This window comes from Schistocerca serialis, chromosome 1 (genome assembly GCF_023864345.2).
Source record: "Schistocerca serialis cubense isolate TAMUIC-IGC-003099 chromosome 1, iqSchSeri2.2, whole genome shotgun sequence".
Lineage (NCBI taxonomy): Eukaryota > Metazoa > Arthropoda > Insecta > Orthoptera > Acrididae > Schistocerca > Schistocerca serialis.
The window spans coordinates 744110198-744254376 of record NC_064638.1 but is presented as its reverse complement, the minus strand read 5'-3'; positions in this window follow the sequence as shown (position 1 = coordinate 744254376).

Sequence of the window (144179 nt, the reverse complement as noted above, 5' to 3'; positions counted from 1 at the left end):
CACCACCTGAGTAGGAGTGGGTCCTTGGCCGAGAGGTGGAAGCTCGGCTAGTAGGCGGCGAAGGGCGAGAGGTGCATCCGCCTCTCTGGAGTGCGGGGTGCACTTGCCGAGGAGCATCGCGTGAAATCGTCGACGACGGGGCCACTGAGGGGGACCAGTGCGCTGGCAACGGCGTGCTGAACCCAGCAGTTCGAGGATGCCCCTGGCCTTGGGGCGAGGCCGGTGGGCGAGCTGCATTAGTCCCCCCTCCCCCCCCCCCTCCCCCCCCCCTCCCATGCCAGAGGAGCCGGTCTGGGGCAAGAGACGGGCTCCCAACCTTTTTCACTCGTCAAATCAATCATGGCCGAACAAGAGACGAGTGATTCGAGTGTTCTTTCGAGGTGTTCGACACTTACTGTTCCCACCCCTGAAGAGGGCCTGGGGCAGAACGCAGCAAACGTAACTGAATGGCGTACTAGAATAAACCAACTGCTAGATTCTAGTATAAAAAATGGTAAAATAAGCAACACAGCAGTACTCTCTATCAAAAAGGAACTCGCCACCTGGGCTATCGCTAGTGCGAAGCTCGAGGGGCGACTAGAGGAACTAGAAAAAGAGAATGAACGACTGCGAAAACAGGCCACCAAAACGTGGGCAGGGGTGGTCGCACAAGTGGCCACAAAAACACAAACAACCAAAGAGACCACTGAAAAGGTGTCCAAAAGGCCTGACACGGCAGTCTTCCTAAGACCCCTGCCAGACCAGGACATCAAAAAGGTACAATAACTTTTCACAACCACTGTAAATCCGGCAGCAGACAAGATAAAAATAAACAAGGTAAAGGCAACAAAAAATGTTGTAATAGTAGATGTTGCCACTGAAGAAGACAGGGACAAGATATTTAATCACGACAAACTCAAAAAGGTCATTAAGTGTGAACCGCCCAAGAAGCGGAATCCCTTGGCGATCCTGTATGACGTGCCCACCACAATAAATGAGAATGATATTTGTGAAACAATAAATCAACAGAATTTTGAGGACATGAGTCTAGATAATTTCAAAAAAGAATTCAAACTGCGCTTCAGAACTGGACCCAGAGAGTGTGATGTAGTGCATCATGTAGCTGAAGTCTTGGGGAGTATGTGGCGTAAGCTCACCACTATGAGCAGAATATACATGGGGTTCCACTCAATAAACATAAGGGACTACCTCGTAGTTCCTCGGTGCCACAACTGTGGAGACCTTGACCATGTTCACAAACCCTTTGAGTGAAATCCAGCTTGCTCCAGGTGCAGCGCTGAAGGTCATACTAGGAAAACTTGTGGCAAAACAGGGATATGTATCCCTTGTACAAGAAGAGGAAAAAGGAATTGTAATGCCACAGGAAGAAACTGCCCCACATACAGGGCACTAGAACAAAGACTTATTTCGAGGACTGATTATGGCTGAGTCCATATCAGGCAACAGGAAGCCTAAAAGAAAATCTCTGAGTAAAAGGGTAAGGGATGCACTAAGGGCCAGCAGATTTAGGGAGTTCTTACAAGGAGCCACCAAAACTCAGACCAGAAAAGTAGACACAAAAGATGCTGGCGTACAAACGGACCCCTGCGGTCAGATTAGTGCTCCCTCTCCCCTAAACCGGGGACTAAGGTCGCCTGAAGAGCCAGAACGACCAAAAGGGCGACCTGTGGCAAAACAACAAGTGGAAACATCAGAGAAACAAAAATTACAAGTTAACGCAATAAGCAGTACATCATCCGCTATAAACCCTCTCACACAAAAAGGTTTGGGTGTAGATCCCAACATGATTTACCCCGACCTAGAACAATCATTACAACTAGCGCGCCTGGCGAAGCCGGCGGTCCTAACCACAGCCCTGAGGCATGTGGTACGTGTCGGTCATGAATACGGCAGAGACGTCACCTTCTCGGTAATGGAGGCTGTTGACAGAATACAGCTGAAGACAATGAATCTCCCCACTGACTTCGGAGCCCTGCGTGACCTAGTCAAAAACGTTTTTGAAAGGAGAAATGAGAAATTCGATCTTGACGAACTTTACAGTCAGTCTGTCATCACAAACGGAAGACTAGCTCACGATTGGAGCAAGAATTGGCCTGAATCACACATTAGAACATATTACACACGTGACCAATTTAAACGTAGGACAGATTAACTCAAACAATAGTAAATTAGTCATGCAGGAACTCCGCAGGGTTTGGAGGAGAGGAGTCTGGATGTACTCTGTCTGCAGGAACCATACTCCCTGGCTGGGCGAATCCCATTCGCAGCAGCTAATTGGTAAGTCATTCACAGTGCAGCGGAACCCAGAGCAGCTATAATGATCATCAATAAAGCGATAAGAGCCACAGTCCTCTCTCAGTTCTGCGATGATCACTGCAACGTCGTGGAACTACAAACACCAGCCAGAGTACTGTACATCATCAATATGTACTTCCAGTACAGCCGGGCAATAGATGAATTCTTAGATAAACTTACACAAATAACCACGGCATTGCGGGGATGTCGATGTGTCATTACTGCAGACATAAATGCCAAGTCCCCCTGTGGTTCAGCGGCACGCGAGATGACCGAGGAGAAAAAGCTGAGGAGATCATCATGGGGTTACATTTAATGGTCGCCAACAAGCAAGGAAATCCACCCACCTACGCAGGAGGTGGGGGCGAGGGCACAAACATTGACGTCACATTGGTCATGCCCAATCTCGCCACCAGAGTAACCAATTGGATGGTCTGGGATCAAGTAACAACCAGTGATCACAACCTTATTACATTCTCATTGGGAGACGAGGAGTGCCGCTGGGACATTGGGTGGGAGACACAGTTAAACTACAACAGGGCTGACTGGGACCGCCTGTCAAGGGAGTGTGAAATACCGATATTGCCAGATGGTGACGAAAATGTCGAAGGATATGCTGAGGAACTGGTGCAAGCAGTTGTTAGGGCGGTAAAAGCTGCCGTACCAACCAGGAGGAGAGCCGTAGTGGCCCCTCCGTCACCATGGTCTACCGAACTTGGACAGATGCGCCAGTCTGTAAGGAAGGCGAAGAGGTACTACCAGCGGAGTGTCGTCTGGGAGGAGAAGCAACGCTGGTTGCAAAGATACAGAGAGGCAAAGGAGCACTTCCAACAGGAGCTTAAGGCAGTAGGGCTACAGAGCTGGGAGAAATATATACGAACACAACTAGCTACGGACCCATGGGGCGTACCGTACAAGTTAGTAAGGGAAAAGATTACGTCATCCATGGTACTGTCCAGGGATCAGGGATCAGGGCAGGATGACGGAAACCTGGCAGGAAACTGCTGAGGTCCTACTCCGTGTCCTGCTGCCTGACGATGGCGAGAATGATGACTCTGAGGCACAGCAACAGATTCGGAGACAAGATCAAGAGGAATACCAGAACAACAATATGGTATATCCCTTCTCCGAAGAAGAAGTAGCCGCTCAGATAAATGTCCTCAAAAGAGGCAAGGCTCCTGGCCCAGACGGCATCAATGCGGAGGTGGTGCAATTCCTGGCCCCCCAGCTGGTGGCACCTCTCACAAAGTTATACAACGAGTGCTTGAGGCTCTGGAAATTGCCCCAAATCTGGAAAAAGACCACAGTAGTAATAATCAAGAAAAGCCTGGGTAAAGATCCACAAGAAGCTAAGTCCTACAGGCCCATCTGTTTACTAGACACACTGGGGAAACTTTTTGAGAGGTTGCTGGCAGACAGACTGGCAGCACACCGAGTTTTGTGCGGGATGAGTGACAGACAGTTCGGCTCCAGGGCCGGGAGATCGGCGTCTGACGCCATCGCCCTGGCTGCAGAGGTCTGTGCCTTTACCCTGCACAAATACGTGGTCGGCATCATGGTGGACATCAGTGGCGCCTTTGACAACCTGTGGTGGCCCTCGCTCTTCTCCTGCTTGCGAGAGAAGGAGTGCCCGGGGTCGCTATATGGCTGTCTCAGGAGCTGTTGTGAGAATAGGGAGGTTTGGCTATCGTCCCCTAGTGGGAGAATAAGTAAGAAGATCACCAAGGGGTGTCCACAGGGATCTGTCCTGGGGCTACTCTTTTGGGATATTAACATGGAACCCCTCTTGGACAACTTACAGAACAGCGACGATGTGCTAGAGAGCATAGCCTACGCGGACGACCTCCTCCTACTGACGGGAGGCCGTAGCCGCGAAGACTTAGAGCCGAAAATTGAGAGGGCTATTTCAATCTTGACTACATGGTGCGACATGACCAAAATGAAGATTTCACACTCTGTCTACGTACTACTCCTAAAAGGACAACTAGTTAGGAATCCGACAGTAAGAATAGATGGCTCACCAGTTTTTCGACGCCATGATGCGCGATACTTGGGCGTAATCGTCGATGAGAGGTGGACTTATGCATCACATATTGACACCGTCACACAGAGATCGTTAGAAACACTAAACAATTTAATAGCGATTGGTCACAAGCGATTCCACCAGAATTAATCAAACTATATCACAATAGCATACTGACATCAATTGTAGGATATGGGTCAGGAGTCTGGGCCCACAGACTCACGAGGGTTGTGCCTGCCATGGCTGTGAGAAGAGTGCAGCGGAACATGCTTCTCAGATCAGTAGAGGCATACAGAACAACACCGCGAGGAGCGCTAACAGTGCTAATGGGGCTCTGTCCGCTTGATATAAAAATCAGAGAGCAAGCAACATGGTACTGGGTTAAAAAGGGAAACAGGAATAAAATAGTCGATCTAATGGGGATTCATGTGGGAATTAAAATGGAAATTAAACGCAGGGGGGAAGAACTTTGGCAAGAACAATGGGACAACGAAGAAACCGGTCGCAGAACATACGAACTGCTGCCCAACATCAGGGAAAGACTGCAATTAAAACACCTTACACCGTCACGAGGTCTGCTGCACTTCTTCACAGGTCATGGACCCTACCCGGCACACTTATGCCGGTTCGGGAAACGGGTTACACCAGCATGTGACTGTGGGGTCACACCAGGCACCCCAGAACACGTGGTGTATGAGTGCCACCTCTTCGACGACGTAGCGGCGCAATTACGTCATCAGCTACCCAACTACGACACATATCACCTGCTCAGACATGAGGACCATTTCTCAATCCTGAATAAATTGGCGAATGAGATATCACTTAAAGTGATAAAGGAATATCTTAGGAACAACGAGTAAGATGTCATCACACCAAATCTGACTCCGCGCACCTGTCCTGTTCCACCGGGGCGTGGAATTAGGGGGAGGGTTCACCCAACTACCGATCCAGATACTCACCGATTTCGACACTAGGTTAAGTTAGGTTAGATGTAGGATAAGCTAGGATAACAACATTAGTATAGTACTGCAGCGATCAACAACTCCGGCTAGCCCGGTGCCAGCGGCACATTCACCGGGATTAGCTCGGTGAACATTGCCACTAACACAGGTTTATACAACGCTGGCACATCTGTAACGCTGCAGGTAGACATAGATTAGCATAAGTAGAATAAAATAACATAGAAAGACATAACAGTAGTGCCCATAGTGAGACCAAAAGACAATTAACATAGAGTAAGCTGTAGTAGTAACACCACATTGTATCAACTAGAACCCACTAATTGCATAAGGTGGTGGGTTGTTATGTATCATATATTGAAGAATAAAGAATTAAAAAAAAAAAAGTAAAGTTGGTCTGGCGTGAGCTCGGTCGCTTGGCGGCGCGTTCGGCGCGGGCCCGCCCGTTGTCGGCGCGCCGTAAGGCACGGAATCTCGCACTAGGGCGTATTGCTTCTAGTCGGGCGTGCCGCGGCAGTCCTCACAAGGGGAAGTGATGCGTCTCTCATAGCCTCTCCTTCCCAAGTGGCTCTTTCCGCCTTCCTGTGGTGCCAGACGTTAAGCTCGGCATTTTGCCTTGCGACAAAAGGGAGAGCTGCGACCCAACCCGATGCGAAAGCGAAGGGTGCGTGGCACAGGGGGAGCTGTGTCGAGGGACCGAACACCAGTCCCTTCTGTTTGCAGGGCACAGACCAGCAGGTGCTCTGCATGCCGGCGACTTCGTTTGTCGGCGTGGGATCGTGGCGCGAGTCGGCAAGGGTGCTTCACCGCGCCCCTGGGTAACCGGGGCGTGTTCTGCCAAACCCAGGAGGTGGTGACATCGCTTGGGCCAGGTTAGATGGGTCCAGACCGCCGAACGACTGGGGGACCGACCCGCCACCTGAGTAGGAGTGGGTCCTTGGCCAAGAGGTGGAAACTCGGGCAAGTAGGCGGCGAAGGGCGAGAGGTGCATCCGCCTCTCCGGAGTGCGGGGTGCACTTGCCGAGGAGCATCGCGTGAAATCGTCGACGACGGGGCCACCGAGGGGGAACAGTGCGCTGGCAACGGCGCGTTGAACCCGACAGCTCGGGAGTGCCCTTGACCTAGGGGCGAGGTTGGTGGGCGAGCTGCAGCAGTCCCCCCCCCCCCCCCCCCCCCCCATGCCAGAGGAGCCGGTCCGGGGCAAGAGACGGACTCCCACATCTTTTTATCACTCGTTACCTACAATGGCTGAAAACGAAGCGTGTGATTCGAGTGCGCCTTTACGGGCATCTACGATGTCTGCTCCCTCTCCACAGGACGGAACGGGACAGGTAAAGGATGAAAGTGTCATACAGAGACACGCTAGGATTACCATGCTCTTAGAGCAAAATGTTAAAAACGGGAAAATTAGTCAAGCGGCTCTAAATACAATCAAGAATGAGCTATCGGCTTGGGCCATAGCTCATGCAAGACTTGAAGGTCGCGTTATGGAGTTAGAAAAAGAAAATGAAAGGCTAAGGAAGTAACCTACTAAGAATTGGGCGGCTGTGGTTGCACAGGCGCCAACAAAACAAATCCCAACCAAAGACACTATTGAAAGAGTTGTAAAACGGTCAGACACTGCAGGCTTCTTGAGGACCCTGCCTGGCCAAGATACTAATGTTAAAAGAATATAAGAGCTGTTAACAACAACAATTGACCCAGTTAAGGACAAAATTAAGATTAAGAGAGTTAAGCCCAGCAGAAACTCTGTAATTGTGGAAGTTGCTAGTGAGGAGGACAAAAAGAAACTATTAAATAATCGAAAACTAAATTCAGTTGTGAAATGTGAACCACCCAGAAAGAGAAACCCACTAATAATACTATATGACGTATCTACAGTAATGACGAATGAGGAGCTACACGAGACAATTAGAACACAAAATTTCGATGACTTGGACGAACAGGAATTTAAAAACTCAAAACAGGGTTGAAATTCGAAACAGGGCCTCGAGATCGTGATGTGGTACATCACGTGGCCGAGGTATCTGCGCAATTGTGGAAAAGAATAAGATCAATGGGCAGACGATATGTAGGCTTTCACGCCATTAACACCAGAGATTATATCGTGGTACCTCGTTGCCATAATTGTGGCGACCTGGACCACATTCTGAGGCACTGCACCAGGGGGTCGGCTTGCTCCAGGTGCGGCGGGAGTGGACACAACCGTAAAGAATGTAAAGCAACAGGGGTCTGCATTCCGTGTAAAAATCGTGGGAAGAAATCCTGTGGTGCCACGGGGCGGAACTGCCTCACTTACCGGATGCTAGAACAACGCCTCATTTCTAGAATTGACTATGGCTGAGCAGGGCTCAGTTAACAGGATGCTTAAACGTAAGTCCCTGAGTAAAAGAAGGGGGGATGCTGTGAGGGCCAATAGATTTAGAGAATTTTTAAGGTCGCTTTCGGGCACCGTAAAAATTACGACAGTAGAGAAAGAAATTCAAACAGATCCCTTTATGGTGGACAGATGCATGCGAACTGATTTCCCGGAAAAGAACACAGCTCCCCCTTCCCCAAACCGGGGAGAAAGGCCGAATATAGATCTACAACGGCAGAAGCATCCTGTGGTGGTGGCGGCCTCCCTGGCCCCTACCCACGAACCTAAACATACTGAACGACAGCCACTCCAAGAAAGTACAGTTACTAGCACCAGTGCAAACCCAACCGTGGCAGATACCCCAGCAATCAGGCTACCGCCTGTAGACCCGGTTAGGGTGTATCCCAACATTTAATTTACAATGCAACTGGCAAGATTGGAGCAGCCGGCTATCCTGACCACTGCCTTACGACATGTGGTCCGCGTAGAACATGAGAATGGAAGAAAGGTCACCTTCTCGGTAATGGAGGCTGTAGATAGGATACAACTAAAGTCAGTGAACCTTCCCACCGACTTCGGAGCCCTGGGAGACTTACTCAGGAAAGTGTTTGAGAGACGTGGGGAGAAATTTGACTTAGACAACATCTACATTCAATCAATCCTAGCTCACAGTCGAATCGCCTTTGATTGGAGTAAGACTGGGCCTGACGATAGAATGCATACTTACTTCCCATAATGACTAAACTAACTGTTGGACAACTAAACACACATAACAGCAGACTTGTGATGCAGGAGCTTCGAAGGGAGGTAGAGGAGAGGAGGCTTGACGTACTCTGCTTACAGGAGCCGTACTCTCAAGATGGGAAACTTTCATTTGCAGCCGCTAAATGGCAAACAGCTAGTAGTGGGGACGCCCCCAAAGCGGCAATTGTCGTTACAAACCAGTCTCTACGTGTAACAATACTCGCACAATTTTCCACCAGTCACTGCAACGTCGTCGAGATACAGGCTCCCATGGTAATTATAACCTTCATAAATATGTATTTCCAATATGGAGACAATATAGAACAACATCTGGATCACCTAACAAGAGTAGCCACGGCGTTGCGGGGACGCAAACTGGTTATAACAGCCGACATAAATGCAAAATCCCCCCTATGGTACAGTGGCACAAGAGATGAAAATGGCGAAAAAGTGGAGGATATGATTATGGCTTTACAACTTGTAGTTGCAAATAGACCTGGCAACCTATGCGGTGGGAGGGGGCCTCGGCACCAATTTAGATGTAACGCTAGTTACACCAAATACTGCCAACATTATCCAGAACTGCGAAGTTAAAGAGAACGCTACAACAAGTGACCATAATCTTATTACGTTTAGCCTAGGAAATAGAGTGTGCCACTGGGCCATGGGGTGGGAGTTGCAACTGAGCTTCAAGAGAACTGACTGGGAGAGACTAGCGAGAGAGTGCGACATTCCTCCATTGCCAGAAGGTGACGCACAACAGGACCTGGACATAGATAAGCGGGCCAAAGAACTGGTGGGCGCAGTTACCAGAGCGGTAAAGGCAGCTGTTCCAACCAGGAGGAGGGCCATGGCGGCCTCCCCGTCATCATGGTCAGCTGAACTTGAGGAAATGCGTCAGTCTGTCAGAAGGCTGAGGAGGCACTACCAGCGGAGTGTCGTCTGGTGGGAAAAGCAAAGATGGTTACTGCAATACCGGGACACAAAAGAGAAATTTCAAAAAGAGCTAAAAGAAGTCAGAATACGCAGTTGGGAAAGATTTGTACTGGACCAGTTGGCCTTGGACCCATGGGGAGTACCCTACAAATTAGTTAGGGAAAAGATCCGATCCCCAATGATGCTATCAACGGTCAGACACGGGGATGGGATGACGGATTCCTGGCAGGAGACTGCTGAGGTCCTTCTCCGTTCCCTGCTGCCTGATGACACGGAAGGCCAGTCCCAGCTACGAAATGAAGATCCGGACAGAATAGTTAACGCCAGGGCAGTCTACCCCTTCTCTGAAGAGGAGGTGGCTGGCCACATCAAAGCACTAAAAACAGGGAAAGCCCCCGGCCCAGACGGCATTGTGGCGGAGGTGGTGCAGTTCCTGGCACCCCAACTGGTGGCGCCACTAACCCAGCTATACAATGAGTGCCTAAGACAGGAAAAATTCCCGAAAATCTGGAAAGAGGCAAATGTTGTGATTATCAAAAAGGGACCCGACAAGGACCCAGCGGATGTCAAGTCCAATAGACCGATCTGCCTACCGGACATCCTTGGGAAATTACTCTAGAAATTGCTAGCTGACAGACTGACTGCACACCGAGTGCTGTGAAGGATGAGTGGCAGGCAGTTCGGCTTCAGGCCGGGGCGATCGGCAACCGATGCGATCGCTCTGGCGGCTGAGGTCTGCGTCTCTACCCCGTACAAGTACGTTGTTGGCATCATGGTTGACATCAGTGGCGCCTTTGACAACCTGTGGTGGCCTTCGCTCTTCTCCTGCTTGCGGGAGAAGGAGTGTCCAGGGTCGCTATATGGTTGCCTGAGGAGCTATTGTGAAGGGCGGGAGGTCTGGCTATCATCCCCTAGCGGCAGAGTAGGAAAAACTATAACTAAGGGATGTCCCCAGGGTTCCGTCTTAGGTCCCCTGTTCTGGGACATCCATATGGAACCACTTTTAGATAGTTTGCAGCAGAGTGAAGAAGTGCTAGAGGTGATAGCCTGCGCAGATGACCTCCTTCTGCTGGTCGGCGGCCGGAGCCGCGAGGACATCGAGCCAAAAATAGACAGAGCAATGCTGTGGTGTACAAATACTAAGATGACGATCTCACCAACAAAATCGACGTACTTATTACTGAAGGGACAGTTAGTAAGGAACCCTACAGTCAGAATCGGAGGCTCATCAGTTATAAGACGACAAGAGACTCGCTACTTGGGCGTCATCATCGATGAAAGGTGGAACTTTGGAAGGCACATTGAGTCCGTAACCCAAAAAGCACTACAAGTACTTAACAACCTTACTTCCATAGACCTGGCAACCTATGCGGTGGGAGGGGGCCTCGGCACCAATATAGATGTAACGCTAGTTACACCAAATACTGCCAACATTATCCAGAACTGCGAAGTTAAAGAGAACGCTACAACAAGTGACCATAATCTTATTACGTTTAGCCTAGGAAATAGAGTGTGCCACTGGGCCATGGGGTGGGAGTTGCAACTGAGCTTCAAGAGAACTGACTGGGAGAGACTAGCGAGAGAGTGCGACATTCCTCCATTGCCAGAAGGTGACATCGAGCCAAAAATAGACAGAGCAATGCTGTGGTGTACAAATACTAAGATGACGATCTCACCAACAAAATCGACGTACTTATTACTGAAGGGACAGTTAGTAAGGAACCCTACAGTCAGAATCGGAGGCTCATCAGTTATAAGACAAGAGACTCGCTACTTGGGCGTCATCATCGATGAAAGGTGGAACTTTGGAAGGCACATTGAGTCCGTAACCCAAAAAGCACTACAAGTACTTAACAACCTTACTTCCATAGGCCACAAACGATTCCACCTTCCACCGCACCTAATCAAGCTGTATCACAATAGTATATTAACGTCAATAGTGGGTTACGGATCGGGAGTCTGGGCACATAGGCTCACGAGGGTGGTGCCTGCCATGGCAGTGAGAAGAATACAGAGAAACATACTGTTAAGATCTATAGGGGCGTACAGAACATCCCCAGGAAGTGCACTATTAATAATGATGGGGCTCTGTCCTTTAGATATAAAAATACGGGAGCAAGCAGCATGTTATTGGATTAAGAAGGGGAACAACACGAAAATAGAGAATATGCTGGGAGCACTGGTGAGGGACAAGGGAGAAATACGCAGAAGGGGTGAGGACTTATGGCAGCAGTCTTGGGAAACGGATGAAACTGGCAGAAGAACCTTTGGGTTCCTGCCAAATGTAAAAGAAAGGTTAGGGATGAAGTACTTCGAGCCAACGCGGGGTCTAATACACTTTCTCACTGGTCATGGGCCCTACCCGACATACTTGTGTCGGTTTGGGAAAAAGGCTACACCCGAGTGTGACTTTGGCGCTTTGGAGGGCACTCCCGTCCATGCGGTTTACGAGTGCCCCCTTTTCGATGATGTAGCAGTGACACTAAGACAACAGCTTCCACATAACAACACGTATGACTTATTAAGACACGAAGGAACTTTTGAAACTCCAAATAAACTGGCAAACGAGGTATCACGGAAAGTACTGACAGCATACTTGAGGGACTTTCACGACTAAAGATAAACACTGAACGTGTCCAATTACCCTGATCCTATACCGCCTGTGCGTGGACAGGTCGACTTTTCAGTTGCAATCCGCCACGTGCAGGACTAGGGGGACCAGGGTACACTGATATAGACCAAAAGTACCGGAATTGACGTAGGTTAGTACAGTAGTTGTAGCTTTAGATATAGATATTAAGTTAGGAACCTGCAGCGACAAACAATCTTGGCCTGTCCAGCGTCAGGGGCACGCTCATCGGGATTAGCTCGATGAGCAGGGCCTAAAGTAGTAGGTCTATATCTACGCTGACACTCCTGTAACGCTGCAGGCAGTTAGGAGTTAACAAGTAGGTAAGAAAACTAACAATTAGCAAGTAGTATAGATTAATAGCTGTAGTCTGCCTATTACCCTGTATTGTATCCTGTCTGTAGCTCACAATAATAAACATAGTACCACTGTAATAACAACAAAAATAGCTGCTGAATATATAACATTGTAGTATTATTATGACCCACTAATCATTAAGGTGGTGGGTTCCTTTTGTATAAACATTATAGATGTTGTCAATAAAGATTTTTCAATTTTTTTAAGTAGAGTTCCCGCTGGATGTTGGTATTCTTGTAATGCGTTTCTTCTTTGAGGACCAAATGGCAGCGTCTCATTTAACGACACGTCTACACGGAAGTCATTAGGTTTAATACACAAAGTGACTTATACTAGGAGGAATTGGTCGAGGCTGTTTTGAAGAAACTATCCCCTCATGCGCATGCAGTGATTTTTACGAAACTGCAGAAACAGAAGTCTCGACAACGAGGCAGGCGTTTGAATTCCGCTTTGCCCGAGTATTCGTTCAATGCCTTACAAACTACATAACGTAATTTCACTTAAGAATCTCTCCTCATATTTTTCATTCCGCATTTTCCATTTTCTCCTTTGTTTTCCCCCAAGAAGTTTACAATGTTGTGTTTTCCTATGGCAACCAAGTGTATGCATGCCAAACTTATGCAATATATAAATATGAAACATATAAAAGTCTTTTCTGTGAAAAATTTACTTTTTTGCTTTCAGAATAGAAACATAAGGAATTTCGCGTTTAGCAGCATTCAGTATACACGACATTTATGGAATTGATAAACCTTGTTGTTGAACAAAATTCCCAGATCGAAAATGTAGGAGCATAACAGATTCAAAGAAACGGAACAAACATCTGACCAACTTTTCATCTGATTACATATCTTTCATCAGCGGGTAGTCCCTTCTAGAATCCTCTGAACCTCGTTATATTTTTGATCTTTCTCATACTGAATATCCTATGCGAATGAGTACAATGGGTATGAAGCACTGACTTACTTTGGCATGGTCAGGGTGAAGAATCTTACATCCATGTAACATATAAAACACAAATAAATATGACCACATTGGAAATACAGCTCGACTGCACTGAAATAGGAGCAAGATCTTACAATGAGAGAAAGTTGTCCATTATGCTGAAAACGTTCGTCACTGACTGCCTTTCAATTGTCAGAATCAGAGTTCTCGCATTTTAAGTCGATTAAATTCGAGATGTTGCGACTTTCTCGAAGACTTTGTTCTCATTACCGCGTGGGTTGAATGTAAGACTTCGGCGACCGGTTGGAGGGGCGGTGCGGAACAAGCGGAGAGAATAACAAGGGCCAAGCGTGCCTTGAGAACTCTCTCTCACACAGAGCGCCAGGTCCCCTGCTCCACGTATATAATGTTGGGTCATTCCTCAGCGCCATGGATTTACCGTGGTTCTGCCATGAAAAGGTGAGAAATTCGGCAAAAGCTGAAACTTTTCACGCAGTCTGGAACTCTGAATTCGCTTTCTGCACTCTCTCATGCCCTAAAACTGATGTCTCGGGCTGCGATTGTGGGAGGCCGTAACTTTTAAATAGGAAGTTTTAAGTTTAATTTCATTTCAAACTAGCAAGGAAAAAGGAAAGGTTTGTGATACTAAGGAAGAAAAAACTCATTTACTCGTTATGTTTGTTCATTTAACTCTTGATTTATTTATTCAGTATGCTCTAAGAACAGACTGCATGATATGAAGTATCAGTGAGGCTGTAAACTATCAACACCATTCAAGGACCGTAGCCAAATGCCTCTGTAAGAGAGGAAAAATAATTAAAAAAAACAATAAAAAGATCTGTACATGAGTGATGGTGAAATAGCCATAGCCGAGGAAGGCAAAACTGGACAAAGAAGTACAGGTATAAGTAAAAGAAGGAGGACGTTTAAAAAGAAAGGTATGATTACTGTCGCTTTCTTTCGTGGAAATGACTGAAACAGTGTCTACTCACCATCGTAAGGTCAGATGAGAAGCTGCCTGATGCAATAAGCTGCTAATTTGACTCACAAGTCGGCGAAGTGGCGTCATACAGAAAGGCGTGTACGAGGCTGTGAAACACACGACGTTTTATTTATTTAACACGTCAGAGCGACTCCAGCTACTTCGGACGACGTCATACGCCGGTTGGCGTCCTCAATACCGATCCTGTTCTCCAGCTCCATCTCTCCATCCTATGATGAGTCTCAGACCTCACTTCAGTCGTTCATCATCTAGCATTCTGTTATACACGTTATTCCAGCTTTATTGGCGCTGAGATGACTGTCACATGCGAAATGACACTACGCCGTATCGCGTTTTAGCGCGTCTGTTGCAGACATTGGGTTAGAACTGTTTCAGACAATTAGACCATGGTTGTCAAAGTTGATAGCGACTTTTTTGTCTTCTTGCTAGGTCTGACAAGCGAATGAGGTATCTAGAGTGTGAGATAGATAACTTGATGATGCTGTGTCGATACCATGCCAGTTATCGGCGCTGTTCCTTCAGAAATCTTTCCACAAACTCTACGGGTTATTGAAGTTTGTCACAGAGTCGACGGGTTCTGGGTGGTACTAGTAGGAAACCAAATCCGGGATTACGTCACGTTTTGTGTCTTCTCATATCTCAAAACAGGTGATTACACTAAATATCAATATGCCGCTACAATATTTTATCCCACATATATTCACTTCCTGCCTGAGAATCTTCAACGAGAATGTCCACGCAAGACTCATTTCACAGACTGCCCTCGCAAACGACGAGGAGATCCACAGTTTCTTACAGAGACCAGATGTCAACCAGATGCCCTTTCCCGCTTCTCAAAATCTGAAGTTTTCCCCACAGCACGTCACTGTAAGAAATGATAGAACTCAACCTTAGAAAATGCTGGTGTGAGAGTTGTTCATAGTTTGGTGCAATGAACTCTTGTAGTCAAAAAAGACATTTATCGGATCCAGATAACCTGTGGAATTTGAACAGGAATGTGAAATACCATTTGCAATCGAAGTCTATTACGATGTCTGGCAATAGAAACAGTGAGGGTCGATGCTTGTTGTGCAGTTACTCGTCGGAATTGACTAGGCTCACGGGTTGTTCGGAAGAGTTAGAATTCCGTTTTATCTGACGTCCTTCATTTGCATGTTAAATTATTTCCGCTCCTGTTATTTTTGGTGCCATCGTCGTCCCCACAAAATTCTTGGTGCTGCGTACAACGACAGAACTTGCAAGTCCATCATGGCTGAATCACCGAATGTTGTAGCGAACGCAGCGAAATAGCTCCTGACTAATGGGTGAAAACGTAAAGTTAAAATTTATGAGACGAAGAACAATAAACCAAAGGAGAATGAATGCCCTTATATATCGAGCAGAAAAGGTCCTGGTCCTGGGAAAATGCCACCTGATGGGGTGAATTGTACGAGCACAACGTTGCAACAGGCTACTTACAATGACAAAGATTTTCTCGTGATACACGTAGCCACAAGTTACATGTATTAAATATTTTCAGAGTTCTAATACAGCGGTGTAGCTCTGTCTAAACTGGTGAATTACGACACTCTTTTGTAAATATGATTCTCCTTCTATCCTTTGTCATTTGTATTTTGCTTTCTTTCTTGCTTAGAATACAAGCATACTTGTAATTGCGCTTAAGAAGTTGGGTAATAACAATAGTAATCTTTACTTTTTTGTCCATGTTTCAGTTAAGGAACACTGTTGTAGTCTTTTACCACTAATGATAAAAAATACCTCTAAGCACTATGGGACTTAACATCTGAGATCATCAGTCCCCTAGACTTAGAACTAGTTAAACCTAACTAACCTAAGGACATCACACACATCCATGCCCGAGGAAGGATTCGAACCTGCGATCGTAGCAGCAGCGCGGTTACAGACTGAAGCGCCTAGAACCGCTCGGTCACACCTGCCGGCCTCTAATGTATTTCAGTGTAATTGAAGTTGGAAGGAGATCAGTTTGGTGACGTGTCTATTTGCGAGTCTTTACGTGGAGATCTGCACACCACAGGAAATTCGAACTTTTGCAATTAAATTTACTATGCGAAGTCCTATCAATGTTATTCAGTGGAATGCAAACTTGTCTGCTTGTCAACAACGATCTGGAACCTGACAACCAGCAAAGCAAGTAACAAAATTGATTAAAACAGACTGTTCGCAGTAGAAGCAGTAATAAATCGATATTACTAGGTTCAGTTACGATTTTCACATTTAATTGCTGCGGTGGTCACTGAGACCCATCTCGACTTCCAAACAATTAAGACCCGAAAGAATGCTACTTCAGTAATTTTCTCAGTTCTTAAAAAAGATACAAACATTGAAGCTCTCTTTTATCGGATGAGCTACATAGAGCATAGTTTCTTACCATGTTGTGGAGATTTTGCCTTTACAGATAGGAACAAAAAATCATTTCGTGTATATTATGATTGGACTCGATTGCTGCCAACGCCAAGAACAAAACATTCCTTGCCTTCATGGCGGAATCAGAAGATTTCATGAATCTTGGCGCACTACACCAGAGCACATAGGCATGTTCAAAATAACTAAGTATGAGTACCTAAAAATTTCATCTGATGATCCAACTGGGGAGAAAAAAGTCATAAAATCTTGGATCCGTGGGTTCCTCAAAGCAGTGCAAAGAAGCTGAGAGGTACTGCGAAAAGGACTCTACTATTAGCTGACATTTCAGTTTTTGCTAACCAAAACCGCTTGGAAAAAAGAGTTCTTGACATGTCAGTATATGACCGCCGAAAAACTGAATTTCTAACCGTAACAAATAAGTGAATAGTGGATTTGCACGTCGGTTAGGCGAAACCTTTTGACTTAGGACTGCAAGTGCAATGCTGAATGTACCGGGTGATCAAAAAGTCAGTATTAATTTGAAAACTGAATAAATCACGGAATAATGTAGATAGAGAGGTACAAATTGACACACGTGCTTGGAATGACATGGGGTTTTATTAGAACCAAAAAAATTCAAAAGTTAAAAAATGTCCGACAGATGGCGCTTTATCTGATCAGAACAGCAATAATTAGAATAACAAAGTAAGACAAAGCGAAGATGATGTTCTTTACAGGAAATGCTCAATATGTCCACCATCATTCCTCAGCAATAGCTGTAGTCGAGGAATAATGTTATGAACAGCACTGTAAAGCATGTCCGGAGTTATGGTGAAGCATTGGCATCGGATGTTGTCTTTCAGCATTCCTACAGATGTCGGTCGATCACGATACACTTGCGACTTCAGGTAACCCCAAAGCCAATAATCACACGGACTGAGGTCTGGGGACCAGGGAGGCCAAGCAAGATGAAAGTGGGGGCTGAGCATACGATCATCACCAAACGACGCGCGCAAGAGATCTTTCACGTGGCCAGCAATATGGGGTGGAGCGCCATCCTGCATAAACATCGTACGTTCCAGCAGGTGTTCATCAGCCAGGCTGGGGATGATGCGATTCTGTAACATATCGGCGTACCTCTCATCCGTCACGGTAGCAGTTACAAAACCAAAATCACGCATTTCCTCGAAGAAAAAAGGCCCGACACGGTAGATGTGGTAAATCCAACCCATACCGTGACTTTCTCGCCGTGCAATGGAGTTTCCACGACAGTTCTAGGATTTTCGGTAGCCCAAATTCTGCAGTTGTGGGCGTTGACAGACCCTCGGAGCGTGAAATGGGCTTCGTCTGTCCACAAGACGTTACTCAACCAATCGTCATCTTCCGCCATCTTTTGAAACGCCCACACCGCAAATGCCCTCCGCTTCACTAAATACCCAGGTAACAGTTCATGATGCCGATAGATTTTGTAGGGATAGCATCAGAGGGTACGCCTCAGCGCCAACCATACAGTAATGTATGGAATACCGGTGCGACGTGCGACTGCACGAGCGCTGACTTCCCCGTGCATAGACGAACCCGCTACAGTCTCCATTTCTTCCTGAACTGTCTCAGCAGCATTACGCCTTGCGCTCGGTCGGCCACTACGGGGTCTATAGAAACAACCCGTGGTTTCGAACTTCGAAATCATTCTCGCCACAGCTGCATTTGTCAACGGACCTTTACCCCTTCGAATCCCCTTCATATGGCGATAGGATCGTAACGCTGAACCAGCACATTCCCCATTCTGATAATACAGCTTTACTAAAAGCGCCTTTTCAGGTAACGTCAACATGCTGGCGCATCTGATTCTCTCTCCTTTTTTTTTTCTTTATTGTAATTTTAGCACCTCATACAGGCGGGCTGATTCTCTCATTACAGCTCCTTTTATACACGATTGTCATGCGCAGTCACTGACGTTTCGCTGTCCAGCGCCATCTGTTGGACATTTTGTGAACTTTGTTTTTTTCGGTTCTAATAAAATCCCATGTCATTCCAAGCATGTGTGTTAATTTTACCACTCTATCTACATTATTCCGTGGTTTATTAAGTTTTCAAATTTATATTGACTTTTTGATCACCCGGTACATGTTTAGCATAATGGAAACAGAAATGTTGTTAAGCTTAGTTACAATATCTTCTGCTGCGTTTGAAACTGTCTTGTTTTTGTATTTTTCGAAAATTAACTTTATACGCGGTTAGACAAAAATATGGAAACACCAAAAACGGAACACATTACCATGCCTAACGGGGTGTAGGAAACCTGTTGGCATTCAAAACAGCTTCCAATCGTCTCGGAATGGCTAAATACGGGTCCTGTATGGTTTCCTGCAAAATAGTGCAAGTTCAGTAACCATGATGTAGGTGTATAGCGACCACGTACCCTCCTCTCCAAAGAAGACCACAAAGGCTCAGTTGCATCGAGAGCTGGTGGCTGTGGTGGTCAGGGAAGATGCGACAACAGCGCTCACAGAACCAGCTCTGGATGATGCGAGCTGTGTGATCAGGGCACCCCTCGTCTTGGAACAAACACTGTACCACGGAATGGATCTAATCAGCCGACATGGCCATGTAAAGGGCCGCACTACGAAAGCTACGAGAAGATCCTCACACGGTGGTCTTACCAGCAGATAAGGGAAACGCTACAGTGCTGTTGCCACGTGAGGTTTATAATCGGAAGATTTACAACTTGCTGAGTGAACCAATGTATCGGAAGATTGACTAAGACTCCACAGCAAAAGTAGAAAGGAAAACATCAGCCCTGCTGAATTCTTCTTCTATTCCGCAAGTAGTGGCGAAGAGACTGAGAACTCATATTTCTGTGCCACCCAGGCTATACGGTCTTCCGAAGATCCATAAAAAAGACGTTCCGTTACGGCCGATCGTCAGTAATATCGACGCTCCCACGTATGATCTGGCGATACATCTCGCCTCTCTACTGAGACCTTTTGTGGGGAAGTGCGCGCATCATGTTCGCAACTCGGCTGACTTTATCAATAGACTGAAGTCACTTCAACTTAGTAAAACTGACTTACTGGTCAGCTTCGATGTCACCTCACTCTTCATTAAGGTTCCTCTTATGGATTCTTTGTCGCTCATCATGAATGAGTTCACAGCCGACATAACAGCACTTTTCCATCACGTCCTTTCCTTAACCTACTCTTTATTTAACAACGAGTATTTTGAGCAGACTGACGGCGTTGCCATGGGTAGTCCTCCCTTGCCTTTGGAGTTTTCTGGTGATATGTAGATGACGCTTTTGTAGTGTGACTCCATGGTGAAGAAGAACTGTCACGGTTCTTGCAACATCTGAATGCAATCCACAAGAACATCCAGTTTACGATGGAAGTAGAGAAGGATGGTTGCGTGCCTTTTTGGGACGTCTTGGTTACTAAGAGAGTGGATGGGTCATTAGGGTATTCTGTCTACCGTGAGCCAACACACACGGACCTTTAACCTGCGAGCGTCGAGTTGTCATCATCCTGCACAAACTACCGGCGTCCTTGGAACGTTGGTGCACCGGGCTCATGTTGTTTCTGATGGAGACAGCCTTACAAAGGAGCTGGAATATTTAGTGTCGGTGTTCAGAGGGAATGGTTACTCTCCACATCAGATTAGAACAGCGATAACAAGGAAGAAACGTGATCACCCACAACATCGAGAAGATAAGGAGCTATTCAAGTCCAGGGCGTTCCTTCAATACGCCGCCAAACTTTCATCTAGAATAGGCAGGATACTAAGGAAACATCAAGTTAAAGTAGTCTTCCGGCCACCGGGGAAGATTAGTGCCCTTCACGGTTCAGTAAAGGACGATCTGGGTCTGAGGAAGGCCGGGATCTACAAAATTCCTTGCCAGGGTGGCAAATATTACATCGGTCAGACGACACGCACAGTACACGAAAGGTGCGTTGAACACGAACGCCACACTCGCCTTTCGCAGCCCAGTAAGTCGGCCGTAGCTGAGCACTGTATTACCACAGGATACGCTATGGATTTTTCTGCCACGAAAATCTTGGCCCCAGCGAAAAACTTCTGGGATTCAGAAATTAAAGAATCTGTGGAGATACGGCTAGCGCAAAATCTTATAAAGCGTGATGGCTGTTTTCAACTGGACAAGGCTTGGGACCCGGTGGTCTCTCTAATTTCCTCTGAGAGAAGACAGTTTATTCATAACGACACGTCTGGCGACATCTGACGTCTGTTTTTAGCGACGCGGGCCCACATACCGACAGAGGGCGGACTTGTAGTTTTCACGTTTACGCATACGCCTGCGCTCCACAGATAGAACAGTAGCTCCAGAGGGCGCGGATTTCGATAGAGGACGCTCCCGTGACGGAGGCCAATGCCATGCGTTTTCGCGCCAATTTTTGCTATAAAGTTGACTCCAGAAACTTGCAGCCTCCAGTGACGGAAACTCACCTGAAGATGGCAGGACGATTGCCAGCCGAAATATCGTGGCAAGAAGTCAACGTGATCCGGCTGCAATTCCGAAATCTCATATAACATGGTCATACTTTGGCAGTAATGCGACCTTATAATCAATTATTCAAAATGACAGTCACAATCGCATTATTTATTTTGCTGCCAACCGGTTTCAACCCGCGATGGGGTCCTCTTCAGGGCAATTTACACCATTTGGTCGCTCGTTGGAGTCGTCACCCTGCCTGTGCACGGTTGGTAACTACGACTCCAGCGAGCGACCAAATGGTGTAAATTTCCCTGAAGAGGAAAACCGGTTGGCGGCAAAATAAATAATGCGTTTGTGACTGTCATTTTGAATAATTGATTATAAGTGATGCTTTATGAAGCTCCCTTCGTATTGCTTTGTTGCTGACAGTGTTCTGGAGTGCGACGTTCAGTTCCTCAGTGACTTTCGCAAGTGTCCTCCCCTTATTGTTCGTCACAGTCCTCTTCAAAGGCTGTCTGTTACGACTATTCAACACACACTTTCGTCAGCGGTCTGATTTAGCGGATGATGTTTTCCACTTTCGTTGTATGGGGTATAAATAATCGATATGGGATTATGGTAGCACCACCCATACGAGCACCAACAGTTTGTCCACGTTCGATTTCACTTGGCCGCGACATGATGCACTCACAAATACACTGTTTTGACCACCACCGACTCTTGTATTGAGGACGTTGCACACGTGCCGCTCGTGGTGAAATACAACACCGCAGTCTGCGGGTCTGGCTAGCATCTGCATGTACTGGTATGTTCAAGCAAACATTTCTCGCTGTGATTCCATATTTTTTGTCGAACGCTGTATTTCTGCCTTTAGTGAAATAGATGTTTAATGTATTTTCTTATTCCATTTTGAACTGCTAGCATTCACTTTTCTGAAATTACAATAATTACTCCGGAAAAGTAAGAAAAATTGTCCCAAGTTACATGGCCATGTACCTAGGAGCAGCAGGTTCGAATCCTGCCTCGGGCATGGATGTGTGTGAGGTCCTTAGGTTAGTTAGGTTTAAGTACTTCTAAGTTCTAGGGGACTGATGACCTCAGCAGTTAAGTCCCATAGTGCTCAGAGCCATTTGAACCATTTTTTTTATGCCAGTCCTGAGCGGTCCATTCAGCATGTTGTTGGACACATCTGTACCGCGCTGCATGGTGTCATGGTTGCAAAGATTGACCTCGCCATGGACGTCAGGAGTGAAGTTGCGCATCATGCAGCCTATTGCGCACAGTTTGAGCAGTAACACGACGTCCTTTGGCTGCACGTAAAGCATTATTCAACATGGTGGCTTTGCTGTCAGGGTTCCTCCGAGCCATAAGCCGTAGGTGGCGGTCATCCACTGCAGTAGTAGCCAAAAAAATGGTTCAAATGGCTCTGAGCACTATGGGATTCAACTGCTGAGGTCATTAGTCCCCTAGAACTTAGAACTAGTTAAACCTAACTAACCTAAGGACATCACTAACATCCATGCCCGAGGCAGGATTCGAACCTGCGACCGTAGCGGTCTTGCGGTTCCAGACTGCAGCGCCTTTAACCGCCAGTAGTAGCCCTTGGGCGGCCTGAACGAGGCATGTCTTCGACAGTTCCTATCTCTCTGTATCTCCTCCATGTCCGAACACCATCGCTTTGATTGACTCCGAGACGCCTGGACATTTCCCTTGTTGAAAGCCGTTCCTGGCACAAAGTAACAATGCGGACGCAATAGAACCAGGGTATTGACCGTCTTGGCATGGTTGAACTATAGACAACACGAGCCGAGTACCTCCTTCCTGCTGGAATGATTGGAACTGATCGGCTGTAGGACCCCCTCCGTCTAATAGGCGCTGCTCATGCATTGTGCTTACATCTTTGGGCGGGTTTAGTGATATCTCTGAACAGTAAAAGGGGCTGTGATACAGTGTCCACAGTCAACGTCTATCTTCAGGAGTTCTGGGCACCGGGGTGATGCAAAACCTTTTTTGATGTGTGTATCTGGAATCGCTGCACAAAATATAACCTCGACTCTCACAACAACAAAAACAGTAGAAAATATCGGAGGCTACTTATGGTGAGTTTTACTGTATAATTCCTCGTGTGATTCTCAAATCAGACTGAAACACCGACCAGAGAACATCATGTGTTCTTGGGTACATTATCCTTCGCGTGCAACAGTCTCGTCCAGGTAAATTAAATTACAGTGATTTTTGCAAGGACAACATACGCAGCTGTGTAATAATTTTACAAATATGCAGCATGGCGTTTTACCTCACCTAAAGAGTGTCTCCCCCAAGAACCGCCTAGCGCATTTTCTCTGGCATTTCAGCAGATTTTTGCAATTTCGTTTTCAGATTGTGTAGCTGGAGTCAACCCATACAATTTGTGCTCATCACGCCCAGTGTCGACGGAAAGTATCGGTTTATCCAAAGAAAATCAGTTTTAAAGCGGAATTTCACGTGCCCATTCGATAGCGATATTAGTCTAGCGCGATATTTGTTTAACAATATGTATTCACGAGCACAATAAAACTCGAACAGTAACCAGTAGTCCAGCAGCGACAGCATTGCCCTCGCCCGCGCTGACTGCTATAGCTCAAAAATGGTTCGAATGGCTCTGAGCACCATGGGACGTTTAACATCTGAGGTCATCAGTCCCCTAGACTTAGAACTACTTAAACCTATCTAACCTAAGGACATCACACACATCCATGCCCAAGGCAGAATTCGAACCTGCGACCGTAGCAGCGGCGCGGTTCCGGACTGAAGCGCCTAGAACCGCTCGGCCACAGCGGCCGGCCGACTGCTATAGCCAAGCGTGCAGCGCTTCCGAGCCGCTGCTGGACTGGTTTATGCTCTTTGTGTCTTACTGTCCCCGTCAATACATGTTGATAAAACGAATATCGGACTCCGACTAATTTTGGAGCCCTCTATGGAGTGGGCAGGTACCACTGCTCTTTAATAATAATTTTGTTTGTAACCGGAAACAATCAGTCGCCTTCTGTTAACAATGCGCGTCGCATGAAAGACGTGACTGGTAGTAATTGTCTGGGCTGACTCAACTACACATTGTGGAAACAAAATTGTAAATGAAACTTCCTGGCAGATTAAAACTGTGTGCCCGACCGAGACTCGAACTCGGGACCTTTGCTTTTCGCGGGCAAGTGCTCTACCAACTGAGCTACCGAAGCACGACTCACGTCCCGTACTCACAGCCTTACTTCTGCCAGTACCTCGTCTCCTACCTTCCAAACTTTACAGAAGCTCTCCTGCGAACCTTGCAGAACTAGCACTCCTGAAAGAAGTAAACTTCTGTAAAGTTTGGAAGGTAGGAGACGAGGTACTGGCAGAAGTAAGGCTGTGAGTACGGGACGTGAGTCGTGCTTCGGTAGCTCAGTTGGTAGAGCACTTGCCCGCGAAAGGCAAAGGTCCCGAGTTCGAGTCTCGGTCGGGCACACAGTTTTAATCTGCCAGGAAGTTTCATATCAGCGCACACTCCGCTGCAGAGTGAAAATCTGATTCTGGAAAATTGTAAATATTTGCCAAGATACCAGGGAAACTTTCCCTGGCGACTCTTAGGAGAGAGCCGGTATACTGTCTGCATAAACAAAGCCCAAGTAGGTAAGCATAAAGCAGTCGTTTCGTTAGTTACAAAATTCTTTGGTGAACGATTCGTTTCTGCCATGTAACATGGGCAACAATGATTGTTCACCTGAAGCACTTTGTGAATGTTTTATGCTTATCAAAGATGTATCCAGGAATATTCCATTGGAAGGATCGCAATGGCGGAACCGAGGATAGGCGTTTATGTGAGGTTCCGGGTTTCCGGTGAAACTCTGGAAGCGGAGGGAAGCCACCTGCTGGGATTTCCTGGCGACCATTCCCGCGGAGTTCAGTGAGCCGTGGGGTCCAGCAGTCCACCTCCGAAGCGACCGGCGTGGCGAAAGCTGCGACCTGTGCACTGCGCCGCAGAGATTACACAGCAAGAAAAGGGACTGCAAGAGGTGCGACCGCGTTCCTCGTCATGCATGAAGCTCGCCCACGCCCGTAGCGCACCGCTCGCTGCAGGCAGCGGGTCTGCCCTGCAGCGGCGTCGTACGGCTTGTAATGGGAGACCCTTTTCTAACATAGCCTTTTTTATACAGAAATAATCGATACCATGTATACTGTCCATTCTTGTATACGTGAACATTCTCGACTGCTTTACTGAAAGAATTTCATTTGTTTTTGTATACGATGTATTATCTTCCAGGCTAAAATGTGTAAAAAGAAGTTAATTTGTTATAATCGATATGTACTAACGGTTAAAATCATTCTTGTTTTAGAAGTAATTGAAATTAGAAATCCTGGCATACTTAAAATTCATGTTATTAATTGCACAATCTAACGCTAATTATTAATTTTATTTCTGGATTCATTTATTAAATAATGATGTGGCTTAGTAAAGATTCTTCTTTTGTGAAGAAAGTATGTAAACTCTGTTGCTTTGTAAACTCTTTGGAATATTGTGAGTATCGCAGAATGTAGTAGTAGTGGCCATGCCCCTGATGGAAACGCACGTGTTCTTTTTTTTAAATTTTCTCTACAACAACGTAACTGAAGATTTTATGAAAACGGAAACTGAGAAGTCAATGTGATATAGAAGAAAGGGATAAAATAAAAGAAAATCATAGCAGCAGATAGATCTTCATCGGTTATTCAGTCATCAGGAACCCACGACGTTAAATCAAAATTTCAGCAGCAAGAATGTACCTGTAGACGAAAAACTTGGAGCCAACAACAAGACAAAATGAAGATAAGTAAAATGTTTTTCTTTTGTATATCCTACGCCTCTCGAAGCTTTTCGAACTAATGAAGACGCTAAGAAAAGTTTAATAGTGATGTGTTGGAGGGTAAGATTACAGGTTCCCGCCAGCTTGCAGAGAAACAGCGGCCGCAGTGCTATTTGGTGAGAAGCACTGAGCCGTTATCGTCCATCAGAGATGCGTGATAGCAATTCCTTCTAGAGGAAACAGCGTCTGCGTGCTAGGTCGTTCGCCTTCAGGTGGATGCACTAATCTGCATGTACTTCCAACTAGAACTGCAGCTACGCACGTATATATGGATGAAATCCTCGCGTGCATGAACTTGTGCAGCTGCAATACGTGATGAATTCGTTATTGCCTGTTTTTGGCCTCCAGACGTCATTCACTCAGCCAGCCTCCGTTGCATGATGACATAAAATAGTTAGTAAAACACACACATACATATGCACAGAACAATACAAACACACACGCATGTGAGAAATTCGATATACAGGGTCATTCAGCTGCCTCTACTGCTATTGTTTTACGCAGCCCGCATTGTTATAGCTCGACTTCATAAACCACATGACAGATTTTCATATTCTCTCGCTCGTTATGAGCTACAGAAAAAAATGAGCAGGACCTTTTCGTAGGAAAATTAATATGGTTAAATTTTATTCTGGGATACGTTTTCGTTGGAGGCCACGGTTTTCGAATTTTTCAAGGTAAACGTACAAAAGTGACATTCAAGCGCACTTCCACCGCATCCTCCACCAGTCAGGATTCCTAGTATGTTGTTCGTGGCACTCCCTCCTACCACTGTGCAAAAATTTCCGACTACGCGAACTGTTCCCGAATTTCGACTTCTTTTTGTCTCTATTGATTGTGCTGTTACGCCACCAGCATAGTCGGCTTCTTCGTTAACATCATTAATTTAAACGTGCCTGTTATGGTAATGAACGAAAAACGAATTTTGTAATCACGTTGACACTTCGATCCAAACTTAACCCTCACAGGCAAAGTCATAAGGCCTTACTAACTGTATGTAATTGTTTATTTTATGCTGTTAAAATTCACAAAATTTTCAAAGATGTCAGTTTTACATTTCTTAAATGCTGGACTGAGCTGGTGTCGTAATAATCGATCAAGACCGAAAAGGTCGAATGAGGAGAAATAACTTGTGCAGTCGCACTTCTTTTTTACAGTGCTAGGAGGGAGTGCCATGAACAAATACAAGAAATCCAGACCGCAGGGGGCTGAGTGTGGGAGTGGGGTCACTTTTGTAAGTTCTCTTTGAATAACTTGAAAACTAGGGCCTCCAGCGGAAACGTATACCAAAACAAAATTTAACTACGTCAAATTTCCTACAAAAGGGTCCTGTTCTTTTATTGTTGTAAGATTAATAGTTTGCGCTTAGCGAGTGAGGTCATATGAAAATCTCGCGCATCATATACGAAAGCCAGTTATAACATTGCGGGTTGCATAAAGCGACAGCGATAGGGGCAACTGAACCACCCTGTATGTTTGGATTTCACCGCGTGATTTGTTGCCAACAAAGTTTTCACACTAGTGGATAGCTGTCATCCGCACGTCATTAGACTCTCTAGTAATGATTTCTTGTGTTATCGGTCAATTTTGTTTTGACCTTGGCTATATTGACCATACAGGCACATATGTATTATAAGATTTCTTAATAAGAATGTATTACATTTCGTTTTCAGGTTTAAACTACAATTTCTTTTAAAGAAATACATTGCATTTGAAAGTTGCCTGTTCATTCGCCGATTTCATTTTCACCCATTATGTTTTGCTTTTAACAGATCACGACACTTATCTTTCCAATACTTCCCTAACTCTGCTTTATTCAGCTCTGATTGATCGAAATAAGCTCTTTAAGCAACGCCTTCGAATGCCCATAGAGACACTTTTGCATTTTTGGCACATCGGTTTGTCTATTAACGAATGATAAGTCTTCGTGGATTTGAACCCGTGAGTTCTTCCTTGTCTGAAAAAGCTATCGCTAATTTGGTGTATCATCTCGTCAAGTTCAGTTCTGTTTCTGAGTTCGGGAGGAAGACTGGCTTTGTCTGGTGTGGATCTGAGATGATTTAGACATTCTACATTGATGACGGAATTGGGTGAGATCATTTCAATTAGTTGCTGTGGTTAGATTGTTTACGAACTGCATTCTACATTTCTGCACAGTTCACTCGTTATTACAACGCTTTCAGTGTTGGGACAGTATTCTTCAGCATGGTGAAATGGAACCTAATGGCTGGCTTAATTTTGGTTAAATTATAGCCATGAATGTTATTTTTTTATCTGTCATGGTGTAGATTCCCAGTTATCCTCCTCAGCTGAATTATAAAAGAGTTGTTGTCTTATTTAAAGTTGTGTACCGAGAACTTGTAGTCTATAAATTGTTCGTTGAGAAATTCATGCCTGTTTGTATTGATTTGGGGACACATGTGGGAACTTTCTTTGATTATTTGCCTCTAAAACAAGTCATTTATTTGCTACTTGCACGTGATACAGCGCCATGCTGCTACACAGCCATATTGCTTTCACTTGTTGAGTATAATCACAGTCCGTGCACATTCTGATGCATCAGGAGCAACTCACCGAATTAAGTTAGAAATTGCAGAACATTAGAAATAAGTATTCTCTCTTAGCACGAATTTACGTTTCAGATACAGAAAGGTAGGTCGATAACTGCTGTTATACCGATCACTCCTTTTTAAATTTGTTGAGGAGTGATTTGGAATTTTACCGACACTTTAGGGAGAAATCGTATTGATAATTTATGAGTGGATGGTTTCTCTCAAACATGTAATCATTCATTCTAGGCGTGAAAGGTTTCATGTGCAATGCTGGACGCTATAAGCAAAAAGCACACACTTCATTGGTCAGTTTCTTAATGTAAATGTCGTGTGACTAGGACCTCCCGTAGGGTAGACCTTTCGCCGGGTGCAAGTCTTTTGATGTGACGCCACTTCGGCGACTTGCGCGTCAATGGGGATGAAATGATGATTATAAGGACAACACAACGCCCAGTCCCTGAGCGGAGAAAATCTCAGACCCAGCCGGGAATCGAACCCGTGCCCTTAGGATTGAGATTCTGTCGCGCTGACCACTCAGCTACCGGGGGCGGACAGTTTCTTAATGAAATTCATTTGTACGTAACTTTATGTGTGTATGTGAATATTCTGTTAAACATTATTAACCGGACAGTGTTCTCAGCATTTTTTGTATTGCCGTCTGAGTATTTCCCACACAGCCGTCTAACGAAGTAAATCATGTTCGTTCAATTGACATACAGCGAGTTTCAGCGGGGTTAGAGCACTTTCACAGAGAGACATGTGCACAGAGTGACACTTAAACACAGAGCCTGCGCCTCTAACCGGCTTTTCACAGGTACAGGCACACTAGGAAGTCTAGCAGGCGAACACAGCTGCTCGCGCAGGCAGACTCGGTCACACCAGAGCAGTGAGCAATCATGTATGGCTTCAGGTTGGTTCATTAACGCGTTTCGTGGGAAATTTATTTTTAAGACTGTTGTTTTAATGAGAGCTGACAATGAAATTCAACATCGCTTTTAATGTTTTGATGACGCAGAGAATGGGAGGCAACTAAGTAAGAAACGTAGTGTTTCTTTCGACTGTTGCACGATTATGATAACTGCCGTTTCAGGACGAAATTTAAATTGACAGATCCCCCTGCTTGTCACGAGAAAATTTACCTGAGCAAATGAGGAGACAATCGGCATCTTCATTAGTGCGTACACTGTTGTCCAGAACATTCTCAGAATGATATGATTCTTGTTTCCTAGGCTTTGGTGGCCTTTGCTTCTTTTTCTCCGGTTTATTTGTTGCTATCGTCGATTCTTCAACAGATCTGCTCTTCCCCTGGTGCCTAACGTGTTCTTTATTTGTGGAACGGGCGAGATTTGCCAAGGTGTAATTTCAGATGTGGCAAAAGATAGTCCCGTCTCTACTTTGACATTAACCTTTCCATCTTTAGGAGTCACAGCTCCTTTAGATGGTTCATTGCCTGGATCCTTGGGTAAATCCTCAATTATTCCTTAATTGCTGGCAATGAAACCAGCATCAGTGAAAATACGAGGGTTTAACTGGTATATTCCTCTCACCCTAAATCCATTTACTGGAAACTCCCTCTTCTGTCATTTGAAATAGGCCTTCTCAAACAGATCGGCGATGTACACGTTTGTAAATGGACGTGCATTTTCCCTCATCCATACTCGTACTGGCTCGGAGTAATTGGTTTTCCAAGGACTCGTGAAAGTTCTATCCAGCGGTTGTATCTTGTGGGAGGCATGAGGAGACAGACACAGGATGGTCACATGGTTTTTGCGTGCGAGATTTATAACATTCAGATTTCTTGAATGGCTATAATGCCCGTCCAGAATGAGAAGCCGGCCGATGCGGCAGAGCGGTTCTCGGCGCTTCAGTCTGGAACCGCGCGACCGCTACGGTCGCAGATTCGAATCCTGCCTCGGGCATGGATGTGTGTGATGTCCTTAGTTTAGTTAGGTTTAAGTAGTTCTAAGTTCTAGGGGACTGATGACCCCAGATGTTAAGTCCCATAGTGCTCAGAGCCATTTGAACCAGAATGAGAAGCACCGGTGAATCTGCTGTTGGCTTCGCCTTTCTCAGGAAATGTTGAAACCAGTCAGTGAGGAGCTGGCTTTGAATCCATAAAGAGGGGTGGCACGTAGTAATGGACCCACGAAGAACTCATTTCGTTATCTGAATGCTGATGTCTTTACGAGTGAGTTTCATCATGGGCGGGACAAAATTTCGTATAACACTGATGCAGATGACAACGGCCGCAAGTGATCCATGCTCCGCAGAAGGGATGGCTGCTACTTGTCGCTTTCCCTTTCTTGCAATGACGCGGGGAACTTGGCTCTGCACAGTGCTTAGACCAGATTCGTCGACGTTATGTTTTTTTCTCCATTTCCTGTGTCAGCTGAGAGGAAAATGTTGCCATATTTTCTCTTGTGAAATCTATAGACCTACTGCATGAGATTGCTTTGGCTTTTCGAATCGAAATATCATTTTAATGCGAATATTTTAGGCTAGGTTTCAGTGTGACCGTTATTGATTCGAACGAAACAACAAGTTTACTGTTACAAGTCACCGTTTATTTATATCCACAACGCGATTCAAAGTTTAGAGGTTTAAGCTTTGAAACGCGTTGTAGATATAAATAAACAGAAATATCCTTTTTGTGCAGCTTCAATAAAAGAAGTAACCACCCTCTTCCAGCCAGTGCATCCAAAATGGCAACTTGAAATTCCATCTGTTGGAGATCCTTTCGGGTAAGACCAAAAACTTTTCTCTCCATCATCACGCTATAATCGATCAGCTGCTGTTCTTGTTCTGGAATCAGAACACTTTTTAGCCCAAGGTTGATCTCCGTGGCTATATCAGCTGGCAAATCTGATTTTACAGGCCTAATTAGAGTGGCCCTTGAGAACTTGGAACGTCTTTGCTGCCTTCAAGGTGCCCATCTATCATTCTCTAACATTTTTAATTGCAGTTGAATAGCAGACTCATCCCATTTCACTGGAACTCGTGAAGTTATTTCTGAAGCAACATCTATAAATAAAGCCGGTTGCGATAGCATGGTACAGATATGTAATACTACGGCACAAATACGGAATATTAGTATTCCATATTAGTGACACAGCGCTCTTGAAATTCAAAAATGCAAATGAAATCGAAAATTAAATTTCAATACACAAAAAACACGCCTTTTACATCTTAGCTAAACGTCTGTATATAAAATATATTAATAACAGTTTACGTATTGTAACAAGAATGACACTGAAAACAATCAACCCGCTACAAATAATGTTCCTAGCGATTTCGTTAAAATAGATTCACTCACTGTCAATGGCTGCAGAGCGCAATATGAAGGCATCCCGAAGCAGTCTACAGCTGCCGAATGAAGCTTTCAAGCAGCTCATCAGAGAACAGCACTTGCAAGGCGAGAAACCATAGCATTTCATATCACTACGCCTATTTCAGATTTGTACCTCTTCCTCCACTTTAAAAATCAAGTAAAACAAAAAAAAAATCCTGTTAAATTTTGTCTACTTCTAAAACTGTTTTCCTCTATTCGCTTACACTGTCGTAAATACCTATTTACTGCAACTCTAATTACTTGTATTTTATGGTTGATTGGCTACCTCCCCTGCCGACGAGAAGGGCTATAAGATCGTCACCAGCGCCATGCTGGAGGTCTTTGGCAACGTAGTGCGTTGGGCAGAGGCTTTAATTGCTCGAAAGACATCTTGTGTGGAGTGAAAGTGAACTCCATCCTGCCCCAGCGTTCGCAGGCCGCATGAAAAGGCCAGAAAGCGCCTTGGCAGCGTTCCTAACCGTTCCACTTGTTGCTCGCGCCGGCCTTTAAGCGCTACATGGGCTGTAAACTTGAGACTGGATTAGGATATCTCCTCTCGTGGCGCAGTAATTACAGCATCTGCAGCAGGAAACTATCCTGCCAGCATGTAGCTTTATCTCTGGAAATTACTGGTCCGTTCCAGCAACCGGGAGGCAAAAGCACATCACTATACGTTTTAACAAACGTTATATTCACTTTCTTGCAGCGCTGTCCTGTGCCAATTTGCGTGCAGGGAGGTGTTGTCCAAAATTTTGTGTACTTCCGGTAGCAGACAAGTCGAAACGTTACTTGGCTATTTACGGGCAATGCGTGTGTTAGATGTGTTAGCAAAATATAAAAAACGAATTTCAAGTCTAAAAGACAAAATACATCAAACAGAGTCACCCACTTAAAATCCGAGAGAGTTTCTCCGCTTTTTTCTTTTTTTCGTACATTCGTTTCCATAAATTAAAGAAGATGGTTCAAATGGCTCTGAGCATTATGGGACTTAACTGTTGAGGTCATCAGTCCCCTAGAACTTAGAACTACTTGAACATAACTAACCTAAGGACATCACACACATCCATGCCCGAGGCTGGATTCGAACCTGCGACCGTAGCGGTCGCGTGGTTCCAGACTGTAGCGCCTAGAACCGCTCGGCCATACCTGTCGGCCAATTTAAAGAAGAGTAACACTTTATCGAAAAGGCTAAGTTTGTATCAAATACGATAAAACTGGGCACGTTAAATTGCATAAAAAAACATCAGAAAACAATTCAAAACAGCGGTATGGAACTTGATTTCGCTATTTGCGCAGCAAATTAATTGGTGACGAAATAGGGAAGATATTAAATGTTGACTGGCAGTTACAAGAAAAACATTTCTGAAAAAGAAGAATTTGCTAACATGTTATATAAATTTAAGTGTTGAAAGTAGGCTGGACTGTAGCCTTGCGCAGAACTGAAACGTGAACGACAGGAAATTCAGATAAAAAGAGAATAAGAGCTTTCCAAATGTGGTGCAACAGAAAAATGCTGAAAGATTGGTAGATCGAATAGCAGGGAAGGTATCGGTTGATAGGACACATCCTGAGACATCAAGAAATAGCCAATTCCGTAATGGAAGGAAGTGCGGGTGGTATAATTTGCACAGCCGCTTCAAATGGGTGCAGTTTGCAGTAGTCACGTGGAGATAAAGAGGCTTGCACAGAGCACACTAGCATGCAGCGCTGCGCCAAACCAGTCTTCGGACTGAAGACCACCACGACAACAACAAAAACAACAAACATCAGGCCACAATCTCAGAAACAAATTAAAACAAAAGTAATTCGAATTAGAATTACAAAAGTGATCCAGTTGTTCTGCAGTTCTCAGTTATGTTATTCTCTAACCACATCACTTTCGGTAAGATGCGAGTATTATGTTTTCATTGAGTTATTTTTGTAGTTAAAAATTTTTGCTTTCAAAATTTTAATAGTGTTAACAGCCTGTTTTGGGTGTTCTATGTTAGCCATAGAAGACTACTGAATTATACCGTGTTGTTTTGGAGTCACCTTGCACCTCGAGATTTCACTGTGAAGTGGATTCTGAGCTGACGTATAGGAAAAGGGCAGTTCGAACGATGGAATGCTGGATCGCGGCTATTCGTTACGGAACGCCTTAAACGTCTTAGTTTCGTTCAAGATGTAATGTTGTTGTCATTTTGGCATGCATTAAGAAATAACAAATGAGAAAGGTAGTTATGCGGTAACAAAGCACAGTTGTGCTACAAAACCATAACTCTGTCAAGCAGAACGTTTACCAAATAAATTATGAGTAGTTGTTAACCCCATTGCATCAAATGACGAGCTGCAGGCGCGTGAAGTTCCTGTGGCATTCAAATCGTATGAGGAAGCTCAGCTAGCAAATGCGCACTTCTCTATACGAATGCACGGAGTTCAGTTTCTAGCTGATACGTGGCTCTTAAATTTAATCTAAAACGTGTGTCGTAAGAGCAGTGAAAAGAAAAACCCTGCTGCATCGACGGTTGACTCGGTGGCCAACGTTGCACAGCAGCTGCTGGAGACTGCTCATGTGCCTGAGTACTCTGTTCGCGGACTACCATCAGCAAGTACCTCTCCCATGGGCGGCCGCAACAGTGTGGGGGTGAGGTGGGGGCGAGGAGGGAGGGGGGGGCATTGGGGCTAGTAGCCCCTAACGAGAAATTATTTAGTTTACGACTATGAAAACTACCTATAGCGGCAGCGCCCGAATTTTTATGTCCTAAAATACCAAGAAAATTAGTAAAATGACTTGAAAAATATCGATAAAATAACTCAAAATGAAATAAAACATAGCACATAGTTATAAAATGAACTGGAATAACGAAAAATTTGGTAGAAAGTTGGAACTTAAATTACAAAAAGGATAATTTAAAATCGCAATTTTTTTCTTTAAAAATCTCATTCTTTGAAGATGTGCGAAATTTGTCGTATAACCATTGCAGCAGCTATCAACGTGTATGACAGAAAGCATGCACAGGTTCTTGAAAGCGAGGGAACGTCTGTTGTCAGACAACACGTGCTTGGAATTAGAAAACTCATTAAAATCTGCCAAATTAATTGGGAACCTCTACTTTGATACTTTCCTTTAGTTTCTAAAACGAGTCTGAAAAAATCGAGAACGGGAATAGCGATATTGTACAATTCAACATTACGTTTGGTATAATGTCGATACAAATATCGACATTTTTGTTTCGATACCCACTTATTTGGTACAAGTTAACAACAGTAAGGGACGCAACAAAGACAATATGCAAATGAACCAGCAGTTTATGTACTTTCAACATTTACGAATAAATTCTTGAGCAACATTGTTGCGTTTCTGCCAGAAATGAGCTATGTGCATTACACGTTCCTACCAAAATCTAAAGATTAATGTCATAAATCGACGGTAAACACAAACTTTTTTTTGTAAAGAAATGAAGTAAAATCTTGAAAATAGCATTGTTCTTGAAAGGTAAGTACATTACCTTACATATATTATGAAAAATGTGTAGCCAGAATATTCGTGAGTTTAGTACTTGTGAACAATGTGTAGACCATAAGGAAAGAACGATTACATAACAAATTCCGGGCATTGCTAATAATGAAATGAAACTGTCGATTGAATGAGAATGAGTGACGAAAATACTGCGTGTATACACCGTCCCTTTGAGACGATATCAATTGTGAGATTTCTGTCTCGGAAATACCAAAGAAGGGTATCGAATCCAAAATATTGATATTTGTATCAAAATTGTACCAAAAGTAACGTTTATTTGCGTTACTTTTTTAGACTTGTTTTAGAAATTAAGGAACGAGTCACCCTTCCAGACACCACATCACTAGGTGCACATGTATTCATAAACATCAAATGGCTGTTGGTGTAACAAAACAGTTGCATGACAAAACACGCTGCACAAAAGCTTACAGCTTTCAAATTTAAAGAATTAACAACTGTCAGGCCCTAATTGAAAGTAGCATATTGTGTTACAATTACTTTCATTTGCTGAAGATGAGAGGTGCAACTTTAACTACACTGTCGGTCAGATTAATATTCCTATTTTAGGTTGTGATCTCCACGTACCGCAGTACTGTATTTGGTACGTGTGGTTTATGACTTTTTTCCATGAGGAAATTGTGGGCAGAGTGTTCATATAATTGCGTATCTAGCATCTAGAAAACTTGTACCCGAGGGGCCATGGTGGAGGTGACGGAGAACAGGAGAAAGATGGATGTCAGGTCATAAACGTTTTGTCCAGTTACATGGCTGCGCGAGCGATTCGCGGTAGCAGCGCTCTGTGGATTTTACCTGCAGAGGGACCGCGGGTGGTGGCACTCCTCTCTTCCCACTTAGGGTCAGAGCAGGAGCGCTGGCTCGTAAAACGTGGTACCTGTTCCAGGCGACAGCCCCTCATGAAGATGCCCAGTTGGCGGAAGGTGGGTGGAGGAAGCCATTTAAGAGAGACTACTGTAATCTGAGCTTTCGTGCAAACTGCGGGACGGTCATAAAATTACAAGCATTCGCATGTTAAAGCTGGAACGATGTGAACAGAGCGGCTGGTGCACATGTTTAGTGGAGGCAAGAATGTATGTAACTCCCCTGATGCCAGGAAACTGCCACGTGCTTTTAATGAGTGGCAAAAACATATATTTTATGGGTATGACTGTCTGGGAAGTTTAACAGCCTTCCTTCAGAACTTGGAAATGGTCAGTCTGGAAAGATTAGATCTCTCCGTAAATGACGGACTGTGGTCCCATCTGAGTCGGCTGCCTGTCGTTTGACGATTTCAGCATGGACCGTTATACCTGTGAGTCAAACTGGTTCGGCCAGACCAGTGAAGGTGCACCGCACACTACAATCTGCCGGGATTTCAGGGCTCTGATAGTTCTGCTTTCTAATAATCAGGACTCCCGTCTGTGTAGTCTGCAAGTTTTGGTGGATGTGTCAAAACATTGCAGCTGTCGCAGTGCGCTGCGCATCCCCAACAGCGTGCTGTTTTCTGCTGCCGCCTGAATCGAGGTGAAAGGGTAAAGTGTTGCTGCACCAGTATTGCTGGCCCAGTTCTAGTCAAATGGAATCAGCTATGACCAAGTTCACCACAAAGTACGGTTCACGGAGAACAGGGAGCTGTGAATATCATTGAACTGGGCCACTCAGAACTACTTAAACCTAACTAACCTAAGGACATCACACACATCCATGCCGGAGGCAGGATTCAAACCTGCGACCGTAGGGGTCGCGCGGTTCCAGACTGTAGCGCCTAGAACCGCTCGGCCACTCCGGCCGGCGGCCACACAGTGGGTTCATGTAAACAAAGTCAGATTGCGTTGTAAGAGCAATTAATTGAGGGGAGAATTTTGTATAGTTTCCACCCCAATAAATGCTTTGCCAATCAAACACCATCCCTTTTCTGATTTAAGTTTGTCAATTTTTTTGTAAGATTAATCAACTCGATTGTAGTTATAAAAGGGTAAGTAAAACTTCTCATTAATTCGGTAAACTTAAATACGCCACTGTTCTCATTCATACTCCTCCAACCACTCACTGTTTTTATTTTATTGTGGTGATACATGAATACACCAGCAATTCAAAATTTACTTGTATTAAATTGGTTAATTTGATGATGAGTTTGAGTTTATAACACTCTAACGTATTTCACTCTTCCCTAACAACCGATCCTTTAGTCCTGTCACAGGAAAGACACATATATAACTAACGTGCCGTGAAACATGGTAATGTTACCCTCTGAGAGGATTTCGAAGTCTGACCGCGCGTGTGTCTAATGGACAAGGGCATCGGACTATAATTTCGAACTTGGTGAAATTAACAGAAAAACCTAACGGACTTTAACCTTGGCAGTTAATGAAAGTGGTAAAATCATAAATGTATGAAAAACATGAACGGTCGCCAGCCCACTTTGGCACATTAATTTGAAAATATGTACGAGGTGTGGCTAGAAAAAAACCGGACTAGTACTGGTGAAACAATAAAACGAATGTAATAAGGCTGAAAGTCGCGTGGCCTGTCACGTGACTCTCGCTCCGCCTACTGCTCGAGTTTCATCTGCCTCCTGCACTCAGTCTGCCCGTGGCGTCTGTTTTAAGTAGTTGACGTTTTGTCTGTGCGTCGGAAAATGTTGAGTGTACAGAAAGAACAGCGTGTTAACATCAAATTTTGTTTCAAACTAGGAAAATCTGCAAGTGAAACGTTTGTAATGTTACAACAAGTGTACGGCGATGATTGTTTATCGCGAACACAAGTGTTTGAGTGGTTTAAACGATTTAAAGATGGCCGCAAAGACACCAGTGATGACACTCGCACTGGCAGACCATTGTCAGCAAAAACTGATGCAAACATTGAAAAAATCGGTAAACTTGTTCGACAAGATCGCCGTTTAACAATCAGAGCAGTGTCTGAGTTAACAGGAGTTGACAAGGAAAGTGTTAGGCAGATTCTTCATGAAAGTTTCAACATGAACAAAGTGTGTTCAAAAATGGTTCCAAAGTGTCTCACAATTGAACAGAAGGAACGCCGAAGAATGATTTGTTCTGACATCCTGGAAAACATTGAAAGTGATCCCACCTTCTTACAAAAAGTTATTACTTGCGATGAATCGTGGTTTTTTACTTACGATCCCGAAACTAAACGCCAATCGATGCATTGGAAAACTCCTGGTTCTCCACGACAAAAAAAAACACGAATGTCAAAATCGAAATTCAAGGCAATGATGATTGTTTTTTTTGACATCAAAGGGATTGTGCACATTGATTGGGTACCAGAGGGGCAAACAGTGAATCAGCATTACTAGATTAGCGTCCTGGCTACCCTACGTGAGCGAGTACGGAGAAAACGGAACGATTTGTGGAGAAAAAAGTCATGGATCCTTCACCAAGACAATGCCCCAGCTCACAGTGCGTTGTCAGTGAAGACGTTTTTGGCAAAACACAACATTCCCATCTTAGATCATCCACCCTACTCACCTCATTTGGCCCCCTGTGACTTTTTTCTTTTCCCTAAAGTCAAGTCAGCTTTGAAAGGAACTAGATTTGAGATAGTTGAAGCAGTAAAAGAAAAAGCGACGGAAGTAATGTATGGACTTACCGAAAATGATCTGCAGCATTGCTATGAACAGTGGAAAATTCGTATGGAGCGGTGTAGAGACCGAGGAGGAGAGTACATTGAAGGAGATAACATGAAATTGTAAATAATTGTAAATAAATTTTTTTTCCAGCATCAGTCCGGTTTTTTTCTAGCCGCACCTCGTATTTGAGAAAATTGAATATTAGTTATTGAAGTTAATTTCGTTGAGATTTCCCTTTGAATAGCAAACAGGATACAGACTGACACAGTGCACCCTGTACTGCGTGTAGTAGCAGATACCAATAACGCACACACCAGTAAATTATGGGGAGTAAATTTGCACCAAGCTCATACTTATAATAGCCACACTCAAGAGCACTACTATCTGACATGATAAACACAAATAAAGATGAATAACATCATAAATACACTGTTTAAGCTTCTCAACAGTTTTCCTTAGTAATAGTAATAGTTCAATTCTTTCTTAATAGGTGGAGGACATGATGGGGACCCATAAACTAGTATAGTTTCACTATTTTAAACTCTTTGTTAATTGCAATAGTAGAGACTAACTCTGAAAGCTAATTATTCACTTCACTTGGGGTAGTTCATAAATTACTTTTCAAAATAATGAAATACAACACTGGGCTTAATTAACTTAAAAAAGGAATAGTTCATGATAGAACCCAAAACCACACTATTTTTTAAAATGAGCGTGACTTCATTTCTAACATTACTATCGTACGTCTGTTCATTAAAAATTTGTATGTATTTGCCTTTTAATCACCTGTGAAGCAGATATTCTAGACTATAATATTTACACAATCTTGCACTGTAGTCCTACAAAACTATACTTTGTAATAAACTAAGGGTACTTTAGCAAAAGCCTATCCAACTTCACTTTTATGGTTTTAGCTTTAACTTTTACTACTCCTTTTACTTTAGACAAAAAATCACTTTTAAATACTTGAATGCAAGAATTGTTCATTTAAATCGGGATACTCGGTCTTAGTAGCACTTAGATGAGGACTCTGCGTAGGTCCTTGATGAGGTTTGAAAATATGGTTCTGGACACGAATTCAAGGTTTTATATGGTTTTTTATTGAAACAACACACAAATTAACTTGTCGATGCCCATATACATTACTTAACTGAATGTATGAAGTTTGTGAAGCAGTGGCGAAGATTGGTGGCATGTGACATTGCGGCTAACTGTACTCACGGCTCTTGCTGTAAGAATGTTCTATAAAATCTCTTCTTCGAGTCGGATTTTCAACATATTAGATCCATTCCATTATGCTGTGAATACCAAAAATACCAAATATTAGCCAGATCCACATCCGAGCAAATCCCTTATAATGCAGCTTCTAGTTGCCTCGCTTAGCACCGTCGAAGTGTACCATGCTAAGGCTAGCCACTTACCGCATGTCGTTCACACAAAGGAGCCGCTCCATTCGACAACCAAACCCACCTTTTACATCGTGCCGTGCCACTTCCGTTGAGGAGGGACTTCCCTATAGCTTTCACATGTTACAAATACAATTGCCCTAAGCATGAACCAGCTTTTAACAAACATTTTCATTTTATGAACATACTCTTATGATAATAATTTATCATTTCAGTATATTCTTTTGCTTTTTTTCACATTTACATTACAAAACTCTAATTTTCTTGCCATAGGTCGAGGAGTTTAAACAGCACAGAATACCACTTCATAAATTGCAGATACACAGCTACATAATATAAACCTACTTCTAATCGATATAAGTGTTACAAGTTCTGAAGTGGCCACAGATATAGGCAACGAAAGTGGCATGAATAAATTCACTTCTTCCATATATAAAAATTGAGGGTCTAGCTCATGATTTGAAAACTGTTGAGAAGATAATAACATTTTGCATCACTCGGAGATATGTTTATCATTAAAGCAAGCGACCCCTTGCAAAGAGGTGTTTATTTATACTGTGTGGCAGATGATTGGTTAGTACCTCTGATAGAGCTGGCAACATTATCATACAGGTCGTGCGTGGGTGGAGGGGGGGGGGGGGGGGAGACTATGCAGTTTCCACATAAATCGATTTGAAACTCGATGCTGAAGCTTGTGGTAGTGGTCCAAAAACCAAAATATGGGACCCCTGGCAAAGAGGTGTTCATTTATACTGTGTGGTCGATGATTGGTTAGTTCTTGTGGTAGAGATAGGTTACATTATCCTACAGGTCATGCGTGAAAAGGAAGACAAAGTAGTTTCCACAAAAATCTACTTGAAACTCGATTTTGAATATTGCAGTAGTGGTTCTAAACGCAAAATACGGGAAATGGTATCCACACGAAACTTTTAATGACAGGAAAACAATTAAATGAAAATAGGACTTACGACGGGACAAAATAACGTGATCGTCGGAACCAAATACGCAAACGTCGGAAAAATGTAAAATCTTTTAATGTAAAAACAGGTTTCATTATAATTATTTCATTGTAATTATACTGTTAGTTTGATTACGTGTACAGCAATGACGAGTTATTGAAAGTATCCTGTAAAGACTAGTAGGAGAAAATGATGATCAAATAACAATGTCGTTAAAATTGCTAAATCACATGTACTCCCTCACTGATTTGAAAACCGAAGGGCGCCCCTGTACTATGAGACTTTACGAAAAAACATGGGCTCATTTCCCGACACACGTACCCCTGACTGAGAAGGAAAAAAACTCAGAAGAATGCCTGTTACGTGCTACTCAAGAGGAAAAAGAGTGAAAGAGCAGGGCAGCGTAAAAAGTTTGATGTTGCTCTACATCTAGAAGGATGTTTTGTGGTCTCCCATACCCAGTAATCATACTACCTGATAAGTTAACGAGTCGTAGTAGCTGATACGTATTAAATCTGATTCCACAGTGTGCGTACTTAAATACTATCTCATTAGGCAAATCGGTTCAATGAGACCAAATATTCTTCTTTTTGCATATTTAAAAATAGTCGTTACACTGTCTGCGTATAAAACTTGCCAGCAGCTGGATTCTCAGTGAAGACAGAGTGGTCCTACACATAAAATAAGAATCAACGCGGAAATGTTTATCTTTTCGAACAAGTATGGCGTCAATCAATTTTTTGTATACTGTTTCTTCGCTGTTTTTTCTGTGCTGCAGTTAGTCTTCACGATGTGTTTGTACCGCATTACCGTGCAAACTCGTTAGTGTAACACGAATATAATTCAGACAGATAGCAAGATCCCCACTGCAAAGATGAGAAGTCATCTCTATAGTCCACAAAAACCACTCAATGTTCACAAGATACCCTTTTTTCGACCAGAAAACGTACCTTCTTATTCAGCAAGAAACAGTTTTTGTCTCACTTTGTGGGTGATCGTCCGGTGTCTCAGACAGAAATCATTAGCTCGAGACTATTAAGCAGAACGTGAGTGGCTGTGGCACTAACCAAACAAGGTTAGGAAATAGGGAGACGCCCTTACGCCGAAAAAGTGAAGCCTTCTCTCTGTCTGCGTCCGTAATATTGCTGAGCCTTGATCAGGTGTAGATACTGCTGTGCTGCTTTTCGAAAGAGAATCATAAATTCGTTAAGAACGGTTTACTGCGTTGCCTAAGGCTGTAGCAATAAAAAATCAGGCGTTACTTTTCACTAGTAAGTACATTAGCTAAATTAATATTTATGGTTAAAATATGGATTATTCATTTCGACTAAACGACTTCTGATTGTTTGTAGGGTCCCGAAGGACAATGAAGAAAGAAGCTTAGGGATCAACTCACTGCAACGAAAAGACTGGAAACCATTTGAATATAGCAGAGTATGTTCTGATCATTTCCGCGAAGTTGACATTGATCGAACGTCGTTGTCTTAAGTGAATCAGTGTGTTGTGTACTTTTTGGAATTTGTAGTTTGGCTATTATTCATGTTGTGATGATATTCAATGTGACTGTACTGCATACTTAAAGTTAGCGTTTTGAGCTAATACAGCGAGTGAATACTGTGACCTGACCAAAAACTTTAGAAATTTTTATCCTTCTTCTTCCTACATGTAATTACGTGTTTGAAAATTCCTCTGCTTTCTTTAAAGTCATTGTACTTTATGAAAGGAAATGAAATGATCGTATGGTATTGCTGGCCGGGAGACCCCATCCGGGGAAGTTCGACCGTCGAGTGCAAGTCTTACTTCAGTCGATGCCACATTGGGTGACTTGCGAGCCGGTGATGAGGATGAAATGATGAGGACAACACAACACCCAGTCTATGAGCGGAGAAAATCTCCAATCGGGCCGGGAATCGAACTCGGGCCCGTTGCATGGGAGGCAATCACGTTACCACCTAAATCAGCAGGCGGACATTGTACTTTATGATTGTTAGATATATGTATAGATAATGGAAAAAAGAGTAGGGTTTAAAAACTAATGTACTTGTGCATTGTAAATCAATTGGTGTGCATAATCTCTTCTTAACTGGTTTTGTGCAGGTTTCTAAAAACTGTCCTATGATTGTCTACAGTACCTAAATGACATGAAGCCTACTGTGTTGTGATGGCTTCTCATAAGCAGCATAATTGGATCCAAGACTCTTTGGTACAGTTACTCTCTTATTTCACGTAACAATTCATTTCATGTGATAACGTAACTGTATCTCCTGACACATTAAGGAGCTACCTTGTCACTGCCAAATTAAAAAGGAGTTGGGCAGAAAAGAAGAAATGGATGGTTCTAGCTTAATATTGTTGAGAAATGCATCATCGGGAGGCAAGTCTCCACGTTAACTGTATAGCTCCTTCAAGTAGATAATCCGCTTTTAGACTCGAATATAATATATCATTGTGGCCTCTTTTTAAAATGTCTGTGTTGCATTATTTGTTTGAATTATTGTTTTCTTTGCTATTCTACTGGTGTCCGTGTGATATATACGAGTTCATCCTATGGCGGTAACACCGCTAATTCAGAGTATAGATATTGAGCACAGTTTGTTTTAATATAAGCTGCATTTTTTGAATAAGTATTGCAGTGTCGCAAGTTCCAAAGCAGAGCCATATTTTACCGAGGTCAACACAGGAAATGACATCTGTGAGATGTAATGTAGAGCAGGACGAGTAGCCATCAAGTTTCCAACAAAGTAAGGCTCACATTAACTGTACAACAATTAATGCAGTGACTCTCGAACTTTTTCAGTACATCTTTACTTCACGTGTACTCTAGATTAGTTCTTGTTAGCTGCAAGTCAACACATGTCTGGTGTCTTTATTCTTTCATGGTAAAGCTTTTAGAATAAATTTCAATGGCAAAGCCCCCTCAGACTGCTTTATGTTTTACTTGTTAAATGTGTTTCAAAATAGTGCTACAACAAGGCGTGTAGGAGGGGCTTAAGCTTTTATTATTGTTACTGTCGTGGCAACAGACTTTGGATCATAGATTGAGAACCATTGCCCCATTAAGTAGCGATAATTTCTGTGCTTCCAAAATTAGTGAAACGCTGCTTTTGTAATTTAATCCATTTTTTAATGTTGCCAACAAAACTGCCACGAAATTCAGTCACGCCACCTCATGAGCCTGTTGTATCAATGAAGAGGGAATTTGGACACTCTCTCGGAGGCAAACATGCAGTGCAGAAAAAAGATAAAGATCCAGGTACTCCATCTCCAAAAAAGTTTGGATCAGCCTTGACAGCCTTTGCTCAACGTTTATTCTCCAAGAGCGTACGATTATGTGAGAGCTACATTTGACACGTGTTTACCACACCCAAGAACAACAAACAAGTGGTACCAGAGATTGAGTGGGGCACCTGGTTTTACAAGTGAGACATTCGAACCTTTAAACGCGAAAGCTGTTCCAAATGAGTCAGATTATCCTCTCGTCTGCAGTCTTATAATGGATGATATGTCAATAAGGCAACATGCAGACGTTGATGGTGTCGGCACTTTGGCTATGTTGATGCTGGGTCTGATATTGACTCAGATAGTTTGCCAATAGCGAAAGAGGCAACGGTGTTCTTGCTTGTGGCTGTAAATGGCAGCTAGGTATTTTTTAATTGCAGGAATGAACGGAGCCCAAAGAGCTAATTTTCTGAGGAAGTGCATTGTTCTCGCTGAGTCTGCAGCCGTTAAAGTTACGTGCTTAACATATTATGCTGCTGCGTCAAATCTTTCGATGGCAAATGCACATGTTTGTGCTTTGGTACGGTCAGCTTTGCGTACTACTTCCTGTGTTTTTCAGAAACACAAATCTGTTTCATTTTTGTTAGATTCCCCACATATGCTCAAGCTGATAATAAATACTGTAGGGGATAAAAAGGATTTATTTGATAGTGATGGCAATGCCCTATCATAGGGCTTCATTGAGGCACTGCACAGACTTCAAGAAAATGAGGGTATCCATCGAGCTAATAAGTTATGCACAAGTCACATCAACTGGGTTAAAAATAAAATGAAGGTAGCACTTGCTACTTAGCTCTTTAGTGACTCACTAGCTGATACTTTTGAGGAAGCATTTTCCGTAGGCATATCAGCTTTCGATAGGTGCAGTGCTACTGTAAAGTTCACCTGAGTAATGAATCGGCTATTTGACATTATGAATTCAAGGAACATGGCACAATCTGGTTGGAAGAAACTAGTCAGTATTTTTAATTATGGTGAGATTCACCATTTCTTTACAGATGCAAGGCAATACGTACTCACACTAAAACTAAAAGGCAGTAACGAACTGGTCATCAGCCGAACAGGAAAACTGGGTTCGTTGGCTTTTTACCATGCATATCAAGTTTATCGCATCCATGTGAGGTGTTTGTACAGGACTATGTGTGTACATCTCTGATTAAGTGTTTGCCCTCTTTACCAATGTTCGCAGGACCATTTAGAAATAATGTTTGGACTGATAAGGTCTCGTAGAGGTTGGAACGACAACCCCACTGCAAAGCGATTTGTAGGGGCATATAAGAAGATACTGGTGAAACATGAAATGAGAGAAATTGGGAAAGGCAACTGTACTGCCCCTGAGCATGTACCAATTCTAACAGTGCCAAATACTTACACACCTATACAGTGTATAAATCTAACAACAGCCAAGAAGTGTCTGCTTTCAAATGGGACTGACAATGCTGTCAGCCATGATCATGACTACATCCTGTCAAGTGATTGCCTACCAGATGTCTCGACCTGCATTTCTGTGTACGTAGTGGGGTTTGTTGTGAGGTATTTAGATAGCAAAATTCATTGTGGAATTTGTGTCACTGTGTTGAGGGGTGAAGTAACCACCCAACTTTCTCTCTGATACCCAAAAAGAGTCGTGGTGGTCTTATTACACCTGCAGATGATGTAGCAGAAGTTCGCATGTATGCAGAACACGTGTTCTGTCACTAAAATAATGGTGGCAGTCTTGTATGCCCTGAGAACTTCATTGACTTGATGGTTAGTGCAGTTCTGAACAAGTGCATCAACAAACCATTATTTCAGAATCTGAGTGCACACATGAGGGATCAGTTACTCCTCGACAATCACTTTGTTTTGCTGCTAAAAGCAATTTCAATACGGTATTTACATACACGAATGGCCCATGCAGCAAAAATGACTTTGCCCACAAGAACCAAATTAGGTGCAATACACTAAACTAATAATATTCGAAGGTCAGTAAACGCAAGTACTCTTTCACTTTTAAACTTACGTAAATTATTGATCTGTTTAAAATAAAATGACATGTGGTTTTACAGTGTGAGACACTCCTCCTTTACAAATATTTGTACTTACTGTAATGCCATCTAATCTGTCTAGGATTAGAAGAGTGGAAATCACAAATATGCTTGAAGACATTTTGTTGTTCTAAGGCGCTTCCATTTTCTGAAGATCAGTGCTTCATAGGTATATGAACAAGGAAGGATCAGTACGTTGAGACTTTAAAATACAGGTATGCAGGAGTCTCTGATTTAGCCAGTTTTATTATTGTAACAATCTTTTCCTGTAGTCTAAATGTTTTTGTGCTTCTTATCTTTGTATTTTATTTGAGTTACCTATCGACAGTCATGGATGTAAGAATGAATTCACCTGTTTGGTACACCTTTTATTGCATAATTATTTAGCTTCTGCAACAGAATTTCATTATCAATTGCATCAAAAGCTTAACTAAGATCAAGGAATATGCCACAAACATGTTTCTCATTATCTACTGCAGTTTGTATTTCATCTAGAAAGGCCAAAATAGCAGGCTGGATTGACCTGCCAGCTCTGAATCCATGTTGTGAATTACTTTAATGTATGAATCTTGAGTTTCTCCCGGCGTATTTGATAATTAAAATATCCACGGGTGCACTGCCGGTCTACAGTGTCTACAGTGCCCGTTGGACACTGTAGACCGGGAGTACACCCGTGGATATTTTGATTACTTTAATGTATTTATTTAGGAAAGCTGTTCGTCTCCTAAGAAACAGTTCCTCAACAATTTGGGCAAAGCCTGACATAAGTGATACAGGCCTATAGTCTGCAGCTTCACATTTGTCCCCTTTTTTTCGTACAGTGGTGGTGTGGTGGTAACTTTTGCATTGTCAGGTTTTTTTGTGAATGTACCACTTATGAACGATGAATTGTAAATGTCTGTTAATGTTTCTACAATAAATACTACACTTACTTTAAAACAGTGTGTTGTATGAAGTTTTCAATCCGATTGTTGTCCATTGCTATCTGGTTGTGTCTTGTTATGTATGGTAATCAGGCATTGTGCAGTATTTGAAAAATAACTGTTAAATTTACTAACCACTACTGCTGGGGTCAGTTATTTTACTACTATTTTCATGAAGTAGTTGTGGTCTAATGAAATTGTACTTGTTTCTTTTTTTATTATATTCCAGGTTGCTTAAGTCTTGTTCATGGACTTTATTTGTTTGACATTTCCCGTTTTCATTGGTTTTTTATAGTACTTTCTAAGCATTTCTTTATATATTCATTGTCTTTAACAGTTTTTGTTTTGATGACACAGTGATGTCTTCAGGCAGACTTGACGGTTCAAAGAGGAATGCACCTATCTGGTACAGCTGCTAATTTTAATTAATGAAAACAGCCTATTGCATACTTGCTCCTTCCCCTCTCTGTTTAAGTGAAAATCGTGATGTGAATTTATCATGAGACACTTTCCATTACTGATCTACAGATATTCCGCTTTCGTGTACGATTTTGAAAGGTTCATTGATTGTACTGAACACGATTAACGATGCTGGTTTTCTAGCTCATACATTCTATTTGAAATCTTTTAGGAAATGGGTGTAATATGACATTTATCTTATTACTCAGGTTCAGGAAAGTTCGTAAGACATTATCAGTGTTTTTAAGAATGCTGTTGTGTGAGTCTTCAGTAACGTTTGACTCAGCCATTAATACAACAGTATCACTTACAGTGAAGTCTTCAATTTATCACTTCCGATAAAATACTTTGCGAAAAAGAGATTAATAAAGGCTTAATAAAACTTTTAATTTAATAACCTGGTTAGCATTTCTCTTCTCCAGGATGTTTCTGTGGTGACTGTCATTCGCTCTTAAAACTTTTGGTTTCTGTCCCATATATCTTAACTTGTAACATCGTTTCACATGTTTAGGTACTTTATCCTTCAGAACATTCCTGGTAACTCTAACCACTATTTTGTTTTCGATGGTTCGCAAGTGAACACTGTCTTTAGTTGCACTTAAGTTTGGCACTGCTTTTTCGCTAGGTGTACTGACAGGAGTTTCATTGTCAACAAGTAAAATTACTTGTTCGGAAGCATGTTTTCTGTATGGTGTTGGCACTGGACTCACATGATTTTGTCTTCAGTTGCGATTATCTGTGTTCAGCATTTATTGTAGCCTACACTACATTTCACTGGTTACACATTCTTAGTTTTTGCTGTAAGTCACTCTCACTAGTAATTCGTTTCTACCCCTTTGGAACATCTCAATTATTTTGTCTTTCAGTGCGAAGTCTGTTAAGGGATTTTGTTCTCCTTGCGGCACCAGAACACAGTTCTTAGTTTTCAAATGCTTAGTCATATCTTTAGCCTACAGTTACGTAGTTCGACAACACACGAATAGCAGATACTGTCTTCACCACCATTCTTTAGAGACTTTGCACATAACAAATTGGAAATTTTGGTGATTAATATGAACTGTAAAAACATTAGGATTTTACTCTGCATCATTGTGGAATTTTCATATTGTAAAGGTCTGTTTGTCTCGTAATATTTATTGTATTTTGTTATCTTTGTAGCTCTTACACTGTTTTATTTACTTCCTGTGTAATGACCTGTATGTATAATTTTAACAGGTTCGCATTTATAATTGTGAGAACATCTTGCTATTACAATTCTGTGGTGAATTTAAAATAGCCTAAACATCTGATAGTTGGCTCCTAATTTAAATGTTGTTTGAATATGGCTTGCGATTAAGCTAAAAATTGTATATCTGCAGCTGAAAAATGTTGTCATGGAATGTAAAATACAAATATGGTGACAAAGCCCTAGATATTTTTGTCTTTGTAAATAAAATAATCATCTAAGTGCACATTTCAGCAATTATTTTTACGGATTTCATAGCTGATTATATGAGTACCTATAGTACCTACAGAAGAATGCTGAAGATAAGGTGGGTAGATCACGTAACTAATGAGGAGGTATTGAATAGGATTGGGGAGAAGAGAAGTTTGTGGCACAACTTGAATAGAAGAAGGGATCGGTTGGTAGGACATGTTTTGAGGCATCAAGGGATCACAAATTTAGCATTGGAGGGCACCGTGGAGGGTAAAAATCGTAGAGGGAGACCAAGAGATGAATACACTAAGCAGATTCAGAAGGATGTAGGTTGCAGTAGGTACTGAGAGATGAAGAAGGTTGCACAGGATAGAGTAGCATGGAGAGCTGCATCAAACCAGTCTCCGGACTGAAGACCACAACAACAACAACAACAACATAGTACCTATAAATAGTAAGCAAAATCTGCTGATATGTGCATTCCTAACAATGCAAAACTAAAGTTGTGGTTTGTAAAGTGGCTTATTTGTGTTAACTGCATTAGTATTTCAAATTTAACCTATGTACGTATAATAGGTGAACATACATGCAGTAGTGAGTGTAAAGTTCAGTTAAAATTGTAACTGAAATTCTTATTCTGATTCTGAAAAACGGAAGAAAAATGGCCTATACATTGTAGCACAAGGAGGGGAAAATCAACAAAAACAAAGAAAATGGATTTACGTGTTACTGCCTTAAAATTTACTTTAGAGAGAAAGCTTCTTGGTTTGGAAGCTAAACCAATAATTTTCATACAATTTCGCCTTGTTCCTTCCAGAAACAGCAACAGCAGTGCCAAAATTCTTAATAATCTGACTGTGAAACGATTAAAATGGTCTTGTTTTGTGAATGCTGCGAGGTACTGGTGTGGACATTTCGATCTTACTTAAACCAGGAACAAAATGATCGGCTGTTTTGCCGTGATGCACCCCATGCTCGGCGAATGAAAACTGGCGTTAAATTTTTTTTTTACCTGTCTAGGTGTGAGTATTCACACACGAAAGCAAACCATTTCAAAGCACATACTCAGAACGGTTAATTCAAATGCTTTTCCTTGTGGAACGTGTAATAGTAATTTTCGTACAATACTGCCCTGTTCCTCGTAAAAACCGACACCCCAGTGCCGAAAATATTAATATATGTTGTATTTCTCGCAGTGGGACGATTAGAAAGGTCATGTTTTGTGTGTACTCAGAGTTAGTACTGCTGACACTTCGATCTCAGTTGAAACAGGAAAAAACGATCGTCTTTTTTGCCACGATGTACATCATGTTTGACGAGTGAGAGTTGGCGTTACAAAAATTAATTTTCAACTGTCTGATTATGAGTACAGATTCACGAAAATATACTGTTTCAAAGCACATACTCAGAACTGTCTGTCAATTCAATGCATTAACGATATGAGGGTAAATTTAACACAGAGGTTAAACGGAGAAACAGACTTCTAAGACTCCCCAAGATGGCGGACTGCTACGCCCACTAACTTGAACTGAGGTCTGTATTCGGCATACTGTATTCTAACCTCCTTTCACAGAACTGCGGGTTCGATTGTGCCTCACCTGCTGACTGGTTAAGTTTCGTCACTGTAATTCCCACCAGAATGACTCAGCTAGCAGTCTGTGCGGTGCTTTCTCCCAACCGGAACCCGTTAAAGAGACAGCTCAGGAGAGTTGCTGTTGTCATCAGTGTTGCGGCCTTCTTAACACACCTTGATACGCTCAGTATTTACTGCGCAATAATATTATGTCCATATAACGCGAATATTCAACGCCAAGAAAGACACAAAGTTATAGCGCAATACATCAGTTGGAACTCTGCCTTCGTTGCAAATGTTAGCGCTCGATAATGTAGAACTTGCATGTACTGCGATTGCAATCGCTACGTGCTGCGGAAAAAAAGCAGGAAGAACCGGCTGTGGACTAAAAGTTGTTTGGAAGGCGTTCTATACACGAGCAAACTAACATGCTAATAGAACTTGCAGCAGAACCAGATGACTATCAGAATTTTTAATCACGGACGAAGAATCTTTCAACGAACTGGTGAACCTCGTCACACCTTTTGTACATACTAAAGATATTGTTCTTATACTCGTCGGATTTCACTTTCAACAATGCTCGAAGCGATCTGTAAACCTGAAGAGTAAGATTTTTGTAGAAGATCGTTAGGTAGCGCAGTCATACATTTCTGCAATAAATATTTCAGCTTCTGAAAGGAACATATAGACAGTTGCATTGTTATTTCTTCGCACTTAAACATTGTTGGCGAATGTTTCTACAGCAATTGCTAAATAAATTTTAAAAATACAATCAAACTACTCGACTGAATGATTTCTTTTCATCTGTCTTTCCTTAGGCATTAACCCTCCGTTACTCGCGAGAAAATTCACTCGCGCGGATGACTAGTGTCATCCACAAAGCAAGCGGTCTATTTGCACACTTTGAACGGTCTTTATGATTGGTTCTATGATTTTTTATTAAATCTAAATACAATACTTTTAATATTTGTACACAGTATAATATCTTCTAACGTTTGAAACAGTTTGACCATTAAGAACAATATCTTCAGCTGAATTACAGACATTACATGGTCCCTCTTGTTGCTTACCGACGTACGGTTCTAAATTCAAAGTGTAAGCAAATACTTTTAACCCATACTTTCCTGGATTGCTAGGAACATATTGCCTGAACGGGCAGTTTCCTCTACATGTCAAAAGATGTTCGTCAACAGTAAGACATTCACTAGGTGAAAAATATTTTTGTCAATCGTTCGTGAATAGTTCAAGTACCTCTCTGATAGCTATGGAAGCAGCCAACTTGTCAATCTCTCTGCGAACACCTCTATCACGGATATTATCAAACCTCCGACATCTCAACAGAAACGTGAATCGGTTTTCACTTATGCATAAATAACATGATTCAAGTCCGCTTCCATTTATCCCTCAATTTCGATATACTCTTCCTAGAACGTCTCAAAGATCCACATAGATATAACAAACCAATGAAAGCTATGATCTCTATCGCGTCTGTTTCTTTAGCGTCCATTTCCCTAGAGAAGTTACCACGAACTTAATTAATGTATATATTCGTGCATGTTGCGATAATGCTTATTATGTTTTCATCCAAGAACAAATTCAGAATTTCTATTTCTGTCTTTTTTGGTCCAGGCAAATGCGTAATAAAATTACAAGATATGTGTCTAACACTGGTAGGACATTATTTTTCCTCCGTTTCGTTATTCCATCTTTTCCGAAAAAAATACATCCTCTTGAGTTACTTCTTCCTGTGATTCATATTCATCATTATCTCATACTTCATGTTCTGGTCCTGAATCGACCGCTTTCATGAACAGAATCCTCAGTCTCTGAGACAGCGCTATCACTGTGAGCATCTTCATCACTCAGTTCATTGAGCTATTCCGGCCATACATTAGGATCTCTACTAAACTCTGTCCGACGTTTACTGCCTTTGACATTTCTTCCACAATTTAAAAATAAAGAGAATACTAGGTAACACGGAAGGTAACTGGAATAAGTTTCAATAAGTCTAAATCTACGCACATGAAAGATCGATTGAATCTAGCAAAGCAATAAAGGAATACAGACTTACTATGTTTCAAATTGTGATAGCAAAGCTCGCGCGGTTGACAAGTGTCCTCCAGAACATAATAATGTTTCATAAACAATGTATCTTTCGTAACTGAAAGGCAACAATGATTGGAGCTAACAGCCGGAGAGTTAACAGAAAGGTACTGAAAATGGCGCGAACTCAATCCAACCCTGACAGACAAAATTGAACGGGAAAGTCATGTGGATGACGAGTATCATCCGCGCGAGCAACGGAGAGTTAATAATCATAGGCGTCACTGTATTCGTTGTTTACACGTCCACAAACCCGGGGTCTCGGCGGGAACTGCTGTATATTGCGCAATATCGCCCTTAAACGGTACAATATATTGCGCAGTATACTGAGCGAGCGTCAATATTTTTAAAGTTTTGCAGTCTCCTTCAGTATATTGTGAAAACCGTCAACATGGCTCTAACAAGGGAACCTCCCCATCGCACTCCCCTCAGATTTAGTTATAAGTTGGCACAGTGGATAGGCCTTGAAAAACTGAACACAGATCAATTGGGAAAACAGGAAGAAGTTGTGTGGAACTGTGAAAAAATAAGCAAAATATACAAACTGAGTAGTCCATGGTAACATATAGAAATCGAGGACAGTAGGATCGCAGGAGCGCCATGGTCTCGTGGTAACGTGGGTAGCTGCGGAACGAAAGGTCCTTGAATCAAATCTTCCACGGAGTGGAAATTTTTATGTTTTATTTTCAGTTTATGTGACAAACTCTTATGTTTTCATCATTTTTTTGGGAGTGATTATCACATCCACAAGAAAACCTAAATCGGGCAAGGTAGAAGAATCGCCAAGTGTACAAGTTAGGTGGGTCGAAAACATATTCCTGTCATGTGGTGCACATGCCGTCACCAGTGTCGTATAGAATATATCAGATGTGTTTTCCTGTGGAGGAATAGGTTGACCTATGACCTTGCGAGCAAATGTTTTCGGTTCCCATTGGAGAGGCACGTCCTTTCGTCTACTAATCGCACGGTTTTGCGATGCGGTCGCAAAACACAGACACTAAACTTATTACAGTGAACAGAGACGTCAATGAACGAACGGACAGATAATAACTATGCAAAAATAAATAAAGTAAAATTTTCACTCCAGGGAAGACTTGAACCAAGGACCTCTCGTTCAGCAGCTGCTGACGCTACCACGGGACCACGGCGCTGTTAAGCTCACATTTTGCATGATGTTGCCTATGTGACCCATGGACTACTCAGTTTGTATATTTTGCTTATTTTTTCACAGTTCCACACAACTTCTTCCTGTTTTCTCAATTGATCTGTGTTCAGTTTATCAAGGCCTATCCACTGTGCCAACTTATAACTAAATCTGAGGGGGGTGCGATGGGGAGGTTCCCTTGTAAGACAGCCAATACTTAGCACGCTACATAAAAAAAATAGATCTCATGAGGGTCCCGCTAGAGACTCCGTTCTCTTTGCTGCTTTGATCCTTCTTACACACGTAATCACATGCACAATTGATCTTGGTTTATACCCTTCTTACCTTGAAACATTATGTTTACCCATATTCCATACAGTGTGAAATCTTCTAGAACGATCTAAACTACTTGTAATATCAAGCGAAATCCAAAAGTTATTGAAATACATTAATTAAAATTATTACATCTTACCTCAGCATTTCTGATAGAGCACGACCATCCATAGGTATCGAAAATTTATATACACATACTGTTACGTGGTCTTTTTGTAAAAACTTTCGCGTACCATTGTCAGACTCCATTAAATTAACGTTACATTACAAAACCTTCGCAAAATTTACGGTTACAGTAGGGCATAAAACGGGTCATTTTGTACTTAATTTGGTATATAAGGTACCATTGGGTATCTTAATAATTGTAATTAAGTAGTGTATAACCTATAAATTATGACTTCCTTTGAATAAATTCGGAATAATACAGTTTACGATGGTTTATTTTCCCCACTTCAGTATTTTAGGGTTAATAAACTCAGCTAATCTAAATTACATTCCACATATAAATTAGAGAACAATTTAGTTAAAGTTATGTCAGTGACTGTATATCTAACTACCAAATTTGTAAGTAATTTCTTATTCTGTACTATATTGAGGAGAGACCAAATGAACGGGGGAGAGCGAGTCAGTGTCCTCTTCAAAGGACTGGTATGGCCACTGCAGAGGGTGAAAGGAGAACCCAAATGGAAGTTGGGATCAGTGTACAGCGTGTGGGCCAAGCTCCGCTGAAGATGCACCGTCCGTTTCTGCGCCATAAATGACAGAAAGCGATTGTGTACGTTTTTAACATGGGGAGTCCGCTGTTGCCAACGAGACGCATCAGGAGCTGACAATAACTGGGAGTGAAGACAGGGTGTGAAGTATCAGAATGCCCTGCACCCTTCAGCAAGCCGGTATTCTGGGAACCGCTATGCCGACGATGGTGAAAAGATAAGATACCTAAAGTGGAGTGAGAGAAGGCGCCACCTGGCTACTTTAGTGTCTTACAACATATGCCACCCAGAGAGATCCAGATCCTCCATGACATATAAATTTACAATTAAATTTTCATTAGATTACCACATAGCCTTAGATAGTATATCTTGCATAAACATTCCCTTAAATCTTGGAACTGAGACCTTTTTGATGACTATAAGCAGATATTTGTAAGTGGTCTGTTGGGAAGTAGAGGTAGTACCTGTCCTTACATGTTATGCAGTTTTCCACGTACTGGACTCGCACATGTAAAATGTGATTACACTTTACATTAACAAAAAAAAAATGGTTCAAATGGCTCTGAGCACTATGGGACTCAACTGCTGTGGTCATAAGTCCCCTATAACTTAGAACTACTTAAACCTAACTAACCTAAGGACAGCACACAACACCCAGCCATCACGAGGTAGAGAAAATCCCTGACCCCGCCGGGAATCGAACCCGGGAACCCGGGTTACATTAACACTGCAATACTCTGGAAGAGGATGGAACACCATCAAATGAACTGGAAAAATCATGATATATTGTTTAGGCCCTGTTACTCCGCTTTGGCTGATATACATATGTTACAGTTGCAATGTTTGGTGGTCAGAACAACAACTGTGTAAGCTGTAAATAACTTTGGTTTAATGTTGCAACCTTATCACAGAAATACACGCATTTACACATTTACAATGTGACAGTTGTCAAACGAACGCATCTCGTCCTCATAAAGTGAAATAATCCTAAACCCCACAATGGTAAATTTTAACTAGAAGTTTCTTTACAAAATTACTCTTACGACTATGTCATGATGTTGGCCAGCACTATGATAAATCACCCGATTCCGGTTCAAGGTTCGGTACTAGTTAGGATCACACTCAAGTCTACGGACGTTGGTTAGCTTTGTGACAAGTTGAGCAAAAGATTACCCAAGGTCGCTCGAGTTTGCAGTGGACGCAAGCTGGTGAACCAACAAGTTTACGCCTCTGCACGTGGTATTTACCTTAGCTGCAATGAACTGTCGTCTATATGACTGCTCTCGTCCCCTGAAATTCCTATAAAAACTAATTAAGCCTTTGCTGATTTTTTCAGCAGAAACACTCTCTATGTTTCTTGTTAGGCAAGGAAACATGTACACATCCCTAGTCTTGGAATATGGCGATATTCATGCGCATGGCTGGAGCAGCATGCATATAAAAATACCCTCTCAGTTCTCGCAGGGGCAATTAACAAACTGACTGGTTCCTTTCTCCATAGTGGGAGCTCAACGACGCTTCAGCTAATATCTAGCTGAATGTCAGCCTCAGTGATTGCAGTGTTCACTCAAATTTCTCCTCTGCGTCGTACACAGACAGCATTGTGCAGCCCAATCTGCACTTGACGCCAGTTCAGAGAAGAGCCCACGAAAATTTTGCTCTCGTCTTTCTCGTAGCCGAACTTTCTCGCCACCAGGATTCTTTCATTCTCCACCGAAATGCCTGGGCTAGCAGGACAGAGCGGATTAGGTTGTGGAAAGGGGCCAAATTAAGTTGCTGTTAGTTGCACTCAACATACAAACTTCATTCATCAACACAATATCACAACAAGGATGCAAAATACTCAAAACTATAATCGACCTCCTTTGATTAACTTTAGAACAGCTGAAGGCCACACTCAAAATCCAAAACACAAGGCCTAAGCAAGAAATTGAAATACAAGGTTCTTCTGGTGGTTTCACCCAAGAATATTTTCTAAATCTTCAATCTAAACAGGCTGATGGCCTTCGCAATTTAATTTTAATGGAACTTGGCTGGAGGCCGCTCATTAAGCAATAAGAAGTGTTTCAATCAAACATTGCAAAAAACATTGGGCTGAAGGCCCCTATAAAGAATGACAATCTCATGCCTTAATGGCGAGACAAAAACATTAATTTAAGATATATTAATACTCGGCTGAAGGCCGCATATCAACAAAATATGTTTAACGGCTTAAGGCCTAGAAAAAGAGTTTCAATTTAAAGGGCAGAAGACCTTATCTTAAAACATCTCAAGTAAAATTCGGCTGAAGGCCCCATATAAAAGAATAACAATCTCATGCCTTAAGGGCAAGACAAGAACATTAAGAGATATTGATACTCAGCTGAAGGCCACACATCAACCAAATAACTAAAACCCAAACAGGGAAATTACTATGTAACACACAAGGAACGGCGCTCAGAAGTTTCCAGGGGTTGGCATGGGACTGTAACACTAATGCCCATTTGGGTGAGACAGGCAGCCTGTCCAACGGCTTCTTAATCTGAAGGCAACCCAGCCGACAGACAGCTGACCGATCAATCTACAAAATCAGTTCCACTCCAAACAACCAGCAAAACGACCACAATATCTCAATACAACGACACACAGAATATTGGCGCCCACAACGACCAACAACACCTCAGCTGTCGAACCACATGCCGTGCTGGACAGCAACAACACGACGAAGAAAATACACTGCCGAAAATTACGTCAACGACCAGGGCAGGTAACCGGAACGTCAACGGCCACAACGCAGAAGGTACCGCTAGTCAACTTCAATAACAGGGACTAAATTAAGTTAAACTCCACAGGAAGACGGCTGGAATCTTCGCCGACTTGAATACACACATGTTGTTGCTCGCGAGAATGTCCCAAAAGCGACAACCAGGATCAAATGAAGAAATGTAAACAGTTGAGGCTCTATAGTAGGTTAACTGAGGACTCAAATTTCATGTCCAAGATCGGTGGGCGACGAACTTCACAGCACTTGCAAGCAGCACCTCACACTCCAACCGTATGTGCACACTGCCAGTGGCCCCAGCCAGTGTCCACACGACTAAGACTTCCTTGCTGCTCCACGCCAACCGACCGACTGCTCAGGCCCGGAAACGGTGAAAGGACCAAATATACGTCGGTCGATGAGACGACCAACCGAACGACCGATCAACGGTCGTCCTACTCCAATCTCCCTCCATCGGACAATTCATGTGTGTCGCCAGCGGTCGGCGAGCACTGGCTGTCCGTGCCTCACCAGCGCTCTGTCCCCGACTTCACTGCTGCTGCATCCCGACTGCAATGCTGGTCTGTCTCCAACTGACTTCTAGACACACGACGACCCGGGAATACTATCGGTCGCTCCAGAGATGGTCCAACAGTCCACTTATTGATACGCGCTGCTGCTGCCGCTCACAGGCAAGTAAGGCAGGAAGTTAGTGACGCCAGTAAATGGAATAAGAAAACGAGGTGGCAGTACCGTAATAGAAGATGACAAACAATAAATGGCGTGAACACGGACCGTGCACGGTTCATCCACGTCACCGCTTTTTTCGACCAATAGGAGCATTCCTCTTATTTTGTGGAAACTCTCTCTGCCAATCACAAGAACCCTACCACTGAACTGCATTGAAATCTCAACACTTTAGTCTTTCCTAGTTCGTTTCTGCCAATCGGACGTCTCGTGCCCGCTCACATGTGTAGCATTCGCTGTTCACGTTATCAACTGCGTCACTGGTTTTGTTTGTACCCATTTGGAATTCTGAAACGCAGTTTTCTAAAGCTTCTTTCTGTTCCACTTCTGTTGTCCCATTACTTGCTCTGCAGTATACATCAGCTGGCCTGTCGCTGACTACCACTGCAGGACACCCCCCTAAGAGCTGCTTCTGCACAAAACGTTTCCTCTCGCTGCTTGTTTCACTTTCTGCTCATTGGCATGCATTATATAGGAGCGGTGTGTTAATACCGTCGATTGAGTGTCGTTCCTTTTGTATTACATACTTATAGGCAAATCTGCTCATTACCACTGAAGTAAGTTAGGTGTCATATTCATCTTTTCATTACAATGCATAAAACTCTTATATAAGGTGCGAAATTGGCCTTCATTTATTCTGCCATCTTACATATCCTTCTCCTTCTGTGTTCAATTTTGTGGTGGGTCAATCAGTTGTTGAGAAATTGATGGGAGTCAGTGTAAAATTGTTTGCAACTGCTAACTGTAGCAATTGACATATTTACTGACCAACTTCCCATTTTAATATTTTGTATACCTTAATCATTGGTTTGATCTAGTCTCCTTGTTATTCTATTACACATTGTATTTGATTTCATGTTTACAGATTTGAGCTCTTAAGTAATGTTCTTTTTTCTTTCAAAATTTAACATTCTTTTTAATTTTCTGATTTTTGTTCAGTTCTATTTATTAAGCTAAGATACTTTTCTTTCAGTATAGTTGTCTACATTTTACTTTTAATTTGAATTCCAACAATTTGAGCTTATCTATAAATTTATATCATCCCTAAAAATTTTAACATTGAGACTGACATGTTTTTTGGTTACCTAATTTATGTTAAATGATGATGGATATGTATTGAAGTTGAGGAAACCTTCGTTTCCTCTCCTTTTTCAATATCTCCAACTTTCATATCAATCATAATCTAAGAAAGTTTCATTTCTTATAATAAAGCTGTATGATTTATTTTAAAATCAACCAACTGATTCTCATGACTTTACAGGCATAATCCTAATCATGAACATGTTTATATTACCCCAAAATCTTAAAACTATGCGTAATACGTTTACAAACATTTTCAGATTGGGCTTTTACAAACATATTAAATTTCTAATCCTACTAATTACTTTACAAAATTTAAACTGACATCATGGAATACCTAAACCCATTCATATTTATCTATCCTCTATTTCTGAAAAACATGTCACACATTACAATCTTAACCTCTCCAAAAATGTTAACTTTGGGTTTTCTTAATTTAAACATGTTGAAAAATATGAAATACAAAGAAATATTATCGTTGTGTCAAATATTTTAAACGCATCACTAATAAGGATCTGTTGCTAACACATAAAAATCTTCAAATGCAAATATTTTTAAACACAATCGCAAAAATTTTCTTATTTCCGTTTGTTCGGATACTAATCTGTCACAGACAGTTCTTTCTCCTACATCTTTAACATGATTCATTGAAATCATCACTTTGTTTTTCGTGTGTTTCGACGTGCCTCCGACGATCGGCCGTGGGTCTCGCCGCGTCTCCGCTGAGCATGGAATGACGGTCGGCAGAGAGAAAGGTTGCTGAAGGTCTGATCGTGTCGTGAATGCGTGGTTGACTTTGTTCGATTTGGCATGTGTCTATGACGACATTGTATTGGAGATCTATTCTAGGCAGCATAAACTTATCTTCTTCATTTGACGAATCTTTATTTTGGTTCATCAATGATCTATTCGTCTCCAGGTTTTCATATGAGTAGTTATCTCCTATCTCTCGGTATGATATCTGAAGGTGTTGTAATTTGCCATAAGGAATATCGGATATTTGTACTGCCAGAACAGTTAAATGCAAGAATGGTCTTGTATGGGAAGGGATTTGAAAAGGTTTCTTGGTCTCTTCTGGTCCAGGCTCCTCTTTCTTCCAAATCTTCTGCGTTGCATCTTCTCTTCTTGGTGCATCTTGCTGTCTTCTCACTTGTGTCTTCGTTCTTCTCCGGATCGGGAATTGGGATTGAAGACCTGCTGAACCTCGTTATCGTTTAATCCGTTCTTATGGCGTCTTCTTTGAAATTGTTGTGTATTCTTTTACTGTATTCGGTTGTTCATCGTTTTCTTCAAAAAATGTTCAAATGTGTGTGAAATCTTATGGGACTTAACTGCTAAGGTCATCAGTCCCTAAGCTTACACACTACTTAACCTAAATTATCCTAAGGACAAACACACACACCCATGCCCGAGGGAGGACTCGAACCTCCGCCGGGACCAGCCGCACAGTCGAAGACTGCAGCGCCTAAGACCGCTCGGCTAATCCCGCGCGGTCATCGTTTTCTTGCTTCATCCCATGAGTTTTCAGGGGTTGTTTCGCAGTTGTTGAATTCCGTATGGTCTGACAACAGTTTCAGCGATTCTGCACGTTGAGCTACAGAAACGCGTCTCTTCTTCTTCCTGCGGTGAATTTAAACACCTGCTCTTCCTCGCTGTAATATTTCCGCCTCCATTCCAGTTCGGTGGACATCCATCATCTCTCCATATGCTGCTTTGAACAGTTCGCGATAGAAGTGTCAAGTATCTAAAACTTTCGCAAAACCATTGTCATAACGCTTGTATGTGGCTTTCGTATGAATAAAGCTCATGTTAGGGTACATTTTGATTGTATCCAGGATACATTGTAGCTCTCCAAACTTTTCCCCAGAGGTGTTATCCTCTTGGACCGTTGCTTCCAGCAAGGTCTCTTCTTTCGTCATCTCGTAAGGTGGCGTACCAGGCACTCACACTCAGTGTCCCTTCCTCTCACGCCTAACCGCTCTCCTCAGTCGATCTTGCCGTAATGATGGTGCACCTTGTCTGCTGACTTTCTATCCAGTACAATGTTTCTCCCTGATTTGCTTATCTTACTCCTCTTTCGTCCTCACCTATTCTCTGTTTCACATGATATCATTATCTATTTTATTCTAACCCTTTCTCCCTTAAATTACGTTACAACTTCACAAACATAAAAATTTTCATACTTAACTGTACACAAGTTATCATTTACTCTATAAAATGTTTTTCTTCTCACTGTTTTATTTATTCATCTTTCCACCCTATTCTACTTGATTTTCTTAATCTACAGGTCATGGTTTCCTCATCTTCATCACGATGGATAGTAAGAGTGAAATTGATGGTGATGACAGTAAGTTAGTGAATTCTTTCCTTTACCTTCTTTCCTTTAGTTTTCTAACTACAAGTATACACTCCAGGAAATTGAAATAAGAACACCGTGAATTCATTGTCCCAGGAAGGGGAAACTTTATTGACACATTCCTGGGGTCAGATACATCACATGATCACACTGACAGAACCACAGGCACATAGACACAGGCAACAGAGCATGCACAATGTCGGCACTAGTACAGTGTATATCCACCTTTCGCAGCAATGCAGGCTGCTATTCTCCCATGGAGACGATCGTAGAGATGCTGGATGTAGTCCTGTGGAACGGCTTGCCATGCCATTTCCACCTGGCGCCTCAGTTGGACCAGCGTTCGTGCTGGACGTGCAGACCGCGTGATACGACGCTTCATCCAGTCCCGAACATGCTCAATGGGGAACAGATCCGGAGATCTTGCTGGCCAGGGTAGTTGACTTATTCCTTCTAGAGCACGTTGGGTGGCACGGGATACATGCGGACGTGCATTGTCCTGTTGGAATAGCAAGTTCCCTTGCCGGTCTAGGAATGGTAGAACGATGGGTTCGATGACGGTTTGGATGTACCGTGCACTATTCAGTGTCCCCTCGACGATCACCAGTGGTGTACGGCCAGTGTAGGAGATCGCTCCCCACACCATGATGCCGGGTGTTGGCCCTGTGTGCCTCGGTCGTATGCAATCCTGATTGTGGCGCTCACCTGCACGGCGCCAAACACGCATACGACCATCATTGGCACCAAGGCAGAAGCGACTCTCATCGCTGAAGACGACACGTATCTATTCGTCCCTCCATTCACGCCTGTCGCGACACCACTGGAGGCGGGCTGCACGATGTTGGGGCGTGAGCGGAAGACGGCCTAACGGTGTGCGGGACCGTAGCCCAGCTTCATGGAGACGGTTGCGAATGGTCCTCGCCGATACCCCAGGAGCAACAGCGTCCCTAATTTGCTGGGAAGTGGCGGTGCGGTCCCCTACGGCACTGCGTAGGATCCTACGGTCTTGGCGTGCATCCGTGCGTCGCTGCGGTCCGGTCCCAGGTCGACGGGCACGTGCACCTTCCGCCGACCACTGGCGACAACATCGATGTACTGTGGAGACCTCACGCCCCACGTGTTGAGCAATTCGGCGGTACGTCCACCCGGCCTCCCGCATGCCCACTATACGCCCTCGCTCAAAGTCCGTCAACTGCACATACGGTTCACGTCCACGCTGTCGCGGCATGCTACCAGTGTTAAAGACTGCGATGGAGCTCCGTATGCCACGGCAAACTGGCTGACACTGACGGCGGCGGTGCACAAATGCTGCGCAGCTAGCGCCATTCGACGGCCAACACCGCGGTTCCTGGTGTTTCCGCTGTGCCGTGCGTGTGATCATTGCTTGTACAGCCCTCTCGCAGTGTCCGGAGCAAGTATGGTGGGTCTGACACACCGGTGTCAATGTGTTCTTTTTTCCATTTCCAGGAGTGTATTATGTTATTTTGAAAACTTTGCACCTTGACTCCGACTCCCGCGTCTTTTTCTCTGCGGTCTCTTGTTTTTGGCATTAGCTGTAACAGAACTTCAAAATACAATAAATGTCTTCTCTTTTCTTTTCCTTTTCAAAAATTTTCTGTGTTTTCCTATTGTGTTGTTTTACAGCTTAACATTTTTTTCTCTATTGTGCTTATCCCTTTCTCCTTTTTCTCGATAGTAAACTTTTATGTTCCTTCCTTTCACCAACATACTCTTCCTTATTGAAATCTTTTCTGGGTTAATCTTGCTTCCTACTGTGTGCCTCCTTCCACGAAATAACATGTTTCTTGCTTAGCTTAATAATTCAATTCTCTTTCCTAATTATTACCTCCTAACGACTTCTTATATTTGTTTCCCTCATATCTTGATTTCAATATCAGTTTGTGGCACCTTCCATAAATCACATATGCTTGCCATATTCCCCCAGAATATTTCCTAAATTATTTGTTCACCTTCGTCGACGGAACAAATTAGAAATGACTATCTCATTCTTACCTAATTCTTCATTTCCTTTCTATTTCTTTACTTCCTTTCGTCCACAGAAATAAACTTCCTTCTGCTTTACACTACATATTCAAGAGAGAATATACTACTCTTTCGCCAAACTATCTACATGCTGATCTCTGTCTTCCTCCTTGCTTTCTACTCTTTCCCCGTACCACATTTCGTTTGTAGAACAGTTACGTTAGTTGTTACTTTCCTGTCTTTTCTTCATAATATTCTTTTACCCTCCCATGCAATTTGTTTTATTTATCTGACATAAGTACAAGTTAAAAGTTTTATTTGTGTGTATTTTGTTATGTTTCTTTAATTTCTGGACATTTAATACAACTACATTCTCGTGTGGAGTTACTCTTTCTTTTTTTGTTTACCCTTTATACAATTTCAAATGACTCACGTGGTGCAAACCCAATGATTTTCCTGTTTTTGCAGTTCGTCTGCATTATCATGGACTACTTTACTCACTTCCATGGGGCCTTTGTATATAGAAAAGAACTTGTAGTTTTTGGTGTTTTTTCCTGCTAGAGAGATGGTGGGTTTTTTACTAGTATCCTTTGTCCTAGTGAAATACTCGTTAGTTTGCCCTTCTGTCCGCTCGGTTCTTTCTCTTTAACGCCGCATTCTTCAAATTGCTCAGTGCTAATTTTATTATATGCTGACGTTGTACTCTGGGTGATGGTGGGAATTCACTTCTGACTTAGGTATCACTATTGGTGTTATCAATGGGGCACTATCCTCTTAGCATACTATTTCTCGCTCCGTTTCGTATAAATGAGCTACATCTTGTACAATTTGGTCACCATCATTTTTTGTAGTACTGTCTACATTCACCGTTAACAACTCCTGTTCCTCATCATCGGTCGATTCCCAGTCAAATGAATCCCAGCATGCTGGTATATGTACGCGATTACTCGCTAAACCTACTTCAGAATCTTGCTGATCAAAATTAAGTCTATTTACATGTTTCACTATACAATTAACTTCATTTCCCGATTGAATCACTTGTGTCTAGTCTTCGTACCGTTCATCTAGTCAATTCTGTCTTTTACCTGGGGTTTGTGGCCTCAACTCGATTTCCTGTACCGCTTCATTTCGCGTGTTTTGTCCAGCTACAACTTGATTTTCCCAATCTTTCTGCGTGCTGGCCATTCCATTTCCACCTGAGTAACTTGGATTTTGTTGTTGAAAACCTCTAAACCTCCGTGCCTCGTTTGCACGGTGATTGTATCTCGGATCATAGTTACCACCGTAGTTTCTAGGACCAAATCCACTACTGTAGTTCCGCGGCCCACTAGAACCATAATTATTATTCGTCTTCTGTGAGTTTCCAAAACCATAGTTATAGTTGTTATCCCATGGGCCATTACCATTCTTTCCAAAACGATTACCTCTTCCTAAGTACTGCCATTGTAACTATCATTAAAGCCTATTCGGTTGCTATTATTCCCTCTACCATTGTTTTCTCTCACTGTACGTTGTTTCTTCGCGTCATCTTCACTGAAGATGAATTCACGTTCTCTTACATCCCTTGTGTATTATTTCCTGCTCTACCAACCAATGACTGCTGATAACGTAACGGCAACTTCATTGTCCACATACCTATCAGTTCCCCATCACTGTATATATTATCTAAACACTGACTCTTTTTTGTCATTTCTTCGAAAAATCTAACTAGTTTCTTTTCTGCTGAATGTTCGAACAACTCTTTCTGCAACAATTCATACTTTATTCTATTTTGGGTTTCCGTGGACCAGTATCGCTCCAAGAATGCGGATTCAAATTGCTCATACGATTGACAGTTTGCAGCTACTCTTTGCATGGTTTCCGCTATGCCCACAAATGAAGTCAAGTTTATGTCTAAGTGGACAATGCTCTGGCAAACCGATAAGGAATTAATTTCTAAACGTGCGTGGGTGTAAGCCGTTCCCGCTTTCTTTGTAATGTTGGAATTTTCTGACTGTCAAAAAGTGATCATTCTCAAATTTTTCTATTCCACCATACAGCGTTTGTGTTTTCTCAACGTGATCCGTTCCCTTCAACTGTGTGATGTTTTCTTGTATTCGTTCTACCATATTTGGGTCCTGAGATAATAGATTTACGTCCCATCTAGCATCGTATCTACGCAGTGGTGTTCTGTTATCTAAATCGTACCGTTCCTCGTGTATCGGAGTGAAAGATTCGCTTACCTTACCGTTACTGGATCAGTGTTTTATCTTCCTATTTGATTCATATTGACTTGCGGTCTATAACCTGTTGTACTATCACTTGGAAACTGAGAAATTGGTACATGTGTCGTCGCAACTTGCTCTGTTCTCGCGTCACTCGCATACTTTCGGAGGGTCGGCTGTCGCTCTATTGGAATGCGTACGTTTACGGTTTCTCGCTCCATTGTCTGTTGTGACCGCACATTAGCTGCTTCGTTCCCGTGTGTTAACTGTTCTCTTCCCATTTACTTGCTTCGTTTCGGTAATTATTGACGCAACCTCTTGTGGATATACGGCTGGAATCTCATGCCTTTTTGTGTTTCCGCTACTGCTACGGAAGACTGCACAACCGACTTGTTTACATCTGGGTTTCTGTCCATCACTATGTCGGATAATACTGCGCATACCGTTGCTTCACTCCTGCTTTCTGTACGGCTCTCGATACACTGTTTCAGTTCTGTACGAAGATGTTCATACTCTGATTACGCGAGACGATGTTTTCAATGCGTGTCTCCAATCTTTTTAATGCGGCCCGCGTGACACGTTTTCTGACAATGAGCCCTTCCACGATTTGTGGTGCCTTACCAGACGTCTTACGTGCTAAATTATCAACTCTTTGATTAACATTAGACACTGCATCCTGCACCTGGTCAACGTCAGAACGCATCTTTTTCTGATTAGCCATTAACAACTGTGTAAGCTCGCGCGAGTCATTCGCCTCTCTCCGGATTTTAGTAAACTGTTCATTAACTTCCGTTCGTAGTTTTGCTGATCTTGGCGGACTTTTCCGAATACAGCATAAGTTTCAGTTTTGAGACTATTTAAGCCAGCATTTGTCTCTGTTTTCAGATCTGCTAACCCTGCATTTGTTTCTAGTTTTAAGTATGCTTACCCTGCATTTGCCTGCTTTACGACCATAGCGAGTTGCTTTAATATTGCGAACACACTATCTGACTCTTCACCATCGTCACCTGTCACTACTTGATCTAAATTTTACCATTCGCGTCTTTCACGTGGCGTCTCACCAACTCCGTTCATAGTACGGATGCACTTACACACATTCTTTCTGTTGGAAACTGTCTCGTATGATTTAGAATCACAATAGTTGGTTCAACGTACTGAAGTTGTTCGTCCTCTAATTCTGCTTCTGACCCACTAGCTCGGTTATTTGTTTTTGGGAATTCTCAGACTGATACCAATCGTGAAACTACCACCATTCCCTCTGCACTACCACTACGTTCCGTACCGTGACTCTCACACGATACTTTTTGTTGTATGTCAGTCTCTGTCCTGTCAAGATCTTCAGTTTGCCCCATCTGCGATAATCTCCTTTCTTCGGCCATCTCCGATCGTCTAACTAACCTCTGTCTTCCTCGAATTGCGCGAGCCTGAGCTCTCGTCAAAATCAAGTTATATGGTCTTACACGTGTCCAAACAATCATGGAAAGTTTCTCAGACTATGGACACATCATAAGCAACGCCGTTTACTATTCGTGGAATTTCAACCCATTCAACAACGCCGTGAAAAACTTTGCGCGCGCCAGCAAGGTCGTGCACAAGCTACTTTTACACAAACATACATGGTATTATTTATTAATACAACTTTTCTAAACTTTGGATCACACATTTACTGTATTTATGTGTATATGTAGTGCATTCTGTCCACTACATATACACATACATTGGGTAACTTCGTCACAAAAACAACACAACAAAATTTTTCAGTTCAATTCAAAAATTTTAATTTCCCTTTATAATCTGACTAATTGTCATCCAGGCAGATCAATTGCCATCTTGGCAACTTTGGTTTAATGTTGCAATCTTATCACAGAAATACACGCATTTACACAATTTAGAGTGTGACAATGTTACGACAGTTGTCAAACGAATGCATCTCGTGCTCAGAAAGTGAAATAATCCTAAACCCCACAATGGTAAATTTTAACTTGAAGTTTCTTTGCAAAATTATTCTTACGACTATGTCATGGTGTTGGCCAGTACTACGTTAGATCATCCAATTCCAGTTCAAAGTTCGGTACTATTTAGGATCACATCAAGTCTACAGAGGATGGTTAGTTTTGTGACAAGTTGAGCAAAGGATTACCCAAGGTCGCTCGAGTTGGCAGTGGACGCAAGCTGGTGAACCAACAAGTTTACGCCTCTGCACGTGGTATTTACCTTAGCTGCGATGAGCTCTCGTCTACATGGCTGCTCTCGTCCTCTGAAATTCCTATAAAAACTAATTAAGCCTTTGCTGATTTTTTCAGCAGAAACTCTCCCTATGCTTCTTGTTATGCAAGAAAACATGTACTCATCCATAGTCTTGGAATACGGCGATATGCACGCGCATAGCTGGAGCAGCGTGCATATAAAATGCCCTTTCAGTCCACGCAAGAACAATTAGCTAACTGGCTGGTTCCTTTCTCCACAGTGGGAGCCCAGCAAAGCTTCAGCTACGAGGTGCATTCAAGTTCCAAGGCCTCCGATTTTTTTTCTCCGGACTGGAAAGAGATAGAAACATGCGCATTGTTTTAAAATGAGGCCGCGTTCATTGTCAATACGTCCCAGAGATGGCAGCACCGTACGGCAGATAGAATTTTACCGCCAGCGGCGAGAATGAGAACTGTTTTAAATACTTAAAATGGCGACGGTTTCCTTACTTGAACAGCGTGCAATCATTCGTTTTCTGAATTTGCGTGGTGTGAAACCAATTGAAATTCATCGACAGTTGAAGGAGACATGTGGTGATGGAGTTATGGATGTGTCGAAAGTGCGTTCGTGGGTGCGACAGTTTAATGAAGGCAGAACATCGTGTGACAACAAACCGAAACAACCTCGGGCTCGCACAAGCCGGTCTGACGACATGATCGAGAAAGTGGAGAGAATTGTTTTGGAGGATCACCGAATGACTGTTGAACAGATCGCCTCCAGAGTTTGCATTTCTGTGGGTTCTGTGCACACAATCCTGCATGACGACCTGAAAATGCGAAAAGTGTCATCCAGGTGGGTGCCACGAATGCTGCGATGGCAGCCCGTGTGGCATGTTGCCAAGCAATGTTGACACACAACGACAGCATGAATGGGACTTTCTTTTCGTCAGTTACGACAATGGATGAGACGTGGATGCCATTCTTCAATCCAGAAACAAAGCGCCAGTCAGCTCAATGGAAGCACACAGATTCACCGCCACCAAAAAAATTTCGGGTAACCGCCAGTGCTGAAAAAATGATCGTGTCCATGTTCTGGGACAGCGAGGGCGTAATCCTTATCCATTGCTTTCCAAAGGGCACTACGGTAACAGGTGCATCCTACGAAATTGTTTTGAAGAACAAATTCCTTCCTGCACTGCAGTAAAAACGTCCGGGAAGGGCTGCGCATGTGCTGTTTCACCAAGACAACGCACCCGCACATCGAGCTAACGTTACACAACAGTTTCTTTGTGATAACAACTTTGAAGTGATTCCTCATGCTCCCTACTCACCTGACCTGGCTCCTAGTGACTTTTGGCTTTTTCCAACAATGAAAGACACTCTCCGTGGCCGCACATTCACCAGCCGTGCTGCTATTGCCTCAGCGATTTTCCAGTGGTCAAAACAGACTCCTAAAGAAGCCTTTGCCGCTGCCATGGAATCACGGCGTCAGCGTTGTGAAAAATGTGTACGTCAGCAGGGCGATTACGTCGAGAAGTAACGCCAGTTTCATCGATTTCGGGTGAATAGTTAATTAGAAAAAAAATCGGAGGCCTTAGAACTTGAATGCACCTCGTAATATCTACGAATGTCAGCCGCACTGATCGCAGTGTTCAGTCAAATTTCTCCTCCGTGTCGTACACAGCATTATGCACCCCATTCTGCACTTGAAGCCAGATCAGAGAAGAGTCCACGAAAATTTCGCTCTCGTCTTTCTCGTAGCCGAACATTCTCCGAACCTGGGTTCTTTCGTTCTCCATGTCACAGCTTTTTCGACCAATAGAAGCGTTTCTCTTATTTTGTGGAAACTCTCTCTGCCAATCGCAAGGGCCCTAGCATTGAACTGCATCAAAATCTCGACACTTTTTACTCTTTCCTAGTTCGTTTCCGCCAATCGGACGTCTCCTGCCCGCTCACATGTATACTATTCGTTGTTCACGCGATCAACTGCGTCACTGGTGTTGTTGGTATCCATTTGGAATTCCGAAACGCAGTTTTCTTAATTTTCTTTCTGTCCTACTTCTGGTGGCCTATTACTTGCTCTGCAGTATGCGTCACCTATCCGGTCGCTGACTCCTGCTCCAGGACACCCCCCTAAGAGCTTTTCGTAGTGCCTCTCATGTTGCGGTCTCTGCTTCTGCCTACGCTGGCTTCCACACAAAACGTTTCCTCTCGCTGCTTGTTTCGCCTTCTGCTCATTGACACGCATTATATAGGAGCAGTGTGTTAATACCGTCGATTTTCATCCCTTTTGCATTACATGCATTACACACTTACAGGCAAATCTGCTCATTATCACCAAAGTTCGGTGTCATATCCACCTTCCCATTAGGATGTATAATACTCTTACGTAAGGTCCGAAATTGACCTTCATTTATTCTGCCACCTTACACAGTTATGCAAAGCTACAAGTGTGATTATCAGAACTCATGTAGCTTACATGACAAAAAATTCCTCCCCATTACTTACATATACAATACCACTGTGGCACTGTCTGCCACTCAAATTATGGTATCTACCTCGAATTTCTGCTCTAAGAAACGTATGACGTAGCAACAGAACAGGATGGTCCTGAATATGTTGGCGGTAAGTCATACGCTATTCTCCAACACAAAAAATAATCTAAACCCACATTCACGGCCTAAAAGGCCATCAATGATGATCTACTGATAACACGAACGTAAACAACAGCAGTGGTAGAGCGCTACAAGTTCCTTTGGATACAGTGCAATGCTCTCCATGATTTCTGGGCAGTGTCTGTTTAATACTGTTGTTATACATAAAGTACTTTTTAGAGTTTACATTGGTTTCATGTATGCCGTGATTCAAAACCTATGTTCAGTGAATATGGGTGGTATATTTACAAGCTACTGTTAATGTCTGCCCACCGCCTAATCATTACATGTTGTTTTGAATTAATTACAGTGCTTCACATAATTTCCTGACGGTGTCAGCTGAATATGGTTGTTAGAAAAAAATCTTGATTTTTCGTTTTCATTCGCTTCATATCGTGTACAATCTACATTCAACGAACATCTGTCGTGTTATTCTACGCGTGCCCGACGCCTAGAACTTAGCTGTACTATTCGCTGAGAAATACCTTTTTACTAATTATCACTTTATTACAGTTAAAGTGTGTTGTAGTGCTTTTCAGTTAACTGTAAGAGTAGCATCAAATGTGAAAAATGTGGATATTGCCGTAGGTTGATTGGTATGGGAGAAACAGGATTATGGCTTGGTGTTTGACAGGGGAGAACACGCCGGGGAAGCCAAAAAGGTGCCACATGAGGCTCCTCCATGTAGTCGTAGATTACCTAGGCAAGACAAGAAAATCATCGAATGGGTAAGAAAGATTTGTGACCCACAGACAGAATTAGAAATGTAATATTTTGAATTAGGTAGGTTGAAGACAATGGGAACTGGGAGAAGGAGACAAGTAACACAGGTGGGAAAACGGAGAAATCCTCAGAAATCACATTTCAGATTCCAGTTATCAATCAGTTTCATTTGTTACCTAAAGTAGGACAGGATCCTCAACCATTTTTTGATCTTTGTAAAGTGCAGCGGTATCACAGGAACAACTTCAAGCCTAGGTCAGTAGAAAAGTCAAGTAGAAAGGAAAGAGTCTTTCTGATAGGGAGCAGTCGCAGGACAGGTGTGGACCAATTGATACAGGGAAATCTGGGTGTGGAATACCACATCTCAAGCATAAAGAAACCTAGTGTCAAGCTTAGCCAGGTGACAGAGAACATAGGGGCCTTGTGTAGACACTTTGATGGAGAGCATACGGTACTTTCCGATCCTCCTCCAATGACTTTCTTACATACATCTACCACATGTAATATTTGACCATATGTTCCTGTATCTTTTGGTGAATACTTGCCGCATTTCGTAGTTTTTAAGAATATTAGACTCTATAGAGTTGACGTTCCTTCAAATTCTTTATAACAGACTTGTACTGCATTCTTGGTTAAACCTATTGCCTGTGTATCCAACAAAAACAGTTTTTATCTGCTTACTACATGTATTCCACAATCACGTTCATAAAGTAAGGATAATGCTGATACATGGTGAAATGACGCTCTGGTTGGCGGTTTGAGGGATTAAACCACCTCGGCACCTCGGGGTATGACCATGTGGTGCATTTGACCTAAGGTCGTTGCACAGTGGCGCTGGCAGCAGTCCACATACACAGAGGTGTGTTGGTGGATGTCAGAGGGCAGTGCAGCGAGTAGGTGTACAGACGTTTTGAGACGTGCTACTGGTGATGGTGTGTTCAAAGTGGCTCAAAGAGCACATATTCATGACGTTACGAGGGGTAGAATACTAGGGCGACTGGAGGCTGGTCAAACACAAAAGGTTGTAGCACGGGCCCTCCATGTGCCGCAAAGTGTGATCTCAAGATTATGGCAACGATTCCAACAGACAGGAAACGTGTCCAGGAGCTACAGTACAGGACGTCCACAGTGTACAACACCACAAGAAGACCGATATCTCACCATCAGTGCCCGCAGACGGCCACAGAGTACTGCAGGTAGCCTTGCTTGGGACCTTACCGCAGCCACTGGAACAGTTGTCTCCAGACACACTGTCTACAGACGACTGAACAGACATGGTTTATTCGCCTGGAGACCTGCAATGTGCATTCCACTGACCCCTGGTCACAGGAGAGCCCGTAAAGCCTGGTGTCAAGAACACAGTACATGGTAATTGGAACAGTGGTCCCAGGCTATGTTCACAGACGAGTCCACGTATAGTCTGAACGGTGATTCTCGCCGGGTTTTCATTTGGCGCGAACCAGGAACCAGATACCAACCCCTTAATGTCCTTGAAAGGGACCTGTATGAAGGTCGTGGTTTGATGGTGTGGGGTGGGATTATTATTGGTGCATGTACACCCCTGCATGTCTTTGACAGAGGAACTGTAACAGGTCAGGTGTATCGGGATGTCATCTTGCACCAGTATGTCCGCCTTTTCAGGAGTGCAATGGGTCCCACCTTCCTCCTGATGGATGATAACGCACGGCCCCACCGAGCTGCCATCATGGAGGAGTACCCTGAAACAGAAGATATCAGGCGAATGGAGTGGCCTGCAGTTCCCCGACCTAAACCTCATTGAGCACGTCTTGGATACTCTTGGTCGACGCATTGCTGCACGTCTTCAAACCCCTAGGACACTTCAGGAGCTTCGACAGGCACTGGTGCAAGAATGGGAGGCTATACTCCAGCAGCTGCTCGACCACCTGATCCAGAGTATGCCAACCCGTTGTGCGGCCTGTGTACGTGTGCATGGTGACCATATCCCATATTGATGTCGGGATACATGCAGAGGAAACAGTGGCGTTTTGTAGAAAATGTTTCGAGACGGTTTTCTCAACTTATCACCAATACCGTGGACTTACAGATCTGTGTCGTCTGTGTTCCCTACGTGCCAATGCTATTAGCACCAGTTTTGTGTAGTGCCACGTTGTGTGGAACCACATTCTGCAATTATCCTTAATTTATGAGCATTTGTGTATTTATCCGCCGGCCGTTGTGGCCGAGCGGTTCTAGGCGCTTCAGTCCGGAACCGCGCTGCTGTTACGGTCGCAGGTTCGAATCCTGTCTTGCGAATGGATGTGTGTGATGTCCTTAGATTAGTTACGCTTAAGTAGTTCTAAGTCTAGGGGACTGATGACCTGAGATGTTAAGTCCCATAGTGCTCAGAGCCATTTGAACCATTTTTGTATTTATCCAGCTATCGCTGAGATGTTTAATGAAATCACCAATAGCATCTTCTTCGTCATTCAACTTCGAGATTCGTTCAAGACATTAAGTAACAGGTCCAAGTGTTTCTCCGAGAGACTCAGTTCTTTTCAGGTGCCCTAACCTAAGAAATCACAGTTTCTCTCACATAGCCCTACACACTCCGATGACTTTGTTTTGTCCACATGTTGTTATACATAAAGCAGACTTTGAGGCAGTGTTCAATTTATACACACTACCATTTGCTTTCTTCTCAATACTGTCAACCCTTGCTGATAAATCACAGATTAGGCTCAAAATGGCTTGAGAATAGGTACTTGCTTCCCTGAGACCTTTAGAGACTTGTTTCAATTCTAGTAGTATGATGTTTGATACTATCGTTGAGAATATGAACTTTCACTCATGTAATGTGGTGATGGTTCCTACATGTGCTTGATAAATCTGTTCTAAATTCATATTATGTTCTCTGAGAGGGAAAATATTGTATGCATTATCCTTACCAGCTTCTCTGGAATCCTAGATCGTGTTTGACTCAAATAAAAGTCATCTAGTCCCATGTGTGCCATGAAGCATAGAATTTCTGTATTTCATTTTCCACTACAAAGTCATCAAATAAAAACGCAGTATTTGGGTTTACTTCTCGAGATGGCATGATACTGCTGCTTTCACTGCAAGTCTTGCATGTTATACTGTCAGTGTCTGACAGTATTTCCTGCAGTAGCTGAAATTTGGACTGAACTAATGTTTTTTTTTTTTGTTCAAAATAAATTTGCTTGTTCAACGTGAATCCTATCTGAACTCATTGGTAAGGACATGAGAATGTTAGTCTTGCTACAATCCAATTGACCTACAATTATCGATCATGCAACGAAACGCCAAAGAAACTGGTATAGGCATGCGTCTTCAAATACAGAGATATGTAAACAGGCAGGGTACACCGTTGCGGTCGGGAACTCTTACATAAGACAACAAGTGTCTGGCGCAGTTGTTAGATCGGTTACGGCTGTTGCAATGGCAGGTTATCAAAATTTAAGTGAGCTTGAACGTGATGTTATAGTCGGCGCACGAGCGATGGACACAGCACCTCCGAGGTAGCGATGAAGTGGGAATTTTCCCATATGACCATTTCATGAGCGTACCGTGAATATCAACAATACGGTAAAACATAAACCTCCGTCATCGATGCGGTTGGGAAAAGATCCTGCAAGAATGGGACCAACGACGACTGCCAGCGTGCCAGAAGTGCAACCGTTCCGCAAACAGCTGTAGATCTCAATTCTAGTCCATCAGCAAGTGTCAGCGTGCGAACCATCGATATGGGCTTTCGGAGCCGAAGGCCCACTCGTATACCATTGACGACTTCACGACACAAATCTTTACGCCTCGCCAGGCTCCGTCAACACCAACATTGGTCTGTTGATGACTAGAAACATATTGCCTGGTCGGGCGAGTCTTGTTCCAACTTCTATCGAGGAGATGGAAGTGTACGGGTATGCTGAAAACCTCATGAATCCACGGACCCTGCATGTCAGCAGGCGACTGTTCAAGCTGGTGGAGGCTATTTAATGGTGTGAGACGGGTGCAGTTGGAGTGATATGGGGCCTCTGATACCTCTAGATACGACTCTGACAGGTGACACGCACCTAAGCAACCTGACTGATCACCTGTATCCACTCACGTCCATTGTACATTGCGACGTAATGCCAGCTGGACAATGAGACACCCCATACGTCCAGAATTGTTACAGAGTAGCTCATGGAACACTCTTCCGAGTTTAAACAGTTCTGCCGGCCAGAAGACACCCCTGACATGAAGACATGAACATTAATGAGTACACCTGGGATATGTTGCAACGTGCTGTTCAGAAGAGATCTCCACCCCCTCGTACTCTTACGGGTTTATGGACAACCCTGCGGGATTCATGGTGTTACTTCCCTCCAACACTACTTCAGACATTAGTCGAGTCCATGCCACGTCGTGTCGCGGCACTTCTGCTTGCTCGGGGGGGGGGGGCTACACGATATTAAGCAGGTGTATCAGTTTCATTGGCTCTTCAGTGTATATTTTCTGACAGGAGTAAACCATTCTTCTCATTTTCTTTTTCTCTAGTATTATTAGAGGAATCAGTTACAAGTAAGAAAAAAAGCATGAACATCTACCACACAGTTCTTTTTCGTTAAAAACTCTTATGTATAGTTGGATACATGCACTTTCTCAACTACGAATGCAGGCATATGCTTACATCTAATATGCTGAAGTACTATGTATTACTGCATATTGCTGTGCAACACATGTCGAAATATTGAGCTACAGTGAGCTAGTTCTGTGAGATGTGGAGTTTGCTAGATAGTTATATTAAATTGCTCCATAAATTTTCGTGAATGCTGTATGCATATGGCTGCCAACTTAACCTCTGATTGTGTGTGTTTTGTATGGTATAACTAATATACATTAAATACTTAAGTCTGCTCCTCACATGAGTGGTCTCCAACTCATTATAAAGTTTAACTGTTTGTGGGAATTCGGCTGTATTGATCTTAGATCACTTAATAACACTATAGAAGTTTTATTATTCTGAGCAAAGATGCCCACGATTCCCGTTGAGGAATTCCATAACTGAGACCATTTTGTCAGAGACAGTACCATTTTATCGCCACTACATCTTAGATTTCCAGTTGAGTAGGATTCATGATCAGACATCATCCTGACACCTGCAGTTTACTTTGGCTTGAGTATAAAGCGAATAAGGTACTGATTACTGACAAATGCTCGTGATTGGTAAAGGTATCTTCATTTGTGGATACTCTATCAAATCATCTGGAAACTAAAAAAAAAAAAATAGTTAAACCATCCATGCACACGCACACACACGCACACACACACACACACACACACACACACACACACACACACACACACACGCGCAGACATACACACAAATGCACAACACACACATTGAAAATACTTACATGATGATGGAGGCTAACACTCCGTCATTGTGGTGTAGTAACTCTTTAATTGATAATTTTTGGCTTAAATCATTCTTTATTGCCGGTTATATATATATTTTTCACGTTGCAGTTTGGGTAGGTGCACAAGATAACTGTGCAGTCATTGCAGCACTCTAATTGGAGATTCTATTGTTTGAGTCTACAGTTTGAATACACTAACACTACAACTACTACTATTACTACTACTCTATCACCTGCACACCAATGACCACATATCTTTATGAAATCTTATTGGGATGTTAAAGTGGGTGATGATCTAACACGAACGCAATTACTGTATAGTTATCAGCTTCACGTTTCTTTATTAGCTCATAATAGTTTTGAATCAATATATTCTTTCTTTACAACGTCTGCAGGATTTGCAGCTACACCAGTATCTGAAAGAATGCAGCCTTCAAAGCATAGAGATTCATTTATTATTTGGAAAATTAGGCGAATTGTCCTCGGTCGCCTCGTATCAAATTTACATGTTGTATGTGTGTGTGTGTGTGTGTGTGTGTGTGTGTGTGTGTGAGTGTGTGTGTGTGAATGTGTGTGTGAGTGTGTATGGAAAAATCCTGGTGTTAGAAAGTACGTCAGAAGTAGCGTTACTTAGAAATAGCATAAGTCGCACTTCTGATGAGTGCTTTTCTGTGTTGTACTGTTGATAGCATGAGCTCTAAACAGTAGAGAAAGTAGGTTCGGAAATAGCATATCCTAAGCGCATTCTTGTGTTAAGAGTGTTTACAAATGTCATGCAGTTTAAGGAATATCATCACGAGAGGTGTAACGTTCCAGGTGACCCAACAGACGTCACAACTGAGCTAGCAGCAACGGGTGTGGCACCAGCCAGTGTCACTCTGTGCGAAGCCTGCACAGCATGCAACGTGTGGTGAGGTGGAGGTGGCCCAGGGGAGTGCCAAGCACTCACTTTTGAATAATGTGGAGCTGGAGCTGGAGACAGTGGCATGATGACATTACGTATACAGTCCCTGCGGCTTCTGAAATCAGCTCAGTGCAGAGGAGGCCAACTTTCTAGCCTACCCTATCTAAGTAGTGATGGCAACTGTTTAAACAATGTAAGTGGACTGGCAACTGGTGAGGGAGAAATTGTTTAAAAAGTAAACATGAGCATAGCACAAGTGGACTGCAGCAACTTTTAAACTGGCGCCGGCCTGTGTGGCCGAGCGGTTCTAGGCACTACAGTCTGGAACCAAGCGACCGCTAGGGTCGCAGGTTCGAATCCTGCCTCGGGCATGGATGTGTGTGATGTCCTTAGGTTATTTAGGTTTAAGTAGTTCTAAGTTCTATGCGACTGATGACCTCAGATGTTAAGTCCCATAGTGCTCAGAGCCATTTCAACCATTTTTAAACTGGAATTTTTTTAATTTGCCCACCAGTTTAAACTTTGCACAACTGAACTATTTTGAGTTTCCCGCCGCGTTACATTAGGACAGTTAGCCTAGTTCCACGCCGGCCTGAGTGACTGAGCGGTTCTAGGCGCTACACTCTGGAACCGCGTGACTGCTACGGTCGCAGGTTCGAATCCTGCCTCAGGCATGGATGTGTGTGATGTCCTTAGGTTAGTTAGGTTTAAGTAGTTCTAAGTTCTAGGGGACTGATGACCTCAGAAGCTAAGTTCCATAGTGCTAAGAGCCATTGGAAACTAATTCCACGACTGTCATTTCTTGAATGCCCCGCGATTTTAAACAGGACAGTTGGGCTTTGTCTGCTGTCTTGGATTGTAGGGTCACGGGGACGGCGAAGTAGCAGTGCTGAAATCTATTTTACAACAATACAGCCTGGGATAACCATTTCCCTACTACTGACGTATCTAGCTGCATTCCTGTAGGTTACTTGAACATTCGATAAGCCCGTAGAAGCTCAAGTTTGACACAAGAAACGTGGCCCTTTACTGACACCCAGCTTTAATTTTCTCTCTCCCCCTTATGACCATTTTAGTATCTACAGTGATTCGGTTTACCCACCCAACCCGAGCACTGATATGGAGGACAGATCAGAGACACTGGGGCTTCATCCTGTGACTGCATCTTGCTCCCAATGGGTAGCCGCCACAGCTGCAGGCATGCCACACGGGGCCATCCGCTGACGTAAAAGAGCCTGTAAATACTACAGCCCCACACTTCGCCGGTAGGGTAACTGCCCTTGCCTGTCTAACCTGCTCTATTCGGATTGCTCGTCGGACTGTTTGTACTCACTTGCGACAATTTCGCTACGCTCTGGACTTTGCTTTTGGGTACAGGTTCCCTCCGTGCACTCCACCATAACCGACATCAGGAACTGTCTACTCCTTTCGCTTCTCTTTGCGTTACTCCCAGTGCGAGTGATCATAAATTATATTCTACCTACGCAGAATTGAACAGAAACGTGCGGACGAGGACTTTCTCCGTGGACAACTACACTGATGTCCAAAACTAAAATAACAATAGGAAAGCCGGCCGGGGTGGCCGAGCGGTTCTAGGCGCTACAGTCTGGAACCGCGCAACCGCTACGGTCGCAGGTTCGAGTCCTGCCTTGGGCATGGGTGTGTGTGATGTCCTTAGGTTAGTTAGGTTTAAGTTGTTCTAAGTTCTAGGGGACTGATGAACACAGAAGTTAAGTCCCATAGTGCTCAGAGCCATTTGAACCATTTTTGAACAATAGGAAATTTTGCAAGGTTGCTCTTATTTTGCCACAAAACAATGTAAACAGGTGATAGTAAAGTAGAAACGGTGTAAAGAATACAGAACGTAAGCGACTGCAAAGTGCATCGCGGTAGATAAAAATGTTCTTCGTTTTTTCCAACTGAACGGATTTGCACACACATTCCGACAACTGATTGCTGTGCTCGTTATGGGGTGTGATCACCTCTGGCAGCAATACAGGCCTGACAATGACGGGGCATGCTGCGAATGATGCCATCATTCTCATGTTGACGCAATAAGTCTTGGAGAGTGGTTGGTGGATGCTGACGTGACGATAATATCCCGTTGGATGAGTGCCCTGACGTCATCGCTGGCGTGGTTATCCGTCGACCGGAACGCCGTTTTCCGTGCAGAAGACGATCGTACGGACATCTGTTGACAGTTTATATGATTATACCCCAAGTAAGACACACGAAGGGGAAATAGCGATTTCTTGCTTTAATTTTGGATACCAGTTTATTTCAGTGAAGCAAGGACCCTGGATTTCTAAATCTGTGACAGCAGCAGTTGCAGTTGCAGTTGCAACAGCAACGAAAACAGCAGCAATAGCAAGAAGAACAGTGGGAATTACAGAAGCAGCAATGGCAGCAGCAAAAACAGCAGTGGGAAATTTCAACAGCAACGGCAGAAACTGATCCCAAAATTATTGTAAGACCCATAATAGTCTGCAGCTGCAGCTTCATCGCCTCCCCTTCCACCATTCGCTTGCCTTGACGAAGCAAACATTGGTTGGGAGGTCTATTTGAGTCGTTTTTTTTCTTCAAGACAAGGCAAGTCAAACAACTGATCCAGGTCGTCAGGGTGCACTCCAGTATTAAACTACTCGAAGTAGGGCAAAAGCTATGCCCGTTCTCAGCTCCCAGTACTTTGAGATTTTATAGTGAATGTGATTTTCTGACCGGCTATTACGGTCACCAAGCCCACATAGTTGCAACTGGGCTCAAATTAAACATGTGTCAAGCAACGTAAGCGATACTAGGCAGTTTGGGCTGCTGACTAGCAAGGCTTGGCACCCAAGTGTGATTTTTTCCCGTAAACAGTGTGGTGCACTGTACGTGGTATCATTAATCTATGTTGTTATTACATGTCTCGCTTCTGAATAGATAAATTACTGTGAAGGCTATAGAGTCATCTGATCCAAACCTGAATGATGTGATAAAATGGCCAAAGCTCATGAAGCAACAGCACCGGAGCAATCTAAGTTTCACGATGCTGCTGACGTTCATTTCCTTTAGTACTAGTCGCTGTTTTTTTTTCTATAATCAACTGCTGACATCCAATCAACGTCATCATCCGCTTTAACAAGCACCCCTTTGTCTGGTACCCCAGTGACATGGGATTTAGTAGTTAGTGCAGTAGCAGCAATCCACAGCGCTCATCGTTAGTAGATGTACATAATCAGAAATGTTTTGTTCGCCGCTGTCGTGTCGCAAAGCGAGCCGAAGCTCGTACAACAGTTTCCTCCCCATTATTGCTGGAGGGTCCCAGAAAAATTAAGTTCGAGCTATCAAATTATGTTCAGATTATACCAATGGCATCAACGGCGTCGCTCCACTTTCCGTGATGTCACACGTTCTGCATGCCACAAACCTGGCCGTCTAGCAAGTGTTTGCCTCGGCTGGCAGGCTACAACAACAGACGTCGGTGTTCTACATCTACATCTACATGTATACTCTGCAAATCACATTTAAATGCCTGGCAGAGGGTTCATCGAACCACCTTCACAATTATCTAATTATTCCAATCTCGTATAGCACGCGGAAAGAATGAGCACCTACATCTTTCCGTGCGAGCTCTGATTTCCCTTATTTTATCGTGGTGATCGTTCCTCCCTATGTAGTTCGGTGTCAACAAAATATTTTCGCATTCGAAGGAGAAAGTTGGTGATTGGAATTTCGTGAGAAGGTTCCGTCGCAACGAAAAACGCCTTTCTTTTAATGATTTCCAGCCCAAATCCTGTATCATTTCTGTGACACTCTCTTCCATATTTCGCGATAATACAAAACGCGCTGCCTTTCTTTGAGTTTTTTCGATATACTCCGTCAGTCGTATCTGGTAAGGCTCCCACACCCCGCAGCAGTATTCTAAAAGAGGACGGACAAGCGTAGTGTAGACAGTCTCCTTAGTAGGTCTGTTACATTTTCTAAGTGTCCTGCCAATAAAACGCAGCCTTTGGTTTGCCTTCCCCACTATATTTTCTGTGTGTTCTTTCCAATTTAAGTTCTTCGTAATTGTAATACCTAGGTATTTAGTTGAATTTACGGCTTTTAGATTAGACTGATTTATCGTGTAACCAAAGTTTAACGAGTTGCTTTTAGCACTCATGTGGATGACCTCACACTTTTCGTTATTTAGGGTCAACTGCCACTTTTCGCACCATTCAGATATTTTTTCTATATCGTTTTGCAGTTTTTTTTTTTTTTTGATGACTTTATTAGTCGATAAACGACAGCATCGTCTGCAAACAACCGAAGACGGCTGCTCAGATTGTGTCCCAAATCGTTTATATAGACTAGGAACAGCAAAGGGCCTATAACACTACCTTTGGGAACGCCTGAAATCACTTCTCTTTTACTCGATGACTTTTCGTCAATTCGAACTGTGACCTCTCTGACAGGAAACCGCAAATCCAGTCACATAACTCAGACGATATTCCATAAGCACGCAATTTCACTACGAACCGCTTGTGTGGTACAATATCAAATGCCTTCCGGAAACTCAGAAATACGGATCGATCTGAAATCCCTTGTCAATAGCACTCAGCACTTCATGTGAATAAAGAGCTAGTTATGTTTCACAGGAACGATGTTTTCTAAACCCATGTTGACTGTGTGTCAATAGACCGTTTTCATCGAGGTAATTCATTACGTTCGAACACAATATATGTTCTAAAATCCTGCTGCACATCGACATTAGCGATATGGGCTTGTAATTCAGTGGATTACTCCTACTACCTTTCTTGAATATTGGTGTGACCTGTCTTTGGGTACGGATCTTTCGTCGAGCGAACGGTTGTATATGATTGTTAAGTATGGAGCTAATGCATCAGCATACTCGGAAAGGAATCTAATTGGTATACAGTCTGGACCAGAAGACTTGCTTTTATTTATTTGAGTTGCTTCATTACTCCCAGGATACGTTGCTCATGTTGACAGCTGTTCTCGATTCGAATTTTGGAATATTTACTTCGTCTTCTTTTGTGAAGGCATTTCGGAAGGCTGTGTTTAGTAACTCTGCTTTGGCAGCACTGTCTTCGATAGTATCTCCATTATTATCACGCAGAGAAGGCATTGATTGTTTCTTGCCGCTAACATACTCCACAATCGACCAGAATCTCTGTGGATTTTCTGCCAGGTTTCGAGACAAAGTTTCGTTGTGGAAACTGTTGTAGGCGTCTCGCATTGAACTCTGTACTAAATTTCGAGCTTCTGTAAAGGATCGCCAATCTTGGGGATTTTGCGTCTGTTTAAATTTGGCAACGTTTTGTGTACTGAGGAGGATCAGCTCCGTCGCTTGTTAATTTATTTGGTATAAATCTCTCAGTTTTTGCCGATACTATTTCTTTGAATTTAAGCCACATCTGGTCTACACTTATACTATGAAACGTCCGCTTTGGAAAAATTTATACAGACTGTGCTTAACCTGACACACAATATTTTTAGCGCAACGCAATCTGACATTCAAAAATCCCTACACAAAAAATTGCCCTGACTAACATTAACCTATGCGTTTCACAAATCACTTACCTCACAAAAATCTTGGTTACTCGAACTACTACAATACAGCGAGCACCACTACTGCCAGCTAAATAAAAGATTCAAACTACGGAAGGCACTAACTACTGATAGGCATAGTTAGCAAATGAAAGATTTTAATAGAGAACAAACAATGTATTTACCTTAATAGTCAAAATATATATAGCAGTTCATGACAAATTACAAAACTCCGCCATCTCTCTCCCCACATCCACCACTGCTGGCGGCTCACCTCCAACTGAGCAACGCTACGCGCTGTTCACATCCAGCTGCCGCTGCCCAACACTACAATGGCAGACAACAATGCAAACTAGACACAGACTGCACACAGCACAGCCAGTGATTTTTATACAGAGGTGGCGTTACCAATAAAAAAACCTAAACAGCCTACCTACATAGCCCCCATGCTCGCCACAAAAATTTTACAAATTGTTTTGGGCAGTGGCCAATAATGATTTGATAAAATTTTTCATAATTACAATAACAAAGATATCAAATGCACACACTTATTGATACAATGTTGGTCAAAAGCTAAAATTTTCTCACAGTCCATAAAGACAGTCCTGATAATTCATCATAATAGTAATTACAGTTTTTTTCACAAAGTCTCATTAGTAAAAGAAATTGCACACGGTAATAGTGGATTTCCATGCAGTCTTGAAGAAGTAGTGTTGTCCTTCCAACGGAAAGACAGTGCTGACTCTTGACATGCAGACAGGTAATGGGCCACAACAGAGCAAACCCACAGCAGAGTTAGTCGAAGTTTTGAAGAATATTCGTAAGCAGGTCATCACAGAGTAGACCCACTGTAGTCCTGGTTGAGATTATAGCATTGGTGGGCCATCAAAGATGCAGAACCTCTATAGTCCTTGTAGAGATAATGGTATTGGTGGGCCATCAAACGTGCAGACCCACTGTAGTCCTTGTAGAAATAATGGTACTGGTGGGCCATCAAAGATGCAGACCTACTGTAGTCCTTGTAGAGACGGCTAGCAGTCATCTGTTGCGACTGTGCAGGTGCACAATCACCATCGAAGAGTCTTGCGGAGAATATAGCAAGTCCATAAACCACCACTTGTCCACTCACAAAAAATTTGTTTGACATGTCGTTAGAACCAGCAATACTGTTATCCAGTCCCTTGCTGAATTATTAACACACGTGCAAACACTATCAGTCCCTACTTCTCACATATTGTCCATATACTATGACCAACAGAAATGTGTGCAGTGAAATGTAACTTAATTTGAAGAACTGGTGTCTATACAATTATAAATTTACAACATGAAAATAAAATTACAAAGGTACAAAATACATCATTAAAGAACATAACAATACAGATAACATTTGTAGTACAGGCTTTACAAAAGAATCGAAATAACATATCCATCAGAGTTACAGGAATTATGACATAAGTAAATATATAAAATAATGAGAATAGTTTTCTAAACATTAATTTCACACATGAACATTGAAACAGAACAGAATTGTAAACAACTTTACAAAGAAAATAACATATTATTAATGCAACTTATATTTGAGGATAACAGTATTCCTCCTCATAGTGAATATAGCTTAGTACTAGAAAAATTCTACAACATAAATCGTATTAGCTAAACACATAAAGACAGGAAAAACACAAATACACAAGAATACACACACATATAGCGGAATAATACAAAAGGAAAGGACAGGGTTTGTTTTACTGCAGTATTTTGCAAACAAAACTTCCTTTACTTCTTGGAGATCTCCCTTCATTCATCATTATTCCCAAAAAGTCCTATCTATACCTGCTTTCTGTATTCTATTCATATTTCTTTCAATATAACTATTTATCAGTGAACTATACTCATTTTGGCCCAAATCTTTTTCATATAACTTCGCAACGCATTCTTTACCTATTCTCCATAGTCAGTTTCTTATATAGTCTACCCCTCTTAAGCTAACTTAAATCTACTGAGCTCAGATGCTAAACTAAGGGACGAGGCAATGCAGCAGCACAAAACAATTAACACAAACAGCAATGAAAAAAATGGAAATTTGCAAAGCAAGCTACAGTAAATCTAAATTACCAAGCAATTCAACATTACAACTAATATGAGGCAATGCGCAGCAAACAAGAAAAATAAATCTGGCTTAGCAGAGTAACACAAATTGAAATTCAGTAGCACTATGCCTGGTAACCAACAACAGAAAATGAAATAACTTATACCTAAACATGACAAAGCTCAAGCAGAAAAAATAGTACCCTAAAAATGGCCATGTCTAATACCTATGTCACATCTTAATACTAGAGTGATGCATCACAATTTATTCTACAAAAGAAATTACCAAGTACTTGAAAAGAAAATTATGAATGCAGTTCCTGTGAAGGTAAATGTCGTTTTGTGCTCCCTCATTTTTTTGAAAAAAATTATTATTTACTCGATCTGTAGACAGAAAATATTTATATTAGTACATCTATAAAATTTTATTTTAACCAATGCTGCAGTGCAGCTAGAAACTAGATATCAAATGAAATAAGCAACTATGTACAAAGTAAAGCATAAGAACATCATTCAGTAGTCATTAGGCATTTCATAAGTTAGTAGAAAAAATCTCTCATCTAGAAAGACAGTAGTCATAATCAGGTGTGTAGACAAACTATTTCTTGTCATTTAATTAAGCATTTCAGTAAATATCAGAAAGTACGATATGTTTCCAAGTAATGAGCGTGTCGTATTTGCGATGCTTTCTACAAAGGAATGTCAGAAGCGAGGTTAATGGCCTTTTTTTTTCTCCACCTAATGGCTTTTTCTCCAGGCGGCTGGCCCAGCTGGGCGCCACAATGCATTACATCAAGGTCACTTAGCTTTCTTACCGAAATATTTACGACAGCAGTTTCCGCTACAGTCTCAGTCTCATATAAAACATTTCACAGGTCAAGAATTTGCGTTACAAATCTGTAGAAACAAAATCCTATTGATATAACAGTGTCAAAAAAATTTCGTCGGCATTGTAATACACTCACGCATTTACACACATTTCATAACTCTCAAAGTACGATTCTTGGTTTCCAACAACCTTTTCCACAAATCAGAGTCCCTAACCACTACTCATTATTTCTTACCTTATTACTCATACACATATTCGTAGACATTCTTCAATATTTCATTATGATAAATACGTAGCATACTCAAATAACTCATATAGCATCAGCTTATTGACCATAAACATACCTCAGCAGCATAATACACATCGTCGTCGTAAAAATAACATCATAACACCTCAGTCAACTCTCAAAATCGTCGTAGCTTCCTCCAATAATTTCAAAACCTAAAAAAATTCTCTGCTCATGTCAAAAGTGTCAGCTGCCTCAAACGTACTTTAAAAATCGTGATCCCATACCAAACATATCATTCAAAGCTCTCATAATATCACAATGGGTCCGAAAAAATATGAACAGTTCACAAAGTACAGACAAAATACAATTTCGTAAGTGTGAAGTTACCCAACTGTGTAATTGCGTAAACATCTGTCACTGACGTAGAAAAAAATATTTATCTCTCAGTTAAATGATCAGATAGATGTGTAATTTGTGTTAGAGAAGTATGGTACCGATGTGTAAAGTTGTGTAAGCAAATACCACATTAGCTAGGGCTCCTTATGCTTGCCAAACACATGATACACAAAGTAAGCGTGTACCCCCCTGAGGATTAATGTAATTATACCCTCAGGTGTTACAGAGTACAGCAATGGAATGAAATGCATCACGAAAATCCTTTGTACCATTGTACTTCAAATATGTTTAAAAATAAATGATTTAAGTACAAAATTAATCACTCAAATACGTGTCCTGTAGCGCTAAATGTGTGTCTTGCTGTAAGATAATCTCTGTGGAAGTGTCGTAGTTATCGTCCTCTGAAAGCTAAGTTCTGCAGAAGTCAATGTACTTACCTCATGATAAACAAAAGTGAAATGCTTTGAGTATAGATATCTTAGTTATTACGCTTATTGCCGTGATGAAGAGAGTACTGTGCTGTAACGTATTGTTGTGCTACAGAAAAGGCTGTCTCCTTGTAGCTATACCACAAAAGTTACTACTAAAATATGTTTTACTTTCCAGAAGAATTCAGAAAAACTGTGCAGATATAAAACAGATACACCGCAAAAGCAACAAGGTAAATTGTGTCACACATTAGTAGCGTCGTGATATAGTCGTGTAGCTGTCAAAGAAACCAAGTGCTAAGTCATCTTCAATCCCACAGAAAGTACTTCAAAAAAAACGTCTTTTCAAGTAAACCAAAATATTGCATGAAAATCTCATTAGCAGTGCCGGTATATGTTCTAAGTATGTGAGCCTGATAGTTGTTACGTAATCGTGCAACTAACAAGCAAGAATGTAGAAATACAACACTGTGTCGTCTGTTCACTATAACAATGCAATCGTAATTTCTGTTTAAATTAGTTCTCTTGGTTCTTGACTGGATATTTAACTTCAAACATTGTTGCATGTTAACAGTTTCTTAAGTCTGACAAAGCATACTAGAAATGTGAAGTGAAAAGTTTTATGGCAAAGACAAAGTTAAAAAGCAGATTATCTCTCAATAAATGGTTTTACATGTGAAATGTGGTGTAAACCTTTACTCATCCTAGTACTCACAGTTTGATTTGAATGCAATTATCATGGTGTATACGTCGGTAAGGAATGCTAAAATTTTTCTCAAGGTTAGCGTGTATGCTATTTTTTCCCTGAGCCAGCCGGCGCAGGTGGCTACCTGCGGTGGGAGTCATTGTCTGTTTCTTTGTTGGCGCGCGCCGTTATTGGGATTAGGAGACCGAACTTCTACAAATTCACGTTGTCGAAAGTGCCCTGCTCTGTTTGAATCCCGCCAGTTCTCATGAAATTCAGGTCTGTCGTTATGATTATCTCGTCTGTCGTCATGTCGATAGATTTCATAATTTCTTTCTTGTCGGTCATGTGGTGGAGAATTTCTTCCTGAATCGTAACTGCGCGCTGAACTGTTGCATCTGAAGTTATTCTGTCTCCCTTGATAATAATTGTTTTGGTCCCCATATTGTCCGTTTCTAAGGTAATCTCTGTCATATTCACTACTTCGGAAATGCGATCTTTCTCTGTAACTATTATTACTCTGCCAGTGGTTGTCATATGGATGGTGTCTGTTTTGGTCACGATTTGCGTTGTAAGAATAGACTTGTCGTGTCCAGTTATTGTTTCTGTCGTCACGGAATTGTGACGGATGTGACCTGTAGTGATTGTTTTCCTGTTTTCGCATCCTGCGACTGTCTGTGTCAATTTCTAATTCTTGTAAGAGTCCCTGAAAAGCTTCAATGTCGTCTTTGTAACGTTCTGCTAAAATAATATGTCGTAAATGTTCAGGCAATTTGAGTAAGCAAATGCGGATGAGTTCTGAGGGGCTGTATGGGTTTGAAAGATACTGATTCTTGTGCAACATGTCTTCAAAATATTTGACAAGACTGGAAAATTCAGATTGTTCAAAGTGTTTCATCATCATGATGCTATGTTTTACTCGGTCTTGTGCAGCTTGAGACCAATATGCTGAGAGGAAGGCATGGTAAAATTCTCCTTCACTGTGGCAATCGTGAATGACCGATCGCATTCTTACAGCTCGTTCATTCTCTAAGTAGCCACACATAAATTCTAATCTATGTTCTAACGACCAGTTGGGAGGAAAACAATGAGAGAATTGATAGAGCCATGCTTGTGGATGAATGTCGTTGCCAGAATTCTTAAATGTTTTGAATTTACGTGTAGTAATGAACAGCTTATAGTCAAAATCATCATGTCGGCGAGTCGCATATCGGTCATTGTTAGGTCGTGTCGGCCGTTCCATCTCAAAATTCGGTGCACATTGCCAATTTCTTTCATAACTTCCGAAATGCCCTGTGTTATTATTTTGCGGCTTTTCCGTATTTCTAAGTCCCTCTTCCCGTGTTGGAGCGCGAGTGTCCTCTGAAATACGTAATTCTTGTATTACCTGAGTCAACTGATCTTGTACTTCCCGGATTTCTCTTTGGTGTTGCGTATAAATTTGATTCAGATTTTGTTTCAGTTTCCTAATTTGTTCGCTCTCTTCTGTGTCATTAAAGACTACCGGTTTTGTGTCATTCAGATTATCATCTACCTTCGTAGATAAATTAGTGAATTGATCCGAAAGTTCGGCTACTTTCTCCGATAGTGTACTTATTTCCTCAGTGTGTTTTTCTGAACCAAGTTTCAGAGTATCTACTGTGTCCTTTAAGTTTTCCTGAGTTTTTGCAAGTTGCGTAACCGAATCGGTAGATGCAACTGAGTCAAATTTAGCTTGCAAGGTCTCATGATTTTCATGAACAATAGTTTGCAGTTCTTTTATGGCTGCTTCGTGATTCTGTAATGCATTTTCATGCCGCGAAAAAATAGGTTGAAAATGCTCACAAATTTGAGTTTTTACGTCATTACAGACTTTTTGACATTTCGATTCAATGTTATGTAACTCAGCAGTTAAATCTTCACGTGTTCGTTCAAGAGTTTGTTCCAATGAGTCTAACTTTTTAAGATTTTGTTCCACTGTGTCTAACTTTTTAAGATTTTGTTCCACTGTGTCTAACTGTTGCTGTGTTAGTCTCTGATTTTGTTCCATTGTGTCTAACTTTTCAAGCTTTTGCCCCATTTGTTGCATTAATTGTAATAACAATGCACTGGTGTCTGAAACATGTTCCTCAGTGCTTTTCGGCAGTGAATTTGCACCGGCAACATTCACATTTTGACAAGCGGAAAATGTGTCTTGACTCATTTGAGAAAACGGTGAGGACGCAAAACCAGAATCTTCAGTATCTGCAAAATTGTGTCCTGTCATTTCGGATTCCTGAGGCGAGCTGTTGCCATGCGATCGATCGATAATGCTTCCCTGTTCACTACCTGTTTCATTGTCTACGCCATTGTTTGCAGCCCGCTCCATTTCCCTATGCACAGTTACCAAATTACTACTTTGAACGTCTGTTAATTCATTACACAGCGGTGCTGGCAAGCTACGCTCGTCGTCACTATTATTTCTCAGTTTACTTTGGAGCCTAGTGTTACGTTTTCACACGCCATTATTGTCACAATATTTCACACGATAACACAGAAAAACACAATTTGAAGAGCAAAAATAAGAGAACACATTAACATAGCACTGAAAATAATATCTAGTTAATTGCAAGCGCAGCTGCGAAATACTTGCTGCAAATCTACATGCATGCCACAACTGTTTTACTGTACAACAATGAAAAACTACAACTACAAAGGAAATTCTCTCTATAATTACGCGCTAGCAATATACAAAAACTACACTAATTACACAAACTACAAGAAAAATCAGAAGATTCCAGTGAGGTATCCTCGGCTAAGGGTCGACATATGAAACGTCCCCTTTGAACAATTATACATGACTGTGCTTAACCAGACACACAATATTTTTAGCGCAACGCAATCTGACTTTCAAAAATCCCTACAAAAAAAGTGGCCCTGACTAACATTAACCTATGCGTTTCACAAATCACTTACCTCACAAAAATCTTGGTTACTCGAACCACTGCAATACAGCGAGCACCACTACTGCCCGCTAAATAAAAGATTCAAACTACGGAAGGCACTAACTACTGATAGGCATAGTTAGCAAATGAAAGATTTTAATAGAGAACAAACAATGTATTTACCTTAATAGTCATAATATATATAGCAGTTCATGACAAATTACAAAACTCCGCCATCTCTCTCCCCACATCCACCACTGCTGGCGGCTCACCTCCAACTGAGCAACGCTACGCGCTGTTCACTTCCAGCTGCCACTGCCCAACACTGCAATGGCAGACAACAATGCAAACTAGACACAGACTGCACACAGCACAGCCAGTGATTTTTATACAGAGGTGGAGTTACCAATAAAAAAACCTAAACAGCCTACTTACAATACTATTAATTTGGAATGAGTGGAGATTGTCTCTCAGAAAGGCGTCAAGTGAATTTTTATCTGCTTTTTTGAATAGGTATATTTTTCGCTTATTTTTCGAGGATTTGGGGAAAACAATATTCAATCTCGCTACGACAACCCTGTGTTCACTAATCCCTATATGGGTTTTGATGCTCGTTAGTAACTTAGGATTATTTGTTGCTAAGAGGTCAAGTGTGTTTTCACAACCGTTTACTATTCGCGTGGGCTCATGAACAAACTTCTCGAAATAATTTTCAGAGAATGTGTTTAGCACAATTTCGGATGATATTTTATGCGTACTTCCGGAATTAAACATGTATTTTCGCCAACACATCGAGGGTAAACTATTATCGTATGAGTCGGGTACGTGTTTCAAATCAAACTCAAGTTTTCTTTGAACCTTTCAGCAACTGTATCATCTGAACTGGGAGGTCGGTAAAAGGATCCAATTATTATTTTATTCCGGTTGCCAACAATGACCACTGCCCATACTAACTCATAGGAAGCATTTACGTCAATTTCGTGACATGTTAAACTACTTCTGATAGCAACAAACACGCCACCACCAACCGTGTTTAGCCTATCTTTTCGGAACACCGTTAGGTTCTTCGCAAAAATTTCGGCTTAGCTTATACCCGGCTTTAGCCAGCTTTCGGTGCCTATAACGATTTCAGCATCAGTGCTTTCTATTAGCGCTTGGAGCTCTAGTACTGTCCCAACGCAGCTACGACAATTTACAACTGTTACACCAATGGTTCCTGTATCTACTTTCTTCCTGTGTTCAGCCTGCACCCTTTGTGACTGAAGCCCTTCTTGTGTTTTCCTGAGACCCTCTAACCTAAAAAACGGCCAAGTCCTCGCCACACATCCCCTGCTACCCGTGTAGCCGCCTCCTGCATATTGTGGACATCTGACCTATTCAGCGGAACCCGAAACCCAACTACCCTTTGGCGCAAGTCGAGGAATCTGCAGCCTACACGGTCGTAGAACTGTCTATGCCTCTGATACAGACCCTCCCCCGGCTCTGTATCAGAGGTCCGCAATCGGTCCTGTCGACTATGCTGCAAATGGTCAGCTCTGCTTTCATCTTGCAAGCAAGACTGGCAGCCTTTACCACTTCTGTTAGCCGCTCGAAACCGGAGAGAATCCCTCCTGATCCAAAGTGACACACATCATTGGTACCGACGTGAGCAACCACCTGCAGTTGGCTGCACCCTGTGCTCTTCATGGCATCCGGGAGGACCCTTTCCACATCTGGAATGACTCCACCCGGTATGCACACGAAGTGCACATTGGTTTTCATACCCTCCTTGTCAGCCAAGTCCCTAAGGGGCCCCATAACGCGCCTAACGTTGGAGCTCCCAACTACCAATAATCCCACCCTCTGCGATTGGCTCTGAGCACTATGGGACTCAACTGCTGTGGTCATCAGTCCCCTAGAACTTAGAACTACTTAAACCAAACATCACACACATCCATGCCCGAGGCAGGATGATTCGAACGTGCGACCGTAGCGGTCGTGCGGTTCCAGACTGTAGCGCCTAGAACCGCTCGGCCACTCTGGCCAGCCCACCCTCTGTGATTGCCCGGATCTTGCAGGCTGAGTGGTTTCCTGTGAAACAGGACAGGCGACAGCGTCCGGATCAGTGACAGAGTCAGCCACAGACAACAGCTGGAACCTATTTGTCATACAAACCGGGGAGGCCTTACGTGTGCGGTCGCCTGGGAAGTCTTTCGCCGCCTGCTTCGCCCCGGAGTGACCTCCCACTCGACCCCCACAGGTGAGGGGTCGGCCTCAGTGAGAGCAGTAACTGGGTTTGCCACCAGTGAGGACCGATCGGAGGACACTGCCGTGCTTGACGTCCGATGCATCCCCACTGCCGGCCCACAACAGTGGCGCCCATCCACAGAACCGCTCGGTCACCCCGGCCGGCCATCCACTACACCCTCAAACTGTGTAACCGAAGCCATCACAGCCTGAAGCTGAGAGCGTAGTGTCACCAACTCAGCTCACATCCGCACACAACAATCGCAGTCCCTGTCCATAGTAAAGACCGTGGAAAACTAAATTATTCAGATAAACGGACTATCGGCACGTGCTGCGCAACTCTACTGTAGACCCTGACGGAAACGCACGAACTGTGTCTAGTAATATGCAAATATTCAAAAACCTAACTACCGATGCACTCAAGTGAAACTAAATAATTTGTCCCTGATTAGGAACTTGTAACATGTCACAAAATCGGTTTACTTTCTGACGCAAACGAAAACGCGAGAACTGTGACTATTAGATATTAAATTTACACGCAGAAACTCGAGAAACTAGACTATTAAAGCACAAAGGTGATACAATAAAATTCGCTCCTGGTTAGGAACTCGTAAATTACACAAAAGCGGTTACTTGCCTGTTGCTGCGTCTGTCTCTGTCGGCTACTACTGTCTGCACGCTATCTTGCCGGTGGCCAAGTAGCAGCAGTAAATGAGATACAGAACTTAAAGGAATACTGGCAGATCTCCAGCTGGACACTGGCGTGACCGTGTCCCTGATTGCTCTGGACACGTAGCAGAGCATTAGGCTACGTAGCGGAGCACCAGGCCTCCACAGCTATGGTTCCCACAGTGCAGCGTGGTGATGCACAATGGCCAGTGGGTTCTGTAGTAGGGTCATATTGCAGTCCAAGCTAAGTATAACAATACAGCTGGACAACTAACACTGCTAGCAGAAAACTCTTGGAAAGCTAACTTTTTTGGCTTAGATGCTCTTCCGCTTTTTCGTCTTCAGATTCAGTACCAACTGAAACCAGTTTCAGCTGCGAGACCATTCACAGTATTTGATACCATATGTGCGCAGTGTTAGGGACTGTTTGGACCTATATTAGGTTATGCAAGAGTTTTCCAAGTCTACATCTTCTTAAAGCAATCAACGGAGCGTAAGTTTTGTAGAGAACGTCCATCACCTTTTGCTATGCACAACCAAGTTAAAGTGAAACTATATAGTTTGTAAAGTGTAAGAGTAGCATCCTCAGTATCGTCTAGCCAGCGGGCAACGTCCTTAGTCGTAGTTAAGAACAAATGGATCCCTTAGAATTTTTGGTGATTTTAAGTCTACCATTAAGGTTCAAGCAAATGTCCGTCTATATACATTTCGTAGGGTGGAGGAGGTGGTAAAATTGGCTAGGGCCATTATATTTCAAAGATAGTTCTCGCTGACTCCTCCTTGCAGTTGTCTGAAGATGATCTGATGAAACAGTTTTAGTTATTAATATGCCATTCGGCGTATATCATTATAACAGGTTGCCATTTTGGGTCGCAAGTACTCCCATGGTATTTCATAAATACCTTCAGCGTCTCATCTAAGGTATCCCCAACTGTGTTAATTATTTAGACGACTTGATAATTACAAGGACCACGTGGAAGTAGCACCTCCGCGATCTACGGATGTTGTCTGAATGGTTCCAAACCCGTGGTCTGCAATGTCGCATCGATAAATCTGGTTTGAGCTAAGCAAAGAGAGCATGTTGATATCGCCGGACCATTCCACAGAGCAATGTGGTTGTTAGTTGCCGACCTTCTCTCTGATTTTCTCTGTAACAAATGACTACCACTGCCAAGCTAACACCCATGCTCCCGCCATCATATTTGCAACATAGGGGACACCTTCCACTCTGTTTACCGAGAATGGCCCTCAGTTCACAGTGTCTTGTGTCACAGCATTTTTGTAAATGTAACAGCACTGAGCACGTCACCACAGCCCCTTTCCTCTCCGCATCAAATTCAGAGGCCAAGTAGATGGTCAGAACCTCCAAAACACAGCTGTACGACATAACAATGACAGTCGACTCTGGGGAAGCACTCATTAGCCTCCTCGCCACTTACCGGTGCACCCCCGTAAATGGACATAGCCCAGACGAATTTTTACACCAGGTGCAGACCACATACTCTTTTCGATCTGCCGTGTCCGATCTGAGGGCCCACCACCCACGCATATAGCCTTAACCTCTTCAGTCCCGACGTTCACATATGTGCACATCAGGTCTTTGTAGTGTCATCCTGCCAAATGACGTTTTCCTGAATTGAGACCTGATGTGGCCGACTGTGCACATCATGCGGTTTCTGTTTCTGCCGCTAGGTCGTGCGCAAGTCAGTTTTGGCGAGTTTTCTTGCATTCTGAAACTTCCGATCTGAAGGATGGCGTCATCTGCGACACGCGAGAAAGGTAAATTCAGTTTCAATAATCCTTTTTGAATTGTATTACTGTTTTTATCGTGTCTTACTCCAAACAAGACATCAAGAAAGTGATATGTGTATGCAATGAAAACGATAGTTTCGTAGTTTTACAAGCATTGACTGTTGAATTTGAAGTAAGCTCACAGAATGTAGTAGTACTAACGCTAAGACTGATGTCATTGTGAAATCGTAATTTAAAACGTAATCTAAATTAAAGTCAAAAGTTTAGTGACCAATACTCTAGGAGAGCAAGTAAGACGGTGTGGCTGTTGCTGCTGTGGTGTAATGGGTAGCGTGTTGGATTTGGAACACATGGATCTTGGGTTCTCTTCCTGGTGAAACCTCAAAAACTTTTAATTTTGTTATTAGGTTCAGTTTCATTTCTTTATTCCATTACATCAACAGTTACTTTCACTTTATTTCATTTTCGCTTCTCAGCTCTAACAGGCGATGAAATTATAAAACTGATCGAGACTAGTGACTTGAGTTCCTTGTCAGACGAAGATGATCCTATTGATGAACCTCCAACTCCACCGGAACGAATTGGTGTACTTGAAGTTGAAGGATGCAATGTGGATGTTACTCCTGAGGCACCTGCATCAGCTTCATCTTCTCACTGTCGTCCACTAAGATGGAGGCAATCTAAGTAAGCAATACATTGGTGTAGTTCTGTGTGTCATCTGACGCGATTTAGATCAGTATTTTTCAGTGGTACTATTTGTTTGCAGGATGTGTAATCGACAGCCTTCTGACGACAACTTTGAAGAACAGACTAATGGTGAACTGAGAAACCCTTCACAGTTTTTCTAGCCGGCCGAAGTGGCCGTGCGGTTAAAGGCGCTGCAGTCTGGAACCGCAAGACCGCTACGGTCGCAGGTTCGAATCCTGCCTCGGGCATGGATGTTTGTGATGTCCTTAGGTTAGTTAGGTTTAACTAGTTCTAAGTTCTAGGGGACTAATGACCTCAGCAGTTGAGTCCCATAGTGCTCAGAGCCATTTGAACCATTTGAACAGTTTTTCTTCGAGTACTTCGATAAAAATTTCTGGAAAAATGTTGCAGGACAAACTAATTTATATCATTGCCAAAAGAACTCAAAAAGTCTGGATACAAATACTAATGAAATTTTGTCCCTTGTCGGAATTGAGATATTGATGGGTACATTGAAATTGCCCCAGGCAAGACTTTACTGTAATATGCAACTGGATATTCAACTTTTATCATCAACCATGACAAGAGATAGATACTACAAATTACGAAATAATCTGCATTTTGTAATTAATTTGGAAGATCATGACGAAAATGACAAACTTTGGAAGGTTAGACCTTTAATTGATGCTTTTAGAAATAAATGTATTAGTTTACCCAGGTCTCAACACCTTTCTGTGGATGAACAGATGATTCCATTCACGGGGAGGTGTAAGATGCGAACATATGTATCTTCCAAACCTAATCCACTTGGCCTCAAAAATTTTATTTTAGCGTCATCAGATGGACTTGTTCTTGATTTTGCTATACACACTGGCAAAGGAACAATTCCTGACAGCGATCAAAAAGAACATGGCCTGGGAGTGGGTATACTCAAACTACTGGCTATAAATATACCCAATGATTACAATCATGTAATTTACAGTGACAGATTTTTCACCAGTTCAAAATCTGTTCAGCTTTTACTAGACAGGAATATATTTCAGACAGGAACTGTGATGGCCAATAGAATAAAAGAAGTAGCTTCTAAGTTCAAGAGAGATCAGGAGCTGCAGCGGGGGCAGTGGGATGAGTACGTAAGGGAGGACCAGGAAATTTGTGCCCTCAAATGGAAGGACAATAAATCCGTCACTTTGTTATCCTTGTGCATAGGGAGCGAACCAGAGGGTACCTGCAAACGATGGTGTAATACAGAAAAAGCAAAGGTTAGTGTCAAACAACCAGCCATCATCAAAAGCTATAATCGCAATATGGGTGGCATTGATCTTTGTGATAGATACATGGCATACTATAGGTCAAACATCAGAACAAAAAAGTGGACTGGCAGAGTATTCAACCACTTCACTGATTTAGCCATAATTAATTCATGCATTATGTACAAAAGCTGTTGTCAAAAAGAAGGGATACCAAAACAAAAGTAGATGTCTCTCATAAACTTCAGAATTCACTTGTCCCACGACTTGGTAAAGTCTTCAAAAATTGTAGACTCACTGAAACTGTCGAAAGAAATTTCTCCGAGTGTGACACAGGAGTAGGTCAGCAGTTCTGGTGAAGATGAGCAGCATCAGCCCACAAAACGAAGACGAAATGTACCAAAGCCAACTAGAGAAAGCAAATGTGACAGGGTAGACCACCTTCCTGAATATATTGAGAGTAGTTTTGCCTCAAGGTGTCGGTTACCAGGGTGCAAGTCACGTTCCCGCATAATGTGTAAAAAGTGCAAAGTTTATTTGTGCGTATTAAAAAACAATTGTTTTGCTAAATTCCATAAACATGAGAAATAATGTGTTCATAAAATGTAGTGTGTACATAAAAATGAGAAGTAATGTGTACATTTTTCATTGGTGATAAAAATATGAAAATACTATGCGATCGGCATTTTTTTCTCTGTTGAGACCCAATGTACACACATGTGTACATTCAATTACTCAAACATTATATAAAATAAAATTTCAAATTTAGTTTTTTGTGTTACTTTGACATCAGATGCACCAAAAAAAGCAACTGAAACATTTTTCCATTCTTTGTTTATTTTCGGGACTGAAGAGGATATAACCATGCACAGCCGGAATCCCAGGTCGACCCAAGGCGTCGTTGTTGGCAATAGGGGGTGGTAAACGTTTAAGGTTGCAGTTTGCTGCAGGTATGTAGTCAGGTATCGAAATGAGCTCCGGCCACCAGGAGATGTACCGCCCCCTCCTTCCCTTCAGCCGCCGACGGGGCATGACCCACGCAAACATGCAAGGTGCAGGTCTGCTTACTACAACTACAACCTCTTCCCTTGTGTTAGGTGTAAATAGGGACTAGCGATGACCAGTGATGGGAGCTGACGGATATGGAACCCCCTAAGGCCGGTATTACACTATCAAATTTCTTTGTCAAATGTCTTTGTCCAATATCTTTGTCAAAGATATTTGATGGTGTAATAGGGAACTTTGTCAAATGTCGTCCAATATTTGATCAAATGTAGGGCCTCGCTGTAGATTTGATCAAAGAAGTCGCTTGTCTTCTGTTCACTGTAATGTGACATGTTACCACATGGAGCGCTAGCATCGCTGCATTCTGTTGTCTGTAGTGTTTTTATAAACATTGCAGGTAAATACAATTGGTGTGTGCCGACAACTACAAAATTAATAGAGATGTATGATGCTGATGAGGCGCATTACAACGTGAGGCACTCTGAATACAAAAATAGATTACGAAGGTTGGAGACCTGATCTGACCTAACCTAACCTAACCTAACCCTCTCCTGTAGCAAGGAATCGGGAGTGTTACAGTGAGCCTGTCTTCTGCAGATGTTGCAGTTCTTAAGTGAATATTGTGCTTTGTGATATGAGGATACACTTCATTTAGCACATACAGAAACATATGCTCATCCATTCTTAAGTAATTGATGAACGACTTGACGTCCTCCACTATAAGCTCACGTAACAAGTTTTGTTGAATGCTTTTATCGTGTCGTCGTAAAACCCACGGCTTTACCCAGGTTTGTTTCCTTTTTTTTCCGCCGCTTCTCTTCCGCATATGCACACAGTGCAACTATGGTACATGCAACTGCTGCGGTTGATGACAAGTTGTTGTTGTCAGCCATCTTGAACTTTGACGAAAAATTGGATGACAGTGTAATACCCCTTCTAGCGCTACGTCAAAGATCTTTGTCAAATATATTTGACGGAATATTTGATCACATCTTTGATCAAATCTTTGACAAAGAAATTTGATAGTGTAATACCGGCCTAAGGCACTTCTGGCTTCCCCAACACTGGAAGTGCCCCCACCCCAGAATAGACGGAGATTGAGCGTTTTTGGACTGAGTTCCTCATCACGACCATGGCTGGCACTCACTGCCCTGAAGCCACGACCAAGGTAAGCCCCAGAACCCACTAATCAACTGGGACTCCCACGGACAAAGTCTGCAACCGCCTTGGTGCACCACTTTGAGGAAATACCGTGCAAGCCCCTGGTGACTATTCCGACACCTCTCTGTCCGCTTCATCCTTTCGTCGACGAAGTTGTCACAGGCCTGGCCATTTCTGGCCCTACGTGCCAATTAAAGGGCGGATGTGTTTAATATCTGACATAGTGCATGTTGATATCGACGGACCACTCCACAGAACGAGTTTCGATATGGAGGATGGATCGGAGATACTGGAGCTCCATACTCCTACCCTCTCTTTCTCTCACAGGGGCACAGAGCAGTCACTGGCATCTCGCTTCGGGCCATCCACTGACGCGAGAGTACCTGTAAATACCTCGGCCTGATGCTTTTCAGTCAGTTTTCGATATTCTGTTAAGCCTAATCTTGCCTGCTTTACGTTTTTCGATTCAGATTGCTCACTGGTTTGTTTGTGCACTCTAGCAACGACTTCACTACGCTCTGGACGTCGTTTTTGGCTATCCGTTCACTTCGTGAATTCTGTCGTCATCGACCTCAGGAACCACCTTTTCCTCCCAACGATCTCTGCATTACCTTCAATGCAATAATCATGAACACTATGTTTTACCTATGCAGAACAGGACAGGAAAGCCAAATCATACATGTTAGTGAAAACATAACATTCCATCTCTCAGATACTAATCGTAGTCGTCCATAGGAAACACTGGCATTTTTCCGTTCCCAGTCTGTTATTACGGCAATCTGAACTACAAAAAGGTATAAGGTTTCAATGGGTACTTCGATGCCAGTTGCAATTGAGTTTTGTGACAAGGGGATAAAATTATTTGAACATTGTGTTGGGATGCAATGAAACATTTTCAGATAATTTTGCCTAATTTTGCCGCGAGATGCCGCTCGAAGACACATTCTCGTAACTTCGTCAGACGCCAGGTGTTGTTTCGTCGCCGTATTGCGTTGCGGAGAAGTCTAATCGCGTTCAGTTACGCTCCATCAACAGGAAATGTATCTCGTAATAACAGACTTTGAGAAGGGACGAGTACCGAAGGTCTGACGCCGAGCAGTTAGTTACAGCCTGGTGAATGCGTCACGCGTGTTTCTTTGCTCATACTTATTTTTTTCCTCTGTCTGAGCTTGTTTTACACAGTAATAACGATCTGCAAGACTTTATCCCGGTATTTATATGTATATTACGCAAAACCTGTTTCCACTATGTTGAGTAATTATGTATGTGAATAGTTCTAACCACTATGTAGACGAAAGTCTTCGAGAGATAAAACGAGTGAATGCTACTTTACTGCACAATCACAGTACACAACACAATACACAACTTATGTGGCTGAGCAAACTGTAATTAAAACACAACAACGATCATATATAGAGCACATGCTTTGTAAGAAATAGGAGTCCATACATCTTTACAGCAGCTGTAGCCATAATTTTCCTGAGAATAAAATGTCTCGCCGTAGCCTGCTGAACTGGATGGAATGAGCATTTATAATGGGTTAAATATATGGTCGAACCTGGACTCGAAGGCGTACCTCACCTTCCGAGAACAACAGCCTACCAAACCCTCCATCTACCAAAAGTGCATTGACAAGTGGTTCATACTGAATAATACTGAATAGACCGCTCAAGTAAAACAAAAAGGAACGCCATATCATCTGGTTGGGAAGAAATTACAATAGGAGTCCCATAGCTCTTTTGCTGTATGTTAATGAACTAATTTTTATTTGAATCAGGAGGCAGAATTAGTCCTATCCGCAGATGACACAAGCGTTGTTGTGAAGCCGAACAAAGAAGCGTCAACAGAGAGAATACTAAATGACTGGTTTTGCACAACTGGGCTAACTTAGACTTCCAAAACTCCTTGCTAGCCCACTTTCGTACTTTCTAAAAGATCCTACCTCCTATTAACCTAGAATACATACAAAAAATAATAAACATGGTAGAAATTTTTTGGATGTACATACTGATGAAAACTGTAAGCGAAAAAACCATGTAGCAGACCTAAAACATTTAGGTGAGCTAATGTTGCCGTAAGAATAATAGCCGATTTTGGGAGATGTAACATGTCTGCAAATTTTCATTCATACTTTGGAGTAACTCTTCACACATGTAAAAAGTATTCATTGAACAAAAGAAAGTAATTAGAATTAGGTGTGGGTTCAAACACGTACATCTCGCAGGCATCTCTGTAAGCACATGGGAATATTAACCACAGTCTCACAATACATTCATGCACCTACGAACTTTTTTTTTTTTGTGAACAGACCAGAGAGTAACAGAGATATTTCCAAGAACACAGTAGAAGTTAAAATTACCTACATTATCCTTTAATGGATCTAACTTTGACACTGTAAGGATTGAAATATGTAGCTATAAAACTCTTTGAGAATCTATCCACAGAAATACAATGTCTGACAGATAGCATACGGTCTGAATGTTTTCAAATATGGATAAAAGATGTTCCTCCTTAACAACTCATTCCGTGCTATAGAAGAATTCTTGAATAGAAATATTGCACATGTTCACAGAAAACTGTAAATGAGCAACATCTAGCCATATGAATATTTTATTCATTTTACTATTTTTTACAAGTATATGTATATTTTTATGTTTGTTGTGTTGGAACATTTAATATCATTACTTTTATCGTGAATATGATTTATGGGAACAAGTAACTAATTAGCTACTGTGGCGTGATCTGGCATAACGGTTACCAGAGCCACACGTCGAATACCTTGCAGAGCGGCGGCAGGTGACACCTGACGCGCCAGCTGGTTCCATTTGGCCAGCGCGCACGATCGAAGACGGAGTGAGCCATAAACGCAGGTGCTTCGCTTACTGCGCGGCACAGTTATTTAAGAAAAACTATGACAATGGGTAAGTCCACTATTATAAAATAGGGAAACGTACGGTGGAACTAATCTTTTCAGCAAGCTGGTTACAGACGATACAGGACGGACTGAAAATCTTTATCGAATGTCATTCGAGTGTTTTCAAAATCTGTTTATTGTGATGCGGATTTTTCGAGGGTTTTGCACAACTGGTGCAGGAATTTTGCGAACAGAGGTTTCCAGTACCTCCGCACTTTTTGGCAAGAGGAGATTTCTTTAAGAGCTTGACTTATTTCTATTCTAAACACCCAACAAAGTGTGTCAATGATGGTCAGTTCTTGCCCGGCTCTCACAGGTATACTCAGATTCTTTGTAAAGGTATATTCTTTTATCGTCTTATATAAAAGCCTCCTTTACAAGGAATTGTAATTACTTGTTTAGCTGTTGCCAGCAGAAGCTCATGTGTCTTAAGTTTAAAAAAAATGTTAAAGGGATAATTTTGCCTTCAGAAAGACAGAGTTTTCACTTCAGGATAGTTATTTACAAATACGTATTTATTAAGCCTGAAAATAGGTTCCTAGGATTCTGTAAGTAGGTTTCTGTGATTTCTGCGCCTTCCTTCTGGCTGCCTACCGATTGAGATTTTGCGCCGTGTCTGTTAAACTTCATGAAGAGACATGTAAGCTTGTCGTCTTATTTGTATGTGGCCGAAGTTTGTTGCCCAACTTCATATTATTTCACACACTATAACAATATATGACGCACAAGAGCTTTGTAAGCAATTCTCTCACAGAAAAAAATTGCCTTTTCCCAGTATCATACCAACACATCGAAGCCTGCCGTTTATATTATTAATATCGCATAGGAATCACGAACGCAAGGTGACATATTAGAGCATACGGGGGCAGACAATCGTTATACCCTCACTTAAGACGCTATTGGTATGAAACCGGGAGTGTCTCATTCTAATACGACGTACCCTCCGCCATGCGCTGTACAGTGACCCGAGGACTCTGTGCATGGATTGTGTACGTGGAAGTAAACGCAACCAGCTATAAATATTTAGTAAAAATATCACCATTTGATGATGAGCTTGCTGAAGTATGTTAGGATCATGTGGTTAATGTGGTTACAAACATTTAAAAAAAACAGTGACTGTTTGTGATGCTTTATTCAGTGAAAGGTGGCTACACTGAGCCACAGCGCCAGAGATTGCGCCAAAGAGTACTATTCAGCCGCCTCCACTGGCAGTGCTTGCTGAGATGTCGTAGTAAAGAGTTCTTGTCGAGAAGTCGTGGTGGAGAGTGCTTGTCGAGATGTGGCAGTAGTGAGTCGGTGTTGAGATGTTGTAGTAGGGAGTGCTTGTTCCATGTTTTATGCAGTTGTTTGATGGGCTAGACAGCAGATGTTGTTCGAATGGAGATATTGTAATGATCAGAGTGCTTTTCGTCAATATATATGAAGGTAAAAAAATTCCCTTTTTTTCATTATTTCAGTGTCTTAAATAATGCGTCATTACAGGTTCAGTCAACAAAGCATCTGGCTTGTGTTCTTGTATTAGAGTGTAATTCTGGTTTCCTTACGCAATTATAGTATTTCTATTTTTTTAAATTACTTCAGTACAAATGGTATTTAAAATTTCTTGTCTTATTGAAGAAGAACCGTGCCAGATGTGTACGTTGAATCACACTTCCACACACAGAACAGTTACACTTGTGCTTTGGTTTCGTACGTTTTATAGTTGCTGGGGACTTAATTAATTAATTGTGTTAACGGAAATTTTCTTTCATTCTTTGTTATTCTATCCAGTCAGATTGCGTACTAAAATTAGTCAGGGCCAACCGTTTACGAGACCTCGTAATCGGACATACAGCGACTAAAATTAAAAAAATAATTACATTTCATATTTATATAATTAAGCCCCCATGCATCAGTTCAGTTACTCTGGTTTTTAAACGATTTTTATCTCTCCTGTTCCCGTTCTCTCTCTACCCAGCATTTCAAATTTATGTATATAGGTACCGGTATCTGTCCGTGTGTGTGTGTGTGTGTGTGTGTGTGTGTGTGTGTGTGTGTGTGTGTGTGTGTGTGTGAGAGAGAGAGAGAGAGAGAGAGAGAGAGAGAGAGAGAGAGAGAAATTAAATATTCAGCTGGTCTAGCTCACCAGACATCGGAGGGTATATGAATTTCATTACGTTTATAAACAGGTTTTAGAGACTTCTACCAGCCACGTGCTTAAATTATTTAATTGTCCAGCATTTTCGAAGTAAACTTTATCATCAGGCAACAAGTGGCTGTAGGAAAAAACTTAACATGAATTCGCACAGAAGTTGAAGTAGCAAGTTTCTGGCTTGGCATATGTTGTGACATGTCTGCAAAAAACAGAGAAGATCGTTTACTGGTTCGTTGGTAGAAAAAAAGTAAGTAATCACTCAGTATGCTTATTTTACGTTTTTACGATGCTGTGACAAGCTGCTTTGTCTTGTCATTAGTTATATCAAATATTTTATATTCTCTCGTGTCGTAGTGCATTTCGCGTACTAAATCAAAAATGCTTCGGCCAAATGTGCAGAAGATATTACGAAGTTACACGCAGTACCAGCATCGACACATCGATAGTGAAGTCGAACCATGTTTTGTTACGACTGCGATCTCGTTTCTACTTCACAGTGATGTTTACTACTAAACGTGTTGGAAGGTACAGAGGTGAAACATATAGGGACTTCCCGTAATACCACCTCGATTCGCTGCCAGGCCACCTGGAGCGCTACAAGTTAATCAATCCGCTTTCTTATTGCTCGATTTTTAGTCTTCCATGTTTTCGTTTCGTAAGTTGGTTTCATCACACGGTGCTTCTGATATGTAGGTCGTATTCTGATTGTATTCTGCTCGCGTCCGTGATACTGGGTGGTATAAAAGAGCCCATGTTTGTTTTTTGTTTCATATAAAACAGAAGCTGCTTTCGTTGCATTGTGTTTGTGGACTTCCGCGTATTTGTTATTGCTTACGAATCTGTGTGTGAACTGCTCGATTTAAATACGTTGTAAGTTCATATATTGTTTTTATTCCACTTTTATTTTTGTTTGCATCCGTTTTCCATACGTTCTCCCATTTAATGGAGACATCTATGTCAGTAGATTTTTGACAGTATTGATATTCAGCTTTATTACGTCTTGTCACGGAATGAGTATGTAATTCTGGTTTCAATGGCGTTGTTTCTTGCCATTGAGTGTCACGTTTTTCATAGTGGCTTGGTGAGTATGAATGTAGATGAGTATACTTTGTAGTCTTGCTGACAAGATCATTCTTCCTCCCAAATGCTAAAAATGCAACAGTAGTTACACAAAGTTTCCATGCGTTATTAGCAGTACATTTTAGCAGAAGTCAACGAAAATTTCGGTGGCCTCCATTAAATTCGAGAGTGCGAAAAACAGACGGAAACAAAAAATAACGTCGCATTTAAATCGAGCAATTCACACACATTTCTGAAGCAGTAACAAATAGTCATGAGACCACTGGATACCATGCGACAAAACCAGTTTCTGTTGCATATGAAACAAAAACAAATATAGAATCATTTGCCCCATCCAACATTACGGATGAGAGCAAAAACTAAGCAGAATGTACAATGCACTTTAAAGAGTTCGATAGAAACAAGAAGGTTGTAATCGGAAACATAATTTCCACTTGATAACAGCCACAGAGGGTCGAAACTGCAATACTGAATTATACAAAAAAAATACACTTTATCATCAGACTACCAGACCCACTCACAAAGTATACATGATATATATCAATCTCCTATAATCCGTTCATCATAAGAATAAACCTGATGTAAACAAACACAAACGTGATGATTGGTCAGAAGCAGAAGCACTCCTACACCGGTGTAGCGATTTTGGAAGTAGGTCCTACTTATGTATTAAATATCTCATTACTAAGTTACGTTAAATGAAACTTTAAGATATTCCAATGTATTAACATCCATCAACGCTTTTGTTAATCACTCTTTAGTTATATAGTTTTTATTTCAAAAATCGTGTAGCGTCACACCCTCTGCAGCACTGTGCTTTGATTGTCGCGCTGTTAATGCGCAGTATGAAAATAGTTGAGGCTGCTTTCTGTTCCGTAGTGAAACACGCGCGTGAAATGTGGTTAAAAAGTGCCGAGAATTAGGCTGTTCTTAATGTTTTTCATAAATTTACAAGGATAATCGGCTTTGAAGTTTTCCCAGCGTTGTATATAATGTTATTGTTAACCAAAGTGACGTTGAACGTTTAGAGCGCCGGCACGGTAGCTTAGCGTGTTCGGTCAGAGGGTTAGCAGGCCTCTGTAATGAAATAACTGAGCTAATCGATCAACAACGAACTACAACGGATGTCTTACGACGTCCGCCCCGAGCAGATGTAACGATCAAAAGCGAACAAAATGAGATAAAAAAAAAAAAACAGTTAGTTGCGCGGTGCATTGAGAAACAGCGGTGGTTTTCCATGCGTTGGTACGAATCCCCCCAGTATTTTTACTATTTTTTTCTCGTTCAATTTGAAATACCCTTAATTATAAAACTCATCAACATTTTTTATTGATAATGCACGTCTTCTTGTTTCTGGTTACATATTGGACGCGAAATTCCTGTTTCCATTCAAATACAAATTCTTAATTAGCGATATTTTGTGAAAGACTGTTCAGTCCTTAACTATACAGTGAAATCCTTCAATATTCTCTTACGTTACACACAGCTTATGCGGAAAATCACCCTGTGGTTAAGTCAGGAATTTTCATCATTCTTGTTTTTAATTACAATAGTACGTTAGCTATAAACGATTGCTGCGGTTTTCGTCTATTCGCCTACGGAGCGTATTGTGAGAGATTTGCAGTGTAGTGTTTCATTCTGCTTAAGAATTAAATGACACTCGAAGCTGTATTGCTCCTCTGCTCGTCTCTTTTTACGTGTGACCTGCAGCTGGCCACATCACTGCAGACTAGCTGTACCGGCCAGTGCTGTCTAAGTTAATTCGCCGGTAAAGCTGTTGTCCCGTGTTATCGCTAAGTTGACGTGCGCGTAATGCACAGCACAAAACTTATCCTTGTTATCGTACTTAACAGTACTCGAGACAGCTTGACTGCAGTCCCACGTGAATCGAAAATCCAATGAGGTTCCAGCAAACGCGTAAGAATGCATAGTGCAATGTTTACATCAGGTTTATTCTTACGATGAACGGATTACAGTAGTCGTATTTCGCAAAGCAAGAACACAGATTATCGCGCCATATTTTCCCGAATCCTAATTTGTCTGCTAGTTCTCTCGGAGTGCTACTGTCGGTCTCTGTTTTCCGTATCGTGACATACAGGGTGTTTCAAAAATGACCGGTATATTTGAAACGGCAATAAAAACTAAACGAGCAGCGATAGAAATACACCGTTTGTTGCAATATGCTTGGGACAACAGTACATTTTCAGGCAGACAAACTTTCGAAATTACAGTAGTTACAATTTTCAACAACAGATGGCGCTGCGGTCTGGGAAACTCTATAGTACGATATTTTCCACATATCCACCATGCGTAGCAATAATATGGCGTAGTCTCTGAATGAAATTACCCGAAACCTTTGACAACGTGTCTGGCGGAGTGGCTTCACATGCAGATGAGATGTACTGCTTCAGCTGTTCAATTGTTTCTGGATTCTGGCGGTACACCTGGTCTTTCAAGTGTCCCCACAGAAAGAAGTCACAGGGGTTCACGTCTGGCGAATAGGGAGGCCAATCCACGCCGCCTCCTGTATGTTTCGGATAGCCCGAAGCAATCACACGATCATCGAAATATTCATTCAGGAAATTAAAGACGTCGGCCGTGCGATGTGGCCGGGCACCATCTTGCATAAACCACGAGGTGTTCGCAGTGTCGTCTAAGGCAGTTTGTACCGCCACAAATTCACGAAGAATGTCCAGATAGCGTGATGCAGTAATCGTTTCGGATCTGAAAAATGGGCCAATGATTCCTTTGGAAGAAATGGCGGCCCAGACCAGTACTTTTTGAGGATGCAGGGACGATGGGACTGCAGCATGGGGCTTTTCGGTTCCCCATATGCGCCAGTTCTGTTTATTGACGAAGCCGTCCAGGTAAAAATAAGCTTCGTCAGTAAACCAAATGCTGCCCACATGCATATCGCCGTCATCAATCCTGTGCACTATATCATTAGCGAATGTCTCTCGTGCAGCAATGGTAGCGGCGCTGAGGGGTTGCCGCGTTTGAATTTTGTATGGATAGAGGTGTAAACTCTGGCGCATGAGACGATACGTGGACGTTGGCGTCATTTGGACCGCAGCTGCAACACGGCGAACGGAAACCCGAGGCCGCTGTTGGATCACCTGCTGCACTAGCTGCGCGTTGCCCTCTGTGGTTGCCGTACGCGGTCGCCCTACCTTTCCAGCACGTTCATCCGTCACGTTCCCAGTCCGTTGAAATTTTTCAAACAGATCCTTTATTGTATCGCTTTTCGGTCCTTCGGTTACATTAAACCTCCGTTGAAAACTTCGTCTTGTTGCAACAACACTGTGTTCTAGGCGGTGGAATTCCAACACCAGAAAAATCCTCTGTTCCAAGAAATAAACCATGTTGTCTACAGCACACTTGCACGTTGTGAACAGCACACGCTTACAGCAGAAAGACGACGTACAGAATGGCGCACCCACAGACTGCGTTGTCTTCTATATCTTTCACATCACTTGCAGCGCCATCTGTTGTTGAAAATTGTAACTACTGTGATTTCGAAAGTTTGTCCGCCTGAAAATGTACTGTTGTCCCAAGCATATTGCAACAAACGGTGTATTTCTATCGCTGAACGTTTAGTTTTTATTGCCGTTTCAAATATACCGGTCATTTTTGAAACACCCTGTAGGTCTTGCACTGCTGATATTTGGTGTTCTGTGTTGTAAGAGTTCTTAATAGGTTTGTAAAGAGAGGACAAAAGATCCATATAGGCATAACAATGGAACAAAGTGAATACGTCACAAGAAGACAGCCATTTTAGATGAAAAGCGTGAGTGGCTAGTTTGTGTTAGCAGCAGCAGATCTGTCATGTGGGTCATACTTCTCTTTTTCCACTGCAGGCTACAACACATACCATCACAGAAACCAACTACTTCAAGATCTATTTGTATTCAAGTAAAATATTTTTGTATTGCTATATTTTGCCCGATGGAGGAGTTATACCTCGAAACATGTTACAGTATTAAATAATTTGAGCAAGTTAACAAAGAATGGTGATAGATAGTGGTCTCTGAAAAGCTTGTTTGTAAAATTTAACAAAGAGCCACATTCGAATAACAGCCGGTACGGCTTTAAACAGAAATACGTGCCAGGAAAATTTACGCTGATAATCCAAAACATTACAACATCCGACTAAGCGCGTGTTGGTGGACATTTTAAATATGAAACAGCTGCAGTTTGTGTGCGACAGTTACCTTCCATAGGGGCTAGTTTGCAGCGCTCAGCCTGCAAAAATGTCGTCAGTCCAGTCTCAGACCTTGCTAGCTATCTTGTAAGAACTTCATTCGAGACATCGGTATGGTAATGGCGAATCGGAAACTGTAGCCACGAACCTTTTGCCGAATACCATGTGCGAAGATCACGAGTTTGTTTCGCATGAGGAGTGCTTTCAGAGTATATGCTCATTCTCAAAGAGGAAGTCACACTTAACAATGTACATTGCGAAACTTACGTGAAACAAAAATCAGTTCAGTTGAGAGAATAACAGTACTGGCATTTATCGTGAAAGACATTCTTTCGTGCGCTTTCGACGTTAGCTCCATTTTACTTTTTTACTAAATAACACAAAGCAACTTGCTCTTCTTTGTTTGTTTCTTCGATTTTTGCAGCCCCCATTCGTTTTCTCCTCATGCTTCTCTTCTGTACATGTTAGTCGTGATTTCTTCTTTTTTCTGCCTTGAAAGACTTGTGAATTACAGTTTCTTTCTATTATTTCAGATTCTTTGATATGATTTCTAGTAACTGTTTCATTATTTCTTTAATTCATGCTATTGTTGACTTCATTTTCCAGAAATGCGGGAGTGTATGTTTTATTAGCCAGTTCTCATTTATTTGGTGTAGATGTCTAAAGAAGACTAATTTTCGCTTTGCCATTGCTTGTAATATGTCCTGTATGCTCTTGTTGATCTGCTCATTATTTCTCATTTTCCGGCCATCTGTAACTTGTACTGCAGCCATTACTTTTCCAATACGACGCATTTTAAGTATATCCATTTCATCCAGTTCGTTGTTAAGCAGCATAAACATTTTAACACACCACAGTTTCGCCGAGGACCATAAACTACTGCAGTGTCGATTGGGCCAGGGCCAAGGACATACACGGGTTCTGTGGCGCGCGTCGCAACACACGACACTACAGGTCTTCCATGTGAATTGCAGCGGCCACTTCGGCGCGATGACAGCCATTGCTTTTACCAGTTTAATAGTTCGAAACTACGGGTTTAAACACATGCTCTCGATAGTCCAAACTGACGTTAAGGACTTCAAGGACTTTCATTGAAACACTGATTTTTCCGCCTGGTTGCGGACGTATCAGAGCGTTCGTGATGTCGAGCAGGCAACTAGTGTGCTGTTCAGGTTCATTGCGGGGCCCGTATTTCCCGTGGTCCAAGGATGCGCAAAATGACGTGACAGGGGGAGAAGTGTCCATCAGTCCGATGACCAGGCGCTATAGAACAAGAGTGTATTCACAATGCAGTAACACTTAGCCAGTATGCCAAGACTGCAGAATACACCTGCCAGCACGTATGAAAGCATAAGTTATGACGCCTTACAGCTCCAGCAGGGCTTCTGAAGGAGATGAGCAGATAGGAAAACTGGCGCAAAAGATCATTGCTCAATGGTGACGCATTGCCGTTCAGTCCTGTTAAGATTTCCAGGTTATGAGTGCTGCATTTGGAGAAACGCTAGCCAGCTCGGCTCACGTATAAATCACTCAAATCACACCCTCATTTTCAGCGTGCTGACTGTGTTCAGCAGGATTGCACAGTGTGCCCAGCGATGCAGTCAGCGTCAGCCGATAAAGTTCGCAGATCAAGATGAAACAGCCAGCCAGCGGGGGCGGACTTTACTGTCAATAGCTGGAGGCCCCCGCCTGAGCCAAATCTGTGTGCAGACACTGTAATATCTTGGCACCATTGGGCGAACCATTGGGTGTCTTGGGTGACGGCCACCTCCCTGGTGAACTGCACGTTCGTGCCTAGGCCAGCTAGCTGCCAGCTACACCATCGCTATGCGGGCCTATATATTTCGTAGTTACTGTCCAATGTCCAGAGCGGGCGCAGGTCATCGTCTTCAGTCGTGCCGGAAGCCGCTAGCAAGTTTGTCCTATCCAGGGTGTTGCGTGCTACCGCTACGGGAGCGGCCAAGCAGCCAGCGGTGCGTTCCGTCCCCCATCACCGAAGACGTGCTGCTTTAACTGAGCTCTCTACGGCTGCGGTGTCACCAGCACTCTCAGCCACCAGCACTCGCACACCTTCCTGGTGGACAACCGCCGGCCACGACACGCTCCAGCGACCATGGTCAACTGCATCAAAGAGGCCACTGACTTCCACTCAGCTAAGATTACGTCCCTGTAACCTTCATGAATAAAGTACTTCCTTAATCAAGGATGTTTTACTGATCGTCCGCCGTTCCACTTCAGTCGCCACCACTACAGCAGCCCAGGTCCCACAGTGGGAACTGTCCTTAATCCTGACTTACCAGCTGCCCAAATACCCGACACTGTAGGGGCCACATCCCACCCCTACATACCACTGCGATCAGTGCTTTACTTTTGTATTTCTAGAGCTGCATTTCCCGTAGTAGATCTTTTTAGTTCAACTACACGCTCTTTACATTTTACTGTCTCTTAGATCTACTATATTTTTTTCTGGTCCGCTCTGCTGTATTGTTTCCAAGTTATTTACGTTTTCCTACCTCGTTCTATTTTACCTGTTTGTGCTTCTACATATTCTGCATTTTTTTCGTATTTGCCATGAATATTGAATTTTTGGCTGGTTATTCGGCTGTCTGTAACACCTGCAGCAACGTAAGCAGCGCGCGGGGTTAAATGTGTCAGTAGCGCCAGCGCGCGACGTCCACTGGGGCAGCGCGCCGCCTGGTCTCTCCCCTCCCCCCCCCCCCTATCTCCCTCCCCCACTCAACCCTTGCATTGATCACGGCTGGGGGAGGCGCGGCGGTCGATGTGCCAAGAGCTCGTTGCTCTGCGCCAGAATAGCGCCGCATGCTTTGTCTGCGGCGGTGGCGGCGGCACACGCCCTGGTATCGGGAAAACGTGCACGTGCACGTTCGCCTGCCAACCAGCCCGCAAGGTTGTCCGCTCACACACCACGCGGAAAGCGAAAATCCATCGCGTGTGCAGCGTTCGGAATACACGAAGCTGCGCACCGCACTTCACCCACGCCTCAAGAGTTCACCTAGTATAAGCAGCCCGTTATCTGGCTTAGCGAACTTGATATGATTCATTTGATCCACTTCATTAGGAGATTATTCACGTTTGAGTCTTTTACTTTCAAAACCAAACACCCCACAATTTGTAAATTATTCAGGAATAAGAAAAAGCTGTATCCAAAATTGCGAAAATCTGGAAGAACGTTCCTTTACGTAAAGCAGTAAATATCTTTGGTAGTTGTGCATCCACAGGATCAATACAGCGTTAGTTATCACAGACAATAATGGTGATTTATCTGGTTTTCAAAACTGATGGTAGTCTGAATCACACTTTACAAACAGAATGCAGAAAGTTGTGCTGAATAATTCAAACAATCTGGAAGGGTAGGAAATTCTAGAGGCTAGGGAGAAATCACAAAGGAAGCTCCACAAGGTTCAATTTTGGGTCTACTTCTATTCCTTATACAGGGTGTTACAAAAAGGTACGGCCAAACTTTCAGGAAACATTCCTCACACACAAATAAAGAAAAGATGTTATGTGGACATGTGTCCGGAAACGCTTAATTTCCATGTTAGAGCTCATTTTAGTTTCGTCAGTATGTACTGTACTTCCTCGATTCACCGCCAGTTGGCCCAATTGAAGGAAGGTCTCAACAGGTTAGTGTTCATCACGAACGTGGTTTTGCAGTCAGTGCAATGTTTACAAATGCGGAGTTGGCAGATGCCCATTTGATGTATGGATTAGCACGGGGCAATAGCCGTGGCGCGTACGTTTGTATCGAGACAGATTTCCAGAACGAAGGTGTCTCGACAGGAAGACGTTCGAAGCAATTGATCGGCGTCTTAAGGAGCACGGGACATTCCAGCCTATGACTCGCGACTGGGGAAGACCTAGAACGACGAGGACACCTGCAATGGACGAGGCAATTCTTCGTGCAGTTGGCGATAACCCTAATGTCAGCGTCAGAGAAGTTTCTGCTGTACAAGGTAACGTTGACCACGTCACTGTATGGAGAGTGCTACGGGAGAACCAGTTGTTTCCGTACCATGTACAGCGTGTGCAGGCACTATCAGCAGCTGATTGGTCTCCACGGGTACACTTCTGCGAATGGTTCATCCAAGAATGTGTCAATCCTCATTTCAGTGCAAATGTTCTCTTTACGGATAAGGCTTCATTCCAACGTGATCAAATTGTAAATTTTCACAATCAACATGTGTGGGCTGACGAGAATTCGCACGCAATTGTGCAATCACGTCATCAACACAGATTTTCTGTGAACGTTTGGGCAGGCATTGTTGGTGATGTCTTGATTGGGCCCCATGTTCTTCCACCTACGCTCAATGGAGCACGTTATCATGATTTCATACGGGATACTCTACCTGTGCTGCTAGAACATGTGCCTTTACAAGTACGACACAACATGTGGTTCATGCAAGATGGAGCTCCTGCACGTTTCAGTCGAAGTGTTCGTACGCTTCTCAACAACAGATTCGGTGACCGATGGATTGGTAGAGGCGGACCAATTCCATAGCCTCCACGCTCTCCTGACCTCAGCCCTCTTGACTTTCATTTATGGGGCATTTGAAAGCTCTTGTATGCACAACCCCGGGACCAAATGTAGAGACACTTCGTGCTCGTATTGTGGACTGCAGCTGTTGAGAATGGTGCTCCCCTTGGATGTTATCGCCAAGTGCGAATTGCGCACAGTTATTCGGTTTCTGAAGGGCACTGCGCCGATTGAAAGCCTTCGCCAATTGACTGAAGTGATGTAAACCGTTGTAGAAACAAACAGGCCTATGTGCTTATAAAAATAGGAGACCTTACTGTTGGGATTACCCTCGTATTTAAAAAGTGGTAGCCTGAAAAATAAGGTTTTTATGTTAGTCGTATGAGTAGGACTACAAAATAATGTGTTCATTAATGTTAGCGCTAATCATGTGTACATAGCCTGTATATGTATGATTAGCGCTAACATTAATGAACAAATTTCGATGAAAGACTCTTTCAAATGATATATAGAATGTGTAACTAACTTACTGTCTAATTTTGAAAACGATATACATATTTAACAGAAAAAAATAAGTTTATTTTTGCAGCAAAAATCTTCGCCCCTTTTAGGACGTGGTTCGTCTGGTTTACTTTGAACAAACACCTTTTACAAGAATTCGTTTTAAAGTGTCATTGTGCAAGAAACAGGACATGATCATGACAGATTTCCTGCGTTCACAGGTAGAGATCTGCACAGATGCGGATTATCGGCAATAGCCGTAGCAATATCAGCTTTGCGAATGCAAGCCTGCTCCGATGATGACATCACCAATAATAATTATATTGTGATTAAGATTTCAAGGATAGTGTAAGTCTTACAATTCTCGTGTAATTTTGCATTACAAGGCTATCTGTAATAGTGATTATGATTGTGGGTCATCTTAATGTCACTGCTTGTTCACTGAACCATTACACTGCTGGCGTGCAGTCGCAAAAACTCCATTCCTTCAAATGATATTCGCGCCGTGTGCCCTCCTGCCATCTTCCGAGTGAACTGACAATCTTAAACTGGAGCACTTGCATCCGTTATGTGTTTAAAATGACCTTTGTCAAAGGCTGCAGCTTCAGTTTGTCAGCTCAGTCGGAAAATGGCCGAAATGGGTACGGCTCTAATATTATCCCAAGAGTCCGCCGCTGGTAGCTGAGTGGTCAGCGCGACGGAATGTCATACCTGACGGCCCGGGTTCGGTTCCTGGTCAAGGACTGGGTATTGTGTTGTCCGTATCAGCGTAATTTCATCCCCATTGACACACAAGTCGCCGAAGTGGCGTCAACTCGAAAGATTTGCACCAGGCGAACGGTCTACCCGACGGGAAGCCATAGCCACACGGCATTTCCATTTCCATCATTACAAGAAATGGCGTTTCTGCAGTTGCATAGCAGAATTGCAATGCATCATGGATACTACGGAAGATCGGGAATAGAATACAACGATACGAGATAGGATAAATCACTACTGGCCAACACAGAGGATGCGTTGAATGGCAGTCAGGCACATTAGAAGACTGCTTGGTATTTATTATCGAACAGTGACCATATGTGTGTGAGTTACACATGCGTCTGTTTTGTCTACATCTGACGGACTTAGTACGATAGTTAATAATATCGGCTCAAAGGACCACGGAATTTATTGTTGAAACCATTACTGTGACCCCTTCGGAACATTGTGCCGCTTCATTAGTTTGAATGCACAGGAACATGAAAACGGTAGATGCGTTGTTGACATCTGCAAAAGGCGATGGCGATCTTCCTGGTTTTATGCACATTTCTACCTCCTTCCATCGTGCCAGCAGGTGCCTTATATCTTAGTCATTCCTGTTTCTTCTACATTAACAGAGATGGCATATATACATATATATACAGAAAACTATCACAAAGCTTTCTCAAAACTGTTCTAGGACATCCAGTGATTACGACCTTCGCTTCATGGTCCGACTCCTGCTTACGTACCACTTACGACATACATTGGTTGGAAAAAAATATGGAAACAACGCGAGACATACATGCTTGAACATACGAGTAAATGCAGAAGCTAGCCAAGCCTGCGGGTTGCGCTGCTGTACGAGGTGCGTTTGTAAAATCCGTGCAAAAATAAAAACTACTTACGTGTTCGGGGTAAACCTTTTTTATTTTTCGACGTAGTCTCCTTTTAGATTACACACTTCGTCAAATGGTGTTCTAATTTGTTGATCCCTTCCGAATAATAGGAACTGTCCAAGTCTGCAAAATAGCTATTAGTTGCTGCAATCACCTCCTCGTTTGAATAAAATCTTTGTCCCGCCAGCCATTTCTTAAAATTGGGGAACAAATAGTAGTCCGAGGGAGACAAGTCTGGAGAATAGGGGGGATGCGAAACGACTTGGAATCCTACTTCCATTAATTTTGCGACCACAACTGCTGAGGTGTGTACTGGCGCAGTGTCGTGATGGAAAAGGACTTTTTTGCTGTCCAATCGCCTGCGTTTTTCTTGCAGCTCTGTTTTCAAACGGTCCAATACCGATGAATAATATCCACTTATAACAGTTTTACCCTTTTCCAATATACCCGGTGAGGAATCCCTTGCGAATCCCTAAAGACAGTCGCCATAACCTTTCCGGCCGAAGGTCTTCGCCTTTTCTGGTGCAGAATCTCCCTTGGTAACCCATTGTTTAGATTATTCTTTAGTCTTAGGAGTATAGTAGTGTATCCAAGTTTCATCCACAGTGACGAAACGACGTTTAGAGTCCTGCAGTATCTTCCTGAACAGCTGCAAACCATCCTTGTAACACTTCACACGATTCCGTTTTCGGTCAAGTGTGAGCAATCGCGGAACCCATATTGCGGATAGCTTTCTCATGTCCAAATGTTTATGCAAAATATTATGTACCCGTTCATTTGAGATGCCCACAGCACTAGCAATCGCACGCATCTTAACTCTTCTGTCATTCATCACCATATCACAGATTTTATCAATGATTTCTGGAGTTGTAACCTCCACAGGGCGTCCAGAACGTTCAGTATCACTTGTGCCCATATGGCCACTCCGAAAATTTTGAAACCACTTATAAACTGTTCTAATCGAAGATGCAGAGTCACCGTAATGTTTATCAAGCTTCTCTTTAGTCTCCTGAGGCATTTTGCCTTCCATAATGTAATGTTTAGTCACCACAAGAAATTCTTTTTCGTCCATTCTTTGACAATCACTCGACTTTCTTGATTCATACGAATGCCAAACACAGAGAAATAGATGAATATGGCTGAAACTTGGTGTGCGTTCTTTCCAAAGATGCTACTAACTAAACATGACGTCGATACGCGCCGGTTGTGCCATCTCTCGGACTTTGCACGGACTTTTCAAACGCCCCTCGTATTTGACGAACAACAACACCTGTGCAACGCACTCAGTACGTTTCAAGTGTCAATCGCGGTCAAAGCAGTGTTCTGTACAGCTGTGAATGCATTACGTCGGCGCTGAGTGACTTCAAACGTGGGTAAATTGTTGGTGCTCGTATGCTGGCTGCTTCCGTAACCAAGTTAGCCAAGCGACTGGTGTTTCAAGTGGACCCATATCAAAGATGTATACGGCATACAGGGAAAGCGGAAAAATATCATCGCGTAAGTGACAACGCCGATGAGTGTGTCGAGTGGTCGAGACAGGCGGCCATTGAGGAGGATTGTGACAAAAAATAAGAGAACGACAACTGATTAAGTCACTGCAGAACTGAATGTCGCACTCGCAGACTGTGTCAGCACCACAACAGCATGCAGGGAGTTCCACGAGCGGGGAATTGCAGGACGAGCTAGAACACCGAAATACCTCATCAGTGATGAAAATGCATGTAATAGGAAAACGTGGTGCCGAAGCCATAAAACCTGGACTGTGGAGCACTGTAAGGATGCCATTTGTTGGAATGAGTGTTGTTTCACACTGTTCCCAACTTCTAGCCCACGAGCGAAAAATGGCGAGGATTCGAGGATGATTCTGGCAGCCATATCGTGGAGTTCCATGGGCCTCATAGATGCTTTGCGAGATTGCATTACTGACAAGGCCAAGGATTATGTGATCATTTTGGGTTATCATGTCCATTCCACGGTACACTGTGTGTTCCCCAATGGTGGCGCTGTGTTCCATACGACAGGGGCTCCGCCCACACAGCTTGCAGTGTACAGGAGTTGTTTTTGCGAGCAATAAGATGATTGGCGCATCTCCATGGCCACCTCAGTAACCAGATCTCAGGATCATTGAGACTTTGGACAGAAGGGTGCGTGATCGCTATTTATCTCCATAATCGGTTCCCGAACTTGCCACTATTTTGCAGGAATAATGGTGTAAAATTTCCCTTGAAAACCATAAACGACATGTATTTATCTATTCCGAGGCGACTAGGAGCTTTTTTGTATGCCAACGGTTTTCTACACCATATCAGGCATGGTAATGTGTTGTGTTTTCGCTGTTTCCATATTTTTGTCCCCCCCGCCGCCCCCCCCCCCCCCCCCTATGTAATTTTCAGTATAAAATTAGTGATAGCATCAACGTTTCCCTAAAAGATATTACAAACACAATGCAGCACGTATTACATAGAGATGTGCAGTACGTTCATGGGGTTCAGTACTATGGTGGACTGCCGAACATTTAGTTAAACGAGCTATACGGCCAAGCTTCAGCTGTGTGCAAGATGTGACAAAAACTTGTAACTCGACCACATCTGACTTGCCACTGATGAGAAAATATCGTGTAGCTAATTTTACAAAATCTTAGTGGCGACTTGTGCAAAATTTTACCGTCTACTGAAATACACTGATGTCCCAAATTAAAGCGACAAAAGGAAATTTTGCAAGGTTGCGTTTATTTTGCTACAAAACAGTATGAAGAGGTGATAGTAAAGCAGAAATAATGTAATGAATGCAGAATGCAAACAACTGCAACATACACAGAAATGTTCTCCTTTTTTTCCAACAACGGATTTGCACACACATTCTGACAACTGGTTAATGTATGGAGTGTGACCACCTCTAACAGCAATGCGGGCCTAACAACGACGGGGCATGCTGTGAATGATGTCATCAGTCTCATGTTGAGGCAGTAACGCTCATCCTTCCTGCAGAGTTGGTCGGAGTCTTGGAGAATGGTTGGTGGATGGTGATGTGATGCAAGCATAGTGCATGAGAGACATGCTCTATGGGATTCAAATCGGCAGAGCGAGCAGGCGCTGCCATTAGTGCAATACATTCCAAGAAAACATCAACCACCCGTGCTCCATGAGATCGAGTATTACCGTCCACTAACACGACGTCTGGGCCCACAGCACCTCGCAACAACCGCAGATGAGGTCCCAAGATCTCACAACGATACCTGACAGCAGTTACACCTTGCCGATTCACCCATACAAGTTCATGAAGAGGAATTCATGTGGTAAACATAATCCCTGCCAACACCATTAGGGATCCTCCTCGATCTCTGTCTCTTTCCACACTGTTTGGATCCCATAATCGTGTTCCGCTTTCCATCCAGATGCGAATCCATCGAGAATCGGGACTCGTCTGTGAAAACAACATTGTACCACTGTTCGAGCGTCCAGATGGCGTGCCGGCCGGGGTGGCCGTGCGGTTATAGGCACTACAGTCTGGAAGCGCGTGACCGCTACGGTCGCAGGTTCGAATCCTGCCTCGGGCATGGATGTGTGTGATGTCCTTAGGTTAGTTAGGTTTAAGTAGTTCTAAGTTCTAGGGGACTGATGACCACAGTAGTTAAGTCCCATAGTGCTCAGAGCCATTTGAACCCGATGGCGTGTTGATGACTCCATTCTATACGTTCCCTTGTGTGAAGACGCGTCAGACATAGACGTACAGCATGTCACCGACAATAAAGGACTCTCTGCCGAAGCCTTCTGCACACCGTTTGCCTCGATAAAACGCGTCCAGTCAATGCAGCGAGTTCACATGCCAGTTGTCGTGCAGTACTAAGGCGGTTCTGTTGTGACCTTACAGCCAAATGACGGTCCTCTCTTCTGAAGTCACACAGTCTCTGCCCCGCCCTGGTCTTCGGAATACAGTTTCGGTGTGTATGAACTGTCGCCACATGCGAGAAACGACAGAACGTTTCAAATTAAAAAATGGTTCAAATGGCCCTGAGTACTATGGGATTTAACATCTGAGGTCATCAGTCCCCTAGACTTAAAACTACTTAAACCTAACTAACCTAAGGATATCGCACACATCCATGTCCGAGGCAGGATTTGAACCTGCGACCATAGCAGCAGCCCGGTTTCAGACTGAAGCGCCTAGAACCACTCGGCCACAACGGCCGGCGTTTCACATTAAGCCAAAGAGCCAAATCAGTTTGCGACTGTCCTGCTTCATTTCTTTCTGTGGCCCTGCACAGCAGAGAGCCAGGTACAAATGTTCTCTGTGCCATAATGCGCCGTCTGTGACTGTGTACACAGCGACCGTGGATGTGGGGCTACCAGGCAGACACTACCCCGTCTCATAGGTGGCATGGTTATCCGTTGGCTGGAATGCCTACTTCCGTGCAGAACACTACCGTACGGACATCTGGTGGACAGTTAGTATGATTACGTCGTGGATTAGACACAGGACGGGGAAACAAGAATTTGTTGTTTTAGTTTTGGACACCAGTGTGTTACAAAAATAAACAAATCGTGTTTCCCTAAGTCATCGCATTAGGCGCGACTTAATGTCAAGTCTAGATCAAGTGTTTTATTTATATATTTATGATTTCCGCTATGTTTTCTTTATTAATGCATCAACATGTCCTAGATATTTCCTAGTACACCATACATCATTTTCCGCGAATAACAGACATGGAAAGCAAAGAAGTGCAGTGTGGACATCACAGCCGCAGATCCAACTCTTTTCGTACACTTTCATACTAAATTTCCTCGTATAATCGCTTTTTTTACCACCGCCTACAGCCTTTTGACTTACAAAGGTAGTAATCATAGCTACGAACAACATCTAAACGATAGTTAAAATACTTTACTCAATGTCTCTGCTTTTACGGAAGTTATGGCATCTGTTATTCTGTTCTTGACTTCTTCTATGTCACGAGGTAAAGGGGAAATGAACACATCTTCCTTCACAAACCCCACAAGAGAAAAACGCATAGGGTCATGTGTGGCGATCTTGGAGTCCCAGAATGCGCCCCATCCAGCGATGAGGCAGAGTGTTAGTGAGAAACTGATGTACGGTGTTGTGGCGGAGTTCCATCCTGTTGGAAATGACGTCATCGGAGTCCTCCTGAAGTTGTGGAAAAAGCCAGTTCTGTAGAGTTTGAAGGTGCTCAACGCCTGATGGGGCCCACGAGTCCCCGAGACATTGCCCTGCATTCTTGGTCTCCAAGATCGCCAGACATAAGCCCGCCATTAACTTCTACAAAGGCAGATACATTTGTTTAAAGATTATGACGAGTTTAGCTATCGTCTAAACGTTGTTCATGCTGCTGCTGGAAGACAATAGAGCGTTTGTAACAACCTAACAAAATCTTTAAGATTCTGTGAGTATTTTCCAATCCATCTCATGTTTGTAGTTTGTCTCAACAATAAATATGGAGTTTTGAAATCAGATAATTCTTTTTGAAACATCCTGAATTTAAAGTTTATAATTAATATTTCAACAATGTCAGGAATGAAATAATAATAAAAAAGGTAGCGGCGAGGATCGAACCCAGGCCAACAACTTGCTAGGTGGTGCACTTGACTATAGTGTGACCGTACCAGTACATAAACTATTGCTCAAAAATCCCTTGTGCTCTAATCGTAAATCTTTAGAGCGCATTTTACTTTTTCCTGCTGTCCATTCAGACAAAATATTCCAGGATCTTCAAAGGGGTAGCATCTACCTGCTTCTACTCACATTGTTGGGGCCAAATTGGTGGGCCCTGTCCCAGGCCCTCCTCTTGTGAGATTGGAATTCTGAATAGGGCTTCCTAACTCTTAAACTCTCGTTTTTTTACTGGAAAAGAGACTTTTTATCAGATCTACAGAAACTGCCATGTTGTTTACACAATACTCTTTACACACACTTTTCAATAAAAATATTGAACTGATCCTGTGAGCAATGTAGCATCCCTAGTGCCGGCAGGGATGACGTCACATCAGAGCATGCACAGTCGGAAACAGTTATCTGCGTCCCTTTCTGAGTAGATCGTATTGAGGCTGACCATCATTTCACCACTCAACACTGGGTATTATTTATCGCAGGGAGAGAGCTACAAAAGAATGTTTTCGTCCTTGTTATCTGAATACCAGCATGCATTCGAAGAGAAATGGCGTAATTTTAGTGCGATTGCCTGCTCTCATTCTGAGAGTAATAGCGTACTTTTGGTGCAATATTTATAGTGTGCTTAGCACATTAGCACATGATCACCAGCCGCCACTGCAAAATCTGATTCAGTAATTACAACAAAAGTTGTAACTTAGGGAATGTATCAACAGTATGACGAGCTATGTTGTATCAAAATGTGGTCTGAGTCCCTTGTCTACAGAATGTGAATTATGAGGTCTGACTTAAGCAGACGAGAACGCAGGCTAGAAATCAGCCTGCTGTTAGAACTCGAGTGTGCCACACGGCTTAAAATGCCTTAAAAATGATAGGGCACAGCAATTAGTCATCCTTTTCTTTCCGGTTTTATTCGGCAAATCTAGATTTCGGCTAGTTCAAATGGTTCAAATGGCTCTGAGCACTATGGGACTTAACATCTGAGGTCATCAGTCCCCTAGAACTTAGGACTACTTAAACCTAACTAAGGACATCACACACATCCATGCCCGAGGCAGAATTCGAGCTTGCGACTGTAGCGGTCGCGCGGTTCCAGACTGAAGAGCCTAGAACCGCTCGGCATGTTGTACTATGCCAGTCCCCTGTCGTTCGGGCTTGTGTCACAGTTCTTTCAAGATTACCGTACTACAGTCTTGAAAGAACTGTGACAGAAGCTCGAACAACAGGGGACTGACATACTAGAACATGCATTGATACTATGAAATGGTGTATTGATAATGGCTAGGCACTAGCCGAAATCTAGATTTGTCGAATAAAACCTGAAAGAAAAGGGCGACTGATTGTTGTTCTCTAACATTTGTAAGTCGTATCACAATCACTGCGTGCACCCACATTCCTAACGGAAGGTAACCTGACAGTTAAAATGGTTTACAACATTTTGAGGTCCGCGGATGCAAAGTAACTAAAGTTTTGCTTTACGATAAGTTTATGAGTCTTGTGATGCGCCACAGCTTGATTGTTTGCATTTTTGATTAAGCAACTGACGCTAAAATTTGTTTGGATAGTGGCGTAAGACATATTTCTGATAACAATGAATCTGCAAAAAGTTTTAAAGTTTTGTAAGCAGTCTTCAGACGGAAGACCACAACATGAACATGAGATAAGGACTCCCACCAAGACTATTAGGTACAACATTCTACTGTGTCTGAGAGTGGTTGGTTAATCGATATCTCCCAGAGAAGAACCGAGTCATGTTTGTTAGAAAACTGTTTTAACGCTGTTTTTTAACAAAATAATGTATTTATAGTTTTTAGCATCTGAATGTGGTATTGTGCATATGGATCTTTATTTAATCATTTCGCATGATTGCGGAAACAGTATGAGCGCTAATGATCCAGATCTGCTGAACTCGGATCCATCCTGTAATTTACACCGTACGTGAACGCTGCACGGGAAGAACAGCTATTAAGCAAGAGCGTCACCAGTGATCCACACCCCATCGGTTAGAATTTTTAGTATGTTGTTCACGGCACTTCGTCCTGCCACTATACAAAAATTTGTGACTGCACGAATTTTTCTCCTAATTTTCCTTCGATGGTTGACTCGTGTTTCTCAACCTTTTTTCCTTTGGGACACACCAACGTACGTTTTAAACTTTCACGATATCCCTACATGTGATTTTTTTTCAGATAGAAAAAAGCAAACACATAAAGTACACAATAATTTTTTTATTGTTATGCGTATAATCACGTTTAATGATGAGCCGTTCCTTGCAATTTGGGCTAATCGAAGAAACGATTTGGCAATGAAATTTTCGTGTTCTAGAGATGTCATCCGCGGAGGATTAGAAGATATCAAAAATCTCGCGACCCGATAGACAAATGTGTTGCAAAACGGCGGCTGTAGTGTGAGGCGTACATTGCGGCGCAGCGTGTACTACGCCAAACTGAGTGTTTCTAGGATCTGGCGGTAGATAGCAGCATGGTACGGCGCTCTAGCAGGAGCGCTGATGTTGGTCTTATACTTGCTAGTTGCTAATACTATTGGTTGCAGCCGCTGTTGAGGTCCACATTCTATTGTGTTTACTTGTTTCGATGCCTGTAAGTTGCTGTTTTGGCTTACTTTCGGAGACGCATTGTACGGAAACAGGTAGGAAATAAAAACGTTTCATATGCCAGCAGATAGATAGCTAGTCTAAGAAACGCATTAAAATTTTGTAATAAATGTTTCCGTTGTCTTGAGACGTTTCCACATTTTCATGTATAACCCCGGCCTGGTAGCGCAGCTCTAATGGTCTGAACTATAAAAATACGTTAATATTATTTCATTTCCGGACGATGATAAGATTTAATAAGTCAGAAGAGAAGTAGGTGGGGTACGTCTGAAAAGACAATGACTTTATGCCTTTCATGGCGTTTTAGAAAACCCAAAATTTTAGTTAGGATTTCTGCAGAACAGTATAACGTGCTTAGGGCTACTTTACGTAGGGGAATTGATGCTCAAGTGAACATCAGACATACTTCAAATCAACTTCTTGAGAAAGACATGAAAACGGAGTGGATTTGTGAAAGATCTGCATAAATAGTTGATGCCACATCAAAGAAAGAAGTTAGCACCAAGTTCTAACTAGGGAAAGATGATACCGTATCTCAAATTATTTTACTAACCCATTTCCGAAAAGCGACCTGGAGTTAAGCTAACAAAAACTCCAGTCTACCAGTATAAAGTGTTCAATACACTTCAGTAGCCCTTGATGATGCTATTTCGTAATAATGATAATGCATGTACCATTGTCATGCGACAGTATCTGTCACTGTCTTCGTAATCCAGATGTCAGCGTGTCTGGGATACGGAAAATCCCTGTTCTGTCCCTGCAATAGTCAGGTGTGTGTGTGTGTGTGTGTGTGTGTGTGTGTGTGTGTGTGTGTGTGTGTGTGTGTATATATATATGAGTCCGTAGTTACAAAAAACTAGAGCAATATCCTAGTATGTTAGCAAAAGTTCAGATAGTCCTGTACAAAAATGTCTCACAAATACAAACTTGCGTTTTGCCATAACAGCATAGCTAAACTATTATTAAACGGTAAAGATGAAACGAAACTTTCGGCACAGAGTGGTGTGTACACAAGTAAAATCAGTTGTAAGTTCTGTGGAAAGTATGTGTTGGTCAGTCAGGGAGAGCTTTGGTGGTTGGACTATCAGAAAATGAAACTTGAGACACGGAAAGACAGATTCAATTTTTGTGGAACGGCGTTTAACAGAAAATCACCCACATAGCGTATTTTGTTGCGTATTACATACTGTTATGCAGAATTGTTCTCAGGTGACGGTGCGCCTCTGGCAGCACTGCCAAAGCTGCCCCCCATCCCCAAAACGTTTCTGCAGTTTTTTTCCTATAGCGATTTATTACATTTTTATAATTTTGTAACTAAGTTTAATCTGATGAAGCGTTATTGAAAAATATTACTTAACTGAACTAGACTGCCTGACAAAAAAGGGAAGATATCGTTTGATGTCAGTAAAAATTCGTACACGTAAACACCATTGGCGGGTATGTGATTATAGTTGCAGTTATCTGTGACAGGTAGACCCACCACCGGACAGCATTAGTGTTGTTTGTGTTTAGTTATGTTATCAGATCTGAAAGGCTGCGCAGGGGGTCTCACCTAGGAGTCGTCAGACGCTTTTTCTATGTTTTTCTTTTCTTTTTTTTTTTTTTACTGTGCATATCTGCAATTTCGCTTTTGCAATGTGTAGCTGGAGTCAATCAAAACAAACTCATGTCTTCCGTGTGACGTCCGTTGTCCACGGAAAGCGTTTGTTTCCCGTAACAAACAAAATGATTGTTTAATGCAGAATTTTACGTGCCTATTTGATAAAGCGGTCCCAGATCAGTCTAGAGCGATATTTATTGTATAGGTACGCATTAACACGGACAGTAGAAGACGATGAATAACCAGTACTATAGCAGCGATTTAGCATCACTTTTGCTTAGCGGTAGCAGTCAGCGCGGGCCAGAGAAGTGCTATTAGCGCTATTATGAATGGACACCTTAAACTCTGCAATAAAAATCTTTGTTTGTAGTGGGAAACATACCGACCCTTTCGATTGACACTGAGCGGCACATGAAAAACGTGATGAGTACAGGGTTATTACAAATGATTGAAGCGATTTCACAGCTCTACAATAACTTTATTATTTGAGAATTTTCACAATACTTTGCACACACATACAAAAACTCAGTTTTTTTAGGCATTCACAAATGTTCGATATGTGCCCCTTTAGTGATTCGGCAGACATCAAGCCGATAATCAAGTTCCTCCCACACTCTGCGCAGCATGTCCCCATCAATGAATTCGAAAGCATCGTTGATGCGAGCTCGCAGTTCTGGCACGTTTCTTGGTAGAGGAGGTCTAAACACTGAATCTTTCACATAACCCCACAGAAAGAAATAGCATGCGGTTAAGTCTGGAGAGCGTGGAGGCTATGACATGAATTGCTGATCATGATCTCCACCACGACCGATCCATCGGTTTTCCAATCTCCTGTTTAAGAAATGCCGAACATCATGATGGAAGTGCGGTGGAGCACCATCCTGTTGAAAGATGAAGTCGGCGCTGTCGGTCTCCTGTTGTGGCATGAGCCAATTTTCCAGCATGTCCAGATACACGTGTCCTGTAACGTTTTTTTCGCAGAAGAAAAAGGGGCCGTAAACTTTAAACCGTGAGTTTGCACAAGACACGTTAACTTTTGGTGAATTGCGAATTTGCTGCACGAGTGCGTGAGGATTCTCTACCGCCCAGATTCGCACATTGTGTCTGTTCACTTCACCATTAAGAAAAAATGTTGCTTCATCACTGAAAACAAGTTTCGCACTGAACGCATCCTCTTCCATGAGCTGTTGCAACCGCGCCGAAAATTCAAAGTGTTTGACTTTGTCATCGGGTATCAGGGCTTGTAGCAATTGTAAACGGTAAGGCTTCTGCTTTAGCCTTTTCCGTAAGATTTTCCAAACCGTCGGCTGTGGTACGTTTAGCTCCCTACTTGCTTTATTCGTCGACTTCCGCGGGCTACGCGTGAAACTTGCCCGCAGGGGTTCAACCGTTTCTTCGCTCACTGCAGGCCGACCCGTTGATTTCCCCTTACAGAGGCATCCAGAAGCTTTAAACTGCGCATACCATCGCCGAATGGAGTTAGCAGTTGGTGGATCTTTGTTGAACTTCGTCCTGAAGTGTCGTTGCACTGTTATGACTGACTGATGTGAGTGCATTTCAAGCAAGACATACGCTTTCTCGGCTCCTGTCGCCATTTTGTCTCACTGCACTCTCGAGCGCTCTGACGGCAGAAACCTGATGTGCGACTTCAGCCGAACAAAACTTTGAGTTTTTCTACGTATCTGTAGTGTGTCGTGACCATATGTCAATGAATGGAGCTACAGTGAATTTATGAAATCGCTTCAATCATTTGTAATAGCCCTGTAATATTTCTTTTGGGCTGTCTCCAGCTGCATATTACTAAAGAGGAACTGCAGGTATCTCTCGAAACACCAGGGAAAAAGCCGCTGACGAATCTTTGGAGAGAGAGACGGTATAAGGGGAGCGAATAGCGTCAGTGTGAAGAACACAGAGCTGCTATTTGCCCGGCTGGACGAATCGTGCAATATCCAGATTTGCAGGGCATTCGGATGCGACAGGGGGATGATGTTGGACAGCTGGAAAGACGTACTCGTTGTCAAGGTTTCGGTCGACCACGTCTGACCACCACATGAGGTTCAAAAATGGTTCAAATGGTTCTGAGCACTATGGGTGCTGCTGAGGTCATCAGTTCCCTGGAACTTAGAACTACTTAAACCTAACTAACCTAAGGACATCACACACATCCATGCCCGAGGCAGGATTCGAACCTGCGACCGTAGCGGTCGCGCGGCTCCAGACTGTAGCGCCCAGAACCGCTCGGCCACTCTGGCCGGCTCCACCACATGAGGTGGTCGCCGTATTACGCACGTAGCACATCGTACCCGTTCACATTTGCCACCCAGAACTGCAACATTCTGAGTGATACAACAACATTCGTCAGAGACTAGAAGCAGACGGACTAGGGAATTACCATCGCATGCGTGGCGATTAGAGTGGAGACGTGAGCTCGAAGTGTGGACTGTTAATGAATGGTGTCGCATTTCGTTCAGCGATGAATGGCAGTTCTGCACTGTCCCGGATGTTTTGGCGAGACTTAGTTGTGTAAATCCTGGCGTCGGCGTGTGTGGAGCAATCAGCTGTGACTTCAGGTCACGGTTAGTAGTGACAGAGGGAACTCTGACAGCACAATGGGCGTCACGGACATTCTGCGTCGTCATGCGTTGCCTCTCCTGCGGCAGCATATGGTGCCATTTTTCAAGAGAACAACGCTCGTCCACACAGGGTCCGTGTGCCTATGAACTGCCTGCGTGAAGTTAAGTAGTCCATCCCAGTTGTGCCGATTTTCGGCACATTGTGTTACGGCCGCGAGTTCAAGGTTGATATTGGCCTCGCCAGAGATATTGGGGCGCGGAGTTGGCTGCAAGTGGCCCGCTGGTGAGGAGGAGAGGAGGGTTGGAGAGTACCGAGCGAGAATGACAGAACGGCAGAGTGTTGGGGGGTCCGGATGGTCCGAATTGTGCATTAATAATTTTGGCACTCTGTGGTAATGAACTGATGGTGAAACCGAGACGCTTGGGAATTCAACGATAAGACGTGGGCTCTGCAATTATATGGACGCAATTTACGGCGAGCTGTGGCCGATGTCATTTGTGGGTGTTTCGCCAGGGCAGATAAACAAGACAGCGTGGGCCCGACCTGAACATGATGTGCTGTAGCATGTTCGCCCACAATAAGGATCTCATGATATTGGAGAAGAAACCAGTGGAATACGGTACGTGTATTAACCTTCAGTGACTTCTGCGGTGTTACTTTACTAAACTGTGTGGAGATTGAGCAGTAACTGTGACTTTTCAACGGAATTCACGATTGTGTAAAAGTGTGACCACTGGCGGAAGGGCGTTGTCATAAAGTTATTATATTTCTTATTTGTGAACATAATTTTGTTATGAGTATTACTCATTGGACAGATTTGAAATTCAGTTCCGCGCTGTAGTTCAGCGGGTTATAATTACTGGAATTTGACAAATATGCTAACTGTGAGTTTTGCATATGTTTTTATAACTGCGTGTTAAATGAAACTGAGTTTTGTAGTTCGTTAGGTACCTTTCTACCATTACGATTCTGTAAGTTTTTATTTGGAAGTGATGTTGTTTGCTACTGTTATTGGTAGAGAGTTTATTGCCCGATTAATCAAAGGAACAGTTATTCAACCATCCTTTCTTTGAACTGTTTTATGACTTATTTTCAGTGAACTACTATTAATAAATTACGTTAATAAGTAATGTTGTGTAAGCAGTCACTGAAGGCACCCATTTCCATTAGTCAATCAACCGTGGCCAGTTAGGAACGGGCATTGATGTAACATTAGGGGACTAGAGGCTATTTGTTAAGTTGGGGCAACGCTAATCCAGTTGTTTCTTGTTCTTGTTGAAGTCTCTAGTCACCCCTAAATCAAATACTAATTCCTTACACAGTGCCTGTATTCAAGATATCAACGATATGTTAAAACAGTTGTAGGCCAACACGCCTCAGGCGATGTTGTTGTTGTTGTTGTTGTTGTTGTTGTTGTGGTCTTCAGTCCTGAGACTGGTTTGATGCAGCTCTCCATGCTACTCTATCCTGTGCAAGCTTCTTCATCTCCCAGTACCTACTACAACCTACATCCTTCTGAATCTGCTTAGTGTATTCATCTCTTGGTCTCCCCCTATGATTTTTACCCTCCACGCTGCCCTCAAATACTAAATTGGTGATCCCTTGATGCCTCAGAACATGTCCTACCAACCGATCCCATCTTCTGGTCAAGTTGTGCCACAAACTTCTCTTCTCCCCAATTCTATTCAATACTTCCTCATTAGTTATGTGATCTACCCATCTAATCTTCAGCATTCTTCTGTAGCACCACATTTCAAAAGCTTCTATTCTCTTCTTGTCCAAACTATTTACCGTCCATGTTTCACTTCCATACATGGCTACACTCCATACAAATACTTTCAGAAATAACTTCCTGACACTTAAATCTATACTCGATGTTAACAAATTTCTCTTCTTCAGAAACGCTTTCCTTGCCATTGCCAGTCTACATTTTATATCCTCTCTACTTCGTCCATCATCAGTTATTTTGCTCCCCAAATAGCAAAACTCCTTTACTACTTTAAGTGTCTCATTTCCTAATCTAATACCCTCAGCATCACCCGACTTAACTCGACTACATTCCATTATCCTCGTTTTGCTTTTGTTGATGTTCATCTTATATCCTCCCTTCAAGACACCATCCATTCCGTTCAACTGCTCTTCCAAGTCCTTTGCTGTCTCTGACAGAATTACAATGTCATCGGCGAACCTCAAAGTTTTTATTTCTTCTCCATGGATTTTAATACCTACTCCAAATTTTTCTTTTGTTTCCTTTACTGCTCGCTCAATATAGAGATTGAATAACATCGGGGAGAGGCTACAACCCTGTCTTACTCCCTTCCCAACCACTGCTTCCCTTACATGTCCCTCAACTCTTATAACTGCCGTCTGGTTTCTGTACAAGTTGTGAATAGCCTTTCGCTCACTGTATTTTACCCCTGCCACCTTTAGAATTTGAAAGCGAGTATTCCAGTCAACATTGTCAAAAGCTTTCTCTAAGTCTACAAATGCTAGAAACGTAGGTTTGCCTTTCCTTAATCTTTCTTCTAAGATAAGTCGTAAGGTCAGTATTGCCTCACGTGTTCCAGTATTTCTACGGAATCCAAACTGATCTTCCCCGAGGTCAGCTTCTACTAGTTTTTCCATTCGTCTGTAAAGAATTCGTGTTAGTACTTTGCAGCTGTGGCTTATTAAACTGATTGTTCGGTAATTTTCACATCTGTCAACACCTGCTTTCTTTGGGATTGGAATTATTATATTCTTCTTGAAGTCTGAGGGTATTTCGCCTGTTTCATACATCTTGCTCACCAGATGGTAGAGTTTTGTCAGGACTGGCTCTCCCAAGGCCGTCAGTAGTTCCAATGGAATGTTGTCTACTCCGGGGGCCTTGTTTCGACTCAGGTCCTTCAGTGCTCTGTCAAACTCTTCACGCAGTATCGTATCTCCCATTTCATCTTCATCTACATCCTCTTCCATTTCCATAATATTGTCCTCAAGTGCATCGCCCTTGTATAGACCCCTCTATATACTCCTTCCACCTTTCTGCTTTCCCTTCTTTGCTTAGAACTGGGTTTCCATCTGAGCTCTTGATGTTCAAACATGTGGTTCTCTTATCTCCAAAGGTCTCTTTAATTTTCCTGTAGCCAGTATCTATCTCACCCCTAGTGAGAGAAGCCTCTACATCCTTACATTTGTCCTCTAGCCATCCCTGCTTAGCCATTTTGCACTTCCTGTCGATCTCATTTTTGAGACGTTTGTATTCCTTTTTGCCTGCTTCATTTACTGCATTTTTATATTTTCTCCTTTCATCAATTAAATTCAATCCTCAGGCGATGGTACAATGGTTTTATGACACCGTTCCCAACCGAATCAGTACATGTTCCCAGGTAAAGGGAATGCATACCGATAATGGCTAATACTGCCAAATTCATTGTAAATTTGACCCGTGTTTTTAGTCACTGTACTGTTATCATATACCCTCTCAACCTGCTAAGTTTTATTTCGTTTCCTCCTCTCGCTCAGAGTGCTTCCCTTTCTTTGGCTAGGCAGTGTATATTGATGAAAAATGTTGTATAAAACGAATTAAATGTATCACTGTAGTAAGTAAAATGACAAATTTCCAGCAGCGCGGGGTAGCCGCCATGCCATGGTTCTCTCGGCTCTCCCCGTCGGAGGTTCGAGTCCGCCCTCTGGCGCCTGTGTACGTGTCGTGTGTGTGTGTGTGTGTGTGTGTGTGTGTGTGTGTGTGTACGTTGTGTGTACGTGGCGTGTGTGTGTGTACGTGGCGTGTGTGTGTGTACGTGGCGTGTGTGTGTGTACGTGGCGTGTGTGTGTGTACGTGGCGCGTGCGTGCGCGCGTGCGCGTGTGTGTGGCGTGTGCGTTTGGCCTTAGCGCAAGTTAGTTTAAGTTAGATCAAGTAGTGTGTAAGCCTAGGGAGCGATGACCTCAGCAGTTTGGTCCCATGAGAACTTACCACCAATTTCAAAATTTCCAAATAACTTGTAAATGCGGCTGGGTGACGTCGTCGACTACCGCCGCCATTTCAACAGTTGCACACACTGTCACTTTAAAGGCAAAACAGAAGTGCTTTGCAAGTGAATTTAAGACCTCGGTTTTCAAAGCAGTGCAAAGCAATTCCAGAAAGGTCGCACACACACACACACACACACACACACACACACACACACACACACACACACGAGACCGACGCCAGAAGTTATCGATAGAATATATTACAAAACAGGTGATGTCGAATTCATTTTGTCCCTCTGTTTTCTGACGAGAGAGAAAGACTGCATGCAGAATTCAAGCTAAAACCTCCACCTCTGTTTATAAGATTACTTGCTAATTTAGTCTCAACTGCTCCCTTAATAAGACTATCATATCACAACTGGTGGATGTGCATACCGGAGTCTTAGTGTTATGTACCATAGGATGATCGGCGCCAAGACAATTTTCTGCACTAATCTATTTTCTGACACGCTTAGTACACCGGTCCTTCAGGCCCGATAGTCTGGCCAGTATATGACATGCCACAACAGCAAAGAATACGATAAGATATCCGATTTACACAAACCAAGATCATCCTTAACGGAACCTAAAAGTCCATAATCTTAGGTCGAGGTCGGAAAACACATTTCACATCGTATTTCCGCAAAATACAATCAATTTTGTTGGAGATGCTCCCTGCGTGAGACATAAATGTTGTATATCTTGATGCTAACTCAGTATTATCAGTCGCCCGGTGCACGGTTGCTCAATAACGCAACGAACTTCTGATCTGTACGATCATCGATCATCTTTGCTTGTTCTGTGGCGCTAGTCTTCACTGTGTGTGAGAGAGAATCTTTCCGGAATTGCTCTGCAAAACAAGGTTTTAAATTCGCTAGCACAGCGCTTACTTGCCGAAGTTTTGCTCTGAAAATGACAGGGTGCACAGCCGCTGAAATATCGGCGGTTGTCGACGACGTCACCCGGTTGCACTGAACAATTTATACCCCGGGAAAAACTCAGGTCTCGCAAATTACAAACTGTAATAACTTCCTGAAAGAATTGAAAGTAAATCTGGGTCTTGCTGTTTATAGCAACTACTGTACACTGGATTTTCGATGCTTAGTGTGTCAGTTAATATTACACCTAACACATAAGTAAAGGGTCCTATATTCGCGCTGACTTATCTGTACAGACAGTGTTTGCACAGACAAATCGATGCGCGTGAATGAATCACCGACTGCAATATTTGTCGGTGTAGCTATCTGTGTTGGGCGTTTGAATTGACCCAGACCAGATGTGCAGACACTGCTTTGGTTCTCCATATGTGACTGACATGGCTCAACGATGAAGGTGATGTCACAGCTGAAATTTTTAGACCAACAAAGTTTACGCCAATTGTCAACTACGTCAATGTTGTCATATTTTCGCAAACGCTTATCGATTTTCTCATTACATTGTCATTTCTCTTCACGTACAGTGTAACCTACTGCAACAGCACAAGCACGTCTCTTCGTCCTAGGTAATTAAACCAGCATTCGCTTTCATTTATCTCCTTCAAAAGATTGAGATACGAAGGCGTTACAAGTTTAGAATTCACTCTTTTGTCCAACTCTGTAAGCATATTTTCCTTTTTATAACTTTCAAAACAATGGAACTAGACAACATAATTATCTTAGAAGCTCGAATGTAAGTGTCTTCGCTTGATCGAGGTTTCACAAAATAGTTTTGAAGTTTTACTACAGCACGGTGCACTAAATTTACAAATGTTTCTTTGACTTGACTTGATCGACTGTGTCAGAACGCCAACCAAGACTGATACTAGTAAAGCAGTTACATACCGAACACTCTGCTTCGTAATCAGATCGAAGCTGCTTACAAAAGTTGTCACTGAATTATCACGACATTGCGTTCTACAACTCAGTGGCAATACCACGACTAATACGACAAGCAACATGTTCTGACATATCACCTGCTGGACTTTTCTGACAATGGCAGTGGTAAGTGGCGCGACACTCACAGTTTTCGTCACTCAAGTTGCAACGCCTGGAACCGTTACAAAAATACAACTACTCTCCAGCCACAGTGACGCTGAAAATAAATTGTTTCAGTGTATCAATACTGATACGTGATTACTCTGGGACTATGGATTTTAGAGAAATACGGCTGAAATGTATTGGTTTATCGTGTCGGATTCCGTTTAATGGAGCGAAATTTCTAAAAACTACAGAGTTTCATAAAATATATTTAAAAACTGAATTCCGGGGCTCATGAGCTTACAGGAACAAATTTTCGGGTCACCATTTTTTATGATGAAAAACCGGGTGAGAGCAGAGAGAAGATTAGTGTCTAACGTCCAGTCGACAACGAGATCATTAGAGACGGAACACAAGCTCCGATTACGGAAGGATGGGGTAGGAAATCGGCCGCGCCGTTTCGAAGGAAGCATCCCGTCATTTGCCTGAAGCGATTCAGAGAAATCACAGAAAACCTAAGTAAGGATGCCAGACACTGTTTCGACCCGTCGTCCTCCTCAATGCGAGCCCAGTGTACGGAAAACCGGGGCAATCCCAGTTTTCACGGACGTTTGTTCACCCTAACTTAAGCTTCTAATAGTCTTACGACAACACATGCTCGAGCATTGCAGCTAAGAACAAAAGGTTCAAATGGCTCTAGTCTAAGCACTATGGTACTTAACTTTTGAGGTCATAGTCCCCTAGACGTAGAACTACTTAAAACCTAACTAACCTAAGGACATCACACACATCCATGCCCGAGGCAGGATTCGAACCTGCGACCGTAGCAGCAGCGCGGTTTCGGACTGAAGCGCCTAGAACCGCTCGGCCACAGCGGCCGGCGAGCAATGCAGTCAATGACTTATGTTAGAGCATACTTTTGTTTACATGATTCAGTTTAGATGAGCAGTGTACATAGGCACAAAGGCTAACATCTCTGGTAACATTATCAATCAGCCAAAGAGAACTTCTGAAATTCTTTTTTATTTACACAACAGCCCTTTTTTCCTTCTTCCTCTCGCGAGATAAAATACAGTAACGTCAAAAGCCACAAAAAACGCAAAATACAGCTGTTTAAAAAAAACATAAATATTCGTTTGACGCCCTCCTAAGAGGCAGTCTCAACTCCGTCCAATCGATGTAAACGTAGACCAAATTTAAAGAAATAGCATCGACGGCAGTTGAGATATGTACACCAAATAAACTAATAAAAGAGATGGTACTGATCCCCCATGGTACATAATACAAGTCAAATCTCTGTTACAGAAGCAACGATAAAAGGATGCTACATTTTAAAGAGCGCAAAACCCTCAAGATCGGTGAAGTCTTACAGAAGCTCAAAGTTTAGCACGAACTTCAATGTGAGATGCTATCAATAGTTTCCACAAAGAAACTCCGTCTCGAAATCTGGTAGAAAATCCAAAGAGGTTCTCGTCCTGTGTAAAGTACGCCAGCGGAAACACACAAGCAGTACCTTCATTACGTGATAACAATGGTGATGTTACCGATGATCGTGTAGCTAAAGCAGAGTTACTAAACACGGTTTTCCGAAACTCCTTCACCAAAAAAGGCGAAGTAAAAATTCCAGAATTCGAACCCAGAACAATTGACAAAATGAGCGACTTAGTACATGTCCTTGGTGTAGCGAAGCAGCTTAAATCAATAAAGGCAAGCAAGACCTTCGGTCCAGATTGCATACCAGTCCGGTTCCTTTCTGGTTCCTATGCTGATACAGTAGCTCATACTTAGCAATCATATACAACCGCTCTCTCGTCGAAAGAGCTGTACCTAAGGCCTGGAAAGTTGCACAAGTCACACCAGTGCCCAAAAAACGAAATACGAGTAATGAGCTGAACTACAGATTCATATCGCTAACGTCGATTTGCAACAGGATTTTTTAAGATATGCTGTGTTCGAACGTTGTAAGTTACCCCCGAAGAAAACAGTTTATTGACAAACAGCCAAAGAACCAAAAAATGATTCTTGTGGAACACAATAATTGTAGTTCTATTTTCACGAAGGAATGAGTGCTATTGACGATGAATATCAAATTGATTCCATGCTTCTAGATTCCCAGAAGGCTTTTCACGCACACAAGCGACTTCTAAAGTAGCTGTATGCCTATGGGGGATCGTCACAGTTGTGCGACTGGACTCGTAATTTCCTGTCAGAAAGGTCACAGTTAGTAGCAAAGTCGGGAACTTCAGAAGCTCAGAAAGTCATCGACTAAAACAGAAATAATATCTGGCGCTCCCCAAGGAAGTGTTATAGGCCCTCTGCTATTCCTGATCTACGTAAACGATTAGGGAGACAATCTGAGCAGCCCATTTAGATGGTTTGCAGATGACAACGTCATATACCGTCCTACACTGTCATCAGATGTTCAAAACAAATTGCAAAGCGATTTGGACACGATATCTGTATGGTGCGAAAAGTGGAAGTTGACTGTAAACAATGAAAAGTATGCAGTCGTCAGCATGATTACTAAAAGGAATGTTAAATTTTGGTAATTAGATGACACACAAATCGAAAGGCTGTAAGTTCAACTAGACACTTAGGGGTTACTGTTACGAATAACTTAAACTGGAACGATCTAAAAGATTTATTGGGGAAAGCAGCAATGGATCTGCTTATTCTTGTCCGTCCTCTTCTAGAGTGGCGTGTTGCTGTGCAGTGTGAGGTCCGCGTCAGGATTGAAGGACGACGTCGAAAAAGTTCAATGAAGGGCAGTCGTTTTGTGTTATCGCGGAATACGGCGAATCAACTAAAACTTGCACCGCAAATATTGTGGAAATTGAAAGTGCTATAGGTGCGCGGTTTTCAGAGAATGGATTTGTATTCAGGGGCTCGTATTGTGAAAAGTTTGCAGGCAGGGCCTTCTCATGAAATTTCTATCACCAAATTTCTCCTCAGAATGTGAAAATATTTTGTTGTTTGTTGGCACCCACCCACATAGGCGAAGATTGATCATGATGAAATAAGAGAAACAGAGCTCGCTCGGAAAGATTTAAGTGTTCGTTTTTTCTGCGCGCTGTTCGAGATTGGAACGGCAGAAAATAGTTGAAGGCGTTTCGATGAACTCTCTTCAGCACTTAATGGTGATTTGCAGACTAATGATGTGGATGCAGATGTTCCTCCACCGTCGCGTGTCGCTCCCTCCACACTATGCAGTAGCATCATATGTAGGTCGACGTCGCAGAAGGCGTAACCGCCAACGAAAATGGTGGATTCATCCAATTACTAGGAACCGGCAAAGTGAACGAAAGTTTTTGTTACAAGGTAGTTATCAGGAGAAATTCTTTATTACCGCATGTCCGTAGCATCTTTCCATTTACTGCTCTAGAATATAGAAACTAACTTACAAAAGGAGGACACCAAGTTACGTGACTGTGTTGGTGCGGTACAAAAACTTGCAGTAACATTGAGGAACGTTATATAGTTAGAGTAAGTGATTTATGGACATGAACATACTTAACATAAACTAGGTTACAATGAAAGAGTTTACAAGTCCATGTCAGCTGCCTCATCACTTGTAATATTCTTCAAATGATAAGATCGAGTCTTCATCCAGCAGTCCAGTAACTGGTGAAAAATCATTGATTAGATTCTCAGGTGTAGGGCTTTGTGTGCTTGTCGGTGTCGACGGCTCTGAAGGCGCAGTATTTATGAAGAGTCAGTAGTAGCGCTGCTCTCTACAGTCTTCCGGCTGTGAAATTTTATTAATTGTAACGTTTTTATTTGAAGATCTAGTTTATCTTTGGTAGTCATTTCTTTTAAGTAAGGCAACAGAGATGTCAAAATCAACTCATCAGGATCCTTTTGTGGTACAGCAAAAGTTGAACTGTGTATCAAAACTCTTATCAACTCTTTCGAATGGGTCCTGAAATTTCCTTTTATTTGTTTTAGCAGTGGAAGGCTTTGCAGCAGTGTTAGGTGGCGGTGCACTGTCTTCATGATGCTCTCCCGCTTCATCATCCTCAAGAATAGAGGCATCATTCATATTTCCTGAGGTCCTGAAATTAAAAGAAATATTTTTGGAAAAACTCCATGCTGCTTTGTACTGTGCCGATGTAATGTGACAAGTATATAGTAAGTCGGTACTGAGTAGGTAATTAACCACCATATCCACTGGAAACACATTTAAATGTTACAAACTGCAGTTGAAAGTTTTTACTTACTGCCTCAATTCCAAGGCTTCTTGCGGGAAAGACCTCTATCTATAGTAAACATATGGTTGTTGTTTTTTTGTTTTTTTTTGTAGTCGTTGCGCTGCCACTTTTTTGTAATTCTTTCAGGCTGCGACTGTGTGCATCACGCATTTTTCCACCGTTTTTGTACTTATTTTCCTGTAGGAACATTGAAAATAATTATTCTTACACCTGCTCAATGAATAATTAATTTCCATCAACCTGAAATTGCGTTTTATACTCTTCTTATTTATAACAGGTATCTTGGAATGGGATGCTCCAGGAAGTTTCTGCACTGTGAGTTTTTACTAGGACGCTCAACTATCTAAAATTGACGATGCATGAAGAGAAATTTGGAACTGCCTACAACCAAAGTACATGCTAGTGCCAATGAAAAGGGACTTCAAAGAAATAGCTCTAAATTTTGAGAAAACCACACATTTTCCTCACTGCATAGGTGCCATTGACGGTAAGCATGTGCGGTTCGTGAAGCCCTAGAATAGTGGAAATGAATTTTTTTGTCATAAACAGTTTCATTCCGTAGTGCTTACGACAGTTGCGGATAAAGACTATTGCTTCCGACACATTGGTATAGGAGAATATGGACACGATGGTGGTGGAGATATTTTAAAAGGAACTAAATTTGGAGGAGCACTTTATAATAGAAGGTTAACTTTTCCAGACGTCAAACCTTTGACTAATGAACCAAACAATGAAAATGTGCCTTTCGTATTTATAGGTGACGAAGGTTTTGCTCTTGATAAACACTTGATGCGGCCTTTTGCAAGAAGATCACTCACATTCTCGAGGAGAGGGTTTAATTATAGGCTAAGTAAAGCAAGGCGTGTAGTAGAATGTTTTTTTGGAATCCTTGCTAATAAATGGCGAATTTTCCACAGTGTTAATATTAACTTGGCTGAAAATATTATAAAAACTTGTTGCGTGCTGCATAACTTTGAGCGGAAGCATGATGGCTATCTGTTTGAAGGTACTTTAACCTGTTCTCTGGAATCTATGGAAAACGTAGGACTAAGAGGTAGCAACCGTGTTTGAGACATTAGAGAAACGTTTTGCAACTACTTCTGCTCTGTGTAAATATCAGTTCCTTGGCAAATTGCATACGTTGTCGGCAAAGATAACTAGATGTCTGCAGATGAGGATGTCTTGAAACTTCCCCTCTGAATGTAAAGAATGACTGTGCCGGTAAAACTCCTACGTTACTTGATACCGATAAAGCTGAATAAAACTGGACGTACTGAGACTGTTTTCTCTTTGCATATTCTGATCATTTCTAAACTGACACACAATATTTTAGCGCAACGCAATATTCCAATAATCCCTACAAATGAATAGCCCTGACACAATAACCTATACCCTTCATGAATCACTTCCCTCACCAAAATCTTCGTTACTCTAACTACTGCAATACAGCGAGCGCCAATACTGCCAGCTAAATAGTAGATTCTAACTACTGAAGGCACTGACTACTGATAGGCATATAGTTAGCAAATGAAAGATTTTGGTAGAGAACAATGTGTTTACCTTAATGTTCAAAAGTCATTATATATAAATTCGTGACATCCATTTTAACAGATGTCCTTTTTGTGACGGACACACTTCCTGATCAACCGCTCTTATTAACGTCTCAGAACTCTGGCATCTGCCTCCCTAAATCCATCTGCCCAACGCTACGGGCTGTTCACATCCAACTGCCCAACACTACATAGGCGAATAACTTCCAACTACTAGTCCAACCAGCCACAGACTGCACACAGCGCAGTCAGCGATTTTAATACAGAGCGCTGCGTGGCGTTACCAACATAAAAACCTAAACAGCCTACTTACAGTCTTTGTTGTCATAAGCTGTATTTAGTTGTATTAATAATTGATACATTTCATGTTAACATTGTCATGTTACGCTATTTGGTTTATGACTTACGTACATAATGCTACGAATATGTTCACTAGAACACCGTTCTTTCAAACAACCCTTTGTAGTTTCCCTTTTAACATTAGAAATAACTTATTCCATAAAACCTAAGTTTTGCTTTTTTCAACTGTCCTCATAACTTATTTTTTTACCTTAGGTAATATTGGATTAAGATATTAGTAAGAAGAATTTGTACACAATTCAGAGTATTTATTTTTCTGATTTTTAAAATATTGAAAATAGTCTGAAAATACCTCTAAAAACATTAAATCATACAAAGTTTCAACACAATTAATTAAAATTGTTTTGTTGTGCGCAACAGGTTTGTATGCACGTCAGACTATTAGAGGGAGAAGGAAAAATAAAACGTAAATTACTTTTTTAGTAGTTGTCTACGCGAAAGTCACGCCAGTTGTCATGAAACTTTGCATGCACATATAACAAGTATGTGCATACATCATCTTACATATTGCATTTTGTGCATCCAGTGATAACGAGTTCCACTTCTCAGCCCCAACAACATCTGCGCACAACTTCTTCCATGCTTCTGTCTTCAGCAGACGATGTTTATAATCTTGCGATTTTATTATGTAGAGACAGGGATGTTTCTCCACCTCAGTTATTATCAGTTCACTATCCCGACGATCCATTGGAACGACATTTACAGAGTTTTCGAACATTGTCACACACAGATGAAACAGAACTGTGTGCAGTATCCTTGTGCCTACTGCGCGACTGGCGATAAGTCTAGTGTGGCAGGGATGCCGACGATTATTGCGGCGCTAGAAATAGGCCCGGGCCCATTCGACAGCGACAGTCCCGCGCGGAAACGGAGCCACAATTACAGCCCTGTGTGGTACCTTCCGTTTGCAACATGGAGTTCCATTTCTGGCGCGACAAAAATCATTGACTTTCAGGGGAGAAAATCGCCTAGTGTACCATTAGCCTAAGTCGGGAGGCTTCGATCAAATAGCATACCTGTGTCAGCACATGCTTGCTAACCTTTGAGCTCCTACACTACCTAGGCCAAAAACTTCATTGTTGAATTGAGCGAGCTGTTAGGCGGTAGCTGTTTGAACCGAGTCTACTTTTGGCACGGAAACCATGTTATTTGAAAAAACTGCATTTTTCTCTCACCGTTCTGTGGATGATAAACTCTTGGTCTGCCTATTAAAAAATCTTATAGACAATTTGTAAGACGTTTCCAAACACAATGGTACAACTGAAAACCGTTGTTAAGTGACTGCGTTGTAAGGAAAAGCTGTTGTGTCATTACCGTGTACTATTTGGAATAGGTAATGACTGCTTTGAATGGTGTTTGGGGAGTAGTCGAGAGAATCTTGTCGGCCGCTGTGGCCGAGCGGTTCCTAGGCGCTTAAGTCTGGAACCGCGCGACCGCTACGGTCGCAGGTTCGAATCCTGAATCGAGCATGGATGTGTGTGATGTCCTTAGGTTAGTTAGGTTTGAGTAGTTCTAAGTTCTAGGGGACTGATGATCTCAGAAGTTAAGTCCCATAGTGCTCAGAGCCATTTGAACCATTGAATCATTCTGAAGAGAATCTTCAAAATTTCGTTTCGAAAGCTAAAAAGCATGAATGTTCAATTTTACATATCGCTGCAGCTGTTAAACACAATCTGCTAGGTGCAGCAAGAATTGACGGTGCTCTTGCAGAAGCAACACTCGTGGAAGCTGAAACTTAACGTGAAGGTTGACCGAAACGGAAGTATAACGAAGAGACTTATTTCGATTATCTGCATTTTAGCACGGCAAGAGTTCTCTTCATGCCCATGAGGAATCTGGGGTGTCAGTAAATGAAGGAAGCTTTTTAGAGATTTTTAATTTCTTGGTAGAAGAAGAACAATAAATGAAAGATCATTTGGCATCCGATGAAGTATTTAGAGGCACTTCCTGTCACACAATAAATTAACAGCTTCTATCACGGGTGTTGTTATAGAACAAATTTCCAATGAAGTTAAAGCAGTCCTTTTGTGTCATTACAAGCCGATGAAACGACGGGTCTCTTAACTAGAAGTCAAATGAGTGTAATTTTTCGTTTTGCAAATAACGAACCAGGAGAAATACAAGACATTCGTAAGGTTTTATGACGTATGCAAAGACCGGAGTGCACAAGGTGTAGACACTGTTTTGCTGCAGGTGCTACAAGTGGTTGGAATATTGATAAAAACAAATTAGTATAGCAAACATACGACGACTGCAGTACAATGGCAGGGAACAATTACGGTGTCCATTCTGTTGTGAAGCAAGCAAATCCTCATGCACTCTTTATCCACTGCTAAGCACATCAGTTGAACCTAGTCCTCCTCTGTGGTTGTAAAAAAAATTACTCAAGTAAAAATTTTTTTAACAAATCAGGATTTCACGCATTTTTTAGCCGTTGCAGTAAAAGAAGTGAACTTCTGAGGGAAAGGGACTTCAAACTACGAAGTAATTGTGAAACAAGGTGGAATTTTCATTCTCGCGCTGCACAAATCATTATTCTTCACTATATAGACCTGAGAGCAGCATGTAGTGATGTAATAAACAATTACGAGTGGGATGATAATTCTTACCATTAAGCAATCAGACTAAATAGTATAATGTATGATCAAACTTTTCTTTTTCTTCTGCAGCTGTACAATTCGATTATCCAGCATACATGGATCTTGTTTGATATCTTGCAAAGTACAACTGCGCTCATAT